Consider the following 133,295-nt stretch of genomic DNA (forward strand, 5'->3'; position numbering starts at 1 on the left):
CAGTCTGTTCTTCCATCACATCTTCTGGCTCCATGGATTTCCACAGCACATTATTTCAGATTGGAGGGTTCAGTTATTCTCCAAATACTGGCGATCCCGGAGTAACCAGCTTAAAGTAAATTTGGACTTTCTTTCCACCTGACCATTAGACTGTGGTTGACAGACGGAAGAAGTTAACCAGACTCTAGGCTGCTATTTCCGCCATTTTGTGTTGGCCTGTCAGGTCCACTCCGTTGCCATGGGCGGAATTTTCCTAGAACTCCCTGGATTCTGCATCTGCCAGCTCAGCACCTTTCTTTATCAATTATGGACTGCATCCGCACCCTCCTTTTCCTCTGCCTGTGTACTCGGATGACCCTGCTGTTGAGGAGTTGGTACAGGATCGGAAGTCCATTTGGGAGCAGACTCGCCTTTCCCTGCTACAGGTTTCTGCTCAAACTAAGTTCCAGGCTGATAAGAAACACAGGCCTCCTCCTATCTTCTCTTCAGGTGACAAATTCTGGTCGTCTTCCAGGTATGTCCAACTGCAGGTCTCTGGCTATAAACTTGGTCCTAGGTTTCCTGGGTTCCTTCAAGGTTCTGAGGCGCATCAATCCAGTGGCCTACAAACTGCGCCTTCCTCCCACCATGCGCATCCCAAACTCCTCTCATGTCTTGTTACTCAAACCTGAACTGCTTTTCCCTGTAAGTACCTCCTCCTGCTCCTGAGGCCGACTCCACCTAAGTCATCGAGGTAAAGGAGATCCTAGATATGAAAACAGTCAGATGTAAGCGGTTCTTCTTGGTTGACTAAAAGGTGTTCGGGTCATAGGAAAGATCCTGAGAACAGAGAATAATATTCCAGACCACAGCCTCCTGCAGACAATCATCCAGCCTAAGAAGAGGGGGAGGCCGTTGGGGGTATTGTCACAGGTGCTCCTGTGACCCACATCTTGGGCTCACCCATGATGCCCCATGTTCCACAGCACCCCACTGCAGTCGCTTACAAGTCCCCGTTCCTTCCTCCCATCCGGCGACTGTGTGCACATGTCCCAGTCTCCCAGCACGCACATGCCGGCTTCAGAAAATTTAAAGAGCCAGTTTCTCCCAGCAACCCCTGCTGGATCTTCGTGCTTTATGCCATTGAGAAAGTTTGTTCCTTTGCAGCGTATCTGTGTATTGATCTCCCATTGTGACCCCGGACCTGCTCCCGTTTAGGCTCCTCCACTGCTAGCCCGGACCTTCTGCTCTGCCTCCGACCCTGAACCTTTGCCGCCTACCTTAACCTCTTGCCTGTCCCCGACCACTAAACCGCCTTCCATTTCTGTACCTCGCCTTGGCTGCCATGGCTGACCAAGTCACACCTGTGGAACGATCTGGTGGTACCACGCTGCAGCAAGTCCAACACGCTTTGCTCTGGTGAAAACCAGGTGCCACTTAGACTCCGGTCTCAGGTGTCGACTTAAGTCATCATCAGAGGTGGTCCAGTCGGTCCACTACCCCTGGAGCCTGACACTTATGACTTCAGGGTGGATTTTTTTTGTAGGTAAATAGGTGGGATTTAACATAAAAATGAGGGAATTCCAGAAAGAGCATTTCCAGAATACCACCAGCCACAAATTGGGTTAGTAGTAAAAAAGCTAGCGACAGGTTCCCATTTAAATGCTAGGTATATACCAAGTTTAAAATCAAAATGTCTTAGCGCAGCCCTTGAAAAAGGAAAATTTCTATAAAAATCAGAATATGAAAAAAATATTTGCGCTTAAATTCTCCTTCATTAAAGGAAATATAAATATACCATCAAAATCGGAGACTAGAGATTGTACCAAATAACGCAAGTCAGATATATACACTATTCTTTTCAAAGCACAGTTAGAAGAACATTGAAACATAATGGGGCCAAAAACCTATCGCTTGCGACACAATCCCAGCGCAGATGCCTGTTAAATACCTGTCCAAGTTGTACGATCCCTGAAAAAGACAAACAGTCCAATGAAAGTACAATCTGCAACACTTAGGGGCTCATTTACTATGTTTTAGGTTTACCACAGATTCAAATAAAAAAAAAATAATCTGACATTTGAAAATATGCAATTAAATACATTTCACAGATTTTCTACTTTAACATTTTACTTTATTAGAATACAATACACACCAAAATGTACATACAAGTGCAACGTTTGAGGATCCAGTCATAAAAGGATATTTTATCTTTCAAACTTAAATGGCAGATTTGAAGAAAAGTAAATTGTGAAAATTCATCTTGGTCCTACTCTGTTCTTGAAAGCTCGCATGGATTTCGCCATCATTGGTGCTATTTCTAGAATAGGAATATGTATAAAAATTTAACTGCTTTGAAAAATATTGTTTCAAAAGTATCACTAAGGGCTCATGCACACGACCGTATGGTCTTCTGTTCTGTATACACGGCTGTATTCTGGCCGTAAAAAGGGGACATATTGCAACAGTATGGCAACGTATTGCACTGTATCTGCCCCGTATCTGTATAAAATACGGTGGGCTAGCAATTGCTTGGTGACCGACAGAATCCACTTCCCTCTGGTTCTGGATACTGCACGTATATATAGTTCTCAACCGTATGCAGCACGCATTAAGGCTACATTCACACGACCGTATGATTTCTCCAGTCCCGTATTTACATGACGTTTTTCATCCATATGCAGCACGTATGTAACCTGTATTTTATACATCCCCATAGACTTCTAGGACATACGGAACTGAAATACATGAGAAAACAGGACATGCTCTATATTTTTATATGGCTAGTATAAGGTACGATATGCTACAGTGTCAAAAACTGCAATATAAATTGTTGGAAGTATTGTCCATTGAAATGAATGTGGCCGTATGTAAGCCGTAAAAAAACGGTACGGATACAGCCTTTTTCATGCGGCCGTGTGAATGTAGCCTAAGCCTGTGTTTTGTACATTCTCATTGACTTCTCATTGGGCTGTACGGAACAGAAATATGGTGGAAAATAGGACATGCTCTATATTTTTATACGGCTCCCTTACGGTATGGTGGACAATATCGCCATGTACATGGATGGCCGTGTTGCCCATTGGAATGCATGGGGCCATATTCTGGCCGTATACATGGCTATATATTAGGGCGTTTTTATACGGTTGTGTGCATGGGACCTAAGAGCGTAACAAACCAAGAATGGAGGGTTATATTTCCACATTTCATAATGGAAGGGGGAACAGAACCTGCTGAACACAGACCGGGAAATGTTATAAAAATAAAGTAATAACAGTTTCAGATGAACAAAAGACAAAACTACACTGTCAATATGAAAGGCCACTTATAATAGTATGTAGAATTATTAGATTATGTAGTAGCCAGGTGTTGCGAATTAAAGGTCTTAAATTTATTGTTCATCAGTATGCATGACCACCTCTATAAAAGCAGAAGCTTTCTCAGTTTGCAGGTTTAGGCATCAATCTGGGAAGAATTATGAGGCTACTTCAATACAGATTTGAAGTGCATCACTTCAAAACAGAATGAGAAGTCACTGATAATTCCATTTCCGTATCCAACACGACGGCCCACATGAAGGAAGGGAGGGAGACTGACAGTAAAAGCCCCTCCCACTAGTGACTACCAAACAACCACAATGAAAGGATGATATAAGGTTCTTTATTCACAAATGTTAGCTTTGCATAAAATATACTAAAAACAGCCAATTGAAACATGGGAGGGTTAAATGCAGGGCCATCATGGTGAACTTACGGAAACTAAATTAGAAGTGAATGGTGGTGGGTGGTCCCAGATGGAGGGCAGAAAGATTTCTTCACTCCTGTGGAAATCTGACAATACTTTAGGGAGGAAGTTTGGATCTAATTTAAGGGCGATTTTATGATACATCACTGTTAAATATGGTTCATGAAAAGACAGTCCCTTCAGCTCACGCAATCTCCTGGCAGAGGTGATGGCTATTAGGAAGGCTATTAGTCAGAAGTCTGATGTTTTAATAACAGACATGGGTTCAAAGGACTTTTAAAAACAATTTATGATGATGCATTGCAACAAGCCTGATGCTTAAGGAAGACAGGTTTTGGAGGACTTTTACAATCAGGGGTAAGGGAGGAAAGGTATAAGCTAATTTTTGGAAAGAGTCCAGACCCCATGCCCCTTCCCTGGGACTTAGGGAAAATAATTTATCAGTTTTGGTAGTTTCTCTGAAGCAAACAAGCCTGAAGCCAGAGCTTAATGATTTTTAAAATATTTCTTTGAACATCAATCTGCCATTATGAAAAATGTCTACATTTTGGGTTTGCCTTTTTGCAATCTAACCAATTACTGCTCAGTTGTTATTCATATTTAATATTTCTTAAGACCTGAGCTATGTAGGACTATAAAACTTTACAAAAAATCTAATTGTATTCATGAACAATGACTTACACTCTTATCCTTCAGACACTTTTCAACAAGATCTGATGCCTACTTGCTTCTAATTGGATAATTGTTCTTTCAATCTTCATGACAGCAATAAGATGGCCACCGACCGGGATGCCATTGCCACAGAAGAAGCCTAGATACATGGCAAAACGCAGCATAGGGACACAATATCAACGCTAAGTCTTTTAGTCTTGGATGAAGTTATGACAAAGTTAGAAGAGCTATCCAGGCAGCCTTCAACTCACATATTTGATGGAATAGGTTCGGAGGTCCAAGACCAGGTCCCCTGAATGTAACAAGCGCCCCACAGATCATTTGGCTTGCGTCTGTCTGAATCTTCATTATTGGCCAGGGCTGCCAGTATACTCTTCTTCAGGTTGTCTGACTTTAGCCACCAATACAGGAAGACTTTGACTCAGGATCGTATTGTGACTCTTACATCTAGGAACCTGGCTCTTCTGTTCTAAGTCTTCAATACCCAAGTTTGGAGGACTCTTGAATGGCTTTGGCACCAAGCCAAGCACTGGATTAATAAGGTCATGAGGCCCAAGAGCCTCATAGCATTCCTGGTCAAACATGTCCTGATCTTCTGTAATTTCTGGATAGGGATGGATTCTCAACTTATTGTCCCGAGGTAAAAAGGAAAGTTGAGATGTTGAATCCCAGGAAACACCTTTGATTGTGAAGAGACCAGATCTGATTTCTGATAATTTTCTAGCCACCCTAGGAAACCCAGAAAATCTAAAACTTTGTTGATGGGATAAGAAAGTCATCCTCTCGGTAAAGGACTAGCAGGATGCACCTTCCTGGGGACTTTCACCTCTTACAGCATCACTTTGGGATTTATTCAGCCCCACAAGTCTTTTCCAAACTGGAGACACTAGAACTGAGGATGCACCACTTACTCTTTTGGAGACACTACCGTAAACCTCAGGAAATTTTGAGAATCCTGATGGAGGGGAACATGATAATAAGCATCTTTTAGGTCCAAGGAACAGAAAGACATCCTTATATATGGGTTGCAGACTTCAGATTCCATTCTGAATCTTATATCAAGGCAAGGTGTTTAGCTTCTATACATTGATAGCGAGCCAAAGGATCCATTGGGCTTTTGGAGCAGGAAGAAAGCAGAATAAGGACCCTGAACATGTTTGGGTGGGGGAACTCTGGTTACCACAATCATAGAAAGGAGAGGGAGAATATTTTCCCATAGCTGAGGTCAGGGTTGTCTTGAGATTGAGAACCTTCGAGGAGGAGGACTTTCCCACTCTATATGATAACCCAGTTTCCATGAGGGAAAGGACCAATTTGCTCTAAGTAATACTGGACCACTGGAGAGAAAGAAAATTAAAAAAACAAGAGAGAAAGCCTTCCCCCTTTTTGCTCGGGGAACCCTTTTGCTGATGCTGCCTTGTCCAGGATCTCGTCAAAATCCTTGGCAAACAAACATTTGAATGGACATCCCCATTCCACGGATCCAACCCTAATGCTCTTATAGCTGGAATGGAGTGCTCCTTTATTGCCACCATTTTTAAGCTTTCTACCCGAAACCTGAAGCAGTTTTTAGGACTGGATTCCAGGATTCTGTCTAATTAGTTCACTCCTTGATATGGTCTTCAAGCTGACCAAGCCAGTAGAGTAGGGTCTGCTGAATCCTCAAATGTCAGATTATTTGTTAACAACCAAAATATCCACATTAGGGACCTGGTCCCAACTCTTAATTTCAGAGGGGTCAAAGTAGGTAATTTTTGAATTCTTTAGGAATTTGCAACCACCGATTCTTTCCATTCCTCCAACAGTATCTCCCAAATAGAGATCTGTTGCCCATCAATGAAAATTTAGACCACCAAACAATTTGCCTTGAATCATCTTTGTCTCAACCGCATCTTAAATATCCAGAGTATCCCAGATTGCTTTCCGAAGCTGATCCAAGTCTTATGCAGAGAAAAAAATACTTCAGTTTAGTTCTCCTTGATGTGCTAGGGGTAGGATCATCCAAGGCCCGATCGGAAACCTTCATCAGAGTCCCCCGAATCGAGCCTTGGCTTTGATGCTTTAGCAAGGTCACTGTTCAGATTTGGAAAATTGGACTTCTTGTCTAATAAGGCTCTCCAAAAAGGACGTTGTCTCCTTTTTCGGTATCTTAGCCCCACACTTATTGCACTTCCTAGACAGAGATGAGGAGAGGGAGAAGGATAAATCTATATTGGGCATGAGGCCAATGCATATAATGCACATATCTATACAACAATTCTTAGTAAAGGATCCCCGACTCCATTCCCCTTGCAAAATGCAAGCTACAAGTTGTCCAATCACAACCCTAATAAGACTTGCATATGAAGCATTAAGATAACGGTGGTTGCTCACGTTAAAAAAAAAAAAAAAGGGGGGGGGGGATCATCATCTTCGTTCAGAAGTCCTTCATAAAAAACAGCAGCCGATCAGGTGGAGTAGGAGCAGGGGGACAGCACCACCACTAACAAGACTTATATGATCACTAGAGGGTAGGAACATGAGGTCAGACGCATCAGCCATGAATACCAATAACCAGAAAGCACAGGACAGTTGGGAAGGAGAGAGAGAAGGAGGAGGACACACAAAAAAACTTGAGATCGGGATGTATGCACCCACTTTAGAACTTACAGACCGTGATCAAGGGTGGCATCTTCTGGCCATCCCACTTCCAGATCTTTGAGTTCCAGTGACGACATGTCAAGCGCCAGAAGTGTGTCAATGGCCATAGACCAGAAGTATCAGTATTGTAGGGCATGCAGGGATAAATCAAGCAAGGGATTCCTAGGCCCCGAGAAGCCCAGGAAAGACTGAGGCTGAACGAGGGGAGACCCCACTGGTGAACTCCATGCAAAGAGCGTAAACCCTGAATATATTCACCCGAGGGAGAGGAGGCTCTCTCACCCCATCCCTTTAGGGACAGGAATACACCGACGGGAGGCCAGTGGGAGGGACTTTTACCCACTCTCTTCCTGTCCCAACAGGGAGTGCAAGACAACCTCCATGTTGGCCGTCAAGGGGAAAGCCCTGTGGGGAAAAAAGGCTTTCCAAGTGGAAAAAATTGTGACAGTTGACAATATTCTTACTGTTCTTATGGTTTGACCTTGATGAATGTGCCGAGAGAAATTGAAAAATAAAAAATACACAACAAAAGCTACATCTCAGACATTATGCAAAACCGCTACAGAATTTACTAAGTCAGTGGTCATGCCACAAGAAACAGAAACCAGGATGCTCTTGCTTTTGCTGCTGTATGGAGAGAGGCCCAACCTTTGCATTGCATAGCAAAGATTGTATTCCAAAATAAAACCTAAAGCAAAAAAGGTACATTATATGAATCATAAGTCCGCAGCAGAAATCAGTTTCTTCTGCAGTCATCTTCCTAAGGATTTGTATAAAATCTATATAATATGCATCATGTGCACCCAGGATTGTTGACGTATTGTAATTAGAGATGAGGGGGCCCAGCACCAACACCTCATATTAAAGGTCTAGCACAAGAGTTCAGGGGTAATACTTTGGCCTTGTTGGCAGCCATCGAGTCAACCATGAATGCAATGCCTAATATTCTATAGCAGGGCCGGATTAAGCTTGGTGGGGGTCCCTGGGCACAAAATATGGCGGAGGCCCCCACTGAATGTACTAGAGACAGGGAACAACAAAAAACTATATACAGCCCCCCCAGCAACCACCATATACAGCTCCTATAACAACTACATACAGTGCGCTCCCCCATCTAACAACTACATACAGTGCGCTCCCCCATCTAACAACTACATACAGTGCGCTCCCCCATCTAACAACTACATACAGTGCGCTCCCCCATCTAACAACTACATACAGTGCGCTCCCCCATCTAACAACTACATACAGTGCCCCCCCTCTAACTACATACAGTGCCCCCCCTCTAACAACTACATACAGTGCCCCCCCCCTCTAACTACATACAGTGCCCCTCCCCCTCTAACAACTACATACAGTGCCCCCCCCTCTAACTACATACAGTCCCCCTAGAACAACTATATACACCCCCCTCTATAATAACTATATGCAGATTATAGCAATAATAGCATACACCTCCCACACACATAATAAATATATACAATCCCCCAATAATAACTATATACAGACCTAGATAAAATACTGAAATTGTTCTCACCTTCAATCGTTCCCATGATGCACGCCGCCATCTTTATTTACATTCAATCGTCTATGGCAGAGCGAGGGAACTCATTGTTCCCTCGCTCTGCCATAGACCAAAGGCAGACACATCGGCGGGATACGGCCCACGGCGCCCGGTCATGCGACCGCCCGAATCGCCCCAATTTGGTGGGGGCCCTTTTAAAGGCGAAGTGGTGGGGCCCGGGGCTCAAGCCCCGGGAGGCCCCCCCCTTATTCCGGCCGTGTTCTATAGTCACATGTTAAACCACATATCCAGAGGTGAGCATGTAAAATTAAAATCAGTGACATGTGTGACAGATGTACACCTTGATGCTTTATATTTAAGATTTATATATGCAAATCGATATTCTGAATTTTTCTATTTCACATCATGGGTTTCTTTGTATTTCACTTGTGTCTGATCACCTTCATAATCACTAGAAGAAAACATGACCCAATCTACAAGCAATTAAATTTAGAAGTTCTGGTTACAAAATTATCCTAAAATGATAGGCAATATTAAAATTTAGGACTATCCTTATGTATTAAAGATATAAGCTTCACATGTGAGCTTCCTAAACAGTCTGGTAAACAGAACAAGATGTATTTTTAGTTATATGGCATACTGCAATGCATTTCTATTCTCATTTTTAGATTTGGCAAGCCGGGTTGGTGGCTTCCACCTGTTAAGAACAACTGTTCGTGTGAATTTACGCATTACAATGTGTTGAATTCAGGAGACTAGCCAGAGTACTAACAGGTTAATGTACATTAATGTAAAAGTACAATCTAGATGGCATTTACTGAGCATTAAAAAGCTGGCACAACTGTATTGTTACCTATAATGTGCAACCATACTCTAACATTATCAACTACTGCTAAATAAATAGCAGCCATTTAAAAAGCCACATCCATGTGAACTTTCAACAGATTCCCATTTCCAAAACTACAACCAATGTATATATGGTTATTCCAATCTGAAAGTTTATTAGATTATGACAACCAGAGCAAGTCAATGATAGAGATGAAAAGAACTGAAGAGGTCTTTTATACTTGAAAACTGAATAGTATAGCTGAAGTTGTTAACGGAGGGATTGTATACTTACTCTTTATAGTTCTTTTTTGATCTTGACTTTGGCCAAACTGACTATTACTCACAGGCACAGAAATATTATTTATAGGCACAACATTTGAGTGCGGAGTTGAGGCACTACTCTCCTTTGTTTCCATTTTTTGCAATCTAAGAAAATAAGTCAAACAATGAGAATTTACTATATAAAATATTATAAGATTCATATTGTTATTTGTAAGATCTAACCTTCCATACATAAATCATGTTGTTTTAGCCAAAAAATCCTGCAAGATATATTATATATCAGCGCTAGTGCATACCCAGATAACATTCAATTGTCAAGATCTTTAGTTGTTATTATGTTGCTTGCACAATTTCCTGAAATCATTTAAAATAATTTGTCTAACAGTAGGCAAGTTAATGAATGATTGGGGAGTATTAAGGGGATATCCAACTGTTTAAATGGATTACTCGTCCTTACACAAGGCTATTAATTTTACATTTGTGTGGATCAGACAGCCGTAAGCCAGTTGTTCCCAGAAATTGTGAATTGTTTACTTGTCACAAGCTATCCTGCAAAGAATTTACACTTCTTATAGTGGCTGTTTTGGGTACCACAGCAGTATTGCTAGCCCTCTCTCCATAGGTCTCTATACTTTGATATTAATTAACAAAGGACCAATATACAAAATGAAAGTAAATGATTTAACTCCTCAATGACCGCCCTATCGGCTTTTTTACGGCGGTCATTAAGGGTACACTTCTTCTGACGCGTACGCCTTTCTACGGCGGCGCGTCAGAAGTTGATTTCGGGACACTGGGTCTCACCGGTGTCGGGCTGTGATCTTACAGCCCAGACCCGGCACTAACAACCGGGAACGGAAAAAACTCAGATCCCGGGTGTTTAACCCCTTACACGCCGCGGTCAAGCATGACCGCGGCGTGTAGGCGTGGATCGCCCCCCCCCCCCGTTCCACCCGGTGTGCTTACCGGGGGATCCGATCCCCAGGTTCCGACGAGTGACAGCTCCTCTACCCGCCGGGTTCTGCCTTCCTGGCAGGACCCGGCTGTAAGTAACTGAGCATGCGCAGTTACTTTCACTATACACTGCAATACAAGTGTATTGGCTTGAACAAGCGATCGGATCATCGCTTGTTCAAGCCAAGAAGTAGAAAATGTAAAAAAGTTTAAAAAAAAAGGATGAAATCATTTTATTATATAATTAAATAAAATAAAAAGTCCCATAACCTCCCGAGTTACACATGAAATGCAAATAACGTACATAACGTACAAAAACACGTACATATTTGGTATCACCACGTCTGTATCAATCGGTACAATAAATCTAAATCGATCTTGAACCCGCTCGGTGAACAATGTAAAAAAAAAAAAAAAAACCCTCGAAAGACTTCCCGTAATATACAATTTTTCAAACACCATCACAAAAAATGTTCTAAAAAGTGATCAAGTGTTCCCTAATATGATATGACTGAAAAGAACAACTCTTTTCGCAAAAAATAAGCCCTCAACGAGGTCTGACAACAGAAAAATACAGAAGTTATGGCCCTAAAAAGTTGTCAATAGTAAAAACAATGCGATTTTCTCCAATATTGGTTTTGCTCAGGAAAATTGAGCAAAGAGAAGAAAAAACTATATAAATGTGATATTACTACAATCGTAGTGTACCAGAGAATAAAGATAACATTTTATTTTTATGTTACGGTGAGCGGGGGGGGGGGGGGATGCTAAAAATCCCAAATAAAAATTGATGATTTTGTTTTTGTCCCCCTTGAAATAGTTAATAAAATCTCATGAATAAGCTATAGACCCCCAAAATGAATAAAAAATAAGCCCTCATATATTTGCATTACCAAAAAAAAAAAAAAAAAAATTTATAGGTTGTACAATGTGACAATACAAATCTGCTGTGAATGGCGCCTCCATTCATTCTATACTCGGCCGTGCGCCATACAGAAGTTTACCACCACATATGTGGTATCAGTACTCTTGGGAGGAATTGGGCATCAAACGTTGCAGTGCGTTTCATCATTTAATTTATTCTGAAACTGTCAGTTTGGCCTAAATGAATGTATTTTCCAAAAAAATTCCATAGTTTCTAAATTGCAGGTCCATATTGTTTTAACCCATGTGAAACACTTAAAAGGGTTAATCAACTTAATAGAAGTTGTTTTACATACATTGAGGGGTGAAGTTTCTATTGTGGGGTAATTTATGTGGTTTTACTATTAATTAGGCCTTTCAAAGTCACTTGAAAGTTGAGTTGTACCTCAGAATGTGAGTTTTGGCAATTTTCATGAAAATGAGAAAAATCGCACCTAAAGTTCTGCGCCTCATAACATCCTAGAAAAATGAGAGGATGCATAAAATATCTCAACATAAAGCAGACATTCCGTAAATGGTAATTATCAAGATTTTTGGGTAGTTTTACATCCTGTCTGGAAAGCAGAACATTTCAAACTTGGAAAATGAAGAATTTTTACAAACTTGCCAAATTTTCACTTTTTTTCAGAACGAATCGCAAAACTTATCACTTAAATTTTATAACTAACATGAAGTACAATGTGTCACGAGAAAACAGTCTCAAAATCACCCGGATATGTTAAAGCATTCCAAAGTAATGACCAATTATCGTGAGACATGTCAGATTTGAAAAATCGAGTCTGGTCATTGAGCTGAAAACTAGTGTCAGTGATAAGGGGTTAAATGTGCGTCACCAGGCAAGACAGAGTGAATGACAGCAGCAGGCATCTGCTGAGTTTCCAAGCATTTCCAATATCATGTTTCATTCTATAGTTACACAGCCAAAATAGTTTATTACTATCAGGTATACAAAACAGTCACACTTGTATCTGAACTGACTGAGAAAAGATGAATGTAGTTTACAAAAGGAGGACATATAAACGGGGTATTTTCAATAAGGAAAACCCTTACAGAGATGAACAGCCAACACCTCTGAATTATATACAACCTATTAATAGCACTAAATGGTTCCATGCATAATGTATACTTTTTACTCAAAGCAGTTTTATGTTTTATTAGCATTAAGAGTTGTAGATTTTCACTTAAAAGACCGTTTCATCAGCCTTTTAGACCTTTTGCACAGGAATGTCTAGGCATCTTATACTCAGGCCACAACAAGGTACCTTGTGTCATCGGGGTGTCTGCTCTGCTTACTTATGGATCACATACAAGACTGCAGAGGCACAAAGAACAACAATAGGATCCACTCTTCCACTCTATAACTTGTGGCTCAGGCAGTCTTCCCATGCACAAGGCTGTGTAAACAAAGGCCATAAGCACATAGAAGTAAATGGTCTTGATCTTGAAATACAATATCTTTGATCTTGCCAATTGGCTGCAATTGAACAAAGTGAAAAAAGGGATCCAAATAATTTCCGTACCCACTGTATTTCTGCATCTGCATTCAGATAAAGAATGGCTGGACCATTGTACAAGCACGGTGACCTCCTGCGTCATATCCCTTCCTCAAAAATTGTAAGCTCTCAAGAGCAGGGCCCTCATTTCTAGGGTTTCATCTGTATACGTAACCCATGATTTGTAAAGCGCTGATTTAATAGCCGAATATTTATTATTATTTTGTGGAACTTCACATTACAGATAAGCATAGTCAGGTTACTTAGTAATATGATATATAAAGGCTTTTGCTTGCCTAATGGAGTTTGGTGGCTACAATTTGGGCTTTTGAAGCCGCCACAGATTGTCAAGCTGGTTAAATGCTGTGGCATTTAAGAGGTTAAGCTGCTAGAGTTAGAGAAGAAACCCTGCTAACACCTGGCATCAGAAAAACCTCTATCAATCACTGCAGGACTACAGCAACTTCATGCAGCTTAAATTTTTAGCCACATAACATCAAAAAGCTATACAATTTTACACACACATTATATATACACATCTCATAATATGGGGCATAAAACATTTTATATAACATATGTCATATATTTAGAGGCTTTTAAGGAAGAAGCACTTGGTATATCATCTGGGAAAACTTAGAGGATCTCCGGTCACTATATGTACTTTTTATTTAACTGGCCTATTCTTTTGCATATATTATAGTTCCACAACCTTACCTCACCACCCTGGGCTGAATGCTTTGTTTTCCTTTACATCTCACTGCTGCAGCTCCATAACTCCAAGATGGCTGCTCTCACTCGTAGGTGTGCGCGCATAGGTGTTTTTGCAAGATATTTGGCAAGTTACCAATATACATCCAATAAAATGTTCTGTTCAAATTTTTTTGTTGAGAAATGCCTTTTACCTCCTTCAGCTGCCATTCCAGTCTATAAAATGGTTGCAGATGAAGGGTCATACAATCCTAACTGTCCATGACCAATCACCCTTCCAGGACAATATGATAATATGAATATAAGCTTAAAAAGGGTATTCCCATGAAAACAAGTTTAAATACACTCAGGATAACTAAAACAGCAATAAAACTGAGTAAAATTGTAAAGTAAGGGGGGGGATTAGAAATGTTTGTGTAAACATAACTAGGGGATTACAAATTGAGAACTTTCTTTCATGGGCAAACCCCTTTAAGATCTTTTAAGTGGATCATTGGTCATGGACATTTAGGATCACATGACCATGTGTGGCAGTTTTATAGACAGGATTGTTAACTGATGAGGTAAAAGACATTACTGAATCAGGGAGCTTTACTTTACATAGCAAGAAAGCACTGCAGAACATTTGATAGATGGATGTGTTTGTGGGGTGGGGACGAATTGGGAAACTTACCAATATACACTACAAAAATACACAAGGAAAAGTGGCCAAACCCTTTAATGCCGAGGCAAACGTGTCCAGAGATTTATTAAGTACAATTTGCTTATACTTGATAGACTTCAGAAAAACTTACTTGTATTTTTCTAGTGGATGAGGCTGGACAATAGGCCCTGCAGTTCCATAAATTTCCTGCTGGCGACGAATGTTCCTTGGAGGTTTGGCTGCACCATGGATATAAGCAAGTTTTACTTGCCGGCCTGTAAGTATTTTAGCGAAATTTTAGTTTTATGTGTCAAACCTAAAAAGCTAGACACAACCTTTTTGTGAGAAATAACTGCCTGCAGAAACACCCTGTGTCAACAGAAATACATTGTGAAATAAAATAATTGCTCCATCTCAATATGTAACCCTACAGCTCGAAATATGCCACACAGAATTAGCATTTTAAAAAGCCTCCATTCCTATATCGATACTTGGATTATTTGAACAACAGATTTTCATGCCCTTGATTTGGCAGAAAACTTGAAAACTAGAAGTGTGAGTATAAATCCAATAACAAACCTTTTGGTTTCCCACAATGCGCAGAACTGATATTTTGTGTTATCTTTCTTAACTTTTCCTCTCTTTCATTAAAAAGCCGTAAATACATTTCCCGCCAAGACTCGTACTCTAAGAGTCGATGACCTTTAAAGTCTCTTTCACAATGCTTCTTCCACAAGTTCCCAGAGTCTTCCATAAAAACCTTAAAGTAAAATTTTTTCATTTGTCAAGTGTGAATAGAATATGTAAATATATCTTAAGCATTGATTATTGGTATTTTTCTTATGTTATAACATAAATTGTTGTAAAGGAGATAAGTGACAAAACACTGATCAAAATTAAAGAACACCTTTGAGATACCTGCAGGTTATTGGCCATAATCTGGCATCTGGTGCTAATTTCCGTAATAATCTGACAAACCCTATTTAACAGGCAGGCTAAGGCCGGCGCCACACGTGGCGCTTTTGTCTGCGCTTGCGAACGCAGACAAAGTCGCGCCCACCGGGGCGGGCCTCGGCCCGATCGCATCGGCGTTTCTATGGAAACGCCTGCGATCGGGAACGAGCCGCCGGTGTTTCGCGTTAACTTAAAACACCGGCGGCTCGTTTGCAAGCGCAGACAAAAGCGCCACGTGTGGCGCCGGCCTAAGGGTGCGGTCACACGTCGCGTTTACTGCATGCGCTTAAGAGCTGAAGAGTGATTTGCCCAATTATACAGCTGTTAACATGTGTGTTTACAAAACGCAACCGTAAATGCATTAATGCATGCGTTAACATCACAGTTGACACATGTGCTTGTTAACATAATGGTAACACATGCGTTAATGCAAGTGTTAACATTTGCATTTCGTAAACCCAAGTGTCAACAGCTGTTTAATTAGGCAAATCTCCCTTCAGCTGTTGCAGTGCGTTTTTAAACGCATGCGGTAAACGCGAAATGTGACCGCACCCTCACTTTCCAGTTTGCACTGACTTTGCAAAAACATTATGCCGTCCCAAAGTGACTGAAAACTTCTGGCAGCATGTTGTACAGATTAAGGCGAAAGGGGTAACCCCATCAGCCATAGTAAGAGAAGGTGGACATTCCAAGTCTGATTTTTACAATTCAAAACATCAAACTTCATCATCTAATCCCCTGAGAAAGCAAGTTGCCCTCAAAAGACAAAACGCAAGAGGACAAGATCACAATGGATCTCCATTGCTTATGGTTTCAACACGGCAGCTGGAATTGCACGCCAGTTAAGCACCTGTCTCGTCATACAGTTTCACCAGGTTTAAAAGACATCTACCATCAGATTTATTTAACTGTGTTCATTGTGTAGCAGGAGCCGGAACAGAGGTACTTGGGAGATGTAGCCCTGAGGGTGCGTTCACAAGTCACGTTCAACGCATGTGTTTAAACACGTATTGCTAGAGCTGGAGATTTGCCGAATTAAACAGCTGTTAAAACTTGCGTTACCAAAACGCAACTGTCAATGTTAATGTCTAGACTTTTAATTCTTTATGTTAATGAGAAGCTTGGTCACTGCAAGTCCTAATGGGGATGCCACACTTGGCGTTTTTTGGTCCGTTTTTAAAAATCTGTTTTCAGTCCGTTTACCAAGCGTTTGGCTGCTTACAACCTGTTTATCTATTAAGATAATTGGGAAAAACTGACTAAAAAATGGACCAAAAAACACCATGTGTGACATCACCCTAATGCTCTTAAAGGATATCCACCATCAGAACTTACTTGGTCATCCTATCCGTCGGGGGATGATCTTGCTTTTACGAAGTCCTGGGGCATTGACAATATAAAGATATTCAAATGAGCTGGTGGTGCTTCTTAGGGTGCGGTCGAACGTCTCGTTTAACGCATGTGTTTAAAAACGCATTGCTACAGCTGAAGAGAGATTAGCCTACTTAAACAGCTGTTAACACTTGCGTTTCCAAATGCAAATGTTAACACTTGTGTTAACACAATGTTAATGCATGCGTTAACAGTTGCATTTTGGAAAGCAAGTGTTAACGCCTGTTTAACTAGGCAAATCTCTCTTTAATGTCTATAATGTCCTGGTGACGTGAGGGGTGGTAAAACTTGATGAAAAAAAAAAAAACGAAAAAAAAGTAAAAGTAAAAAAAATGCCATCACGGCCCCAATAATGGAAAAACTACAACTTTGTAGCCTGCAAAAGGGACCAATGAGGAAACTATAATCTTGGCAGCTACAGGGCGCTCCTTACCAAATTATAAGATGGGTTTTCTCTTTTTATCATTTGGAAATGTGTGAATTTTAGGGATAAATGAACGTATAACCAACAAAAAATTGACCATTTTGAAATTTCACCTCCATTTTGATGTGCAACACCCCTGCAGATGCATAAGCAGAGGAGTAGTTGTGAATAAGCCCCTTTGTGTGTCCCCAGTAGGTGATCCTGTACAACTCACTTAAAGGTCATATAGTTAGAGGTACCGTATATTCTGGCGTATAAGACGACCTGGTGTATAAGACGACCCCCCTACTTTCCAGTTTAAAATATAGAGTTTAAGATATATTCGCCGTATAAGACTACCCCTTTTCCAACGCATACAAAAAAAAACGTAAAAATTTACAAAAAAACAGATTTGAATTTAATATGGTCCTTTTTTAATTTAAATTCTTATGACATGCAGGTATATAGCAGAAAAACTGTAGCTCATAAACAGAAGGCATACAAAAACAACATTACCATTACAGCACAGCCCCCAGTAGTATACAGCACAGCACAGCACTATACAGCACAGCACAGCCCAGCACTATACAGCCCAGCCCAGCCCAGCACTATACAGCCCAGCCCAGCCCAGCACTATACAGCCCAGCCCAGCCCAGCACTATACAGCCCAGCCCAGCCCAGCACTATACAGACCAGCCCTGCCCAGCACTATACAGCACAGCACAGCCCAGCCCAGCACTATACAGCACAGCACAGCCCAGCCCAGCAGTATACAGCACAGCACAGCCCAGCCCAGCAGTATACAGCACAGCACAGCCCAGCCCAGCAGTATACAGCACAGCACAGCCCAGCCCAGCAGTATACAGCACAGCACAGCCCAGCCCAGCAGTATACAGCACAGCACAGCCCAGCCCAGCAGTATACAGCACAGCACAGCCCAGCCCAGCAGTATACAGCACAGCACAGCCCAGCCCAGCAGTATACAGCACAGCACAGCCCAGCCCAGCAGTATACAGCACAGCACAGCCCAGCCCAGCAGTATACAGCACAGCACAGCCCAGCCCAGCAGTATACAGCACAGCACAGCCCAGCCCAGCAGTATACAGCACAGCCCAGCCCAGCCCAGCAGTATACAGCACAGCCCAGCCCAGCCCAGCAGTATACAGCACAGCCCAGCCCAGCAGTATACAGCACAGCCCAGCCCAGCAGTATACAGCACAGCCCAGCCCAGCAGTATACAGCACAGCCCAGCCCAGCAGTATACAGCACAGCCCAGCCCAGCAGTATACAGCACAGCCCAGCCCAGCAGTATACAGCACAGCCCAGCCCAGCAGTATACAGCACAGCCCAGCCCAGCAGTATACAGCACAGCCCAGCCCAGCAGTATACAGCACAGCCCAGCCCAGCAGTATACAGCACAGCCCAGCCCAGCAGTATACAGCACAGCCCAGCCCAGCCCAAAAAAAAAAACACTTACATACTCACCCTCCGGTGGCCCCGATGTCCGCGCGGCTCGTCTTCAGTGTTCCGCGCCGTCTTCATTCTTCTGCTGGGCGCCGCCATTGATCTTCCCCGGCAGGCGCCTAGTATGACGCGCCGCTGCTGACGTCATACTAGGCGCCTTCCCCGGGGAAAAACATGGCGGCGCCCGGCAGAAGATAGAAGACGGCGCGGAAGACTGAAGACGAGCCGCGCAGACATCGGGGCCAGCGCAGGGTGAGTATGCGCCCATGCGCCGCTATCTTTTTGAGGCTACCGGCAGCTAAAGTAAAGTAAGCAGCTCCTAGTGCTTGAACAAATACCGCAGTGTTAGAAGGATCGCATTACCGGAAACCTCCGATAACGCTATCCAACACTACGGCGGGGTACAATTTAATCGTCCGACCACTCTCAAAGCGGTACGATGGATTCATGAGTGGGGCGGGATTGGGGCGGGATTAGTGGCAGTGACTGCTGAGCGTCATGCTATGGAGCGAGCAGGGCGGTCCAGGGAATAGGCAGCACCCCTCATGAATACATCGGGCCGCTTTGCGAGCGGTCCAACGATTACATTGTACCCCGCTGTACTGTTAGAAGGATAGGTAACGCTATCTAACACTGTGGCGTTTGTTGAAGCACGAAGAGCTGCTTATTTTAGAGAACAGCTCCTAGTGCCGAAATTATGGGCGACAGTTCCTCTTTAAGCTATAAACTGTCTGCCTCCTTACAGAGTTAAACACTAAATAAAAATCAAGCAATCAAAATTGTTCTCTAATTTTGATCTACAACTTCCCCATATCCTGAACACAACCCCACTACTGTGAAACAAAGGGATGGTAGCATCAGGTGTTTTGCATCCCATGGTACGTGTGAAACGCTTTAACTTTTTACAAACTATACGTACTGGATTGCATTCTTCAATTCGATTTAATTGCTCAGGAGTACAGCGGTTAAGCACAGGCTTCAGGATTTCAAAAGGTACACCTCCAACCTCTTGAATAGCTACAAAAGAAGTAAAGAAAATGTTTTATAAAACAATTGATTTTATCAAGTCTTACAGCAGTTCTAGACCTCGCCATACTTCTACCATTGCGATACAGGCAGTATGTAAATAAGCCAAACATACTAAATATTGAATAAACAAGTTACACAAGGGAAAGGGCTTATTCCATATTATATCGGCGTATTGACCATCATCTGGGTGCCCTGTGTCCTTTGCAGTAACAGCAATTTGATTTCTCCCTACAGGAAAAGGTTGCCCCCCCACACACACACACACACATACCAACATGTGCACAAAATAACAAACTGGCAAAGTAGATTTTCGTTTTACAGCTACTGATGGACGTGAATGAATACTTACAATCAATGTTATTTTGAAGCACCCGTATACATTGCTCATACAGGGATAACATTTTTGGCAGATATATTACTTTGGAACCAGAGTACACCAACATTTTCGAATTAAGGCGCCGTCCAGTAAATCCACTCGATTCAGGACTCATTTCAGGTAAAATTTCTGGAATGCTCTCTGTGTAAAAAGTTGAACATTTATATTGGAACAGTAGTCTCCTAATATTATAAATAAAACTTTTTCTACATGCACAACATTTTATATGGAAAACATTTCTCATCCACCATATTGTTAAAAATATATCTTTTAAAAGTGTAACTAAACTTTTTAATCAATTTAATTTTGTTTAGACAGAAGGTTTTCTGCCCCACTACACTTTGGGTGGGGCAAGAATGACCCAGCCCACTGCATTTACTATAGTCTCCGTAAAACTGCTGGAGACTACATATGAAATCTTTGCCAGGACTGCAGCAGCGGTGCACATCTCTGGATATACCAAGAGACCAAAGCCTCTTAGTATATCTGGCGTTCAGTGCAGCAGCGAGAAGGGGAATTAAAACTGGCATTCAATACGCTAGTCTTAATAATTCCGCCCAGCATCTTTACAAACGGTTTGGGCTATTTGGTTATGTTGACATTACTACACTGGAATCAAGAGGCATAGCTAGGGGGTCAGCCAGTGACCATATAGTGGTACATACTGGTTCTCCTTAGCCCTCCTTATTAATAATCACAGGATATAACAATGCAATGACTTGCAGGAGACATCTTTGTACTATACATATGTCCAGTCTCTTCCTTCTAACTAGTGCTACTCAAACTTCTACCAGCACCATCTTTGTTTTGTCAAAGAAAATCTGTAAGGTAGATCTGGGACACCGGGCTAGATTGGAGTCTGATGAGGCACATAGGACTCACATATGGAGTCTTGGCCCCTCCTCTCTGAATGCTTCATTGAAGCTGGAATAAAACCCAGGGTACAAAGTGCACGCCGAGTACCTACAATAGTTGTGCATTAAAACCAGGATATACTACTCTGGCTTTATAAAAAAAGGTGCATTACGCTGGCTTCACTAGCAGCATTACAAAAGGCACCGAAAGCCCCAGACCTAGTCAAGTATAAGCATTTTCTAAATGTGTAATCATAAAAGGGCCATTTCGAACATTAAACCACTAGTCCATAAGGACATGTAGGTAATTTAGTGTCCAAAATCCACCTGACTGGTTTTATTTAATTTACGACAAGATATATTTGGTGAAGGCTTTCACTTTCTTGTTATAAAGCAGTACATAATGACAGATATGAAAGGCAAATATATGAGATATATATATATATTACACATGATAAGGGATAGGAGGAATAGTACTGTACTCATATATACAGGATAGGGGTAGTAGTACTGTGCTGATATATACAGCGGAGTAGTATTACTGTGCCCATACACTACCAATCAAGAGTTTGTGGTCACCCAAACAATTTTGCGTTTTCCATAAAAACCGCACTTATTTTTCAAAAGAGTTTCAAATGAATACAAAATATATTGACAAGGTATGTCTCGTTTGAATTAATAATTTTCTCCTTCAAACTTTGCTTTTAAATCAAAGAATGCTCTCTTTGCTTCAATTACAGCATTGCAGACCTTTGCCATTCTAGCTGAGGTAATCTGGAGAATTTTCAACCCTTGCTCCCAGAAGCCCCTCCCACAAGTTAGATTGGCTTGATGGGCACTTTGTGTACCATACGGTCAAGCTGCTCCCACAACAACTCAATGGGGTTGAGATCTGGTGAATGGGCTGCACACTCCATAACAGATAAGGAAGAAGCAGGCAGCAGGTATTCTAAATAGTTAATGCATACTTTGGAGGTGTGCTTTGAGTCATTGTCCTGTTGTAGGATGAAATTGGCTCTAATCAAGCGATGTCCACAAGGTATGGCATGGCGTTGCAAAATGGAGTGATAGCCTTTCTTATTCAGAATCCCTTTGACCTTACAAATCTCCCACTTTACCTCCGGCAGATGGCATCAGGCATCTTCCAGCATCTTTTCAGTTGTTCTGTGGATCACACAGAACAACCTTTGTAAGGCAAACACCTCAAACTTCGATTTGTCTGTCCATAACACTTTTTTTCCAATCTTCCTCCGTCTCAGGTTGGTGTTCTTTTGCCCATATTAATCAAGTCCTTCTATTAGCCAGTCTCAAATATGGCCTTTACTTTGCCACTTAAGGCCAGCATCCTGGGGTCACCCTTTTCACTGTAGAGGTCGAGACTGGCGCTTGGCGGGTACTATTAAATGAAGAGTCAGTTTCTCAAACTAGAGACTAATGTACCGTATATACGCCGAGTTTTTCAGCACAAAAAATGTGCTGAAAAACGTCCCCTTGGCTTATACACGAGTCAATATACACGAGTCAAGAGTAAAAAATACTTAAAAAATAAACTTATATACTCACCCTCCGGTGGCCCCGATGTGCAGCGCTGCTCCCCCGATGTCTGCACCGCTTGTCTTCTTTCTTCTGCTGGGCGCCGCCATGTCTTTCCCCCGGGCGGCGCCCAGTATGACGTCAGCAGCGGCGCGTCATACTAGGCGCCGGCCGGGAGAGAGCAATGGCGGCGCCCAGCAGAAGCCTGAAGACAAGCGGCGCGGAAGCCTGAAGGCAAGCGGCGCGGACATCGGGGGAGCAACGCTGCACATCGGGGCCACCGGAGGGTGAGTATATAAAAGTTTATTTTTTTTTTTTAATGCTGGGGGCAAACTGGTATACCACTGGGGGCAGGCTGTATACTATTGGAGGCTGGTTGGTTATATACTGGGGGGGGGGGGGGTCTGTGACCAATGCATTTCCAACCCTCGGCTTATACTCGAGTCAATAGTTTTCCCCAGTTTTTGGTGGTAAAATTAGGGGTCTCGGCTTATACTCGGGTCAGCTTATACTCGAGTATATACGGTACTCATCTTGTTGCTTAGTTGGGCAGCGGGGCCTCCCACTTCTTTCTACTCTGGTTAGAGGCTGTATATGCTCTCCTATTAAAGGAGTAGTACACATCATTGTACGAAATCTTAAGTTTCTTGGCAATTTGTCACATGGAAAGGCCTTCATTTCTAAGAACAAGAATAGACTGTCAAGTTTCACATGAAAGTTCTTTTTATCTGGCCATTGTGAGAGTTCCATATAACAAACGAATGTGATGCTCCAGATTCTCAACCAGCTCAAACGAAGGTCAGTTTTATAGCTTCTATAACAGCCAAACTCTTTACAGCTGTGCTAGCATACTTGAACAAGGGGTGTCAAGGATTTTCTAAACATCCATTAGTATTTTTACACAATGCACCATCAAACCACTGGAGTGGTGATTGTTGGAAATTGGCCTATATACACCCATGTAGATATTGCATTAAAAACAAGAAGTTTGCGGCAAGAATAGTCATTTACCACATTAACAATTTATAGAAGAGTATTTATTCAATAGGGTTTATTCAGTTGAAGAAGCAAATGGAGAACATTTTGTTAATGATAGTATACATCGTAACAGCAATGGGACACACAGGACCCAATAACAATAAATGTGAATGGGAAACCCCCGCATGCACCAAGCTCACTGTAGCGTGGTGGCAACATACCAAACCCATACATAAAGACCAACTCTATAAGCAACCTGTGACAAGATCATGAATAGGGGTGAAAGTGTAACCAAATATAGAGTCTCAGATGTTACATAATTAGTGCGTTCATAACACATAATGCCGGACCAACCAACCAACCAGTCCTCATGAAGCGATTGCACTGGAAAGGAGCAAAGAACTGAGAGGAGAATAATAAAGAAAAAAGGGGTAGAGGTAAGGAGAAGGAGATTAAGGAGGGGGAAAAAGAAGGGGATAGACAGGGAAAACTAGGGAAGGGCTAAGGGTAGGAAATACAACATGATGGGCTGAAGACATAAAAAGGCTACCACTCACCGAAGGCGCAGACAAACAATACCATATAATCTGGTGCGTCTTTAAACAGAAACCACGGTTGCCAGATTCTACAGAATTTTTCCATGGTTTGATAGACCTCTGTCAAAAGTTCCTCCATGCGGCAGATATTAGAGAATTTATGGATCTACTCAAGAAAGGGGGGGGGGGGGGGAGAGTGGGGGATCTCCAATGGCGGGGAATGACCGCATGAGCAGCCGTGAGAAAGAATCTCAATAAGCGCTTTTTCTGAGACCCTATTGGGAGGATGGACAGAACTCCTATCTGAGCTGAGATCTCTACTGAGCGGCTGGTAACCTTTTCATATGTAGCGAACACTCCCACCAGATGTGTAACATTGTTCCTCTGGAGTTTTGACAGCGCCAGCACGTGTCGGGCACTGCAGGGTAGAATGTATGTAGGGCTGTACCACCTTGTCATAATTTTATAACATTTTTCTCCTGTGCAGAGCATGCAGAAGATAATTTATGGGTAAAAAGACAAACATTTTTGTTTTTTCCTATGGCCCGAACTCTACACCCAGTTCCTGCTCCCATCTCCCCAGAAATGCAGGATCCTCCGGGTGTAGCTCCAAAATAGAGTAAATTTGAGAAATAACATGTGTAGGTGGGGTGGGAGAGTTGAGCATTCCTTCAAACACCGTTAGGTCGGCTCCAAAAGTTTCCACGTCTCCCTGCGAGCGTATGGATTGCAACAGAGTATTCCAGTCAAGAAAGTGGAGTATCAGGGACCTTGGCACTCAGATCAACAAAGGAAGGTAGGGATCCGTCTTTAAGGACAACGTGCATGCACGGGTCATTGGACAGGCGCAATACCAGGAACGATTTCCTATCAATGCCTGGAGGGAACATCAGATTTTTCAGCAGCGGAGTTAAGAGCCCCGGGGGACAAAGAAGAAGACCCCTGCAGAGCAAACTCCGACAGAGCACCAGCGCGGCTCGGGCAGAAGGTGTATATGCTGCTAACGATTGTGCCAAATCTCCCTGTATCCAGGGCACAGTTTTCAGGGTTATAGGAGCAATATGTTGTTCCAAGAGTACCCACTGTTTAGAGTTATAGAGTCGTATGTCCAGTCTACAAGACATATTACCACGGTCGCGAAGTGAAAAACCTGTAGATAGGGGTGGTCCCAACCCCCCCCCCCCCGCTAAAAGGGAGTAGAGCATGTTCAATTACGCCGGGATTTGTAAACCAAATATTAATATAGTCTGTACACCATGGAAACAATGTTTTCTATAGTTTGTTGAACCTTTGTCTGTGGTAGAGAAATGCTGAGGGCTTCAGATTTTGCATAGTTAATCTTAAAGTTACTCACAAGGCTATACCGTTCAAACTCTTGGAGTAAAAATGGCAACGTGATCAGAGGTTGGGAAACATACACTAAAAGATCATCAGCATACATAGAATGCAAGTCTCCCATGCTCACACCACGTATATTTGGATTATTTCTTATCGGCACGGCCAGATGTTCCATGACAATGGTGTACTGCAAGGGGGACAGTGGCAGCTCTGCCGCGGCCAGTTATGGATGCGTGGGGGAGGGGGGGGGATATGGCTCCATTAATCCGATCTTGCCCACGAATCCCTCACCCATCCCCATTCGCTTAAAAGGACACCTGTCATCAGGTCTCTGTCACCATTTCTGTCACTGCTACCTGTTGGAACAGCTCAAAGGATCCATCACAGCCTTTATCTAGTCAATTCATACATTAATAATTGTAAAATCCTCTTTTCTTTATTATGTAAATTAGGCTGGTCACATGGTCAGGGGCAGTGATGTCACCCCTGTTTCCCCTCCCCTCTCCTCTCCTCCCCCTGCTCATGTCTGTGTTTAATGTATAGTAAAGCATTGCTAGTGCCTGTGCTTTATCTGCTGACATGCTGTATCTCCTAATACACATGTGTGAGGCACAGACATCAGCTGAACATGTTAGGTACATAAAATGGCTGCCTGGAGCTGTTGTATCTCTCCTGCACACACATAGGCTGCAGGGGGCGTGGTCGCCAGCAAGCACATGGAGGAGCCATTACACCATTATACAGGCTGTCAGTCAAGCACTGGGGGGGGGTTCGGTGCCTCCCACTCATGAATAAGCTGGACAGCTTGAATATGATAATGACTCAATGGACATCTCACAGGTCATTTGCTTACAGCTTTAGGACCTCATTGCTTAAGTTTACAGGCATGTAGAGGGACAATGAAGGGATAGCGGCAATGCTTTCTAATGCCAGTTTATGAAAAAATATTTAGTTTAGGGGTTATTTTGCCTGACGGGTTCTCTTTAAGAACGTCCAACATGAGACCTTCCCCAATGTACCCTATCAAACGCCTTTTCGGCGTCAATACATAACAGACATAACGGTATCTTGGACGATTTTGCATGGGAATTTTTATTTGTTTTATTGAGGTTGTCCTGGGCCTCGTGACCGGGGACAAATCCTACCTGGTCATTATGTATCACAGAAGGAAGAAGCGGGCCCAATCTGTTCACCAATATCTAAGAATATAACTTTATGTCCACGTTAATTAGGGATATTGGTCTATAACTACCAGGGGTCATAGGATCTTTACCAGGCTTCAGTATTACACTAGTCGTGGCTGCTAACGATTGGGGAGCAAACGGAGCGTCAGTAGTAACAGCATTGAAAACCCTGGTGAGGAAAGGAGTCAGTATTTCCCTAGCAAATTTGTAAAAGGCCGGTGTGAATCCATCAGGGTCAGGACTCCTTCCTGCCGGGGTCTCTTTAATAGCGTGGGGAATCTCATTTTCACTTAGGGGTTGTTCTAGGGACTCGATTGTTTCCTCTGCTAATGTCGGCAATGCATTGTTGGAAATATAAGCATCTACCCTGTCTTTTTGTTGGTGTTCATCCATATCTGCATATTGATTGCGAAAGTTGTACAGGTCTGCATAGTACGAGCGGAATACGGCCAAGATCTCAAAAGGGTGATGAGTAATGGTCCCCTCCTGGGTTTGAATTTTGGGGATAAATGTTGCCATGCTACGAGGGTGCAAAAGTCGAGCAAAAGAGCAGCCACATTTATCAGCATGATCATAAAGATATCTAGCGAATTGTGCCCTATACTGAAGGCGTGTTTGATCGAGTAGGGATTGGAGGCTTTCCCGTCTGTAATCGCGGCTAACACTTCATGATCCAACAAGTCTTAATGACATAGTTCTAATTCGCTAATAAAACGCAATAACATGGAGATTTTATACACCTTGTCTCTTTTAAGTCTAATGCTAAAAACTCCTCTAAACTCTCCTTTAAGGGTTTCCCACCGAAAGTGGAGGGGAGTGGGGTTGTCAGCATGCACCTGCAGAAATCGCTCCACAAAAGGTCCACAACTCCACCACACAAGGGATCTTTGAGAAGATTATCATTGAGCCTCCATGCCCATTGCCGGTATATAGAGTCTGAGGACGAGAACGTTATAAAGACCGGAGCGTGATCTGATATGACCATTTTTCCGATTGTGGCAGTAGGGTGCCATCCCAGCAATTTGTGGCCCACCCAAAAGGCGTTGAGCTACGAGAAAGGAAAGAAGGGTAGATAGCAGTGTACTTGGGTGAAACAGTAACTAGACCTGAGCCACTACTCAGAATAGGTATATAATTTTAACATTACGAACAGACCAGCTGAGTGCAGCACCCCTGAGGAACGTAGAATTGCCAAGGAAAGTGCCCCCGGATAAACCCAACCCAGAAAAAAATAACTTTTTAAACTGAGAAAAAATATTTCTTAACCCAAAATCCCGTTATTGTGGGTGCTCGGGCGCTGCCTGAACAGGGTTATGATAATCGATGGAGCGTCTTTGTTGTCTGTGACGAGGTTGCCTTTGAGGTCTCGGGGTGGTCCATTCTGGTAGGGTAACTGGAGGGAGACTAAGCGATTCTGTAAAGGCAGGCAGGTCACCAGGGTGTTGCAGAATCTGCAGCTGGCCACTGTGGCAAACTTGAAGTCTAAACAAGAATCCCCAGGAGTACTGGAAATCTTTTTGTTTAAGAGCTTCCAGTAGAGGGTGCAATGCTTTGCGCTTTAGCAGGGTCAGTCTGGAGAGGTCCGTAAGGACCTTATGTCTCCCATATTTCTGGCCCTGGTCATGATCTGGAACCGGTGTATTCTACAAATTATATCCCGTGACCTGTTTGGTCTGAAGGTTTAGGGCCTAAGGACCGATGAGCACGGTCAAGTTCTAGAGGGTTATCAGCAGGAACATCCAGGTCCATGTTGAAGAGCTCCTGCAGTGTCGAGTTAGTGACGGGAGTCTATAGATTCAGGAACACCCCGGACTCTAATGTTGTTAATCCTGCCCCTGTTTTATAAATCATCCAGATGGTCAGATAGAGCTCGTAACTGGGAGGACTGAGAGGCCAATTGTGTGGAGTGAATGGCTAGCTGTTCACGAACAGAGCATTTACTGTTGACACTCTTCCCTCTACCTGATGTACTTAATCTCTGAGTGCAGACATTTCTGATCGATAAGATAGTTCCAATCTGGAACTATAGGACTCCATATCTTCCCTGGTACGGATGGTTCGTATATGTGCTTGCAATACTCTTCGATCACAACACTTCTCTCCAAAGAAGGTTTAGCATAATACATGTGCGCTGGTGGTGTCTGGTGCAGTGCATCTTCATCATATTCAGCCTGCGGTGCCAGAGCAGGTGCTAAGTGCACGTTGTGTAATGAAGAGCAGGGCTGGTCTTGCTGAGAGTGTCCAGACATGTTCTGCCGTACTGCCCACAATGGTGCATGAGGGTTTAACCCCTGGGGAGTTGGGGACCAGAGCGCCTGAGAGCGTTTATCCACTGGGGGTGATACAGAACCTTGAGAGGAGCCCCAATGAGGGGGATGCGGCCAGTGAACGGCTAGGGGGAGCTGGAGGTGCTGTTGCTTGCGATGGGCCTGCTGAACCCCAGGCATCTTCGCTCCCAGAACATCAGGTGCTGGTGGTCCTGGAGGCTGTGGCGCGGCAGCACCGCTGGTGTGCTCATAGTGCAGCGAGTCCTGGCACTCTCCAGGTCCCAGTGGCGCCATCTTGATTCCCAGAGTATCCTCTTTCAGCAGCTGCTCCAGGGGCTGCAGCGCCGCGGGTCCTGGCAATCTCCGTAAATCGGCACCGCCATCTTGGATCCTGGTGATGAGGCCGGGAGCAGTGGTTCCCGCTCAGGATTCGGGGAGTCTAGGATCGCTCCACTGGGAGAAGGAACAGCCGAGGTGGGAGTGATATTCAGCCCCGAGGATTGTGGAGGAGGCGCCAGGTTGATGAGCTCCGCTATGACAGGCACGTCTACTGTGGCCCTCTCAGCGGCCTGGCCAGTCTGACACAAAAACAGGTTTTAATTTTTTTTTTAATTTACATTTTTTTAACTTCTAGTTACAGGATTATTTTCTTAGCATACTTATAAAATGTGTATCATTAAATAATTTACTCTGCAGTATTAGAATTGCAACGGTGTGTTGTCACTTTTAAAAAGGGATGTTCTATTTAGAGAAACATTTTGTAAGTGCTGAAAGTGCAGGGAAAAAAAAAAAAATTATATATATATTAGTGGGAATGACCCGCCTGTCCCTGGTGCAACCAGGATCTCATTTACATACAAATTAACCCTCAAGATGTTCTATAAAATTGAAATTTATGTAACAGTTAAAAGTGACCCCCACAATGCTGTTCTTTCTTGTGGGGCAGTTTAGGAATTGGTAAATACTCTTTAAAGATTTGCACAATTAAAAGCTTTTGGCATAGGCCAGTTTTTCCTCCTTTATGAAACCAATATTACAAATAATTGCACAAATAAACCTGTGCTGTCAAACACACTTTCATTAGCTGAAACAGATACACTGTACCAAGATGCTTTCTAATAGGCTTACCTTTGCATTCACTAGTATGTGGCGGTGAAGGGAAAATTGAACAATCTGTCAAAATTTTAGGAAGTGGGACATTGAGTAAATCTTCAAGACAGTGCTTTTTGACCTGAAATAAAACAATCAGCAAACATTTACAGTGAGTACATTGTTGGCACAGCTCTTCCTATAGTATTTATTTCATCTGTCTTTTTCAATCACTGACATCTTGTACCAGTATATTAAAAGGGGTGGAGAGGTTGTGGTTAACTTTATCTTTCAATGATCTCCATGAGCGAGACAAGTCTTTTTAAAAACCCCAGCTCCTATGGCTAGATTCTCCCTATTTCTGGGGTGAAAGAAATTCCCTTTATTCTCACCAATTTTCAGGCCATTTCATCCTTATTCAACATTCAAATATAAGTAGTAAATGTTCCGCTCCAAACAGCATGGTCTAGTAGTCAAATTATTTATCAATAAAACAAAATCACAGATGAAACCGGTAGAAAAAGGTATACAGTCAGTTTTATTTAAGACATGACAGATAAACATGTAAAGATTACCTCTGTGTTGTCCACTTCCTCCATGTACGTTTCTCTGCATTGATTGAGAGTTTTGGATAGTTCTACATTACAGTATTGCTTACATACTTTTTCTATTTTTTTAGGAGGTTCATTCACTGGATAAGATTTCTTTTTTCTTTTGTTTGAAACTTGGTCATAATTGAGGTAAGATTCAAAAGACATTGTGGGAGCATCAAACTCTTCACTGGAAAGCATACCTTCTGTTTTACTCTTATTGGCTTCCTTTGTACCAGTGGCCTTTTTATTAACTTTGTTGTCCCCAGGATGCTTGTCGGTTTCCTTATTAAAATACTTTGATTTCTTCTCTGTGCTCAAGAGGTGAGGATCTTTTATCTTTTCCTCATGCTTTGATTTTGTTGACTTCTCTCTCCTTGATTGGGAATTAGAATGAGTTTTTTCTTTGCATGGTGAATTCTTATCTGGTGTTTTTTCTTTAGGCACTTTTTTTTGGCCATGAACCTTCCTGTCTTCTGTTTTATGGGACTCATTTAGCTTCGGGTTATCCTTTTGAGATTCAGAATTCTTTCCACCAATAGGCGGCTTCCCTTTGGAATTTAAATTCACTTCCTCCAGAATTTCATTTTGACCAGGTTTTGCTTTTGAAAGCCTCTTGTCTTTCAAATGTGCTTTATTTTCTGGTTTAGATTTTGAAATATTTTTCATGTCTTCCAAAATGTCCTCTTTTTCCTGTTTGGAATGTGTAATTGGCTTCTTATTCTCCATGATTTCATGCCTAGGATTTGGCATGTCTTCACTAGAAAGTAGAAAGTAGTTACTGTTCGGTTTTAACAATTCAAGTTTATGATTTGTTTTGATAAAAAGTGAACCAATTTCCTGATATATTTTCAGTAATAAATTCCTTCCAGTTTTTTTAGATAAACCCCTTGCTTCTGCAGGCAGTTTTGTCCTTAAAGACCAGGCCACATTTTTCAATTCGTACATGTGTCACTATAAGTGGTTATAACTTGTTTTCTTATGGAGCATTGTACTTTCCATTAGTTGAAAAATTTGGATGATCTCTTTTTCGTAAATTTATGAAAAAAAAAAAAAATTAATTTGGCAAAAACTTTGATCATGGAGATTTTTTTTTCCCCCCACTTTTAAATCCTCTGCTTTTTAGTGATATCACTCAGATAAATAATTTCATAACATCAAATATCTTAATATTTTTTATGCATCGTCTATTTTCTTAATGAGGCGTAGAATTTTGGTTGCGATTTTTCACATTTTTATGAAATTCGCCAAAACCCATATTATAGAAATTACACCCCTCAACATGTGATAAGCCACTTTTAAGAAGTTTGCTAATCCTTTAGATGTTTATAGAGGTTAAAACAAAATACAGGTGCAATTTAGAAACTGCAATTTTTTTTGGACAACACATACATTTTGACCCAAAAATTAACAAACATTCACAATGGATAAATGACAAAAAGCTCCACAAAGTTTGATACCCAAATTTTTCCAAGTTTGACCATATCCCATACGCTTAAACTGCTGTGGGCACATGAGGCGGCACAGAATGAAAGAAGTGCCATTCAGAGAAGATTTGCGTTGTAACATTATACAAGCTACAAAATGTTTAATTTTTTGTAATGTGGACATATAGTGGCTTATTTTTTTTGAGGGACAAGATCCACTTTTCAGGAACATTATGAGTCATCTATAGCAAGTTGATGAAATTTAATAACACTTTCTTGGTGGAGGAAATGAAAATCATTAATATTTGTTTACAATTCTAAAATGTTTTTAATTGCAATTCATTGTACTATAAATGTTATTGTTATTCTATGGGTCACTACGATCGATTTTTTTTTTTTTTTTTTTTTTTTGCCCAATTTTACTAAATAAAAATTAATTTTCGAGAAAATATTGTTTATTTTGCCCTCGTATTTTTTGGCAAAACAAAGCTGGTTAAAAGGTTTATTTTTTTGTGAGAAGAGTTGGGGGTATGTAACCTTTTTGATCACTTAATCCTGGTGGTTTGGCGGGACTCTATAGCGCAAGTCTGGCCACCGCTGCCAGAGTATGACGTGGTCGTATCCGAGGAAGCCATCTCGTTTCTAAGGGACAACATGGTTACATTTATGAGAAATTATCTTCACACGGGAACATTTTTTTTAATAACATCCAATTGAAGAAATGTTTATATATGGCAGATTAATGAAACTGAATGTAAGTGCCCAGATGAGAATACCCCTTTAAGTCCCATCCCATGCAATAATCAAATAAAACAGTGAAAAAACACCAAGAAAAACACAACATATAGGGTATCGCCACATCCATAATAAGCCATAGAATAAAATAAAATGGTCACAACCTGTACGGTGAACACCATAAAAAACACACACAAAAAAAAAAAAAAAAAATGTACAAAAATGTTAAAATTTTCACATCTCACCTCATAAAAAGCACAACAAAAGTGATCAAAAAATAAAGTTTACCCCGACATGATACCAAGAAAAAGTACAGCTTGTCCCGCAAAAAATAAGCTCTAACACAGCTCTGTAAACAAAACAAAAAAATATATAATATTATGCCCATTGTTGTATGGCGATGCAAAAACGATGCAAATTTCTCACAAAATGAGTTCTATATTCTGCAAAACAAGTTAACCATAAAAAAAGCCATATAAATGGGGTATTGCCGTAATCGTGATGACCCATAGAATAAAGATAACACATTTTTATCGAACGGTGAATGTCCGGGGAAAAAAAAAAAAAAAGCTAAAAACCATAAACAAGAGTAAATTTTTTTAACCACCACCAAGAAAGAGTTAATAAAATATGATTATTAGCTATTGAACCCCCTGTAAATGATGTACCTGAAAAGTGGATCTCGTCCACAAAATCAATCCCCCATATGTCCAAATTACAAAAAAATAAACATTGAATAGCTGGTACAATGCTCTGAATGGCGCTTTCTTCCGTTCTATCCTCGGTCATGCGCCCATACAGCAGTCATCAACACATATCATATGGGGCATCCTGATACTAGGGAGAAATTGGGTATCAGACTTTGTGGAGTTTATCGTCATTTAATACTTTGTGACGGTTTAATTTTTGGCCAAAATTAATACATTGTCTAAAAAACAGCTTGTAAATGTCTAAGGGTTAACACACTTTGCAACATCCCCCACCGCGGCCTAGCCTTTCCTTGGGGCCTGGAGACAGCCGGGGCCCGCAGTACCCGAGTGGCTGGCGGTTGCGGCCTAGGCACGCTAGTGTCACGGTGCTTGGTATAGGGAACCGGAGACATCGATCTCTTATCTTCTCTTAGTCCAGCTACGCAACGATCTGAGCCCAGCTTAGTCCAACAATGCATCGATCCCTCATTCTCTGAGAGTTCGCTCCTGTTTAGATTTGACCCTCAGCGGCTTCCGTAGTTTCAACTAACACCGACATTTAGACTCCTGCAAATCATCTTCATCTCAGGTACTCCTCAGCCCGGAATATTATCAAAACAGAGGTAACATTCCATAATTAACTACATCTTAATCAGATTATTAAATGTAACTATGAATTTATCACATTGGTATATTTCTTTATACATAGCTGAATGCTTTATTTTAATTGTTTAGTTATCATCCATCTATTTTAAACCTATCTATTGCGGCTAGTATTTATTACTTTGAACTAATACTTCTAATCAAAAAATTTTATGAATGAACACTAGGTTTTTATTTACATTCTGACGTCATGGTAACGTGGTACAGACGCGTCTGTTCGCGCCAAAAAACATTTAAACCGTACAGTCCATTGTATGTTATGCTTAATTGTAACTGATGAAGAGCCCGGTTCGGACTCGAAACGCGTTTTACTAAGCTTTAAACAATAAATCACGTAATTCAAGAATACTGCTCTCACGACCGGATCATTGGCGCTGACATTACCCTGGAACCCCATATTTGACCACTGCACCTCCTTCATGAGACATTCCTTGCCTCTATGAAAACCAGGAAAGCTGCCTAATATCACTCTGGACGTGACCCCAAACGATCTCCTCGTGTTGTACCGACAGTACAACCACAAAAGGTGAGCAAGTCTCCATTCAAAGAGCATACTCTAAATTATTTTGCCTAATCCAGATTGACACATGTGGCGCCTGTATCGTTTTTTCTCTCCCCTTTTCTGAATCTGTCTAACTAGATTAGACTGCTCCTTCTCCTTCAGACTCCTGGGTCTGACTGAACTCTAGAAGTTTCCTGACCAGGGTTTTGTTACTCCCTCTGGTCAGGTGGTGGATACTCCTCCAATTACATCTCAGCTCACAGAAAAAAAATGTAACACATGTGATTGGTTGCTGGAATTACATCACAGAAAACAATTAACTCCTGCCTTACCAGGCAGGCTCTACCGCTGCAGTGCTCATTTGTGTTATGTAGTGACCTGCTGTGGGGTTGATCAGACCCTTCACAGGTTGCAAGCTACATGATGGGACGTATTCGCAACCACTCCTCTGCCTTGCATCGGCGAGGGTGTTGCACTTCTTAAAGATGATTTTTCATACATTGAAGGATGTAGTTTCTAAAATGGCATAATTTACAGGGTTTTACTGCTGTTTAGGCCTCTCAAAGTCACTTAAAGCCGAGCAGGTGCCTGTAAATAAGGGTTTTGGCGATTTTCATAAAAATGAGAAAAATGTCTAAAAAGTATTCATTTTCAAATTTTTATTTATTTCATAACTAAACATCAAAGATATCATCAAAATTTTTCTATTACTTTGAAGTACAATGTGTGACGAGAAAACAATCTCAAAATCCCCTGGATATGTTATAGCGTTACAAAGTTACAACCTCCTATAATGACACAGGTCAAATTTTATAAATCAGGCTTGGTCCTAAGGCCCTAAAATGGCTTAAACACAAAGGGGTTAAAACATTTCTAAAATAAATAAAATAAATAATCAGCTTTTATTCCCCACTTTATATACCAATTGGACCTGAACCAGTGATGCTCTGATCACGATTTCAAATTCAAGTTAAAATTGGATTTTGGCTGCACACTGTAATTGATCTTTAGTGCAGGTGCTCCGGAGAGGGTCCCAATCCCATATAGTGTACAAAATCTTGGACTCCAGTCACACAGCGCCACACTTCTCCAAGCGGCACAGACCGCCATCCCTCTATGGCAGCGCTCCCATTGCTATATGCAACCTCCCTCATATGTTATGACTTAAACAAACTGAGTTTGACAAAGGTCTATTGTTGACCGAAACGTCACATGTTGTTTGTGTCAATAAAATTTCCTTGCAACGTATGCAGTGTGACTGGAGTCCAAGATTTTGATTTCAAATTCAAGACATTGCAGTGCAGTGTAAATGGTCTGTGCACACAGACGCATTCGCAGACAGTTTACAGTCAGATCTGTGAGTGAACTGACTGCAGGACGCATTGGGCAGCCCGGGGAACTTGGCAGAACTTGGGACCGGAGTAAAGAGAATTGGATCGCTCCGGTAAACGCTCGGCAAGTACCATGACCATGGTCAACATAAGGTTATCCAGTTCCAAGCCGCTGTCATGATTGAAAAAAAAAACAAAAACCTGTGTGGTCATTTGACGAATGTACTGTGTGTACAGGTGTAAGAAGATATGCGTGCATTACATAATCTTGAACTGGTTTTTACCCACTGGATGCAAACAATGAATGACCACAAGATCTATAAATCCATGAGAAAAATTGATTGTACAAAGTGTTTTAGAAAATATTTAAAAAGGAAATCTACCATTCATTTTCATGCATTGTGAACCAAACATAGCTTGAAAATTCTCTAGCGACACCGATACAGAAACACATCTTGTTTAATCCCTGATCCAAGTGGTTTAGCTCGAAATAAAAATTGTAAAATTCAGGACCAGCTGGAAAGCTGGAACGCATGGCGCTTGCCGTTCATAAACACATTACACGGAGCTTCCGGAAATCAACCCGAGCTGGATGACTCAAACAGCAGCTTGGGCCTGATGCAGCGATTGACTACTTCTGCCTGTCAGGGACAACACAGTGATTACATCATTCTCTAAAGCAGTGCAAGAGGAGAAGCGCCAAGCCAGGCAAAGGAGCGACAGAGCCTCATTATCATAATTTTCTAATTGTTTTTCAGCAAAACCACTCAATTCAGGGATTAAACAAGATAGCTACACTATTGCTGAAACCTACCGCATTCTCAAGGCATGTTTGGTTAACAATGCATGAAAACAAAATCATGAATTAGTTACCTACCGGTAATTCCATGTCCATTAGTCCACCATGACGGCCCAGGATGCCCCTTGACCTCTGCAGGGACAGGAAGAAGAGAGGTTAAAAGTTCACTCCCCGCATCCTCCCGCCAGTGATTTGAAAATAACCACACTTGAGGAGGATACAACGGTTTTATTAGTATGTTATAGTCACATACAAATTTCCATCCATAAACCTAGACAGCAAACTTTACTTCAGGGTGGGTATATATAGGCCGTCATGGTTGACTAATGGAAATGGAATTATCGGTAGGTAACTAACTCATGATTTCCACTTCGTCCCCCATGACGGCCCACCTGGAGATTTACAAAATGAGTAAGGAAATTAGGGAGGGATAACTGCTTGCAGAACCTTGCGTCCGAAAGCCAAGTCCTTTGAGGATGGTAAGTCCAGTCTGTAGTGCGTCGAGAATGTAGAAGGGGTGGACCACGTTGCAGCCTTACAGATCTGCTCCAACGAGGCTCCGCTTCTCTCTGCCCAGGATGTCGACATGGCCCTGGTCGAATGCGCTCATATTCCTGCAGGGACCGGTGTCTTCTGGATCTCGTAACATAGGGATATCGCTGTTTTCAGCCATCTCGCAATGGTTGCCTTTGAAGCCTTCCTCCCCTTGTTGTTCCCCTGAAATTGGATAAAGAGGTTATGATCCACCCGCCAAGGTTCCTTAGCTTTTATGTACCTGATAACAGAGCGTCTTACGTCCAAAGAGTTCCATTCTTGTTCTTTCTCGGAGGACGGATTTTCACAAAAGGAGGGGAGTATAATCTCCTGGTTCCTCTGAAAGTTAGAATTTACTTTTGGAACAAAGTTAGAATTATTATTATGTTAGACCCTATCTTCCACAATTCTCATATAAGGCTCTCTGATTGAAATTGCCTGTATTTCACCTAGCCTTCTGGCCAAGGTGATAGCAATCAGGAATACAGTTTTTAAGGTTAAGTTTTTAACATCAGAAGAGTCAATTGGTCCTTTTAATAAAGTGTTCAAAACTAAGGACAGATCCCAGGAAGAAGTTTTGTTAATAACCTGAGGTCTTAACCTAGAGGAGGCTGTAATAAACCTTTTAACCCACCTGTGTTCAATGAGCGGCTGGTCAAAAAAGGCGCTAAGAGCCGATACCTGGACCTTCAAATGTACTAATGGATAGTCCCAATTCCAGACCTTTCTGGAGGAAATCAAGGACCTGTAAAAAATTAGGATTAGATTTGATAGGTGGGTTGTCTTTACAAAAAGAAGAAAACTTCTTCCAGATTTTGTGGTAAATAGCAAATGTAACAGGTTTCCTACTTGCCTTTAGAGTCTTGATAACTTTACTGGAAAGTCCTTGACACCTTAGGTAGCTGGATTCAGGATCCAGGCTGCAAGCTGTAACCTTCCTGGGTTCGGATGATGTATCGGACCCTGTGATAACAGGTCCCTTGACAGCGGGAGAATTATCAGATCCTGCTGCGACATCCTTTTTAATAGCGGGTACCAGCTTTTCTTTGCCCAGTTCGGGCAGATAAATATAGTTCTTGTTTTCTCCTGACTTATCTTCGCAAGAACTCTGGCAATCAGGGGAATAGGGGGGGGGGGGGGGGGGAGGCATAGGCTAAGGGGAACGTTCCAGGGATGAGAGAACGCATCCAGATTTTTCTTGCTCTCCCCTTTTTCTAGCGAAAAGTAGTGATGGCACTTGGTGTTCCTTCTCGTAGCGAATAGGTCTATCTGAGGATTTCCCCAGCGGGATACCAGGTTGTGGAAGACTTCTTTTATCAGACACCACTCGTTTGGGAGAATTTTCTCCCTGCTGAGAAAATCGGCTTTTATATTCTCTGCCCCTTTTAGGTGAGTGGCTGATATCGACAAGACGTGATCCTCTGCCCACGAAAATATTCGCTGAGATAGAGTGCTCAGAAGCGGGGATCTGGTTCCCCCTTGTCTTTTTATATAAGATACAGTTGTCATATTGTCTGATCAGCAGATGATGGTGGGCTAAGAGGGATACATTTGAGCTGAGGGCCTCCCATACTGCACGCAGTTCACGATAATTGAAAGACCTTCTGGCCGCTTCGTTTGTCCAGGTACCCTGGGAGAAATGATGAGGCATTACTGCGCCACATCCCTTCTGACTTGCGTCTGTTTGAATAGACACGTATGGGTTGTTGGTCGAGAATATCCCTCGTCATGTTTTTCTCTTCCAGCCACCATAGAAGATCTTCTTTCACCGCAGAAGGAATCAGGACCTTTTTGTCTGGATCTTCCTGTCTTTTGTTCCAAGACTTCAGTATCCACCTCTGAAGGATCCGGGTGTGTGCCTGACACCAGGCCACTGAGGAGATACATGCCGTCAATGACCCCAGAACCTTCATGGCTTCTCGGATTGAGATCGTAGACCTTCTCCTGAACCTCATTATTTGTTTCCCGATGTGTACGGCCTTTTCCTGTGGAAGGAATGACATTTGGTAACTCGAGTTCAGATTTACACCCAGAAACTTTCTTATTGTGGCTGGCAAGAGTTCCGATTTTTGATCATTTATTATCCAACCCAAATTCTCTAAGGTTTCTATCGTGCAATTTCTTGATGAAATTAAATCCTCTAGGTCTTTGCCAATAATGAGCAAATCGTCCAAGTAGGGAACGATAAGTACATCTCGTTGCCGGAGAAAGGCCACTACCTCTACCATCACCTTGGTGAAGGTTCTTGGGGCTGAGGATATGCCAAAGGGGAGTGCACAAAACTGGAAGTGAAGTGTAGAACCCCCTGGAGATAAGACCGCAAACCTTAAGAATTTTTGTGAGAGGGGATGGATAGGCACATGATAATATGCATCTTTTAGATCTATAGTGCACATTAACGCATCTTTGTGAATGAGGTGTGTGGCAGATCTTACAGACTCCCTTCGGAATTTCCTGTAGATTATGAAGTCGTTGAGGCGCTTCAGGTTCACGATCAATCTGTTTGCACCGTTTGGTTTCTTCACCAAGAAAAGAGAAGAATAAAATCCAGATTGTTCCTGATCTTTTGGAACAGGAGTCACTACCCCTGCTGATAATAAGGACAACACTTCTTGCTAGATCAAACCGTGGGATGTAACAGACATAGAAGATGGTGATATATATCGCGTAGGAGGAAGACTGATGAATTCTATTTTGTATCCATTGAGTAGTATATCCATCACCCAGGGATTTGAAGTAACTTTTATCCACTTCTCTTTGAACTTTAACAACCTTCCTCCTACCCTGGCGTCATTGTTTTCTATTTCTATTTGTATCAGCGGGAGAGGAGAAGAGAAATCCCCTTCCTTTACCACCTTTTGGGTAGCTCCAGCGCCTCTTTCCCTTGTCTCTGTCTTTTTGGTTCTTGAAGTCCCGAAAGGGCAGTTTCCTCTGCGCTGGCTTTTCCGGAAACCCTTTCTTCTTGTCAGAAGCTCTTTCAAGAATTGTATCCAGCTCTGGACCAAATACAAATTCTCCAGAGAATGGTAGGCTGCACAATTTCGCCTTAGATCGCATGTCCCCACTCCACTGTTTTAACCACAGTGCTCTTCTGGTTGAATTAGTAAGCGCTCCTTCTTTGGAAGAAAACCGAATCCCTTCTGCTGCGGAATCCACCAGGAAGGCTGTTGCGGACTTCAGTAACGGAAAATTTTCCAGAATGGTTGCTCTCTGTGTTCCTTCCTTAATATGAGATTCTAGCTCATTGAGCCAGTAGAGTAGGTTCCTTGCTACGGACATAGCTGCCAGGTTTGATTTTAGGTTTAACATCGACGTCTCCCAAGCCTTTCTTAATAAGGAATCCGATTTTCGATCCATAGGATCTTTTAGCTGCGCTGAATCCTCGAATGGGAGGTCCGTTTTTTCACAATCTTCGTGACTTGAACATCTACCTTGGGACAGGAATCCCATAGTTTTGACTCCCCTGGTTCAAATGCTAACCGTTTCCTGAAGTTTTTGGACAAGACAATCCTTTTCTCCGGTTCAGGCCATTCCTCAGATAAAAGTTCCTTTAGGGTATCATTTAAGGGGAATACCCTCTGACGTTTTGTTTTAAGGTTACCAAACAATTCCTCTTCCTTAGATCTGGGAGGAGGAACATCTTCTATCTCTGGATTCTGTCTAATGGCCTTCAGGAGATTGTCCAACTCCTCTATTTGGAACAGGTGTCTTGAATCCACAGTTCTAACTGACTCCTGCGAGTCTGTCGGATCATCACCTTCAAACATGGAACATGACGGCACCTCAGAATCTTCCCCTTCCTCAGATAGCGACGAGTCGGGTTCAATTCTCGCTTTTTTACATGGGGGAGGTCTGGATGTAGCCGCAGCTACTGAAGACATCACTTTTTCTTCAATAAACCCCTTAAGTTCATCCAGGAAAGAAGATTTTTCTTCTCTCATAAAATTATCTATACAGGTTTTGCATATTGGCTTCCTGTAAGATTCGGGCATAGAACGAAAACACATATTGCATTTCTTTACTCTGCTTTTCTCCGATTTTTCGGGTTTTTCAGGCCTACTAGCCTTATCCCCTTTATCCTCCTTGCCCTTTCCCCTAGACCCCTGGTCTTTTTCCTAAAAGGCAATAAGAGGATAATAAGTGACCCGATATCTTTTACATAACGTAAAACCATTCCTGCACAATTTACCCCACTTACTGAGACTGGAGGATGCAGGAAAGTCAGGTCTGCTTCATCAGCCATAACGAGACTACCAAAGCGCAGGAGACACGAGAACCAGCAGTAATCCACAGAGATCTTAGACCCAAGATCAACGTGACTAGCCAGCTTTAAATACCTTAATGGGGAGCCCATCCCCCATTGAAGAGGCTACCGCTGGCCTTCCTGGCTCCCAGAGATGCTTTGCGCCTTTTTCGGCACCACTTCCGGTCGCGGCCGGAAGTAGTCATTCGACCTCGAGGACGCCGGGATGTGTAGTTTTTCTTCGGCCGCCGCACGTACAACCTCCAGATCGCGGTGCGGCGGCCCCGACACGGACCGTATGCAGCCAGCAGGGAAGGCCGAAGCCGACCGAGGACCCCAGTCCGCCCGGATTTCGCCGAGGACAGCATACCGGTAAGAACTTCGTCCCCCCCCCGGAGGAGAGAGGGCACCTCTCTTAACCTGACCTCAATAGGGACAGGAAGAACACTGGCGGAAGGATGCAGGGAGGGAACTTTTAACCCCTCTTCTTCCTGTCCCTGCAGAGGTCAAGGGGCATCCTCCAGGTGGGCCGTCATGGGGGACGAAGTGGAAATGATAGATTTCCTATAAGTTATTATAACATAAACCAGTGGTGGCGAACCTATGGCACGGGTGCCAGAGGCGGCACTCTGAGCCCCTTATGAGGGCAACCGGGCCATCGCCCCAGCACACCAAACAGGACTCTAAGAATCTTCCTGAAGTTCCAAGCAACTTAAAAAGATGGAAGAACGATATTCAGTTTACCCTTACTCGCAAAAAGAATGGAAAAAAATGGCGCAAGGAGGATACAGGTTAAAAAGATCCAAAAAAATAACCAGTAAAATGTTAGTACAAAATTGATTGATCCTCCGCCTCTACGTTCATCCACTCCACATTTAGGAAAAAAATGATGCAGTACCTTTCCAACCAGAGATTTTTGGTACTCACGGGGACAGTCCTTAGTCCATACCCAATGTCCTCAGCGTTGCATGCCTAGGGCATGAAAAATCCTCATACAGGATACGGTAGCTTAGCACGGCGTCCCTCCTGGGGATTCTCAAGGTAGCTCGTAGCTTCTGTGCTACTCCTAATTGTTCCCACCCGGGAACTTGTTCCTCCACTACTCGTTCCACTTTCTTCGTTCCTTCTTCTAATTACTATTCGATTTGGGAAGAGAAAGGAAAAGAACGATGGTGCAGTACTTTTTGATCGTTAAAATTTTTTAATGGTAATACTCACAAGAGTAAAGATTAAAAAGGCCTTATGGATAAAACAAACACGCTCAGTATACTGCCCGACTCCGAGTTTCGCCTGATATGGCTTCTTCCGGGGCTTACCGGCGTGTTGGGCTACGTGTCTTTTAAATGCAAATTCAATTCATATGCAAAACATTTCTCACAATTTTTTTCTCAAAATAAAAGAAACTGTTTTCATGCAATTCTTTCAATAATGTTCGCATCAATAACAAAGTCTTATTTTAACAGGTAGAGTTTCTAACAGTCCTATTTGTAAACTTTACAGTCATATTTGTTAACATATTTGTTAACAACCAAATTTTGCAGGATGTTGGAAAGTTTTAAACGGGGGAAGCTACTAACTCTAAGGTAGTGAATAATAAAGTGCTAAAAAAGTGCATGTGAACCAAATTAAAGTGCTTAGTAATATTTTCAAGTATTCATGTAAACCATCTTTTGCAGTTCTGATGTACTCAGACAAAGTCTTATTTTAACAGATAAAATTTCTAACAGTCCTATTTGTAAACTTTACAATCATATTTGTTAACATATCAGTTAACACATTTGTTAACACATTTGTTAACACATTTGTTAACACATTTGTTAACAACCAAATTTTGCTGGATGTTGGGAAGTTTTAAAACGGGGGATGCTACTAACTCTAAGGTAGAGAATAATAAAGTGCTAAAAAGTGCATGTGAACCAAATTAAAGTGCTTAGTAATATTTTCAAGTATTCATGTAAACCATCTTTTACAGTGCTGATGTACTCCATATTGAAAAATAAGACTTTTACCAAACCGGCATCCCAATATAGAAAAGTTTTTTTAAAAGGTCCTAAACGGCACAGTGTGCTTTGGGTATAGTAAGTATTATATGTTAAAATTAAAGTGCTTGGTGGTATTGAAATAAAGTGCTGATGTGCATAAAACTTTATAAAAAAATTTTATAAAAAACATTTTATCTCGAGATCTGCATTCAATCCTAGTGGAATTAAAGTTTTAAGGTGGAAGATCCAAAAAGATTCTCTTTGGCTCATTTTTTTAATAATGTCTTCCCCCCCCTCCAATGTGGTGAGACTCGTTCTAAACTAAAGAAGGAGGTACCAATAGGGTTTTTTTGATGGTATCTCGCATTATGGGCTGACAGGGAATGATCTAACTTCCCTTTTCTTAGATTTCTGAAGTGTTCATTCAGCCTAGTCTTCAATTTCCTTATGGTCCTTCCTATATATTTCAACCCACATGGGCACACTATCATATAAATGACCTGAGAGGTGTCGCAAGTAGCAAAGTGTTTTATATTATATGTGAGGGAATTGTCGGCTGCTGAAAAATTATGAATTCCTCCAGTTATAGTTCTACCAATACTTCTACAAGCTTTACAGTGTGTGCACCGAAAGAAACCGGTGTGTGTTGTCGGTTCACCAAGCTTTTTATCATTAATACTGCTATGTACTATGTGGTCCTTGATATTTTTCGCTCTCCTGTGTATAAATTTGGGTGCAGCAAGGGTGGGTCCTATCACCGGGTCATATGTCAGAATGTGCCAGTTCTTCTTAATGATTCGTCGGATGTGATAAGAATCTTCTGTATACTCCGTGGTAAATGGGACTACAATTTGTTTTTTCTCCTCCTGTACACTTTTTGAACGGGGCTTTTTTTCTTTCTCAAGGTCCTCACTCTCTAGCTCTTTTATTGCTCGATCAATATCTGCTGGCCTATAGTTTTTCTCCAAAAACCTATTTTTTTAACAGCAGACATTGTTCATTATAGTCATCTTTCTTACTGCAGTTACGTTTTATTCGTTTAAACTGCCCATTTGGGATGTTCTTTAGCCAGGGAGCATAGTGACAGCTGGCTTGTTCAATAAAGCTATTGCAGTCAGTCTCCTTAAAATGAGTTTTTGTGTATATGATATTATTCTCTTTTATCAACTCCAGATCTAAAAAGGAGACGTTCGTTTTACTGTAATTTGAGGTAAAAGCCAAGTTCCAATCATTTGTATTCAAATATAGGATGAAGTTGTTTAAAATCTCCTGGCTACCTTGCCATAAAAAATCTATATACCTTTTATATAATTTTAGATGACTTTGGAAAGGGTTATTATGGAAAATATATTGATTCTCCCATGATGCCATATATAAATTAGCATAGCAGGGGGCGAATTTCGCCCCCATTGCCGTCCCAGATTGTTGAAGAAAGAATGACCCCTCGAACCAAAAATAATTCCTTTCTAAACCAAACTTAATCAATTGAATGATAAAGTCCTTCTGTTCACTGCTTATATTTTTATAGTCTTCAAAAATGGATTGAATGGCCGCTATGCCCTGTTCATGTGGAATACATGTGTAAAGCGATGTGACATCGCAAGTACAGAGTATGGTGTCTGTGTCTACTGTGATATCCTTAATGAGTTCAAGAAGGGATCCTGAATCTCTGAGGTAAGCCGGTGTGTTACATACTAGTGGTTGCAGAAATAGATCTATATACTCAGATATCCGGCTAGATATCGAGTCTATGCCTGCCACTATTGGGCGTCCAGGAGGCAATGTTTTGTTTTTATGTAATTTAGGTAAGAAATATATGGTAGGTGTTTTGGGGAACCTAATGTATAGGTAGTCAAATTCCTTGTTAGTAATTATACCTTTCTTTTTTGCTTCCTCTAGGATCGAAAATAACTCCCTCCTGTACTTTTCCACAGGGTTATCTTTCAACTTAAGGTAAGTGGTTGGATCTGCTAAGATCCTATTCATTTCACCCAAATAATAATCCCTATCCATAATAACTACCCCCCCCCCCTTTATCCGCAGGTTTTACCACTACAGAAGTATCTTTCTGCAGGTCTCTTAAGGCATCTCGCTCCCCTTTTGTTAGATTGGGATTAAACCTTCTAACATTGGTACGCTCTAATTCTTCTATTACAATTCTCTTAAAGGAGTTGATGCAATCATTATTAGATAAATTAGGAATAAAAGAGGATTTTTCCTTTAGACCACGATGTATATATTTACTTGTTTTTTGATTCTTTTCACAGGGATGTGTTAGAAAATATTTCTTTAGATTAATAGATCTTATAAATTTTTGAATGTCAATGTATATATCAAATTTATTCATCTTTTTATCTGGGATATATTTTAAGCTTTTCGCTAACAAACTAATATGTCCCTCAGAAAGGGTTTTTTTGCTGAGGTTAAAGATGTCTTTTTGTTTTGAGTCTGCTATTCTCTCTGTTTCTTTGGGGCCATCACATTTACCTCCATCTTTCGTACCTCCTCTTCGAGTTTTTCTAGCTTTCTTTTTATTGGAGTGGATTTCTGTGGACTTTCCTTGTGTATGTCCTGTACTCGAGTCAGTTGCCCATTTCCCTTTTGTTGGTGAGGAAAATTCCGTTGATCATTCGATGGATTGCCCTGTTGATTAGGAGTTGATAAAAGAGAATAATATCATATACACAAAAACTCATTTCAAGGAGACTGACTGCAATAGCTTTATTGAACAAGCCAGCTGTCACTATGCTCCCTGGCTAAAGAACATCCCAAAAGGGCAGTTTAAACGAATAAAACGTAACTGCAGTAAGAAAGATGACTATAATGAACAATGTCTGCTGTTAAAAAATAGGTTTTTGGAGAAAAACTATAGTCCAGCAGATATTGATCGAGCAATAAAAGAGCTAGAGAGTGAGGACCTTGAGAAAGAAAAAAAGCCCTGTTCAAAAAGTGTACAGGAGGAGAAAAAACAAATTGTAGTCCCATTTACCACGGAGTATACAGAAGATTCTTATCACATCCGACGAATCATTAAGAAGAACTGGCACATTCTGACATATGACCCGGTGATAGGACCCACCCTTGCTGCACCCAAATTTATACACAGGAGAGCGAAAAATATCAAGGACCACATAGTACATAGCAGTATTAATGATAAAAAGCTTGGTGAACCGACAACACACACCGGTTTCTTTCGGTGCACACACTGTAAAGCTTGTAGAAGTATTGGTAGAACTATAACTGGAGGAATTCATAATTTTTCAGCAGCCGACAATTCCCTCACATATAATATAAAACACTTTGCTACTTGCGACACCACTCAGGTCATTTATATGATAGTGTGCCCATGTGGGTTGAAATATATAGGAAGGACCATAAGGAAATTGAAGACTAGGCTGAATGAACACTTCAGAAATCTAAGAAAAGGGAAGTTAGATCATTCCCTGTCAGCCCATTATGCGAGATACCATCAAAAAAACCCTATTGGTACCTCCTTCTTTAGTTTAGAACGAGTCTCACCACATTGGAGGGGGGGGAAGACATTATTAAAAAAATGAGCCAAAGAGAATCTTTTTGGATCTTCCACCTTAAAACTTTAATTCCACTAGGATTGAATGCAGATCTCGAGATAAAATGTTTTTTATAAAATTTTTTATAAAGTTTTATGCACATCAGCACTTTATTTCAATACCACCAAGCACTTTAATTTTAACATATAATACTTACTATACCCAAAGCACACTGTGCCGTTTAGGACCTTTTAAAAAACTTTTCTATATTGGGATGCCGGTTTGGTAAAAGTCTTATTTTTCAATATGGAGTACATCAGCACTGTAAAACATGGTTTACATGAATACTTGAAAATATTACTAAGCACTTTAATTAGGTTCACATGCACTTTTTAGCACTTTATTATTCACTACCTTAGAGTTAGTAGCTTCCCCCGTTTAAAACTTTCCAACATCCTGCAAAATCTGGTTGTTAACACACATGTTAACACATATGTTAACAAATATGACTGTAAAGTTTACAAATAGGACTGTTAGAAACTATCTGTTAAAATAAGACTTTGTTATTGATGCGAACATTATTGAAAGAATTGCATGAAAACAGTTTCTTTTATTTTGAGAAAAAAATTGTGAGAAATGTTTTGCATATGAATTGAATTTGCATTTAAAAGACACGTAGCCCAACACGCCGGTAAGACCCGGAAGAAGCCATATCAGGCGAAACTCGGAGTCGGGCGGTATACTGAGCGTGTTTGTTTTATCCATAAGGCCTTTTTAATCTTTACTCTTGTGAGTATTACCATTAAAAAATTTTAACAATCAAAAAGTACTGCACCATCGTTCTTTTCCTTTCTCTTCCCAAATCGAATAGTAATTAGAAGAAGGAACGAAGAAAGTGGAACGAGTAGTGGAGGAACAAGTTTCCGGGTGGGAACAATTAGGAGTAGCACAGAAGCTACGAGCTACCTTGAGAATCCCCAGGAGGGACGCCGTGCTAAGCTACCGTATCCTGTATGAGGATTTTTCATGCCCTAGGCATGCAACGCTGAGGACATTGGGTATGGACTAAGGACTGTCCCTGTGAGTACCAAAAATCTCTGGTTGGAAAGGTACTGCATCATTTTTTTCCTAAATGTGGAGTGGATGAACGTAGAGGCGGAGGATCAATCAATTTTGTACTAACTTAAAAAGATGCTGCTTTCAGACATATTTTGATACTTGCTTCGCTACTTGGGACTGTAGGAAGAGGGAGAATGAGTAGACAGGGTTGAATTATCTTTGGAGGACCTCCTGCTGGCCCCACGATTCTCTGTGTACAGAGGGAAACTGGAAAGAAGCTAAAATGATGGAAATTTTCCATCTTTCTACTGTGTTGCTGTACTCAGGAGGCCAATATGATTGAAAGTTTTTTGAACAGGGAGCAACAAGTTAGTACTCATAGAATCCTGTGTAAAAAGCAAAGGCAAATAGTACTTACAGTTCCTTCACCTCAGGAACCAATTTCTTCCACTGAAGTACAATAGATTTTGCAAAGTCACCCACATCGCTGTGTTTGCGGAAGCTGTTCACAGTCTTTCCAACTCCAGTTTCCTCCAAGACAAATACTTTTTATTAAGTGATAAATTCAAAATTAAACAAAAATTTAAGGAATAAAAAGACTCTTTGGAAAGAGAAAAGAGTGCATGTAATGGTAACTATACTTAGTAAACATTACTTGTTTTTCAAGGCACTTGATGTCATGACAGAAATGGGGAAAACTAAATAAATTGTATTTATTTTTTTTAAATGACCATGCATGCACGGCAGCAACTACAGGGGAATTCTCTAAGCTTTGTGCTCCATGCTCTGTCGATAGCAAGAGAACAAGCAGGGAGTAGCAGACGCAACATATGACTAGTAAATCTATGCCACTACAAGGCAAGCTAAATGCTTGCTCCAGTATATGCCGGTCCTGGGGTCCCTTTTAAACAATTCTAAAAGACAACTTGATTTATTTTTGAAGACTTACCACAAGGATATCCAACGTGATGTTAAGTTCCTGTAGGTTCTTCAGAGTTTTGGAAATCTAGAATGAAATAAGGCAGGCACTTATTCTGCAACTGTTAAACATTAAAGTAGATTTAACTTTTACAGGCTACGGTGTATGCATAGACTCTTTAGCAGATATTTCTGGACACATTTACAAGCAGAGCCATTTCAACATCTTTATTTCCCTGGGAAAATTCTATGATATTAAAAACCAAAGTTGATTAGTAGTGTATAAAGCAAAGATTTCATTGCTCCTCCCAATCCGATTCAAGGAGGAGGTAGTTACCGAAACTAGTAGGAGGAGGTACCACCTGATTTTTTTTTTTTAGGAAAACAAAGAACGGCACTGCAGTGCAGTTATATTACCATTTATGACTGATGCATGATCCCACCATTGCTTGCTAAACAACATCTATATGTGCCCGTTTCACCATGTACTAAGCAAATTACTACAGAAAGAAAATAAAATTATGATGAGGGGCAAGAAGAAGAGAAGGAGGAGGAAGGAATAAGGGAACGAAAGGGGTACAAACTGAAGAAGGGTCTAAAAACAAAGAAAAAAAATGAAAAAAAAAGGGGGGGGGGGGAGTGAAAGGTGATGAAGGACAAAAGAAAAAAAAAGGAGTTGGAAAGGAAAATGCTAAATTACAATAAGAGCAGTGGCAGACATGATAATCGAAGTTGATGACACACTAGATGAGCACAACAACAACAAAAAACTCAAAATACAATGAATAAAGAGAAAAACTGTTCAGAAGAATTGGATAATGAGGAATATAGCATGAATATGCCATAAAGACTTTAAACAACTGGCCAAAGCAGTGGAAAGGGAACTAGCTCCAAAACGAAGATCTATTGTGGACAAGTCGATTAGTAAAAGCATCCAGCAACTACTTTCAGAATTAAAGGAACAACAAGCTAGACTAGAAGACATGGAGCAAAGGATCACAAGTTTAGAGGATAAATTAGAGCATTTGCATGTTAGACATGCAGAATTAGGGAAGTCCAACAAGATTCTGATGGGAAAAAAAAAAATGAATAACTTGAGAATCGTTTGCAAAGGAATAATATTTACAAAGTACAAGCTGTACAATACAACAAATTGCTAACCCTTGCGTCAAAAAAATTCAGAGGCATTAGATATTAATGCTCTTGTATGTGTCAAAAGTGCTCACCATATTGGACCACAACACCATGGCAGTACACAGAAACCCAGAACAGTTAAAGCACGTCTTCTAAATTATCAGGACAAAATTATGAGAATACTAAACTAGGATTAAAAAGAGCTTACAGTGGATAACAGACTACGGATTTTCCAGGGTTAGTCTTCTAGCACTTTAGGCAAAAAGAAAACCTGTAACCCTTTCTGTACAAGCTTAGTGGAAAAAAGTATAAGCTTCCAACTAAGATTTCCTGCTTTCATGAAGATTTGCAATGCAACTGGCCGTTCTGTGGCTTTCTTGGATTTCAAAGCTGCACAAGAGTATACGATTCTGACTTTTGAATAACAAAACAATTAACTTGAAACATTTATTCTTTTTCAGTAAGGGGGGGGGGGAAATCAATGGAGAGCATTAGATCAGAGTGGTGAGGCAGAGGGGAGTAGATCAAAATATGGAGAGCAAAGGGAACTCTGGGAGTCAAGATGAAGACTTGACAGCCGAAACGTGCGTGGGGGGGGGGGGGGGGGGTCGGTGTGTGGCGCTTTCTATGGGTAAGGGAACATGTGCTTCTTGGTGCTGTTAATACCAACACCATGATGCTATACAAGTCACATTCCCTACAGGATGTTTTAGTAGGATACATTTACTCTCATTTACTTGAATCCTGTGCATATGTGACATCTACTTTGCTGCCCATTGGTTCTGTTAATATATATTCAAACTACAGCGAACATTTTGTTCTTGCAGGACCTGTATTTTTGTTGATATCTTGTGCACCCACACTATATTGTGCCAGGTTATTGGTGGAATTAATTCTTTCTTTGGTTTAATCAACATATGAATTCTGTAGAATGAGATTGCACCTTTTCTCTCATGCCCATGGAAGTATGTCCATGTGGTCTCTACAAGCCTACTCCACTCTTAAAGCTTTGATCCATGATATCAGTATATCAGACCATGTTCAGTCTTATTAGGATTTTGGGGGGGGGGGGACTAATCATGAGCTTATGGGGTATTCCAGGATAATTTAGGATGAGTACTTTGGAGAATAACTTTTAAAATGGTAGTATGATTAGGAGATGGATACAGCAAACATTGCCTACATAAGCGATCCAATTCTTTTTGCATTCCAAATAAATGCATTCTAAGAGGCCAAAATTCTTAATGCACAGTATATAATTACTCTATATGAAGAGACATATAAAAAGTATAAAAGTGACCCCAAAAAAAAAAAAGGGTAGATGCAAATAGGAAAAATCATAATTATTTTACCAATTAATATAGAATAGAGCAATGTAAAGAAAAAGAAATCTGGCAGCCATATGGAAAAGGGGGGGGGGGGTTGGATAGAAGCAGCCCAACAGACTCCTAGGATAAACCATCAAATAGTTGCAATAAAAGATGAAACAAATAACACTATAAAAGAAATAAGATCTAAAGAAAGAGCCAAGGTGTAAAGAAATAAGGTCAGAGTTTCTTTGTAATGTGAACAACTATATAGCTCCTAAAAAGTTGAGATATTTTTAGACAAGATAATGCTGCCCAAAATTAACCAAGAACACATGACTAAAAACTTAGATTTACCTATAACATAACAAGAAATAGAGCAAGGTATCCAAAATAGTGTCAATGGGAAAGCTCCAGGCCCAGATGGTTTTACTCCAGATTTCTTTAAAACCATTGAGGACAAGATAAAAATGCCTTTAAAAAGATGATTAAGCCACATTCTATCAACTGGCAATATTTTACCAACAAAAAAATTTGCCTTCTTAAAAAATTTCCACAAACCGGTAAGAGATCCTCTTTTACTTTCCTCCTACAGACCACTGGCTATGATAAATCAGGACTTAAAATAGCCAAAGAAAATTTTGGGTGATCGATAAGCAGAGATTCCGCCTGATTTGATCTCCCAGAGTCAGACAGTTCATGAAGGGGAGAAGTGGAGCTACCAATATACGCAGGTTAGTGACAGTTATAGATTGGGACAAAGCAAACCAGAGTATTGCAAAGGATTGTTGAGTTCTTTCAATTGACGCCGCAAAGGTGTTTGACAATCCCGAGTAGGACTGGCTCTTTCTGGTACTGTCCCAGATGATGGTCCTTTTATTACATTTTTAAAAAAGCCTGTACTCTAGTGCCTAAATACTGGTAACACAATCTAGAAAAAGGCAAGGATTTAATTTAGCTTTGGAACCATTATCAATGTACGGTACAAATACTTGAAGGTATTAAAATGGGGTCATTTGAATTAACATGTTTGCCAATATTTTTAAAAATTCCCCTCCAAATCTGGAAACTATGGGAAATATTAGACTCATTCATCTCCCTTTCTGGATATAAAATCAACAAGGAAAATTGGAATTATTCTCACCGTTAATTCCGTTTCTATTAGTCCACCATGATGGCCACTGAGGAATTTCTGGGATGCTTTGTATATTGGTACGTGATAATAGGCATCCTGCGTGGCATCCTGCGTAATTGCTGAACTTACAGTCTCCATTCTGAATTTCCTGTATAGGATGTACTGATTTAGACCTTTCAGGTTGCATATCATCCTGAATGAACCATTGTTTTTTTTTTATTAAGAATAATGGGGAATAATGATCCTCTCCTATCTGTGATACTGGAACAGGGATGATGACATCCAGATCTAGTAATTTTTGTATTTCTGTCCACAACTGATGGGTAAGTTCTGGTGATAGTTGCTTGGTGAGAAAGAATTTTTGGGGAGGAAGAGGCATTATCTCCAGCCTGTAACCGTCTTCCAACATCCAGGGGTTCCGTGAGATTTCTGTCCACTGCTGGTAAAACTTTAAGAGTCTTCCCCCCCACTCTGGCGTCATTTTCTGAATGATGGGGTGGTGTTGCTGGAGCTAAGGAGGAAGCCCCTTCCTCTTCCCCCTTTGGGGTAACTCCATTTCCCCTGTTTTCCTTTCCCTCTATAAGGGAATTTCTTCTCTTTCGGGTCCCAAAAGGCCTGTTTCTTCTGGCCTGCTTTTGCTTCAGGAAAGCCTTTCTTCCTATCAGCTGCCTTTTCAAGGATGGTGTCCAGCCCGTGTCCAAAGAGGTATTCTCCTTGAAAGGGAAGGCCACATAATTTAGATTTGGATCTGAAATCTCCTGTCCACCGTCTTAGCCAGAGCTTTCTTCTTGCTGAAATGGAAAGTGCCCATTCTTTTGCGCTGAATCTTACACCCTCTGCTGAGGCGTCTGCGACAAAGGCTGCTGCTGACTTTAGTATGGGTGGGGTTTCTAAGAGAATTTCTCAAGGTGTACCATCCTTGATATGATTTTCTAGCTCAGGCAACTAGAAAAATAGAGTACGAGACACCGATGTTGTGGCGATATTAAATTTCAGATTCCACATGGCCGATTCCCATGTTTTCTGCAGCAGACTATCTGCTTTTCGGTCCATGGGATCTTTTAGTTGGATAGCATCTTCAAAGGGAAGATTTTTTTCGCGATCTTTGTTACCTGGACATCCACTTTTAGAAAAGAATTCCAGATTTTTGATTCTTCCTCATCGAAGGATAGACGATGTTTAAATTCTCTTGATAGAGATATTGTTTTCTGGATCTATCCATTCCTGCAGGATTAGATCCTTCAGGGTTTTATTGATTGAAAAGACCCGTCTCTTTTTTTGCTTTAAGAATCCCAAACAGCTCGGCCTGAATTGATTTTGGTTCTACAATCTTAAGTGTCTCTCATGACTTTCAATAGTGGTTCTAAGTCTTCTGACATGAACAAATATCTGGATCCCATCTTAACAGCAGATGTGGATGGAATAGAGTCTAAATCTAATGAATCCTTGACTGAATCATCTACAGCAGGGATAGGGAACCTATGGCCAGATATGGCTCTTTTTGGCTGCATCTGGCTCTCAGTCAGATCTTTAATAAATAGTGATGGCTGCTGTGGGTGTCTACGTCCTTTCTACGACCCAGGTGCCATCGCCGCCATTGTCTAAGCCTGGGTCAAAGAGAAGAGCGTGGGAGCGATGAGGAGCTGGCTGCAGGGAGCGCTACTAAGTGAATTTTTTTTTTTTGCTGTGACTACCCATCTACTGGGGGGCATGTGCTGTGAATACCTATTTACTGGGAGTATATGCGGTAGCTACCCATCTACTGGGGGTATATGCTGGGAGGCATGTGGTGGGTGTCAGGATTTGGAGTAGTGAACCCCCTGGACCACTACGGACAATTATGTAAGCAGACACCTGGCACTGGAATTTAAGTGGCACCCGTTCTTCACCAGAGCCCACCACAAAGCAGGATGGTCTTGCTGCAGCGTGGTACCACCAGGTCATTCCACAGGCACGACTTGTTCACAGTGGCAGCCAAGGTCGAGGTACAGGATCACTAGGCAGTCTCGTGGTCAGGAACAGACAGATGGTTAAGGCAGGTGGCAATGATGCAAGGTTGGGGACAGAGCAAGAGATCAGGGCTGGTAGTGAAGAAGCAGAATCAGGAACAGGGCCGTGGTCACAACAGGAAGCCAACACTTGTGAAGGAAACACAGTGCTTTGTCCATGAGGAAGCATTGCACAAAGATCCGGAGGGGAAAGCTGGGAGCCGCCGGTCTTTATAGGAACCCGGGAAGTGGGCAGCGCCAATCAGCGGCACGCTGACCCTTTACATCTACAAGTGCCGGCGCGTGCTCGCTGGCCAACCGGGACGGGAGCAACAAAGTGGTGCGTTGAGTGAGCTCGGAAAGGGGTGCCGCCACGGAGAGTGTGCCTGCAATCTGAGATGTAGATCGCAAAACCCGTGACACTGGGACTACTCATGACACATGGGGGGCATGTGCATATGGTACGGCTCTTACGGAATAACATTTTAACCGGTTCGCGCCCGCCATGTATTCACGGCGGCGGTTGCGTTCCGATGCATGGAGAAGGCTCGCGGGCCGAGCCCTCTCCATAGCCGGTAAGTGTCTGCTGCATTATGCAGCAAAGGCTTACCGGTAACACCCACGATCGGTGCCGGCACCGATCGCGGGTGTTTTCTTGCTGATCGCCGCCGGCAAAGCCGGCGGCTTCAAACAGGCATGGGCGCCGCCATCTTTCCGAGGATCCTCGCTCCCAGTGACGTCATTGGGGAGCGGCGATCCGTCGCCATGGTAGCTTTGCCATTGTAAATGTATGAGGAGTAAAATCCCCATATACTGCCATACTGTAGTATGGCAGTATATGGTAGGATCGATCAGACAACCTAGGGTTAAAGTACCCTAGGGAGTCTGAAAAATAGTATAAATAAAAAAAAAAAATTATAAAAAAACATAAAAATTCAAATCACCCCCCTTTCCCTAGAACTAATATAAATAAACAGTAAAAGTCATAAACACATTAGGTATCGCCGCGTCCGAAAATGTCTGATCAAAATATAATAACCGTTTTTCACTGCGTTTAACCCCGTAACGGAAAATCGCCACTCGTCAAAACTGCCACTTTTTTGCCATTTAAAAAAGAATTAAAAATTCTATAAAAAGTGATCAAAAGGTCGTACAGTCCTAAAAATAATATCATTGAAAACATCATCAAAAGTCGCAAAAGATGACACCACCCTCAACTCCATACAACGAAGTATGAAAAAGTTAAGCACAAGAAGACAGCAAAATAAAAAAAAAAATTTGTACAGGAGGTTTTAATTTTTGTAAATGTATGAAAACATAAAACCTACACAAATCTGGTATCCCTATAATCGTATTGACCCAAAGAATAAATTAGATGCGTCATTTGTGGCGTGAAGTGAAAGCCGTAATATCCAAGCCCACAAGAATATGACACAAATGCGTTTTTTCACTATTTTCACTGCATTTGGAATTTTTTTCCTCTCTTCCCAGTACATGGCATGGAATATTCAATGTGATCACTATGAAGTGCAATTTGTTACGCAAAAAACAAGCTGTAACATAGCTTTTTATGTGTAAAAATAAAAAAGTTATAGATTTTTGAAGGTGGGGAGTGAAAAATGGACATGAAAAAAAAACGGGAAAGGGCCCAGTCCTTAACCAGTTAAAATATGTGGCGCTCATGGCTCTCTCAGCCAAAAAGGTTCCTGATCTACGGACTCTACTTCGGACTCTGATAGATTTTCTACTCTTTGCCTTTTTGGTAAAGGCTCCTGAGGCAAAAGATTAGCTAATGAACATTGAACCTCCCCCTTAACCCCTTAACTACTTGGCCTTTTTTAGTTTTTTCACTTCCATTTTTCACACCCCACCTTCAAAAATCTATAACTTTTTTATTTTTCCACATAAAGAGCTCTGTTATGGCTTATTTTCTGCGTAACAAATTGCACTTCGTAGTGACGGTATTTAATGTTCCATGGCGCGTACTGGGAAGCGGGAAAAAAATTCCAAATGCAGTGAAAATGGTGAAAAAACACATTTGCGACGTTTTCTTGTGGGCTTGGATTTTACAGCTTTCAATGTGTGCCCCAAATGACAGGTCTACTTTATTCTTTGGGTTGCTACGATTACAGGGATACCACATTTGTACAGGTTTTATAATGTTTTCATACATTTAAAAAAATTAAAACCTCCTGTACAAAAATTTTTTTTTTTGATTTTGTCATCTTCTGGCGCTAATAACTTTTTCATACTTTGGTGTACGAAGCTGTGGGTGGTGTCATTTTTTGCGACTTTTGATGGCGTTTTCATTGCTATCATTGTTAGGACTGTGCTACCTTTTGATCACTTTTTATTAATTTTTTTATATTTTCCAAAATGGCAAAAAAATGTCATTTTTGACTTTGGACGCTATTTTCCGTTACGGGGTTAAACGCAGTGAAAAACCGTTATATTTTGATAGATCGGACATTTTCGGACGCGGTGATACCTAATGTGTTTATGATTTTTACTGTTTATTAATATTAATATCAGTTCTAGGGAAAGGGGGGGGGGATTTGAATTTTTAGGTTTTTTTAATATAATTTTTTTTTTTTAAACTTTTTTTTACTTTTACTTTAACTATTTTTCAGACTCCCTAGGGTACTTTAACCCTAGGTTGTCTGATCGATCCTACCATATACTGCCATACTGCAATATGGCAGGATATGGGGATTTTACTCCTCATTCATTACAATGTGCTGATAGCACATTGTAATGAATAGGTTAAAACGAGACAGCTTCGGGCCTTCGTGAGGCCCGATGCTGTCATGGCAACGGATCACCGCTCCCCGTGACGTCATCGGGGAGCGAAGATCCGCGCCAAGATGGCGGCGCCCATGCGGCGCCATCTTTTTGAAGCCTCCGGCAGCATTGCCGGAGGTGATCGCGGTGAAAGCACCCGCGATCGGTGCTAGCACCGATCGCGGGTGTTACCGGTAAGCCTTTGCTGCAATATGCAGCAAAGATTTACCGGCTATGGAGAGGGCTCGGCCCGCGAGCCCTCTCCATGCACCGGGACCCGTCGGGAAGGGGTTAATAAAGGTTCTCATTTCGTCCATAAAGGATGTTTTCTCCTCTCTTAAGAGATTATCAATACAGTCTTTGCAGTTGGATTTCTAATAGTCATTAGATAACTTGTTAAAGCACATATTGCATCTACGGGAGGTAACTTCTTTTTCCTGCATTTTTAGGAGGCAGATCCTTCGGTTCTCTATGTTTCTCCTTCTCTTTCAGTTCCTACCAACAGAGAAGGAGAATAGTATTACTATTTAACAGTAACATAAGTAACTTGTGTATGTTAGGATACAACCCACAGTAACACAGACACCCCGAAACCACTCACAGGAGCTATAGGCGGGGGATCTATAGACACAGCCTCCATGGCGCAGGATTCAATACTGCCAATGGTTATACACAGCACATATATATATATATATATATATATATATATATATATATTATACACATAGGTGCATTTGTCCAAATAGCCGATACATATACACAGGGGGTATACGGTACATACTTGCCTTTAACACACAACCTCGTGAGGTAAGGCAATACAGATGGCCTGATATGTTAAGCCTGAAAGATATACAGCATGCTTTTACCATACTAGCCATCATAATTCTTTGTAAAGGGAGCACCATTGTATAGGTACCTTACCAGCTGATAAGGATTACCAACGCCCAGTCCACCGAATGTATTAGACCTCAGATCACTGTGCGTCCCCGCTAACATTTAATCTTACCGTCGCCGCCATTTTGTAGAAGTCCAGGTGTAGTAAACCTCACGGGGTCACGGACAGAGCCGGAACTACCGGCCCGACATGCCGACAAGGGAAGGGTCGTATGCACCAAACGCTGTCCTGGACCGGATGGGTAAGAGGAGGATCCCCACGCCACACATGCTCCCCTCTCACTGTCCTTCTTGGATGGAAGGATCGGAGGAGAGATTTCTCTATTCCCTGCCCTGTGTAGGGACAGGAAAACACTGGAGCGTAGATGCAGGGGGTGGGTATTTAACTTCTCTGCTTCCTGTACCTAAAGAGGTCAAGGAGTCATTCTCCAAGAGGGGCCGTCATGGGAGACACAATGGAAAACCGTAATATTTTATTGTTAAATAAAAATGATGAAACAATCTAGAATATAAGAAATAAATTACAATTAGCAGGGTCATCCATGAAATATCTTGATATTAATATAGCAAGATCATTTATAGGACATTTCTCTCCAATTAGTTCTAGAGTAAAATTGGAGTTGAAGAGATGTTTGTTAAAAATGAATAAAGTACTACAGTATAAACAAGTTTTTATTGAGGGGTAAAACATCCAAAATCTCATTAAGAAAGACGCAGAAACCCAGAGTTGGAGGTCTAGAGGTGCCTAATATTACAATCTACAACCTGCCCTGCGTCTTTAGATTTCTTAAAGAATTGAATGACTCCTTTACAATAGAAGACGAAGCAGAAACTTACAATTTAAATAATGTCAGAATTTTGCTTCATAATATTAAAATAGGAAGTAAAGATCGAAAAAAAAAAAAAAAAAAAATCATATCTACAAAATACCACAGAAAACCTTGTGAAATATTTTCAAAACATGTACTCAACTGAGCTCCTCTTGATCCCAAGATTGTCCTCCGCTAATCCTGACATGTCTGGATCACCTAGAAAACAAGCTTATCAGCAAGGAGCACGGGGATGTCCAGCACACATGGCTGCCAATTATGCACACTCCGACACCTGGCAACGCCATGCGAGAGGCGTAAATGAATGGTTCCTGCATGATAAATGCCATGTTGGAGAGGGAAGGGATGTCACAAAGGGGGCGTGCATAATTATCTTGTCCACGCTCTTCGGGCTACTAATTATAAATTTATTTTCTAGGTGATCCCAGCGTATCAAGATTAGAGAAGGACAGCATCAGGATCAACATACTGAGGAGTGTAGGCGAGTATCTGTATGTTGTACATGTACACCTTTTTAAAAATGGTAGATTTCCTTTACCAAAATATCAGAGATATTTGGAAAATAAAAGTGAAGTTAGCAAAAGAGGTCTTGTTCTTATGGGAATCTCATAATTTTGATTTTATCCATAAGGCCTTTAAAAAAAAAATGCTCAAATGAAGAAAAACTAAAAAAATACTCACTTCTGAACATATACAAAAATAAAATCCCATTTTCTCTACTATGCACAGTTAATCATCATTCTGAAGACCACGTTTCAAACAAGACTGGTAAAAAGAGGCAAAAAAATAATCCCAAATTAGATAAACTCTTAAATCTAAATGACCAAAAATTTATGGTCGTGCATTTTTCTTTAGAAACCCAATTATAATTTCTCTGATGAAATTCATAGCAAACGCTTGGCCGGTAAAAAAGCCATATTAATACATTGGCTAGACCAAAAACCCCAAAGAGAGGGAGATAGAAGCACAACAGGTCCACAGAAAGCATGACCATGAGAGGCTAGATTAAAGATGTGTCATAGCGGTTGATGGGGGGCAAATAGAGGGGGTGTGGGATGAAAGTAGTAATCAGACACTTTATATAAGCAATAGGTATGGCTTTTATTTTCAGAGATTTGCTCTATGACTGTTTTGTAGGTCTTTTTACAGCAATAAATTAACCCTTTAAGGACGCAGGGTTTTTTCGCTCTTTTCTCGCTCTCCACCTTCAAAAATCCATAACCTTTTCATTTTTACGCGTACAGAGCTGTGTAATGGCTTATTTTGTGCGTAACAAATTTTACTTTCCCGTAATGTTATTTATTTTAACATGCCGTATAATGGGAAGTTGGAAAAAAAATTCCAAATGTGGAAAAATTAAAAAAAAAAAAAAAAAAACGCATGTGCGTCAAGTTCTTGTGGGCTCAGTTTTTACGACTGACTGTGTGCTTCAAAAAACACCTCTACTTTATTCTTTGGTTCAGTACGATCGCGGCGATACCAAATTTATATAGGTTTTATTGTGTTTTAATACATTTTCAAAAATTAAACAAATGTGTACAAAAAAAAAAAAAAAAAATTCCCATCAGACACTAATAACTTTTTCATACTTTGGTGTACAGAGCTGAGTGAGGTGCCTTTTATTGCGAAATGAGACAACGTTTTCATTGCTACCATTTTGAGGACTGTGTGACATTTTGCTCACTTTTTATGTGATGTAAAATGGTGTAAAAATCGCATTTCGAACATTTGGACGCCATTTCCCGTCTTGGAGGTCACTGCCATTTATAACCATTTTTATATTTTGATAGATCGGGCATTTTGGGATGCGGCGATACCTAATGTGTTTGTGATTTTTACTGTTTATTATGTTTTATATCAGTTCTAGGGAAAGGGGGGCGATTTAAATTTTTAATATTTTATTAATTTTTTTATCTTTTTTCTTTCCCACTATTTCTTAGACCCTCTAGGGCAGTGATGGCGAACCTTTTAGCGGCCGAGTGCCCAAACTGCAATACACCCCCCCCCCCCCCCCCCGTTATTTATCGTGAGGTGCCAACCAAAAATTAAAGCAGTAACTTATTTCTCCCTGTTCAACAACTTTAAATCATATTGGCCTCCTGAGGACAGCAACACAGTAGAAAATTTTCATCATTTTAGCTTCTTTTCAGTGTCCCTCTATACACAGAGAAAATTGTGGGGCCAGCAAGAGGTCCTCCAAAGATAATTTGGCCCCGTCTTCTTATTCTCCCTCTTCCTACAGTCCCAAATAGTGAAGGAAGTATCAAAATATGACTGAAAGCAGCATCTTTTAAGTTGCTTGGAACTGCAGGAAGATTCTTTGAGTCCGGTCTGGTGTGCTGGGGCAATGGCCCGGGTGCCCACAGAAATGGCTCTGAGTGCCACCTCTTGCACCCTTGCCATAGGTTCGCCACCACTGCTCTAGGGTATGTTAACCCTAGATGGTCAGATCGCTCCTACCATATACTGCGATACTTCTGTATTGCAGTATATGGCGTTTTTACATGTGATTTGTTACAATGAGCCACTGGCTCATTGTAACGAATCTGCAGAAGCCATTCAGCCTCAGGTCAGACGAAGACCCGAGGCTGTCATGGCAACCGATCAGAAGAAAGATGGCGGTGCCCAGGCAAAATTAGGGGCCTCGGCTTATACTCAAGTATATACAGTAATTATATTGCATGTAATTGAGTAGGAAATGTCCAAACTGTAAAAGAAAAAAAAAAAAGTGTCAGACTCCATATTTTCCAGTATACATTATTAAGCTGTGTGCACAAGGTTAATTGCAGAAAGAAAGAAGAACAAAGAATAAGTACAAAGACTCCATAATGGACCAACAAGTTCCCTAGATGTAACCACACTGCCAGTTAGGCAACCAAGTTCACATTGCTCAATTTGTGGGGTACTTTTAAGGCCCCTTAGTCATTATACTATCTATATTTTTTCTGCATTGTCTAGTTATTCTAATGCAAGTAGCAATTACAAGGGGCCTGGAGTAAGAACAAGGAAGCAGCAACTAGGCACATATATATCCATAAATCATCTATTACCTCAAGTGTCAATGTCAAAGCCTATGGGAAGCCAACTACCACATCCAGGTGGTTCCCAGTGGCAACTTAATGTTTAACTTGTACAAAAATGTTATTATATGGAATCTGTATTGTGAAATGTGAAGTATGGTAAATTTGCTGTGCCATGTCAAGTCCTTTTCAAAGGCCTACAACCAGTTGTTAAAGGGAACCTACCACCATGATTCTACCTATAAAGGAGTAGCCGGGCAAGAGGCCACAAAGCGCGCTACTCCACGCCCCAGTAGCCACGTTACTCCTACCCTGTTGTGTGCGGCGCGCAGCTCCTCGTAGCTGCGCGCCCTCGTCCGACGAGCCGGAGTTCTGCGCATGCGCAGTAGCTCTGGCCTCAAAGCTGTGGCTGCTCAGCCGCGGGCCTGCGTTCTGCAGAACACCAGCATGTCGGACGAGGGCGCGCAGCAACGAGGAGCTGCGCGCCGCACACAACAGGGTAGGAGGAGTAACGTGGCTACTGGAGCGCGGAGTAGCCACGCCGTGTAGCCTTGTGCCCGGCTACTCCACGCCCCAGTAGCCGCATAACAAAATTTACATATTAGGGAATAAAGTTTATCAAAAGTTAACGTTCTACCTTTATAGGTAGAATCGTGGTGGTAGGTTCCCTTTAATGAAATGTTCAGGACCATGGCGAGGAATCTGACCCAGCCTACCCATGATCTAGTTTGGTCATGACCACTACATATGGTACAAATATCAAAATAGCTTTTGTTTTCCAGTGATAACATTTTGGGGTGGCTGTGCCCCATTTTTTTTAAAACTTATTAACCATTATTGGGGGGCGGAGGAGTAGAAATGCATCAATTAAATGAATTGACACAATAACAGCATTCATGGCTGGGTCTAATCTTTTTTAAAATTTTGGGCATTTTAGGATGTGGCAATAGCAAACATGTTTTTGACCTTTACTGTGTATTTTTATATGTATTCTAGGGGAAGGGGGCGATTTAAACTTTAACCATCAGCAGGCTATTAGAGATCACTGTTCATGGCAGGCTTAGGAGTCTATGAGGCTGTAGACTGCCATGGCTACCGATCGCCAGCCTCTGATGACATCACAGAAGGTGGTGATTGACCGCAGCACTAAACAGGTTAACTCCTACATATTGGCCAAGAGCTTCATTACCCATGATGTCATTGGAGAGTGGAGATCTGTTATCATGACAGTATCGGTAAAAATCAAACATGCTAGGCATCACTACCTCCCAAAACATCTGATCAAAATATAACAACAACAATTATTTACAACGTTTAAACCTGTAATAGAGAATAGCACCCCCCAAAAGGGAAGGAAAAAAAAAAAAAAAAAGTGATCAATAGGCCGTACAGTCCTCAAGTTGGTAGCATTGAAAACTTAATCTCAACTTGCAAAAAAATTATATCACACACACAGCTCCATACACAAGTATGAAAAAGTTATTAGTGCCAGAAGATGGTAAATTGAAGTTTTTTTTGTTTTGTTTTGTTTTTTTTTTACAGGAGGTTTTAAATTTTGTAAATGTAAGAAAACATAAAAGCTATATAAAATGTGGTATCCCTGTGATCGCACCGACCCAAAGAATAAAGCAGACATGTCATTTGGGGCGCACAGTGAAAGCCATAAAATCCAAGCCCACAAGAATATGGTGCAAATGCATTTTTAACCAATTTTACTACATTTGACTGTAGTTAAAGTGCTGGGAAGTGAGAAATTACAAAGTGCAATTTGTTGCTCAGAAAACAAGCAGTCATAAAGCTCTTTACATGGGGGAAAAAAAAAAAAGCGAGAATTAGACTCACCGGTAATTCGTTTTCCATCGAGTCCACCATGACGGCCCACCTGTAGGATTACCCCTTGACCTCTGCAGGGACAGGAAGGAGAGTGGTTAAATATCCCTCCCCCTGCATCCCTCTCCAGTGTTCTACCAAATAATTACACCAAGGAAGGATGCAAGAGGTTTTATTAGCATGTTACTCCACATACAACAAAAACCATATAGTAACATTTGGAAGGGTTGGGAAAAAATTCCAGGCCGTCATGGTGGACTAGATGGAAAACGAATTACCAGCGAGTCTAATTCTCGCTTTCCATGATGGCCCACCTGGAGATATACCAGATAACTTAGGGAATTTTTAGGGAGGGACTACTGTTTGTAGAACTTTTCTACCAAATGATAAGTCCTTGACAGAATGTAAGTCCAGTCTGTAGTGTCTTGCAGAGATTATGGAACTGGACCAGGTTGCGGCTTTACAGATTTGGTCCAGGGATGCTCCCGCTCGCTCTGCCCAGGAAGTGGCCACTGCCCTGGTAGAGTGGGCTTTAAGATTTGTAGGAACTTCTAAGTTTTGGATAGTATAACAGTCCCGGATAGTCTGTCTAATCCAGCGGCCATGGTGATCTTCGACGCTTTGCTCCCCCTGTTCTTGCCCTGGAACTGAAGAAACAAGTTTGAATCTTTCCGCCAGCTATTAGTTATTTCGAGATAGTGAAGCACTATTCTTCTCACGTCTAAAGTATGCCATTTAGCTTCTCCTGAAGATTTGGGGTTTTGGCAAAAGGAGGGGAGAATAATTTCCTGGTTACGATGAAAGTCTGTTACTTTGGATCAAGCATTAAGGATATTCTATCATCCTTAATTTTCAGGTAGGGTTCATTTATGGAGAGTGCTTGAATTTCTCCCAGCCTTCTAGCTGTTATAGCAACGAGAAAGGCGGTTTTTAAGGTGATATTTTTTATACTTGCGTCCTCTAGAAGCTCGAAAGGACCTCGTACAAGGCCATTCAGGACTATTGATAAGTCCCAAGGAGGAGTCCTGATGGGACATTTAGGACTAAGTCTAGTGGATGCTCTAAGAAAACGTCTTACCCACCTATGGTCAGCCAGAGAGACATCAAAGAAGACACTGAGGGCTGAGACTTGAACCTTTAGCGTGCTGGTCTTAAGGCCTTTAGACAACCCTGCTTGAAGAAACTCCAATATCTGCTGTATGTTAGGAGAAGACAGATTAGGGATTTCAGGATGGCAAAAGGATACAAATCTTTTCCAGATTTTGTGGTAGATCGCTGAAGTAACTGGCTTTCTACTTGCTTGTAATGTTGCCATGACTTCTTCTGAGAGCCCTTTAGCTTTCAGCATTTGTTTCTCAGGATCCAGGCTGATAGATGGAATGATTCTGGATTGGGATGATGAACCGACCCCTGATATAGGAGATCCTTCCTTTGAGGGAGAATGACTGGTTCTTCTAATGCCATATTCTTTAGTGCTGGGAACCAGCTTCTTTTTGGCCAGAAGGGAACTATCAAGATAATTTTGAGGTCATCCTGTCTTATTTTTTGCACTGTCCTTGAAATCAGAGGAAGTGGAGGGAAGGCATAGGCTAGCTTTGCATGCCAACTGTGGCAGAAGGCATCTAGAAGGTAGTCTGGGGTGTTCTTCTGCAAGGAGAAGTAGTGGCCTGCCTTCTTGTTCTCCCTGGTGGCAAATAGGTCTATTTGTGGTATTCCCCATTTTCGAGTCAAGTGGGAGAATACCTCCTTGTTTAGGCACCACTCGTGGGGATCTAGAGTGTACCTGCTCAGGAAATCTGCCTCTTTGTTTTCTGATCCCTTCAGATGGACGGCCGTCAGAGAGCCCAAAGAAAGATCTTTTTTGATATTTTTAGTAGAGATGTGGATTGTGTGCCCCCTTGGCGTTTGAGGTAGGCAACTGTGGTCGTGTTGTCCGATAATATTTTGAGGTTTTGGCCCTGTAATTGTTCCGAGCAGACCTTCAGGGTTTCCCAGACTGCCTTCAGTTCTTTGTAGTTTGAGGATCTGTTTATCTCTGACTGGGACCATTGGCCCTGAACCAGTTTTCCTGGAAGTTTTGCTCCCCAACCTGTCTTGCTTGCGTCTGTCAAAATGGATGTTATTGGCCAATTGCTCCATTTTAAGCCCCTGGTAAGATTTTCTACTGTCTTCCACCAGTTTAGAGAATTTTTTACCCATAGGGGAATGTTTATTTTCTTCTCCAGATGGTTTAAATTCTTGTGCCAAGATGAAAGAATCCAATTCTGGAGGTCTCTTGTATGGTTTTGAGCCCAGGGGACACCGGCTATACAGGTCGTGAGAAGGCCCAGGAGTTTCATGGCCTCTCTGATTGAACACTTCTGCCTGCTTTGGAACATCGACACCTGCAAAACAAGATTTTTGACCTTCTCTTCTGGGAGAAGAGAGCATTGGTGCACTGAGTCCAGTAGAATTCCTAGAAATTTTACCTTGGTTGAAGATTTGATTTTTCGAAATTTATTATCCAACCTAAGTGTTCTAGGACTGCTATTGTCTTGTCTCTCTGGAATAAAACAGTTTCCTCTGAGCTGGAGATTAGAAGGAGATCTAAATAAGGGATCAGTAGTATGTTCTTTTGTCTTAAAGGAAACCTACCACTTGTAGTGGCAGGTTTCCGATGGCAATATCGGGCACCAGCTCAGGGTGAGCTGGTGCCGGAGCTTATTTTAGTTAGTGTTTTAAACCGCGGTATAAAACACTTTTTAAACGTTGTAGCCGGCGCAGGCAGGTACGCGCTCGGCGCTTACCGTGCACGCGGCTACATAGGAAGTGAATGAGAGCCGCGTTTAAAACACTAACTAAAATAAGCTCCGGCACCAGCTCACCCTGAGCTGGTGCCCGATATTGCCATCGGAAACCTGCCACTACAAGTGGTAGGTTTCCTTTAAGACTGCTACCACTTCTGCCATAATTTTTGTAAACAGTCTGGGAGCCGAGGAGATCCCGAATGGTAGAGCTCTGAATTGAAAGTGCTTTACCTGGTTTTCTGGGGACAAGATCGCGAATCTCAATTATCTTTGAGAGAAGGGATGGATTGGGACGTGGTAATACGCGTCTTTCAAGTCGATGGTGCATAGAGCTGCTCCTTATAATCATTCTGTAGGCTCCATTCGGTTTCTGAACTAAGAAGAGGGGAGAGTAGAATCCTTTCTTCTGTTGATGAGGAGGTACAGAAGATATTACGTCTTTGAGTAACAGAGACTGGACTTCTTCCCACATAAGAAGAAGCATCTGCTGAGATGATGTTCTTGTTGTCACAAACGTTTGAGGAGGTGGAGTGTTCAACTCAATCTTGTAGCCCTTCCGTATGACTTGTAGAATCCATGTATTTCTTATATTTTGTTCCCACTGAGCGGGGAAAAGAGCTAGTCTTCCCCCGACCCTGGCGTCATTGTTTTCGGGCAGGGTTGGGTTGGGTACTCTGGAAGGAACTGTAACCTCTACCTCTACCTCCTTTTGTGTAGCTCCATCCATAGGATGAAATTTTGTCACGGGAATCACGAAAGGAATGCCTCTTCTGTCTGGGTTCTGGAAAGCCTTTTTTCCTATCTGCAGCTTTCTCCAGGATCATGTCCAATTCTGGACCAAATAGGAACTCACCAGTAAAAGGTATGCCACATAAATTTGATTTTGACCTAAAGTCTCCCGACCATTGCTTGAACCAGAGGGCTCTACGGGCGACATTAGACTAGTGCTCCTTCTTTGGCGGAGAATCTGACGCATTCCCCTGACGCATCTGCAATAAAGGTGGTTGCTAGTTTTAGAAGAGAGTTTTTCTCTTGAGGTCCCGCTGATAATCTGGTTCTCTAACCCGTTTAGCCAGCAGGTCATTGTTCTGGCGACAGATGTAGTTGCGATATTTGCCTTTAGGTTCAGCATTGCCGATTCCCAGGTTTTCTTTAAGACGCTGTCAGATTTGCGATCCATGGGGTCCTTAAGTTGAGTCGCATCCTCGAAAGGGAGGTCAGTCTTCTTTACCACTTTCGTAACCTGGATTTTTCCTCGTCAAACCCAAGTCTATTCCTGAAGTCTTTGGCTACTGATAGCCGTTTCTCTGGGTCTTTGCACTCTTCCCAGATAAGGTCTTCCAGTACATTATTGACTGGAAAGACTTTTCTTTTTTGCTCTTAAACAACCGAAAAGCTCGTATTGTACAGACTTTGTTTCTACAGGTTCTTCAACATTCAGTGTTTCTCGGACCGCCCATAGTAAGGTGTCCAGGTTGTCCATAGGGAAGAGGAATCTAGTGTCATTTTTTTGCTCCTGGCTGTCTAGCTGCTCCTCTTCACCACCTTGGAAGGAACAGGAAGCCCTTTCAGGATCTGAATCCATTTCCTCCGGATTGGGTTCAGAGGGTTTGAACCTTTTTGGAGGAATTCCTTCGGAAAGGAGGGATGCAACTGTGCTTTTTACTTCAGATTTAAACAGATCTCATCTCATCCATGAAGGACGCTTTTTCCTCGCGCATTATGTTATTCGCACAATCTTTGCACAACGGTTTTTTGTAGGATTCTGGAAGTTTGTTAAAACACATGTTGCATCAACGGGATTGAAGAGTCTTAGTTTTTTACTTATCTTCCTTCCTTTCCTCTTTTTTATCCTCTTTCTTCTCTTTTTCCTTTTTCTCCTAGGTGTGAGAAGAAAACATGAGGATGTATGTATTTACAGGGCCCCCCCTCCACAATTCCGCCCTTCAGACCCCCTTAACTTACAGATATCTGAGAAAGGGGGACTGGGTCCATGTTGCCTGTGGACAAGGGAGGAGGTAGAGGTGTGAGTGGAGCCGTGACAAGTACAAAAAAAAAAAAAAAAAACACCAGCCATGGGACACATTTTACTAACCTGCGCCTTGTGTGTGACACACTTAGATAAGAAAACCTGCGAACGTCCTGGTAGCAAGAGAGGTCTCTAGTAGACTCTCTGCTTTTTAAACTCACCGCTCCTGACTCCCGAACGCCAATGACGAGAGGGCCGGCGTCACTTCTGGTGCGACGCGCATAGCGGAAGTTGTCATCGGGCCTTGTGGAACGCATAGCGGAAGTTGTCATCGGGCCTTGTGGAACGCATAGCGGAAGTTGTCATCGGGCCTTGTGGAACGCATAGCGGAAGTTGTCATCGGGCCTTGTGGAACGCATAGCGGAAGTTGTCATCGGGCCTTGTGGAACGCATAGCGGAAGTTGTCATCGGGCCTTGTGGAACGCATAGCGGAAGTTGTCATCGGGCCTTGTGGAACGCATAGCGGAAGTTGTCATCGGGCCTTGTGGAACGCAGCTGCGTTTCACCGTTGGGAACCGAAACATACGGTGCTGCCGTAGATCACCGAGGGACTGCAGGGATCGCACCACACACCCCTCCACGATGTCAGCCAGGAAAGAAACCGATCGAGGCCCGGAGAGGAGAGGATCTCAGGTACCGCGCCTCCAAGGCGTCCCCCTCCACTCCCACCCCCCTAAGGAGATGAGAAGGAGAGAGACCCTCTCTTCCCAATGACCTGTGTAGGGACAGGAAGAACACTGGAGAGGGATGCAGGGGGAGGGACATTTAACCTCTCTCCTTCCTGTCCCTGCAGAGGTCAAGGGGTAATCCTCCAGGTGGGCCGTCATGGAAAAACTAGATTTTTGAAGGTGGGTGGAGTAAAAAAAAAAAAAGGAAACAAAAAAGAAAAAAGGGCCTCAGCTGTACGGGGTAAATGACCGGGACATTTTAGGACGTGGGGTTTAAGGATCATAACATCTTTTTATTGCACGATACCTTAAATTTATTTGCAGGGGAAAAAAAATGGCTTTTTTGCCATTTATAGTGTATTTTTTCTTTTTCAAATTAACTAACAAAATGAAAACTATTAATGAATTCCCCATTTTGTTTTGGTTGTTTTCATATACAATATGTATAGTCTCGGGCAAATGTGGTGACTAGGGCAATGTTTTTTGTTGTGTATTTTTATTATATTGGGAAATGTTAATGTATTTTTGAAATATTTATTAATAGTGTTTGTCCGTTTTCTTTTTTACTATACATGTGCAACACCCCTGCCAATACATAGGCAGGCTGGTAGTTGTGAAGAGCGCCCTTTCTAGGTCAGGAGCTGTTAGGGGGAGTCGCGAACCCTCTATGAAGGTTCTAGAACCTGGTCAGTATGTAATAGCAGCTGTAGAAACTACCTGGATGGGCAATAGTTAAATGGGTGCAAGATGTTATCCAATTATGGGTCTGTATTGTAAATTGGAGTGTGATTGGAGAGGTGCTATAAAACCCCTGTGCAGTGGGAGCACATGGTCCAGAGTTCATGGTCTTTCCACAGAGCAGAGAGTCTGTCTTTGCCTGTCAGCGTTCTTAGCACATGGACAGAGTGAACAGAGTCAGTGCTGACACAGAAATCAATCTCAGGACCCCAAGTCAGGAAACTCTAATCCAGAGTTGCAGCTTCCAGAGTTTGGACACAATTCCATCCAATTACCCCAGCCTGCATCTACTACCAGGCTGGTACTTTATTCCCGAGGACCACTCTCCATGACTACTCCAGTACCAGAATCTGCTGTTGACCATTTAGACCCGTTGCCTGCTACCTGTTCAATAAAGAACCATGGGCCACATTTATCACTCGTTTTTTTCTGTTGTTTTTGCGCCTTTTCATTCAGGCGCACCATTTTTGCGATTAAACGCCAAACTAGCCGTGCAGCAGAAATAACCAGCTTTCCCTCATCTATCTTACCAATCCAGATGTTTTGCTGCGCCTAATTATATTCATCACTTGCAACGTTTTCATTTAGGCGCAAAAACGGGCGCAAAAACACTCCAGCCCGAAGGTGGCGTTATCTGAGAAGAAAGCACTGAGCCCCTTTGCAGAAGAGCTCATTTCTAGCAGCAGAGCTCAGCCAGACACTGGAACATATAATAGATACATTAGATACACTGCAGACAGGAGCTGCACTCTATTTACAGTTCATCACCTTCTATTTACAAAATATTCTGCAAAACGCTGAGCTCACAGCAAGAGCAAGAGAAGTTTGCACAAGTTTGCAGAAGTTTGCAGATACTACAAACAAGTGTCCCCCATGTAATTCTGCACAGTGTCTGAGGGGGATATTGTGCAGAATTACAGGGGTGCAGCAGGAGACCAGCACTGGGGGATCCCCTCCAGGAGATGCCCCTGCTGAGGAGGTCACTGGGTGCAGGGTGTCACACACCTGGGTGCTGCTGTGAGTGTTATCTTCATTCTGGGATGTGGGAGAAGCAGAGAGGAGCTTGTAGCAGGATGACATGTAAGTGCCTGAATCTAACATTGCGCCTAAACTGCGCCAAAATTGCGCCTAAACTGTTTTAAAGTAAAGTGATTAATAAGAGGCAGAAAATATACTTATCACAGATGGTTATAGCTTGTGATAATTCTGGCAAAACAGTGCGCCAGAATTTAGGCGCAACTACTACACTTAGGCGCACAAAAGTGATAAATGTGGCCCCATGAGTTAATTTGCACAACGTTGCCTCCGTCTGATACCTGGATATGGCTGTCTACCACCATGGCTTCCCCATCCATTGCCTAGGACCTATCTAGACACTCAGGGGTTGCCCCAGGAAAAACCCAGTATAAATCAGCTTGTTCCTCCTTATTTCTTGCACACACCACCTGCTGGAGACCTGCCAGGCTGTAGGACAGCCCTCCGGTCCCCATACCAAGCACCATGACATCAACATGCCCTAGGCCAGTGGTGGCAAACCTATGGCACGGGTGCCAGAGGCGGCACTCCAAGCCCTTTCTGAAGGGCACTTGGACCAGCACCCCAGACAGAACTCAAAGAATCTTCCTGCAGTTGCAAGCCACTTAAAAGATGCTGCTTTCAGACATATGTTGATACTTGTTGCTCTATTTAGAACTGTACGAAGAGGGAGAATGAGTAGACAGGGCAGAATTATCCATGGAGGACCTCCTGCTGGCCCCATGATTCTCGGTGTACAGAGGGACACTAGAAAGCAGCTAAAATGATGAAAATTTTCCATCTTTCTACTGTGTTGCTGTCCTCAAGAGGCCAATCTGAAAGTTGTTGAAGAACAGGGAGCAATAACTTACGGCTTTAATTTTGGCACCTCGCGATAAATAAGCGCGGTTTCGGTTTGGGCACTCGGTTGCTAAAAGGTGCCCTAGGCCGCAAACGCCAGCCACTCTGGTATTCTGGGCCTCGGCTGCCTCCAGGCCCCAAGAAAAGGCTAGGCTCCGGTTTTTATATATTTTTTTTTCTTTAACCCCTTAACACTCTGCGCCGTAGCTCTACGGCGCAGAGGTATAAGGAGTGTATGAAGAGGGCTCACATGCTGAGTCCTCTTCATACAAGGGTGGGGGTTTTTGCATATTGCTATGAACCCTTTATCAACCCCGACTTTGCCGGCGGCGTTTAAAAGACGGCGGCGCGTGGGCATCTTAATTACGATCGCTGCGCCCCCGAACATCACCGGGGGGCGGCGATCGGTTGCCATGGCAGCCTCGGGTCTTCGTTTGACACAAGGCTACATGGCTTCTGCAGATTGGTTACAATGAGCCAGTGGCTCATTGTAATGAATTTGCTGCAAAAATGCCATATATTGCAATACAGAAGTATTGCAGTATATGGTAGGAGCGATCTGACCATCTAGGGTTAATGTACCCTAGATGGTCTAAGAAATGGTGGAAAAAAAAAAAGAAAAATAAAAAGTTTAAAAAATAAAAAAAAATTAATAAAATATTAAAAATTCAAATCACTCCCCTTTCCCTAGAACTGATATGAAACATAATAAACAGTAAAAAAAAAAAATCAAACATATCAGGTATCGCCACGTCCCAAAATGCCAGATCTATCAAAATATAAAAACAGTTACGGCCGGCAGTGACCTCCGAGGCGGGAAATGGTGCCCAAATGTCCGAAATGCGACTTTTACACCTTTTTACATCACATAAAAAAATGAAATAAAAAAATAATCAAAATGTCGCACAGACCTCAGAATGGTACCAATGAAAACTTCGTCTCATTTCACAAAAAAATGACACCTCATACAGCTCCATGCGCTAAAGTATGAAAAAGTTATTAGCGTCAGAAGATGGGAAAAAAAAATTTTTTTCTCATTTGTACACATTTGTTTAATTTTTGAAAATGTATTAAAACACAATAAAACCTATATAAATTTGGTATCACCGCGATCGCACCAAACCAAAGAATAAAGCTGAGGTGTTATTTTGAGTGCACATTCAAAGTCGAAAAAAACTGAGCCCACAAGAACGTGACGCATGTGCGTTTTTTTTTTCCAATTTTTCCACATTTGGATTTTTTTTTTTCAGCTTCGCAGTACACAGCATGTTAAAATAAATAACATTAGGGGAAAGTAAAATTTGTTACGCACAAAATAAGCCCTCACACAGGTCTGTACACGTAAAAATGAAAAAAAGTTATGGATTTTTGAAGTTGGAGAGCGAGAAATTAGCCCAAAAACCCTGCGTCCTTAAGGGGTTAAACAAGTTTTCCCCTATAACTGGGGCATCTATAAAAGCCCTCCAGCCAAGTAATTTTGAAATCCATAGAACTACATGATGCTGTACCAAAACAGTCTGTTAAGGCCCTTTCTTTCATTACCTTCCCTGGCTGAGGAAACCAGGGGAGATATGCACACCATCCACAACCATACCATACACTTTACCACAATAGTAAGGATTAGCAGTTTACCCATGTCTACATCGGCATATTACACTTTTAATAATTAATATTGATGGATTAAATCTGACTTGTTTTTCTGGGTTATCAGTATCCTATACATTTCTCATAACGACGATCTGACAGAACAGCATGCGGTCTTTAAGTGGATTACAGAATAAGTCTTTTTGAGAAGTGTATCCTACAGGTCATAAGCTGTAAACAATATTTTAAACAGACTGTTTACTGTAATGGAAATGGGAAACATTTCCCTAGTCATGGAAAATTTTAGCAGGGATTGAGTCCGAAACGACATTATATAAAAAAAACACAGGAATATTGCTATGTCTGAAAGGTAAAACTTTGACAGCCGTGTATGGGAAGGGCCTCTTGTTCTCTAGGAAGCTTGGAATGGCTGAGTGTGCAATGAGCTCAGTAGCTATGTATGGGATGCCTGAGGATATAGACATCTCAGTTTACTGTGAGCTATAAATGGGCAATGCAAATGCCATCAGCTACATGGGTAAAAACAGACTGACCTCACAAACCTGAATGTGAAGCAAGTAAATTGAGGAGAGCAGATGTCATCTTCATTTGACTGAGGGCTCTTTTTTCTATAGTATATTTAAAATATTATTCATTCAAAGTCTCTAATCACGAAGACATTTTCTGTCAGGGAATGTGCTGGGTGTGATTGATAACAGCAAGTGTAGTCGTCATACAGGTTATTTACTTCTCATCTCGACACCACTAAAGATTGTGATGGACAATAACAGCAGAAGGCTCTGCATTAGGTTTACTGGTATCTACAGAAGGCAGTACAGTTTGACATTGCACAGTGTGTAAAGTAATTGTAATGGTTTGGTTGAAGTGCTAAAACCTGAAATTCATTCAAAAGTGGGGAGGGAAATTAATCATGTGCTGGCGCATTGTGCAAACACCACTGTACCCCACTGCTCCAGATATATCAGGAATTCCTAGGAATTCACACCCACTTGGCCTAAAGCGGAGATTATCACAATTCCTGGCATGCATTTTTAATTGCAATTATTTAAAGTTTTATAGGCCAGAAAACTGGCATACAAGAATGGATAAATGTCCCCTTAAAAAAGTCCAAACCCATTCCTTGAAACTTTAATCTATCTGGATAAACATGGCTTATAGCAGCGTTGGCGAACCGAGGGCACGCAGAGCCCTCACTGCTGGCACGCGCCCCATCCTCCCAACCACTGCCAGGTGCGGACAACCACTGTCCACACCTGGTTGTCATGGCTGTCAGCAGTATCGGAGCGCAGCTCCGATACTGCTAACAGCCATGACAGAGCAGGGCGCTGACACTGCCTGCCATCACTCTGATCACTGCAGCGCACAGGGCGGTAAGCATCCCCGCGCTGGCAGCGTAATGATGTCATTACGCTGCCAGCGCTGGGCAACCTTACTCTGTGTGCGCTGCAGTGATCAGCCGGAGGAACGAGTCTGAGTTGAGTGTATTTATTTTTTTAATTCAGCGCATCCATCCTGCCCGCTCCCGCACCTCCCATAAAACTCCGCCCGCAACCGGGCCGAAACTCACGGCCCAAACTGCGCCCGCTACCACAAGCCACCCCAAATCCCCCCCTCCCGCCCCCCGCGCGCGCGCCCGAACCCCAGCCTGTTATGCCCCAGCCTATTATTCCATGTCGTGTACTGGGAAGCTGGATTTTAATACTTTCGCTGTGCGCTCCAAATCATTTGTGTCCTTTATTCTTTGGTTCGGTCCTATCGCAGTGATACCAGATTTGTAGGTTTTATTGTGTTTTAATGCTTTTTCTATAATTAACCCCTTCCCGACATTTGACGTAATAGTACTGCATGGCGGGAGGTGCGTTCCCGCAAAATGCAGTATCATTACGTCATGCTTCTGGCCCCGGCTCCTGAACGGAGCCGGGGCCAGAAGCTGCGGGTGTCAGCTATATATCATAGCCGACACCTGCCCCTAACACCCGCGATCGGAGATTTCTCCGATCGCGGGTGTTAACCCCTAACACGCCGCGGTCGCGCTGACCGCGGCGTGTTAGAGGCATTTAAAGTTTAAGAAGAGGGAATCGGACCCCCCCGCGGCGCTTACCGGGGGGGTCCGCTGCTCCGATCGCAGCCCCGGGACTGCCGGTGCCCGGGGCTGCGAGATCTTCATCCCGGTGCCGGGTCCCTGCCTCCTGGCAGGACCCGGCTGTAAGACACTGGGCATGCGCAGCATGCTCAGTGTCTTACATTACACAGTGCAATACATCTGTATTGCACTGTGTAACCTGTAAAAATGCTTGAACAAGTGATCAGAAGATCACTTGTTCAAGCTTAGATGGCAGTAACTGTAAAAAAAAGTAAAAATAAATAAATAAAGGTTTTTTTAAATAAAAATAAATAATAAAAGAAAGTGAAAGTCCCCCCAAACACCACATTTCCCTGTACACAAGTAATAAAGTATAAAAAACACTAAATCACAAAAAACCCCACTTATTTGGTATCGCTGCGTCCGTAACAATCTGTACAATAAATCCTAATCATAATTGGACCCCCTCGGTGAACGTGGTAAAAAAAAAACCCCAAAAACATGCCAAAAATTTAAACTTTTTATCAAATTGCTTTACAAAAAATGTTCTAAAAAGTTATCCGAAAAAGTTACAAGCACCAAAATGATACCAATGAAAAGAACAACTTGTCACGCAAAAAATAAGCTTACAACCAGCTCCGTCAACCAAAAAATACTATAGTTATGCTGCTATAAAAATGGCAATACTAAAACAAATGCAATTTTTTCTATTCTAGTTTTCCTTCAATAAAATTGGACAAATAAAAATAAAACTATATAAATGAGGTATCACCGTAATCGTAGTGATCCGTAGAATAAAGATAATATATTATTGTTATGCTACAGTGAACACCCCCCAAAAAATGCTAAAAATCCAAAACAAGAATTGATGATTTTATTTTCCTCCACACGTAAAAAGTTAATAAAATTGCTTCAATAAGCTAAAAACCCACTAAAATTAAGTTTTTTTTACAGTGCATCTCATCTCGCAAAAAATAAGCCATTATGTGTCTAAATTGCTTAAAAAATAAATAAAGATTGTATAGCCTATTCCCAACGCGCATTGTTATAGAACGGTGCGGCGGGTAGTGACTTGCCAACACGGTTCAGACACAGTGATCGGGGCAAGACGGCGGCTGTTCCTGACGGCCATTCATCCTGCCTCATGGACCAGAAGGGTTACGTACCCCCCACATGATCGCTGCTACTGGCTCATCAATTCAGACCAGCCAATAGCAGCGAATTTACTTATGACGTCAGTAATACCGGTCACCATGTCTGTAGACACGGTGATCGGGGCAGAGTGGCGGCTGTTCCTGACAGCCACAAATTTTGCCTTGCGGTCCAGAGGGGTTTTGTTGCCCCCCTCTGTCCATGTTTGCCGCTATTGGCTGGTCGATTTGGTCCAGCCAAAAGCAGCAATATTCGTCACAATGGGCATCGCCAGGGTGAATAAGAGCAACACTTGGTGAAAATTTCCCTACGAAAAAACAAGATTTGGTACAAAAGCGCTGGCCGTGCACATTGTACAGATTATGCTGTACAACTCTTACGTGCTGTTCCAATGTGCAGGTCCTGCCGTATCATTTCTCCATTTTCAAGAGGAAGATATTAAGAAACTAATATTGGGACAAGAAGGACGGGGCCCCAGTACCTCTGGTTTAGATGTTCCTGTGTTTTGCCAGGACAGCATTTTCCCGGTGAATTCTGCTGCTTCTAATGGTAGGACTCAATAAAGAGTCTGTTCCAAAAGAGAAGTTAGGATGGACACTACATACTACTAAGAGACCTGCGACACCTCCAGAGTGACAAAAGTTTAGTTGGTCCCTTGGTATATTCCACCTCCTTATACGCAACACATTCACAATTCACGCCCAACCTGTTGTGAATTAATTTAGGTAAAATGAATAATTGTAACAACTGTTAGGTTACGATGCTCCCTATAACCCTCCATTATTTCATATGGAGCGCCACATAACGGGCACTGAACGTTTCAGAAATAATTGCAATTTCCATCTCGGACTCCATTGCACATGATATTTGGAAACCACCTATATGTTCAAAATGCTCATTTCACCACATGTATTACACTATACCACATATTACACCTTGCTATATTCCCCAAGGGGTGTACATTCAACAATTAGGGTCACTTTTCGGGTTTTCCTCTGTTTTGGTACCACTACGGCTCTCCAAATGTATCCTGACACATGTGAAGGATTTCTGTCAAATTTGGCCTCTAAAAGACAAACATCCCTCTTTTCCTCTACTGTGCGCCCATAAAGTATTTTATATGCACATGTGGGGTACTTCTACACTCGGGAGAAATAGTTTTACACCTTTTTTGGGGTTATTTAATATATTATCCCTTGTGGCTTACAAAAATTAGGGGTAAAGTGACATTTATAGGAAAATTTTCACCTTTTTAATGTTTAGGGCCTAATTGGATCATTCACCTGTAGGGGCAAATACATATATTACACATTGCAAAATTCTCTAAGGGGTGTGCATTCAAAAATTAGGGTCACTTTTCGGATTCTTATCTGTTTTATACCACTAGGGTTCTCCAAATGCATGTCAAACATTTCTGTCAAATTTGGCTTCTAAAAGGCAAACATTCCCCTTTCCTTTTACTGTGCGCCCATACAACATTTTATATACACATGTGGGGTACTTCTACACTTGAGAGAAATAGCTTTACACATTTTGGGGGGTTATTACATTTTTTTATCCCTTGTGGCTATAAAAAATTAGGGGTAAAATGACCTTTATAGGAAAATTTTTAACTTTTTCCTATTTAAGTCCTAATTAAATCAAACACCTTTATGGACAAATACACATATTACACCTTGCTAAATTCTCTAAGGGTGTGCTTTCCAAAATGGTGACACTTGTTGGGGTTCCCCTCTGTTTTGGTACCACTACGGCTCTCTAAATGCATCCTGACATATGTAAAGGATGTCTGTCAAATTTGGCTTCTAAAAGTCCAACGCCCCTCTTTCCCTTCTGAGCTTCACTGCGTACCCATACAACATTTTATTTGCATGTGTGGGGCAATTTTATACTCGGGAGAAATGCTAGTACACATTTTTTTGGGGTTGTTTCATCTTTAATGCCTTATGGGATACAAAAATTAGCCGTAAAAGTGACTTTTTGGGGAAAATGTTCATCTTTTTCCTTTTAGGGACCTATTTGAAGCAAACACCTGTAGGGGAAAATACACATATTACACCTTGCTAAATTCTCCAAAGGGTGCACTTTCCAAAATGGTGACACTTATTGGGGTTCCCCTCTGTTTTGGTACCACTAGGGCTCTCCAAATGCATCCTGACACTTGTAAAGGATGATTGTCAAATCTGGCTTCTAAAAGGCCAAAGCCCCTCTTTCCCTTCTGAGCTTCACTGCGTACCCATACAACACTTTATATGCAAAAGTGGTGCAGTTCTGTGCTTAGGAGAAATAGTTCTACACATTTATGGGGGGTGTTTCATCTTTTATCCCTTGTGGCTTACAAAAATTTGGGGTAAAAGTGACTTTTTTGAGAAAATTTTCACCTTTTTTCCTTTTTGGGGCCTAATTGAATCAAACACCTGTTGGGGCAAATACACAAATTACACCTTGCTAAACTCTCCAAGGGGTGTACTTTTCAAAATGGTGTCTCTTGTTGGGGCTTTCCTCTGTTTTGGTACCATTATGGCTCTCCAAATGCATCCTGACACATGAAAACTTTTTCAGCCATATTTGCCCTCCAAAAACGAAACAACGCTCTTTCCATTCCAAGTGCCCCCCTGTGCCCGTACAGCAGGGTACAGTGACAAAAGGGGTATTGGCATACTCAGGAGGAATTGCCCTCAACATTGTAAAATGTATTTTCCTTTTTAACCCATTGTGAAGGTGCAAATTTTAGTGTTCAATGAATCTATAGTAAGATAAAATTACATTTCTCTAATTTCACTTTCATTTATCTTTCACGCTCATGAAACGCTCAAAGGGTTAACAAAATTCCCAAAGGTTGTTTTGAATATTTTGAGGGGTGTAGTTTCTAAAATGGTGTCATTTGTGGGGGTTTCCTGTCATGTGGGCCTTATAAAGTCACTTCTAACTAAATTGACCCTCCAAAAGTAGGTTTTGATGATTTTTGTGAAAATCTGAAAAATTGCACCTAAAGTTATAAGCCTCCTAACATCCTAAAAAAAGGAAAAGATGTTTGAAAAATGATGCCAAGTTAAAGCAGACATATGGAAAATGTTAGTTATCAAGTTATTTTAGTGATATGACCAACTTTCCAAAAAGTAGAAAATTTTGAATTTGGAAAACATAGTTTTTTTCAAAATTTTTGCCAAATTTCCATTTATTTCATAAATAAATACTAAACATATTGATTAAATTTCTCAACCAACATGAAGTACAATGTGTCACAAAAAAACAATTTCAAAATCAACTGGATATGTTAAAGTGTTCCAAAGTTATAACCATTTATAGTGACACAGGGCAGATTTGAAAAAATGGGCCGTGTCAGGAAGGTGAAAAGTGGCTTCAGCGTTAAGGGGTTAAAACAGTGTACGAAAAAGAAAATAGTTTCGCCATCTTGTGACGCTAATAACTTTAGTGCACAGAGCTGGGGAGATTTGGGTTTTTTTGCTTAATGAGCCGTTGTTTTCATTGCTACCATTTTGAGGTCTGCGTAACCTTTTGATAACTTTTTATTACTCTTTTATGTGATGTAAAATGGTGTAAAAGTGGCGTTTCAGTGTGTATAGGACTGCTGGAATCCGAGCTCAGGCAGTCCTGTGTAAATTGATTCTAAACTAAACCGTCAGTTTTCTGGTTAAATTGCCGTACTGGCACTTTGCGATAAGTAATTAGGTTTTGGGTTGCAGTTTGGGCACTTGGTCTCTAAAAGGTTCGCCATCACTGGCTTATAGGTTTAACCCCTTAAGGACGCAGCCATTTTGTAGCTTAAGGCTCAGTCCCATTTTTTGGATTCTGACATGCGTCGCTTTATATGGTTATAACTTTTGAACACTGTTACTTATCAAAACGATTCTGAGATTGTTTTTTCCCCACATGTTGTACTTCATTTTAGTGGTAAATTTTGGCTGATAAGTTTTGCGTTTATTTACAAAAAAAAAAGAAAATATGATGAATTTTCTGAAAAATTTGCCATTTTTGAAATTTGAAATCATTGCGTTTTCAGGCAGATAGATTTACCACCTAAATAAATTGCTGAATAACATTTCCCATATGTCTACTTTACATTTTCACCATTTTTGAAATGTCTGGATAATTTATTTTGATGTCACGCGGCTTACAAATCGAATAGCGCTTTTCTGGATTTTCAGAATTGAATATTTTGGGGATAAATACAGTTTTGAATGAAAATTTACATATTTAGCATCAAAACCCCCCATATAACCAACCCAATTTCAAATCTGCACCCCTCAAGCTATCAGAAACAGATTTTACGAAGATTGTTAACCCCTTGAGATCTTCATAGTAATTACATCAAAATGGAGGTGAAATTTAGAATGGTCAAATTGTGCCGGTTATACGTTCATTTAGCCCTAAAATTTACACATTTCCGAAAGATAAAAATACAAAACCCACCATACAATTTGTTCTACAATTTCTCCTGAGTACAGAGACCCCCCACATATGGCCGTGACTTGTTTTATGGGCACACAGTGAGGCGCAGAAGGGAAGGAGCACCCTGCAGCTGCCAGGATTTTACTTTCCTCATTGGCCTCTTTTGAAGGCTATAAAATTTTCGCTTTTCTGTTATTGGGGCCATGTGACGGCATTTTCTTTGCGGGACGAGATGCTTTTTCCAATGTTACCATTTTGGGGTTGGTATCACCTATTGTTGAAAATTTAGGAACTTCTTTTTGAGAGCAGGAGTAGAAAAGCATCAATTCTCTACTGTTTTTTTTACTTTTTTTTTTGTGGTGTTCACCATATAGACTAATAATCATATTATCTTCATTCTATGGGTCGATACGATAACGGGGATACCAGACACGAATATATTTTCTTGCGTTTTACTAAATTTGTAAAATAAAACCCTATTGTGGGGAAAAATCTATCATTTTTGTATTGCCATCTTCCAAGTGGCATAACTTTGTTACGTTTTTGGCTACGGAGCTGGTTGATGGCTTGTTTTTTGCGGGACACGTTGTACTTTGCACCAGTATCATTCTAGAGTACATATGTTTTTTTGATCACTTTTTATAGCATTTTTTGTGGGATTGAATAGGTAAAAATCATAATTTTTGGAGGGTTTATAACAGTTTTCTTTTACGGCGTTCATCGTGCGGGTTCAATAATTATTTATTTTTATTCTACGGGTTGTTACAGACGCAGTGATACTATATATGTGGGGTTTGTGTTATGATTTAGACTTTTTTTTTTAGTTATATGGCTCTTTATATGTTTTGGGGCTTTTGGGCATTTTTGGTGATTTATTACTTAATTTTTTTATTGAATAATTTTTTTTTTTTACTTTTTCACTTTTTCCACCATGGGAAATGAACAAGCAATCATCTGATTGCTTGTTCATAATAATACCCTGCAATACTTATGTATTGCAGGGCATTATCAGTGTCAGCCTATGCACTTGCATAGGGTGGCACTCTGCCAGTAAGATGACGTCACAGACGCCATCTTACCGGCAGTTCCTGCAGGTAACACTGGGGTCCAGATCCAATGATTGGTGCCCCCCGAAAATGATTCGGGGGGGCCGATCGTGGGGGAAAGACACCCCAGATGCATGTTAGATGCCGCGGTCGCAATGACCGCGGCATTTAACGGGTTAATCACCCGCGATCAGAGACAACTCCGATCGCGGGTGTTACACTGGGGTGCCGGCTATCAGTCACAGCCGGCACCCCATGTTTCCCGATGCCGGTTCGGCTCAAATCTTGAGCTGAACCGGCATCGGCTCAGCGTCCGATATATCGGACGCTGAGCGTTAAGAGGTTAAAACAGTCTGTATTTGTATAGTATTCTACAACAGTATTTGTAAGACAAAACACATAAAAGATGCAGAACTTTACATTATACAAGCGGTCCCCTACTTAAGAACAACCAACTTACAGACGATCCCTAGTTACAAAAGGACCTCTGGATGTTGGTAATTTACTGTACTTTAGCCCAAGCCTACAATAAACAGCTAAAACAAAAGGTTTCTGCAATTAAGCTTTATTGTTAATTCTAGTTCTTATGACAACCCAACGTTTTTAAAATCCAATTGTAACAGAGACCAAAAAAAACGTGGCTGCAGTTTCAATTATAAAGTATACGGTTCCGACTTACATACAAATTCAACTTAAGAGCAAACCTACAGAACCTATCTTGTATGTAACCCGGGGACTGCCTGTACATTTTCTCTGTGTAGGTTCCATTTCCGGTTTTGGCATAGTAATAATTATGTGAAAGTAATGTTATTGGCACATGCTATTAAGGGTATTAAGGGTATAACAGTCTGCAACACTCAATAAGAAATCTCATTATTTGCGGACGACATCCTGCTTACCATGTCCAATCCTATCACTAAAAGACCACTGGGGGATATTTTCCTTTTTTTTTTTTTCACACGTTGCGTTTTGGTTGCGTTTTCATTGCGTTTGAAACGCATATACAACAGCTGATGTGAGGTAATTTGACTAATTACATTACCGTTTACGTTTGTAAACGCAATGTTAACGCATTCGTTAACAAAACGCATGAATTAACGCTTTGTTAACGCATGTTTTAACATCGCGTTTACAATGCGTTTTGTAAATGGAAACGTTTACAGTGATGTAATTAGGCAAATCACCTCTCCTCACCTGTTGTATATGCGTTTCAAACGCAATGAAAACGCAGGTCAAAACACAACGTGTGAACGCCCGTTGAGGGTGAAGACACAAATGGCGTTTTTGGGCCGTTTTGGGGCCGTTTTTGGGCCGTTTTTACTAAGTGCGTTTTCAGATCGTTAAAAACGCATGCGTTTTTGTCCATTTTTCATTGCGCAATTTCGGGAAAACGGACAAAAACGCATGTGTTTTCAAAAAACGCATGCGTTTTTTAACGATCTGAAAACGCACTTAGTAAAAACGGCCCAAAAACGCCATGTGTGTCTTCACCCTGAGGGCGCGTTTACACGTTGCGTTTTGACCTGCGTTTTCATTGCATTTGAATCGCATATACAACAGCTGAGGAGAGGTGATTTGCCTAATTACATCACTGTTAACCTTTCCGTTTACAAAACGCATTGTAAACGCGATGTTAACGCATGCGTTAACAACGCGTCAACGCATGCGTTAACAACGCGTCAACGCATGCGTTTTGTTAACGCATGCGTTAACATTGCGTTTACAAACGTAAACGGTAATGTAATTAGGCAAATCACCTCTCATCAGCTGTTGTATATGCGTTTCAAACACAATGAAAACGCGACCAAAACGCAACGTGTGAACGCGCCCTCAGGCTGTGGTCACACGTTGTATTTTGTTTTAAGTAGTCCGTTAACAAACGTAAACGTATGCCTTTTTGACAGCATTGACCAATTATTTTAATTCAAACTCATGCATTTTTTTAACAGACTGCTTAAAAACAGGTTCAAAACACCACGTGTGCCATCACCATAAGGGTGATGTTAGACGTGCCGTCTTGGCTGCGTTTGTAAATGCAAACCAAGCCGCACCCACCGATCAGGATTTGGTTATCCATCGCATGCGTTTCCCGGGAAACGCATATGCGATCGGCCCGAGCCCCATCCCGTGTCCACTAGCGGACATGTGTGAATGCGCCCCCAAGGATGGTGCCACACATGCAGTTTTTAAAAACTGATGCGTTTTTTAACGGACTGCTTAAAAACTAGTTCAAAACGCCTAGGCCGGCGCCACGCGTGGCACTTTGTCTGCGCTTGCAAAGGCAAACAAAGTCGCACCCACCGGGGCAGGCCACGGCCCGATCGCGCCGTAGTTTCTATGGAAACGCCTGCGATTGGGAATGAGCCGCTGGTGTTTTGCGTTAATTTAATGCAAAAAAACGGCGGCTCGTTCCCGATCGCAGGCGTATCCCTGATGTGATCGGGGTGCGGCTTTGTCTGCGTTTTCAAACGCAAACAAAGCGGTGCGTGTGGCACCGGCCTAAGGGTGAAGACACACATGGCGTTTTTGGGCCGTTTTTGGGCCGTTTTTACTAAGTGCGTTTTCAGATCGTTAAAAACGCATGCGTTAAAAAACGCATCCGTTTTTTGAAAACGCATGCGTTTTTGTCCGTTTTTCCGAAATTGCGCAATGAAAAACGGACAAAACCGCATGCGTTTTCAAAAAACGCATGCGTTTTTTAACGCATGCGTTTTTAACTATCTGAAAACGCACTTAGTAAAAACGGCCCAAAAACGGCCTAAAAACGCCATGTGTGTCTTCACCCTAAGGGTGATGTCACATGTTCAGTTTTTCAGATGCAGTTTTTGATGCCCAAACCAGGAATGGAGTAAAAGTAGGAGGAGCAGCACCTTTCAATTATTTGTCTCACCCATTATGATCCACACCTGCTTTTGGCTTCAAAAACTGCATCTGAAAAACTGAACGTGTGACATTCCCCTAACCACACCATGGTTATGCACAATGGGGGACATTTACTTAAAGTGTCGGTGTCTGCATTGGCTTTGTTACCGACCTGCTCTGGGAAAGAAGACACACATTTAATATTGTAGAAGCTGTGCAGAGACATTTCTGGCGCCGAGACCATTTTCTGTCCCTGGGACCAAAATCTGTCCTGAGCACCAGAAATGTGTCCAACAGTCCCTGCTAGACCAGTTTTCTTCTGGTCTACTTTCCGCCAGTTTACAGCGCCCAAAAAGGGCTGTGACACATTAATTGTGTCTGAGTTTCCACTCCGCCAAAGCCATGCCCCTTTTCGGAGAAGAGTCGGAGCAGACGGAAAAAGTCATCATTTGCCGCCAGCTAATAAATAGGTCTGAGAGCAGAACATGTGGTGAGAGCGCCACAAAACTGGCGGAAACGCCATTGTAAATGTCCCCCAATATGCTTTTAGCTCTAAGAACTGAATCTGATAACTAGTAAATGTGGATTCACTCTAAGATTTTACATTTTTGAACATTAAAACTTCATATTAGACCATGTACTTCTGCATTGCAGTATATTAAGCATACTATCTCTGGCCTTGGTCTCCAAATGTTAAGCATTACACCAAATGGGCTTGATGTGCAAGACGATCCCTGTCCTAGCAAGAAGCAGCTCTGCACTTCCCCCAACACCTGTTCCAATATAGAATGCATACCAGAATAGAGCTCCCAATATAAACAAGGCCTCCGAAATACTGCACACTTCCTGAAAACCTCACAATTAGGGACTGCATGAGAAGCTTATCGACTGCCCTCTGACTGGGACCCGCCAGTTACAAAGCACATTTGTGTTTCATCTTTTATATTCCTTTATTTCAGTGGCCAAGAAGAAAGAAGTTGTTGGGCCTGACTAAAAATTACAGCAACACAGTTGCACACTGCATTTTTCACAGTTTTAAAATTATGGTATCCTATTGAAATATCTAAAAATAATTAAACCTTGTTTCTTATTTCAAAATGTTGTAAAATACAGCTGATACCTTCTTAGGATCCTGTGTGTGTCCAAGTCGATCTTTTAATTGCTGGACTCTTTGCACAACGCTCTGAGAATTCATAATGAATGTGTCTTGCAAATACCGATTGCTTCCAAAGTCTTACTTGTTCATCAGAGTCTGGTGTCACAAATGACATCACTTGACCACGTGATTGATTGCCTAAATCACATGCCTTGGACAATCATGTGACTCACAGCCTGGTATTCCTTGGAGCCAATACGAAGAGCAAGGTGATTTGGAATGATTTAACGGCAAAAAACACCTTGCACTTTGGTTGCAATTTCATTGCGTTTTAAAACTGAGATGAGGTGATTTGCCTAATTACATTACTGTTAACGTTTGCGTTTACAAAACGCATGCGTTAACGCATGTAAATAGTAATGTAATTAGGCAAATCATCTCTCCTCAGCTGTTGTAATGCGTTTTAAAACGCAATGAAAATGCAACCAAAGCGCAACGTGTGAACGTGCCCTCAGGGCGGGTTCACACATTGCACTATGGTTGCGTTTTAATTTCATTTAAAATGTATTACCGCTGAGGGCGCATTCTCACGTTGCACTTTGGTTGCATTTTCATTGCGCTTTAAAACGCAGTACAACAGCTGAGGAGAGGTGATTTGCCTAATTACATTACTGTTAACATTTGCATTTACAAAACGCATTTTAAACACGGTGTTAACGCATATGTTAACATTGTGTTAACACATGCTTTTTGTTAACGCATGAACGCGCCCTGGGGAGAGGTGGTTTGCCTAATTACATTACTATTTACATATACAAAACGCAATGTAAATGCATTGTTAATGCATGTGTTAACATCACATTTACATAACGTTTTGTAAACGCAAATGTTAACAGTAATGTAATTAGGCAAATCATCTCTCCTCAGCTGTTGTAATGCGTTTCAAAACGCAACCAAAACGCACCGTGTGACCATGCCCTAAGGTCAGTGCCACACGCACCACTTTGTCTGTGTTTGAAAACGCAAACGCAGACAAAGCCGCGCCTACCGGGGCGGGCCGCGGCCCGATCGCATCGGCGTTTCTATGGAAACGCCTGCGATCGGGAACAAGCCGCCTCTGTTTTGCATTAAATTAACGCAAAACACCTGCAGCTCGTTCCCGATCACAGGCGTTTCCATAGAAAGTGCGGCTTTGAAAAGCGCGGCAAGGTCTGCGTGTGGTGCGTGTGGCACCGGCCTCTGGGCGCGTTCACATGTTGCGTTTCGGTTGCGTTTTCTTTGCGTTTAAAATGCATATATAACAGCTGAAGAGAGGTAATTTGCCTGATTGTCCCGAGCCCCGCCCACTGTGCGCTAGCATCGCATTATGAGTGGAGTGGAGTGAAGAAAAAAAGTGAAACAGATTCTCTGCCTCATTACATTACTGTCAACATTGCATTTACAAAATGTTAACAAACTAATGTGTTAACACACTGTTAACATGTATGTTATCATTGCATAAATGCCTGTGTTTTGTAAACGCAATGTTGACCTCAGTGTCATTAGGCAAATCTCCTTTTCTCAGCTTCTTGCATTTAAAAAGGCACCCGTGAGGGTGAAGACACACATGGCGTTTTTGTGCCGTTTTTGTGCCGTTTTTGTGCCGTTTTTACTAAGTGCGTTTTCAGATCGTTAAAAACGCATGCGTTAAAAATCGCATCCGTTTTTTAAAAACGCATGCGTTTTTGTCCGTTTTTCATTGCGCAATTTCGGAAAAACGTAATTTTAAAAAACGGATGCGTTTTTACCGATCTTAAAACGCACTTAGTAAAAACGGCCCAAAAACGGCCCAAAAACGCCATGTGTGTCTTCACCCTGAGGGTGAAGACACACATGGCGTTTTTGGGCCGTTTTTGGGCCGTTTTTACTAAGTGCGTTTTCAGATCGTTAAAAACGCATGCGTTAAAAATCGCATCCGTTTTTTAAAAACGCATGCGTTTTTGTCCGTTTTTCATTGCGCAATTTCGGAAAAACGTAATTTTAAAAAACGGATGCGTTTTTACCGATCTTAAAACGCACTTAGTAAAAACGGCCCAAAAACAGCCCAACAGGGCCGTTTTTTGGCTGTTTTTGGGCCGTTTTTACTAAGTGCGTTTTCAGATCGTTAAAAACGCATGCGTTAAAAAACGCATCCGTTTTTTAAAAACGCATGCGTTTTTTGAAAACGCATGGTTTTTGTCCGTTTTTCTGAAATTGCGCAATGGAAAACGGACAAAAACGCATGCGTTTTCAAAAACCGCATGCGTTTTTAAAAAACGGATGCGTTTTTTAACGCATGCGTTTTTAACGATCTGAAAACGCACTTAGTAAAAACGGCCCAAAAACGGCCCAAAAACGCCATGTGTGTCTTCACCCTGAGGGCGCGTTCACACGTTGCGTTTTGGTTGCGTTTTCATTGCGTTTGAAACGCATATACAACAGCTGATGTGAGGTAATTTGCCTAATTACATTACCGTTTACGTTTGTAAACGCAATGTTAACGCATGCGTTAACAAAACGCATGCGTTAACGCATGCGTTAACATCGCGTTTACGATGCGTTTTGTAAATGGAAACGTTTACAGTGATGTAATTAGGCAAATCACCTCTCCTCAGCTGTTGTATATGCGTTTCAAACGCAATGAAAACGCAGGTCAAAACGCAACGTGTGAACGCGCCCTGAGCGGAACATGTTCATTGCTGTAAGTGTAGGCAGATGTGAAACTGTTTACACTACGCAGCTGCTTACACTTTTGGCAATAAAGAAAAACACTGAGGGCGCGTCACACGTTGCGTTTTGACCTGCGTTTTCATTGCGTTAGAAACGCATATACAACAGCTGAGGAGAGGTGATTTGCCTAATTACATCACTGTTAACGTTTCCGTTTACAAAACGCATTGTAAACGCGATGTTAACGTATGTGTTAACAACGCGTTAACGTATGCGTTTTGTTAACGCATGCGTTAACATTGCGTTTACAAACGTAAACGGTAATGTAATTAGGCAAATTACCTCACATCAGCTGTTGTATATGCGTTTCAAATGCAATGAAAACGCAACGTGTGAACGCGCCGGTGAAGACACACATAACGTTTTTAGGCCGTTTTTGGGCCGTTTTTAGTTAGTGCATTTTCAGATCGTTAAAAACGCATGCGTTTTTGACCAGTTTGAATTAAGATAATTGCTCAAGCCTGTCAAAAACGCATGCGTTTTTAACGATCTGAAAACGCACTAACTAAAAACGGCCGTTTAGACACACATGGAGTTTTTAGGCCGTTTTTGGGCCGTTTTTAGTTAGTGCGTTTTCAGATCGTTAAAAATGCATGCGTTAAAAAACGCATGCGTTTTTGACAGGCTTGAGCAATTATCTTAATTCAAACTGGTCAAAAACGCATGCGTTTTTCAAAAACGCATGCGTTTTTGACCAGTTTGAATTTTTAACAATCTGAAAACGCACTAACTAAAAACGGCCCAAAAACGGCCTAAAAACGCCATGTGTGTCTTCACCCTTCCAGAGTAGCCAATCGCATTGTAACATTTTAAACCGCACGGGTTCTGACGCACGCATCCTGAGGCCGGGGTCACACATACCGGTAGGCGTCCATCATAACGCAACGCTAGCGCACAGGGGGAGGTCCTCGGCCCAAACGCACATGCGTTTCCAGGGAAACGCAATGCGATTGTTAAGCCGATAGCATGCGTTTCTTTGTAAACGCATGTGCGTTCGGGCCGAGTACCTCCCCCAGTGCGCTAGCGTCGCGTTATGAACGGACGTCTAGCGGTACGTGTGACCGCGGCCTGACGCATGTGTTTTGACACATCCAAAAACCCATGTGGGAACGCACCCAAAGGCTGGCGCCACACATAGCGCCCCACCGGGGCGGGCCTCCACCCGATCGCATTTCTATTGAAACGCCTGTGAACGGGAATGAGCCGCCGATGTTTTGCGCTAATTTAATGCAATACACCGGTGGGTGCGACTTTGTCTGCGCTTGCGTTTTCAAACGCAGACAAAGTGGTGGGTGTGGCACATGTGGCATTTTGAACCCGTTTTTTAGTCCGTTTTTAGTAATGTATAAACGCAACACATTTTTTAAAACGCATTCGCTTTTGTCCGCTTTTAATTAATATAATTGCGAAAAACGGACAAAAACTAATGTGTTTTCAAAAACGCATGTATTTTCAAAAATGCATGTGTTTTTCTACTGGCTGAAAAAGCACGGCTAAAAATGAATTAAAAACGGGTTCAAAACGCCACGTGTGCCACCACCCTGAGGGTGATGCCAAACATGGCGTTATTGGTCTGCTTATAAGCATGCTTTTTCAGCCGTTTAAAAAATGCATCCGTTTTGGCCGTTTACAATGCGTTTGGCTGCTTACAACCTGTTTATATATCAATATAATTGGGAAAAACAGTCAAAAACGGATGCGTTTTCAAAAAAACCCATGCATTTTCAAAAACGCATTCCTTTTTTTATGGACTAAAAATGCATGCTTAAAACGGAGTAAAAACTGACTAAAACTGCCATGTGTAGCATCACCCTTGCACTTTCCCAATTAAAGAAATATAGCTTCAAACTAGCTATACTCATGGTAAACTTGCAAAAAAGCATGTTTGACCCATTAGCACCCAACACCGTACTAGTACGGCGCGGGCTCCCACGATTCACGCTCAGTGGTGTACTAGTCTGGCACTCAATTGATGCCAGTTCGGCTCTCCATTGGAGCCGAGTCGGCATCAGGAGTTGCAGCGTGTCAGCAGTAACCTATTGCTGACATCCCCGAGTAACACCCAGGGCTTCCGCAGGCAGTGCCTGTAAGATGGCGTCTGTGACATCATCTTAAAGGCACAGTGTCAGCCTATGCACGTGCATAGGTTGTATTATTATGAACAAACAATCAGGTGATTGCTTGTTCATGTCCCATGGTGGAACTAATAAAAAAAGTTAAAAAAAATGTTATTCAATAAAGCATAAATCAATAAATTTATAAAAATGCCCTTAAGCCCCATAACATATAAAGAGACATGTAATGCACAAAAAAGTCTAAATAATAACACACACCCCACATATATAGTATCACCATTTCCGTAACAACACTTAGGCTATATTCACACTGCCGTTGCCCGCCCGTACCGTACCGTAGCGGGCAACGGCAGTGTACGGGGAGAGGAGGAGGAGGTGAGCGCAGCTCACCCCCGCCCCTCTCCATAGCAACCTATGGCGCACGGCGCCGTATTACGGGAAAAGATAGGACAGGTCCTATCTTTTTCCCGGGTACGGAACGCTACGGTGCCGCATGTGTGCTGCACCGTACCGCTCCCGTAGGGTGCCGTGCGCCCATAGAAGTGTATGGGGGACGTATATCGGCCGTATATACGTCGACCGTATATACGTCCCCCATACGTTACTGTGAATGTAGCCTTAGAATAAAAGTAAATAGTAAAAGAAAACTGTTAAGAACCTGCCAAAAATTATGATCTTTACCTATTTAACCCCTTAAGGACGGAGGGTTTTTCGCCTCATTTCTCGCTCTCCAACTTCAAAAATCCATAACTTTTTCATTTTTCCGTGTACAGACCTGTGTGAGGGCTTATTTTGTGCGTAACAAATTTTACTTTCCCGTAATGTTATTTATTTTAACATGCCGTGTACTGCGAAGCTGAAAAAAAATTCCAAATGTGGAAAAATTGAAAAAAAACCGCACGTGCGTCCCGTTCTTGTGGGCTCAGTTTTTACGACTTTCACTCTTCGCTCCAAATAACACGCCTACTTTATTCTTTGGTTCGGTGCGATCGCGGTGATACCAAATTTATATAGGTTTTATTGTGTTTTAATACATTTTCAAAAATTAAACGAATGTGTACAAAAAAGAAAAAAAATTTTTTGCCATCTTCTGACGCTAATAACTTTTTCATACTTTGGCGCACGGAGATGTGTGAGGGGTCATTTTTTGCGAAATGAGGCGACGTTTTCATTGCTATCATTTTGAGGTCTGTGCGACATTTTGATCATTTTTTATTTCATTTTTTATGTTATGTAAAAAGGTGTAAAAGTCACATTTCGGACATTTGGGCGCCATTTCCCGCCTCGGAGGTCACCGCCGGCCGTAACCGTTTTTATATTTTGATAGATCGGGCATTTTGGGACGCGGCGATACCTAATATGTCTGTGATTTTTACTGTTTGTTATGTTTTATATCCGTTCTAGGGAAAGGGGGGTGATTTGAACTTTTAATATTTTATTAATTTTTTTTATTTTTTAAACTTTTTTTTTTCTTTTTTTTTTCACTATCTTTTAGACCATCTAGGGTACATTAACCCTAGATGGTCAGATCGCTCCTACCATATACTGCAATACTACAGTATTGCAATATATGGCATTTTTGCAGGTTATACATTACAATGAGCCACTGGCTCATTGTAACGAACCTGCATAAACCATGTAGCCTCGTGTCAAAAGAAGACCCGAGGCTACCATGGTAACCGATCGCCGCCCCCCGATGACGTTCGGGGGCGTGGCGATCGAAAAAAAGATGGCGGCGCCCGCGCGCCGCCGTCTTTTAAACGCCGCCGGCGACTTTGCCGGCGGCGTTTAGGGGGTTAATAGCCGCGATCGGTGCTAGCACCGACCGCGGTTATTAGCGGTGGGGGTTTTGTGCAAAATGCAAAAACCCCCACCTCTGTATGAAGAGGACTCAGCCCGTGAGCCCTCTTCATACATCCCTTATACCTCTGCGCCGTAGAGCTACGGCGCAGAGCGTTAAGGAGTTAATCCCACAAAAAATGCAATAGAAAATTATCAAAAAAAGATTTGTACTCCAGAATGATACTGTTGCAAAGTACAACATATCCCGCAAAACAACAAGCCATCAACCAGCTCCATAGCCAAAAAACTAAAAATGTAATACCCAGGGGCGTAACTAGGAGAGGCCTCTAGCAGGCTTCTGAATGGGACCCCCCTTCCCACTTAAAAAATATACACATATGTATACTCACACATGTGAGTTAAAATGTAAGCATATATACAATTTAAGCATATATACACATATACAGTGTCATATAAAACATACACTCACCGGCCACTTTATTAGGTACACCATGCTAGCAACGGGTTGGACCCCCTTTTGCCTTCAGAACTGCCTCAATTCTTCGTGGCATAGATTCAACAAGGTGCTGGAAGCATTCCTCAGAGATTTTGGTCCATATTGACATGATGGCATCACACAGTTGCCCAGATTTGTCGGCTGCACATCCATGATGCGAATCTCCCGTTCCACCACATCCCAAAGATGCTCTATTGGATTGAGATCTGGTGACTGTGGAGGCCATTTGAGTACAGTGACCTCATTGTCATGTTCAAGAAACCAGTCTGAGATGATTCCAGCATGGCGCATTATCCTGCTGAAAGTAGCCATCAGATGTTGGGTACATTGTGGTCATAAAGGGATGGACAAGGTTAGCAACAATACTTAGGTAGGCTGTGGCGTTGCAACGATGCTCAATTGGTACCAAGGGGCCCATAGTGTGCCAAGAAAATATTCCCCATACCATGACACCACCACCACCGGCCTGAACCGTTGATACAAGGCAGGATGGATCCATTCTTTCGTGTTGTTGAGGTCAAATTCTGACCCTACAATCCGAATGTCGCAGCAAAAATCGAGACTCATCAGACCAGTCAACGTTTTTCCAATCTTCTACTGTCCAATTTCGATGAGCTTGTTCAAATTGTAGCCTCAGTTTCCTGTTCTTAGCTGAAAGGAGTGGCACCCGGTGTGGTCTTCTGCTGCTGTAGCCCATCTGCCTCAAAGTTCGACGTACTGTGCGTTCAGAGATGCTCTTCTGCCTACCTTGGTTGTAACGGGTGGCGATTTGAGTCACTGTTGCCTTTCTATTAGCTCGAACTAGTCTGCCCATTCTCCTCTGACCTCTGGCATCAACAAGGCATTTCCGCCCACAGAACTGCCGCTCACTGGATGTTTTTTCTTTTTCGGACCATTCTCTGTAAACTCTAGAGATGGTTGTGCGTGAAAATCCCAGTAGATCAGCAGTTTCTGAAATACTCAGACCAGCCCTTCTGGCACCAACAACCATACCACGTTCAAAGGCACTCAAATCACCTTTCTTCCCCATACTGATGCTCGGTTTGAACTGCAGGAGATTGTCTTGACCATGTCTACATGCCTAAATGCACTGAGTTGCCGCCATGTGATTGGCTGATTAGAAATTAAGTGTTAACGAGCAGTTGGACAGGTGTACCTAATAAAGTGGTCGGTGAGTGTATATACAGCATATATACATCACAGATACAGCATATATAAATCACATATATGTTGTATATATAGTATGCTATACAATGTACTGCATAATATGTATATAATGGTGCACATCCCCCCACTCTTTAGTGTCTCAAGTCGAATGCCAGGGCCCCTGACACTGTGGGCCACATAACAGCTGCTATGGCTGCTACCCCTGTAGTTAAGCCCCTGGTTATGCCACTTGGAAGACGGTGATGAACAAATGCACGTTCTTCTGCACCCATAAAACAAGTAACGGCCACATGTGGGAGGTCTCTGTAGTCAGGGGAAAATGCATAACAAATTGTAAGATGGGTTTTCTCTTTTTATCTATTGGAAATGTGTAAATTTTTGGGCTAAATGAACGAATAACCGACAAAATTTGACCATTCTAAATTGCTATGAAGATCTCAAGGGGTTAACAATCTTTCTAGAATTTGTTTCTGATAGTTTGGGGGGTGCAAATTTGAAAATAGGTTGATACATAGGGCGTTTTTAGATGTTAAATATTTAAAATTTCATGCCACACGTCCCGTTTTTAGACCGTTTAAAAATGTATTCATTTTTTTACTGTTTACCATGCGTATGGCTGCTTTGAACCTGTTTATCTATTAACCCCTTAAACCCTTATCACCGACACTAGTTTTCAGCTCAATGACCAGACTCGATTTTTCAAATCTGACATGTCTCACGATAATTGGTTATAACTTCGGAACGCTTTAACATATCCCGGTGATTTTGAGAATGTTTTCTCGTGATACATTGTACTTCATGTTAGTTATAAAATTTAAGTGATACGTTTTGCGATTCGTTCTGAAAAAAAGTGAAAATTTGGCAAAAGTTTGTAAAAATTCTTCATTTTCCAAGTTTGAAATGTTCTGCTTTCCAGCCAGGAAGTAAAACTACCCAAAAAGCTTGATAAATTACATTTACGGAATGTCTGCTTTATGTTGGGATGATATTTTATGCATCCTCTCATTTTTCTAGGATGTTATGAGGCGCAGAACTTTAGGTGCGATTTTTCTCATTTTCATGAAAATTGCCAAAACTCACATTTTGAGGGAAAACTCAGCTTCCAAGTGACTTTGTAAGGCCTAAATAATAGTAAAACCCCATAAATTACCCCACTATAGAAACTTCACCCCTCAACGTATGTAAAACAACTTCTATTAAGTCCATTAACCCTTTAAGTGTATCACATGGGTTAAAACAATATGGACCTGCGATTTAGAAACTATGGAATTTTTTTGGAAAATACATTCATTTAGGCCAAACTGACAGTTTCAGAATAAATTAAATGATGAAACGCACTGCAACGCTTGATGCCCAATTCCTCCCGAGTGTACTGATACCCCATATGTGGTGGTAAACTGCTGTATGGTCGCACGGCCAAGTATAGAATGAATGGAGGCGCCATTCACAGCAGATTTGTATTGTCACATTGTACGACCTATACATTTTTATTTTTTTTGGTAATGCAAACATATGAGGGCTTATTTTTTACGGGATGAGATACAATGTATAGATAATTCATTTAGGGGGTCTATAGCTTATTCATGAGATTTTATTAACTATTTCAAGGGGGACACAAACAAAATCATCAATTTTTATTTTGGATTTTTAGCATTTTTTTCCCCCCGCTCACCATAATGTAAAAATAATATTTTATCTTTATTCTCTGGTTCACTACGATTGCGGTGATACCTCATTTATATAGTTTTTCTTATCTTTGCTCAATTTTCCTGAGCAAAACCAATATTGGAGAATATCGCATTGTTTTTACTATTGACAACTTTTTAGGGCCATAACTTCTGTATTTTTCTGTTGTCAGACCTGGTTGAGGGCTTATTTTTTTGTGAAAAGAGTTGTTCTTTTCAGTTGTATCACATTAGGGAACATAGCTTTTTTTGATCACTTTTTAGAACATTTTTTGTGATGGTGTTTGATGAAAAATTGTATATTACGGGAAGTTTTTCGTAGTTTTTTTTTTCAACGTTCACCGAGCGGGTTCAATATTGATTTAGATTTATTGTACAGATTAATACGGACGCGGTGATACCAAATATGTACATTTTTCGTGTGTTTTTGTGTTTTATATACTGTATTTGCATTATATGTGTAACTAGGGAGATTATGGGACTTTATTTTATTTATTTATTTAATTATTATTATAAAATGATTTAATCTTTTTTTTTTTACTTTCACATATTTTCCACCTTTTGGCCGATCACTTATTCAAGCCTCTACACTGCAATACACTTGTAAGGAAGGCAGAACCCGGCGAGAAGAGGAGCCGACAGCCTCGGGTCACTCGTCGGGACCCGGGGCAGCGGCAGGAGGAATCGGATCCCCCGGTAAGCACACCGGGGGGGTCCGATCCACGGGGGACACACTTGCACGCTGCGGTCATGCTTGACCGCGGCGTGTAAGGGGTTAAACACCCGGGATCTGAGTTTTTCCGATCCCGGGTGTTAGTGCCGGGTCTGGGCTGTGATATCACAGCCCGACACCGGCACTAAACTGACCCGATGTCCCGAAATCTTCTTCTGAAGAAAGGCGTCGCGTCAGAAGTAGTACCCTTAATGACCGACGTAGATTCCTGATAGGGCGGTCATTAAGGGGTTAAGGATACAGCCATTTTATAGCTTAAGGCTCAGCCCCATTTTTTGGATTCTGACATTTTGGATTCTGTTTTTTTCTTACGTTTTACTAAATTTGTCAAATAAATTCATCTTTCAAGTGGCATAACATTTTTACTTTTTTGGCTACGGAGCTGCTTGATGCCTTGTTTTTTGCGGGACATGTTGTACTTTGCACCAGTCTCATTCTGGAGTACTAACAAATAGTTTTTGTGGATGTGGGCACGCTCAAAGACGGTTTCGGAAGTGAATAACAATTTTTAATAACAATTTCTGGCAAACATAGATAAAAACAATTGAAAAATTCCTTAAAAATGGCAACAAATACTTGATCTTAATTTGTGACAGACAATGTAATATTTTTACAGATGGATATTGTATATACTTTGATATTTCGATCATACGGTATGTAGACTGGATTCGTCTGTTTTTTACATATGATACATAAAAACCATATTTCTTTTCATAAAGGCAATCTAATTTCTCTGTGTCCTAAGTAGAGGCTTGGTTATTTCTCAATATATCTGACAGACATAGGGCGTGCGCACGCTTCTGTGTTGCTAAAAGATATATATAAGCTTGGATGTTATTTATTGCCTCTATTAGGCATATGACAAAGATATGGAAAAATCTAAAAATTGCATGCATATAAAATATAAAAATAAATAAAATGAAAATCCAAAATTATAAGTCCAAAAAATCAGAGGTCTAGAGTTTGTATCAGAATTTAACTTTCTATAGTAGATTGGTGTCCAGGAGGTTTTGCTGTTAAACAGGATGTAGGGCCCTACACCTGTGAGGACTCTTATATCGCTTTTAATTATCTTTTTTGTGATATTTAAATGGAAGTATGGGCACTCACAGTTAGTTGGCAACGATGTGCATAGATGTCCTTAAGGTTGTGTTGTTGTTCTCCTAGTGGAGAACTAGGAGAAAGAATTTTCTAGCGGTATTACCGTTATCATTTGTGGATATTTTTGTTCAATATTAATATGTTTATTTAACATTGTATAGCTTATAACATATGATTGATTGTAATATATGTATCGCAACAGTGAAACACTATCCGAAAAAGAATATAAGTAGACTTTAAGTGGATTGGTCCAGGTCAGGTTTTTTCAATTTAACCCAATCCGTGGAAATCCAAACCAGACAACTTTCAGCCCGGAAGGGGTATTTAATAAAATGTATCAACGAGGAGGTTTTCATTACTAAAAAGCTACTGAGGAAGAAGCATCACGCTTTGAAACGCGTCTAGCTACAAGACTCATATAGGATTTGAACATTCCCTCAAACATCAGATCCACTAACATTATCGCTCATAAAAGGAATGAAAAGACACTCACCTGGAAAACGTTTGTAAATCCAAATCCATCATCTGGAGCTGTGGCCAGCACGACCGCATTCATTAACAAACGTAACACCACCTGCGACACATTGCAGTCGCTCGGTCTGAATTGGAGGAGGAGAGGTCATGCGGTATAGTGGAGGTGTGTGAACTGACATCTTGCGACACCTTCCGACCACGTTCCCGAACGGCGTCCACAGACCCCATCACATGTGAACAGCCGCGGACCCCAGCATACGTGGATACCTGGATTTTTCCTACCTCAACATATTGAGAACAACAACACAACCTTAAGGACATCTATGCACATCGTTGCCAACTAACTGTGAGTGCCCATACTTCCATTTAAATATCACAAAAAAGATAATTAAAAGCGATATAAGAGTCCTCACAGGTGTAGGGCCCTACATCCTGTTTAACAGCAAAACCTCCTGGACACCAATCTACTATAGAAAGTTAAATTCTGATACAAACTCTAGACCTCTGATTTTTTGGACTTATAATTTTGGATTTTCATTTTATTTATTTTTATATTTTATATGCATGCAATTTTTAGATTTTTCCATATCTTTGTCATATGCCTAATAGAGGCAATAAATAACATCCAAGCTTATATATATCTTTTAGCAACACAGAAGCGTGCGCACGCCCTATGTCTGTCAGATATATTGAGAAATAACCAAGCCTCTACTTAGGACACAGAGAAATTAGATTGCCTTTATGAAAAGAAATATGGTTTTTATGTATCATATGTAAAAAACAGACGAATCCAGTCTACATACCGTATGATCGAAATATCAAAGTATATACAATATCCATCTGTAAAAATATTACATTGTCTGTCACAAATTAAGATCAAGTATTTGTTGCCATTTTTAAGGAATTTTTCAATTGTTTTTATCTATGTTTGCCAGAAATTGTTATTAAAAATTGTTATTCACTTCCGAAACCGTCTTTGAGCGTGCCCACATCCACAAAAACTATTTGTTAGATTTCCCTATTTGGGTCTTTTTGGTGTTAAGACCTACTGTGGTTGCACCCAAAACCGGTTTAACAGAGATCAATAAGTGCCACTAGACCCACTATATAAAAAACTCATTCTGGAGTACATATGTGCAATATCCCTGCCAATGCAAGACAGAGGAGTTGTTGCGAATAAGCCCCTTATATGTGTGTCCCCCTCGTAGTGAGTCTGATCAGCTCCCCTGCAGGACACTACACATATACTCAGGTAATTGTGCAGCGGTAGATTCTGCCTGGATAGGCAAGGGTTAAACATTATTTCTTGTTATCATCCAGTGATATGCCTCAATGCACTTAACTGTGAACTGGAGTGTGATTGGAGGAGGAGACCACCTGGCCGGGGATTAACTAAACCCTTAGTCAGGGGAGGAGTTAGAACAGGGTGAGTGAACATCCAGTTTCTGACTAAGAAGCACCACCTCAGAGCACATGCTCTGCTCACAGTGCCTAGGCCGCAACCGCCATCCACTCCGGTATTCTGGGCCCCGGCTGCCTCCAGGCCCCAAGAAAAGGCTAGGCCCTGGTGGGGGATGTTGCATATGCGATCGTGGGGAAAAGACCGCACAAAGCCGGGTTGCGGGTTAAACGCCCGCGATCGGAGCACACTCCGATCACAGGTGTTACACAGGTGTTACACTGGGGTGCCGGCTATATGTTACAGCTGGCACCCTGTGTTTGCTGATGCAGGTTTGGCTCAGATCTTGAGCTGAAACAGCATCGGCTCTGCGTCCGATATATCGGACGCAGAGTGGGAAGGGGTTAAACAGTCAAATGCATGCTTTAAAAAACAGGACGCGTGGCATCACCCTAAGGACGGTGACACACCCAGTGCTTTTGTCGCGTTTGTGCTGCGTTTTCAAACGCATGCATTTTTGGTGCGTTTTTGTATCCTTGAAAAACGCATCAGTTTTGCATATTGGCTTTTTAAATGCATTTTTGGATAAAGTGTCTTAACTTTGCGTTTTCTCCCTTGTGTTTTTGAGTTGTGTTTTTTATCACGGTTGCGTTTTTGAAATTGTGTGCATTTTTGGTCCTTATTTTGAAATGCATGTGATTAACAGCATGGAGAAGATCCAGCATTTTTACAAATTCCAAGAGACACAGCTGCATGCAATTAATACACATCAAACAATGCACTTTTAAAAACGCAAATGCAAGCAAACATTTGAAAAATGCATGCATAAAAACGCATCCGTTTTCAATGCATTCCAAATTGTGAAAAAAACACCATGGGGGACATTTACTATGGCGTTTCCGCCAGTTTTATGGCGCTCTCACCACATGTTCTGCTCTCAGACCTATTTATTATCTGGCGGCGCCAGAAAAAATGACTTTTTCCGTCTGCTCCGACTGTTCTCCGAAAAGGGGCGTGGCTTTGGCGGAGTGGAAACTCAGACACAATTACTATGTGTCGCAGCCCTTTTTGGGCGGTGTAAACTGACGGAAAGTAGACCAAAAGAAAACTGGTCTAGCAGGGACTGTTGGACACATTTCTGGTGCTCGGGACAGATTTTGTCCCAGGGACAGAAAATAGTCTCGGCGCCAGAAATGTCTCTGCACAGTATTAAATGTGTGTCTTCTTACCGAGAGCAGGTCGGTAACAAAGCCAATGCAGACACCGACACTGTAAGTAAATGTCCCCCAATGTGTGTAACCGGCCTTAGTATAGAAGCGTTTTAGAAGCTCATTTAGAGAAAGTGGAAGATACAGTCCAAAAAATGGTGAAGTCGGCAGGAATAATTACCGGTACCATGCTGTCGGTTTAAAATCCTACAGTGCAAGGATGTGGATGGGATTTGCTGCAGATTTCACTCATCACAAGGAGGAACTTTGTGATAAAGATCTGGTTGAGACTATTCCAACAGAAAATGTGTAGTATTTCTGTAACATGTGAACAGGCCTCAGGCTGTGTTTTTATGTTTAGGTTTAAGCCAAAGCCATGTGGGCATCATAATGGGAGGAAAGGTGTAAAGGACAGGTGCTACTCCTTCTCTTTTTTCAACACTTTCCTGGTGTTGGCTTTAAAAACTGAAAAACATGAACATGAAAACCCTCGGATTGCAGGAACAGAATGCGTCTCTGACTGTTAGAGGCAGTATGAGACCCTGGTTATCACTGTAGCAAAATCAAAAGAATATGTACCTCTCCAATCAATCAAATATTCACTGTATAGGGAACAAAGAGTTTTGTGTCAGGTTAAAACATAACCTTTATTCGGTATATATTTAATGTCAAATTCTTAGCTGTGATAAAAATAATCTGTCTCTCCACCATAATGAAGACACGATTTCTCATATGAAATGTCGTATTAGCTAAAACTTATTTCGCCAATACAATAACCTGGGAAGCTGCAATGCTTCTTATTCACGTAATATAGGGGGTGGCCTGATCAATAGATCCTAAGTAAACTTGGACACAGACATATTTTGTGAGATTGTGGCTCACCCTAATAACTCTAGAAGCAGCTAGCTCTCCCTACTGATATACAGATCCTAAATGTCACTGCTGGGGTAGGGGGTAGACAGTCTACAAGGTCCCTGTCCTGTCTGAGGGAGCACCAGTATTTGCTCAAAATTTGTCTAACTGGGCTCATGTTTGTATCAAACATCCCTATAAGGTGTAGACAGTTATCATTTTGTCTTATCCTTGGTGTCAACAAGTCCTCTCTTTTGGATGTTAATGTGTCCTGAAAGGCACACTTAATGATCTTTTTGGGGAACCCCCTTTGGGAGAAATGGTCACTGAAATCACGGGATTGATGAATGAAATCCTCTGTGTGACTACAGTTGTGGCATAGTCTAAGAAATTGCCCTCTTGATATCCCTCTCTCTCCATGTGGGATATCAATTCATAATTGTAACCACGTAATTTCCCAAAGGTGCCTTGATGTGTGCAAATTGCTGTGTATTCACAAAAAAGTGCTAGTGCAAGGTCAACTTAATGAGCTTGGTATCTGGTGTTTGCCGCATAACATACAGGAGGAGTACACAGTAAAGAGAGAGTTGAAAGTCTCTGTGGAAAGAGTCTGTGGACCCTCCACAGGTAATGATAGTATGAGCCGTAACCCGTGACCCAGAGCCCGCCACAAAGCGGGATGGTCTTGCTGCGGCTGGGAGCCAACAGGTCGTTCCACAGGTGCGACTAGGCCCGCGGTGGCAACACAAGTAGGGAAGCAGGGAACAGGCACACCACAGGATGGCACAGGAACCACAGGGACGGATCACCGGAGCTAGACACAGGAACAGACAGCTGGATGGCAGGACCTCGGCTGGATGGCAGGACCTCAGAATGACCACTGGGATACCTGACCACTACAGGAATACTGAACCACCACAGGAATACAGGACCGCCATAGGAATACAGGAACGCCACAGGTATACGGACACAGGATACGGACCACAGTACACATGGAAGCATCTGGAAACGCTGGAGGAACACATGGAACATGGAGGCATCTGCAAACGCAGGAGGAACACAGGGAACACAGAGGGGTCTGGAAACGCACAGGAGGAACACAGGAGGCTTCAGTGGGAATGACTTGAAGATCCGGCAGAAAGTGAAGAGAGGCGCCGGATTATAAGGGCGCGCCAGATTAGCCAGCGCCAATTCAGAGGATGCTGGCCCTTTAAGTCAGGACGAGTCGACAAGTGCGTCATAGCAGCGGGAGCGCGCGGCCTGGACAGCCTGGAGCCTGGAGAGGTAAGTACGGACCGGGGAGGAACAGGCCACATAGCGGAGCACGGGTGTACCCGCGATTCGCGACATGGAACGCGCGGGCACCCGTGACAAGAGGTTAGGTATTAGCCTGGTAGTCTGGGGTAGGGCATTTCAGAGAATTGGTGCAGTGCGGAAGAAATCCTTATAACCTCTTTGGAAGGCCTACATCATTTAAAACCATACTAAATATATAAATATGTTGTAATACAAATAACTTTCTGCCCAGCCTGGAACACTTTGTTTGCAACCAACATTTTTAGAAATGAATCTAACATATACTTTTAACCCAACGACTCATTCAAATGATCTTAATGGGGACCAATATCCTGCCGCACCATTTGCGGCCAGGTATTGTTCCCATTGAGGCGCATGGCTCCCAGTCAGAATATTTCTAGTTGCCCATGGCAACCAATCACCGCTCAGCTTTCATTTTACCAGTGCTCATGAATATTTTAAAGGGGAGCCATGATTGGTGGCCATGGGCACAAGAAATATTCTGACTTTCAGACAGCTTGATAAATCTGCCCCATTGTCTTACTGCACCGTGATCATGCACGGAGAAATATAGAACATGTCCTATATTTCGCAATGCTTTGGTTAGCGGCTGCTCACTTCTTTATGGATACTTAATCTGAATGAAGCCTAAGATTGTAATCACTTACATACTTTATATTATCATTATATTTTCACATAAGTGAAGTTTCATTCAAGTTTAACAACTTCTTCTTGGTGTATTTATTTTTATTTGTTAATGAGAACATTTACTCAAAAATACATGATTTCAAAGCCATTTAAGTTATAAGGCTGGAAGTCAACTATTTGGGTAGATGGATTACTCTTCTCTAACCTGAAATTTGTGTATGATTGTATATGAATAGTATGCAAAGAGTTTTCACTACAATAGGATGAATTGCTTGAGGGCACTGGTCAAAACCTAACACAAGGGCAGCAAAGGGGCCTGTATTACTACAAGTTTTTATATCACGTGTGTGTCCTCTGGCTTATATGTTACATTTTTTATACAATTATAGGAAGTCATTATTACACACAGCAGTTTGAGTGTCATTTAAAGTAAATATTGTCCCATCTTTCGCTATTTGGTTAAAACTTCTTTAAATTGAAAACTAAAAACTTACTGTAGCATCGAAAATACAGTGCAACATAATGTGCCATTACTTCATAAGTGTTTCAATAACAGAGGAGTCACAGGGTGCTGGAATCCCTCCCTGGAGGTGGTGCCATGGACAGCTGAGGTGGAGTCTGTTTTAAGGCTCAATTGCACACAATTTGGTCTCTTCTCAATGTGAAAGGAACTGCTTAAGGGACGTTTCACTCGTGTGACAGGTGCCATCAGTGGCAGAGTGTGTGGTAGTGTGAGTGCCCTGTCTGTGCCTTGACGTTCCTTCTAATTCCAGTAAGATCACAGCTAGAGACCACATCTGACCTAAAAGGGTAAGCTGGGCTGAAACTTTTATTCTGCTTCTTGTGATTTTTTATTTTTATTTCTAGCTTACTTATTTATACTAGAAATGTTCTCTAAGCAAGCATTTAGATACATTTCTAAAGTATTAAGACTGATATAACACATTGATTTTGAAAAAGAAGAAAAAGCTAAATATTAACATCCCAGTGACTAATAAAATAGCTGATACAGAATTGCCATCCATGGTATTTGTCTTACATTGTAAACTAAATTGCTGGGCCTGGAGAAGAATAGTGTACTATTGAGTTATGAGTTGTATTTAATCATAGATAAATATTTTAATTAATCATTTAAAAAGTTAGGATATATCTAGACATGTTTGTTTGTTTGTTTGTTTTTGGCTACTTTTTCTTTTGTATCCTCCCTATCTGTCTGTTTTGTATTGTATTTTACATTTTTAGTACATATATATATATATATATATATATATATATAATTTCTGTGTGTGTATTATCCTCAACCAGTTATGAGACAATAAGATTTATGATCTGCATGTGAACTCAAAGGGACCCAATGGAATGTGTCCCTGTTGAGAAGACTTGAGCAGTGACCTATCTTTGGATGTGCTCTATCTGAGCACTCTTTGCTGCTATTTCTGGAACTGACGCTGATCTCTTGTAACAGATGCCGCTAGTGGAATGTGAAGTAGGGGGCTGAAGCACAGCTTTAGAGGTTGGTAAGGATAAAATATAGCAGCTGGTACACAGATTTGGCATGAAATTAGAGATAATAGTCTGTACATAACAGAGTCTTGCTAACTCCTTAAAGACAATACACCTCAATACAGTATTATTAATTGGAAATTATAATTTTTATGCCATATAATCTGTCAAAGTTAGTAGGCACAGTTTTAGAGAGTGTGAAAGGATAGTCCTCCTGGCCTTGTGATATGCTATTTACATAGTCATGTCCAGAAAGTTTTAAAAGTGTATGATTTTATGACTATAATTTTAACATTTAAATGACACATCTCCCCAATAGTTCCATAGCACAAATACATAGTTCAATAATTTTCAAGTAGTCTTCTTTGAAACAGCATACTTTCAGTATGACAGCTGACAACCAGGCTTGGTGATATTACAGCATAGGCCTAAACATAGTCATAGTTACACTGTTTAAATAACATACAGTGCATAAGTATCCATATCAAATACATCATATCCAAATACAACATATTAACACCAACAGCACCAAAGGGATTTTATATTATCCACTGCAGCTGACTTTTTTCTATTTTATGCTTCCATTTGCTTCCCAAATTCAAAAATCCATAACTTTTTAATTTTTTTTGTCTACGGATCTGTGTTTGGGGCTACGGGCTTATTTTCTGTGTAACAAATTGTACTTCCTCGTGGTGACATTTCATATCCCATGCATTGCACTTAGAAGCTAGAAATAAATTCTAAATGTGTTAAAATTGACAAAAAAAACATCTTTCCGATTTTGTTGGAGGTTTCGTTTTTGTGGCTTGTGCTGTGCACTCTAAGAGAAATTAGCTTAATTTTTTATGTCAGCATGATTACTAGGATACCAGATTTAAATAGAATTTATTAGGTTTTCATAGATTTTAAAAAATACGAGCTGATGTTTTAATTTCTATCATTTGGGGACTGTATGACCTTTAGATCACTTTTAATTCAAATTTATAAGTGTTAAGAAATGACGAAAAAGGGGCAATTCATATATTTGGCAGCTATTTTCCATTACGGGTTTACCACCGGGAATAACCATTTTTATATTTTAATAGAAGGGTTTTTTGGGAAGCAGCGAAACCTAACATGTTTATGTTAATGTTTATTTCTTTTTATTTGTGTTCTAGGGAAAGGGGTTGTTTGAACTTTTAGTTTTTTCCATTGTTTTTTCCATTTATTATATGATGGCGCTAACTTTTGTGTTATTTTTTTTTCTCTGAATTTCTATACCCCCCAGAGTACTTGAACCCTTTGGGTTCTGATCATTGATTTGATACAATATTGATACAATATAATGTAATACTATTGTATTGCAGTATATTTTAAAATTACTGGATCTGTAACAGAACTGGGCAACAGCAGTAGTAGCAACTCTCTGGCGCCCTCTGACGACAACACAAGGGGCACCAGCCGGATCAAACATGGCAGAGCCCTAACAGCGCTATCGCTTAAATGCCACCATTTTAAGAGGTTAACACGTACGTGTCAGCTACAAAATACAGCTAACACCCATGGTGTATTGAGTGGGATGAGCCCGTGAGCCACTACATACAGTGTTAACCGACATGTGACATACAGGTACATCACATGTCATTAAGGTGAATTTAGCATAGTGTATAATAGAGAAATATTATTTGCTGAATGGATGGTGCTACAGAGTATTTTGAGCTGTTATATAGTTTTGGTATTTCATACAATATTGTTGACTAGAATATTAAAAGAATGCACATGCGTAATTCACAATCATCACACTGGGGCAAATTTACTGGCATAGGAGACCAGGCTACCAAAATCATTTTGTTCAGCAGTTCGATAAAACTGCATGTAGAGGTGATCACACATGAGCACAGCCGCTGCATTCATATAGGGGGGCATTCTTGTGGGACAATCCCCTTCGGAAGCATGGTGTACCAGTGCACTGCTTGCTGAAACAACATGTGCTGCCTGAGTGCCACAGTCTAAAATCTAAGAGCTAGTATAGATTTCTGCTATATTATAATAATTTTGTCAGGCTGCAGTGATCTTACCCCTTTGGCTCTATTCACACTTGTGTCATTGCTTCTGTTAGTATAGTAGAAGCTGCAAATTTATCTGCTGTGTAATAAAATTTTTACTTTAACCCCTTAAGGAGCTAGCTCATTTTCGCATTAAGGACCAAGCCCGATTTTTCAAATCTGTGTGTCACTATATGCGGCAGTAACGTTATAATAGTGTCCTAATAGAAACCCTTGCAAAATATATAATTTTTAAAGCTGAACCCTCAAACTATTCAAAATAGCATTGGTAATCAATTTAACCCTCTAAGTATCTCATATGTATTAAACCCTTCAGGACTGAGCCTATTTTGGCCTCAAGGCCCCATTGTTCAAATCTTCCCTGTGTCACTATAAACTATGGTTATAGCTTTGGAACGCTTTAACATATCCGGTGGATATTGAGACTGTTTTCTCATGACACAATGGGGCTCATTTACTAAGGGTCCGAATCGCGCATTTTCGCGAATATTTCCGATTTGCTGCGAATTGCCCCCGGATTTTGGTGCACGTGATCGGATTGTGGCCCATCGGCGCAGGCTTTCACGTGACAGAAATCCGACGGATTCGGAAATGCGGCACAATTTTTTTTAAAAATTGTGTTGCAAGAATAGCACTCACATACACCGGGACGAAGAAGGTGAACTCCGGCGGACTCCAGCGCAGCAGTGACACCTAGTGGATATCGGGCGCACGGATCTTAGTGAATCCCAGCAGACCTGAATCAGCGTTGGACAACGCACCGCGGGATCGCAACAGGACCTGGTAAGTAAATGAGCCCCATTGTACTTCAAATTAGTTTCAAAATTTATATTTTTTTTTGTTTGGCTATGAAATAAACTGCATTTGACAAACATTTTGAAAGATTCTCCATTTTCAAAATTACAAATTCTCTACTTTTCAAGAAGATTGTCATACCACCCAAATTAAGAGCCTTTCAATTTATGTGCCATTTTTTTTACCTGCTCAACTTTCAATTGACTATGAGAGGCCTAAATAATAGGAAAAAAAACATACATTTCCCCATAATGGAAACTACACCCCTTAACTTATGAAAAACCACTATTAAAAAGTTTGTTAACACTTTAGGTGTTTTATAGAGGTTAAAACAAAATGGAGAAGCAATCTACAAATTGCTATTTTTTTGGACAATACATTTATTTTTTAATGAAACATTCACAATAAATCAAATGACAAAAAGCTCCACAAAGTTTGATACCCAATTTTTCCCAAGTACACTGATAACCCATATGTGGTGGTAACTGCTGTATGGGAACACAGCTGGGCATCGAATGGAAGGACCTGCCATCCAGAGCAGATTTGCATTTTCACAAATATTTTCAATATTTCCACTCTCCCAAAGAGTTAACAAGGCTCCCAAAACCTGCCACAATGGGGAAAAGTGCTGGGAAACACCCCCATGTGAACCCAATCACCTTTCCGCTTTGACATTAAAACATTTATTTAGCTATAAAATGTACACATTTATGCTGGATAAAAGGAGAAAACACATGTCAAAATCTGTTATTTTTTATCATTTTTTGTGTTTGCTGTTTACTGTATAGCATGTCATAGCACGTTAGTTTTATTTTATAGGTCAGGGTGATTACTGTGATGCCATTTACATAGCTTTTCTATGTTTGCTTTATGTGAGGAAAAAAATCTTCATCTTCTGAGAGGCGTAACATTTTTAGGTTGTTTTAGGGCTTATGAAGGAAGAGTTTTACTTTTCGATTTCCTTTTATCCTGTTTTTCTTAGTTGGGCAGAAATCGTAATCCTTGGTGCTTACTTTTAGCTTTATTTATAGTGTTCACCGTGCAGGGTCTCTAATGATTTAAAATTATTATGGATGGGGTTGATACCAAATATGTAGTATTTGTGTGGTGATTTCACTTTCTGTTGAATGGTTTTTTAATGAATAGGGGGCTTAAGACATTTCTATTTGTTTGGGAACATTTTATTTTATTTGCAAATATGTTTTAGGATGCGGTGAATATGGTCATTTCAGGATGTTCCTGAACGTCAAAATGGGGTGGGTTATTTAGGTTCTTCATGGTTTCAGCATAATATTGTTATATTCTGGCTATTAAAAATACCAAACAAGCCAAGAGAATTAAAAAAGGAGATTCAGAGATTGACAGCTTTAGTGTTTGCAGAGCACCGATCGCAGGTGTTAACCCCTTTGCATGACACTGGAGCTGGCAGCAACATGTATCAGCCAGAGAGATGCCTCCTTCTTAGCTGTGGATGTCGCTCACCGTGAAATCATCAAGGAGAAACAATCCATCGCCATGAGAGCTTGGAGTAAGTATGAGACTCCAGGCATTGTAATTTAAGTTTATCTGTTACAATGTGATGTTGGCACATTGTAACAGATCATGTGCAAAAATGCACATACTGTAGCATGGCAGTATATGGTAGGCTTGATCAGGCACCTCTGAATAAAGTACCCTAGGAAATCTAATAAATATTTTTTTTAAAAAACCCCTAAAAGTTCATATCACGCTCCCTTCCCCAGTACTAAAATAAAAATAAATAAACAATAAAAACATGAACAATCTATCAATATATAAAAACTGTTATTCCCAGTGGTGACCTGATAATCGTAAATAGCACCACTTTTTGTCACACCCTTGATATACCCCTTCAAGGAAAGTAATTGGCCCCAAAAGCTTTAATGGCTTTAGGGCTCCTTGGTTTGAGGATGTTTTTTTCTTTGGATAAAGCAGTATCAAATGCACATAATATACAGGGGCACATTTACTTACATTCCCGCTGTAGTTCACCGAAGGTGCATTGTCCGACGATAATGCACTGTGCCGTGATTCACTAAGTTCGTACACCCGATATCCTTTCACCATCTTTATAGTGGTGCATGTAACTGTTTGGGCTTGCGACACAATTTGAAAGTTAAATTCTGTGCTCAGTCCGAATCAGTCGGATCATGTGACGAAATGCCCCCTAAATTGTGTTGATGGAAGCCAGCGCAGTGCAGTAGCCAAAAAAGGATTGTGTGTGCCAATTCTTAAATACCTTTGCAAGACATGTCATCCCCAAAAAGGTGCCCAATGAGCAACGTAAATGAGCCCCACAGTGTCTACTTGCACTAGGAAACTAAAAATGTAGCTGCATTTTCCCAGTTAGAAACAGTGTTTCTAAGTGGGATATAATAAATTAGCACTATATATAAATTAGCACTTAGGTAACTAAGTAGAATAAAACACAAAAAGTGTAAATATCCTTAGAAATATTTAATATACAGACCACTTTTGTTTTCATTAGGGGCCTATTGATAAGTTTTTACTCACCTGAAAGAGATTCAAAGCCTTGTGCTTCCTATAATTCATGAACAATATATAACATGCTTTATTTTTTCTTGGATTGGGAATTCAGGTTTTCATTACAGATGTGATTAACCCTTTAAACTAAATGGGACTGCATAAAAATGTATCACACACATGGACTATTTGTCAGTAATTTAAAATAAAGCACAATATCTGAACGACAGTGCAAATAAAGTCTCAGCTTTTTAATGTAGCAGTGGTATTGACAAATAGGTGCTCTACAGCACGGGTCCACAGCCACTGGGCCCAAACAATGTCAAAACAAAGCCGCAATCTACTTTGAGAAAGAATATCATATACCCTCCTCCTCATTCTCCCACAGCAGTCCTCTTATCTCATCTCATTGCGTCTGCCAGCTTTAGAGCAGTGCACAGACATGATAGAGAATACAAGAAAGCTACTGCGTGGAAATGATAGGATAATAAGAATAAAATAAGGAGATGGCCTCTAGAAAAAGAGGCATTATAAGGATGGGTGACAGAAAAAGAGGCATTATAAGTGGAGATTGTCACAGTAAGGGATATAACACTATGTGGGTGCCACAAATATTTGCATTATATTGCATGGAGGGCACTAAGGGGGTGGGTAGTTTAAATTATAGGCACCTAATTGGCTATGGTAGGTGCTGGGAAGTTTGAGGCTTGCAAAAATAAATTACAGGCACAAACAACCCTACTGGCCCCTGAAACTAAATTTTTTGCTTACTAATAAGCTTTCTATGATAATATGCGCGATCCCGTTAGGATGAAGAAAGGTCGAGGACTGGTGCCAAAGGTATGTGCAGAATGAAGGAAGCCTTGTCAGGTGAGAAAAGGCTTTATTACAGCGACGCGTTTCAGCTCCGTACCGTAAGCCTGATGAAAGCTCCGGTACGGAGCTTAAACGCGTCGCTGTAATAAAGCCTTTTCTCACCTGAAAAGGCTTCCTTCGTTCTGCACATACCTTTGGCGTCAGTCCTCGACCTTTCTTCATCCTAAGGGGATCGCGCATATTCTTCACCTTCAAGAAGTGGTCACCTGGCTCCACTCGAGACGAGGCAACGAGGTGGACAGGCTGCCATCAACACCATCTTAATTTCAAAGCTCCCCCTCACCTGGGACCAGGTGAGAGTCTTCTTTATCATCTTATACATCTTCTCCAATTTACTTTAACGATATTGCACTAGGGTTGCGCCTTCTCTTTGTGCTTGTTCCCCGGTGGTATAGTACACGTGGAGAACTCCCTGTACTACCGCCATCCAGGTTTCACATTTATGATACCACATAACTTAATGGTTTAAGAAGATTTGTAACATGACTAGATTTCCCCTGTTCCCTGTCTATGGCCTTAAACCTAGCCAAAAACTGTTCCCTCAACCGCATTAGCAAAAAACAATGACTGAAACAGTAAAGTCTGCAATTGGGAGTCTTTTTCTTCTATAAGAGATTTCCTGGTTTAGCTATTGTCCCAAATTATGTCATAAGGCTTTTCTGTAGTCGGCTTTGATCTATAGGGAGCAACCATATTTAAGGTAATCATATATGCAAGAAAAACACATGGTCAGCACATGGGGGCTTCAAGGGTTGTGCTCCATTAATAAACATCCAATGAGACTTGCAGTAGTAGAAAAAGTGAATGGCACTCACCACTTTTTTGTTTGTTTTGCAACAAAGAAAGGAGGGAGTGCCATTCACTTTTTCTACTACTTATTTAAGGTACCACTTCTTGTCCTGTTGCAATTGACTTTCATTGCCAAAATAACTGGATCCTATTCTAAAACAGGCAGAAGAGGTTCTATTGACCAGAACTCATGATATGTTATTGCAAACAAGATACCGTTCATTTAGGCCATTAGGTCCATAATACATGAGTGTTTAGTCAGTATATCATTCCATTATTTGCTCACTACGTGCAGGTTCAACCACTGTCTTTGGAATTTTACTGAATGCAAAGTTTTTTCAAGAAAAAACTGTTGGTAGGTAGATAGAGAGTGGAGAGATTATTTTAGACTTAACAAAGATTTTGACTTACATGGTAGTGCATTGTGGATTCATGATATGACTCATTCCAGTCTAATACATATTGCAGTTGGCAAATAACTGCGGATTTGCCGATTCATCCTTTAAAGACTGGTAGATCCAAGTAGTACAATAAAGAATAGAGGGCTATCTCTCATGCCAATAAATCAGTCCCCTATGATGACCTCCAATCACATGTCTGATGGCCGTTTCCATCCAGTAACACTTCTGAACAAGGTATATAATACATCAGTCAATAGACAGATAAAGCAACCTCTAGAATTCTTCATAGGTTCATCAGTAACAGCAATCCCGGTGTGTATTTTGTAGAACCTGATTGCAGGCACCTATCTCATCCAGTGCCATGAAAATGCCTTATTTTTAAATTGTGCGTACATGTTTCATGCATCATAAGAATGCATTCATTAGGGGAATAAAGAGGTCACACTTTGTAGGCTAAGCTTCTATCATTGGGATCTATGGCTCAGCAAAACTTTGGGTCAAGTTAGTTGTAGTGGTTCTCAAACTACTACCCTATAACAGTGGTCTGGCGCTACATGGTGTGGGAACAGTGTACCCACATCCTCATGCCGGATTTAAACAACACTGCCTCCATCTTCTAATTGAATGAGGATGGCAGGTGCATCATCCACTGAGCAAACACATGGGTGGAGGCTGTTACACACTTTAGAGACTCTCCTAGCTTATCCAAGTAGAAGTGTCACTGTGGCTGTAGTTTTGTGTTGGAGGATCAGGGGGAAACCTATGAATGGACTAATTGGCGCTGCTACTTTACCATGGAGACACTAGGAGCATGTTGCAAAACCTTTCCTCTGTTATGATGCATGAAACGAATAGGGATGCATATACAATTTAGTAATAGGGCATTTTAGCAACTCTGCATAAACAGCCAAGGTAGTGTACTTATCAGAGCAGGAGTCTTAATACAGGTTCAGGGTTACAGTATCTAGCACAGGATGAGACAGGTGCCCGCAACCAGGATATGCAAATTACACACCCAGATTGCTGTTACTGATGAACCTACAAAAAATTTGGTGAGACTGTGCCAGTTTGCTTTATCTTTCTGTTGTATCACTGTCCCCTGCATGTAGCATTGTATTAGATACCTTGTTCATAAAGGACAAACTGTTAATTGATGGCCACAGTCTGTCTAGATGAGAGGTTATTGGATGTCATCATAGAGGGCTGTTTTGTTGGCATGAGAGATAGCCCTATATCCTTTCTTGTACTGCTTGGTTGTATCAGTCTTTTTATGGGTGAATGTTTTAAGTGGATGATTAAATGCTAAGTTTTATAAGGGTTTAATATATCCTGCCCAATTGCTTCAGATAAATGAAAATGTGCACAGCAAATTTATGCTCCACATTAAATGTGTATATGACAAAAAGCAGTTGTAGAGATTTCAATATGAAAGTTGCAGGGTAGAATTCAGCACTACCCTAGTCCAATCCATTAGCACCAGATGGTAACAGTAAAAGTGGAGATTGCTGCTTGCTAAAAACCATTAAACCATTGCAGTCACATACACTCACCGGCCACTTTATTAGGTACACCATGCTAGTAACGGGTTGGACCCCCTTTTGCCTTCAGAACTGCCTCAATTCTTCGTGGCATGGATTCAACAAGGTGCTGAAAGCATTCCTCAGAGATTTTGGTCCATATTGACATGATGGCATCACACAGTTGCCGCAGATTTGTCGGCTGCACATCCATGATGGGAATCTCCCGTTCCACCACATCCCAAAGATGCTCTATTGGATTGAGATCTGGTGACTGTGGAGGCCATTTGAGTACAGTGAACTCATTGTCATGTTCAAGAAACCAGTCTGAGATGATTCCAGCTTTATGACATGGTGCATTATCCTGCTGAAAGTAGCCATCAGATGTTGGGTACATTGTGGTCATAAAGGGATGGACATGGTCAGCAACAATACTCAGGTAGGCTGTGGCGTTGCAACGATGCTCAATTGGTACCAAGGGGCCCAAAGAGTGCCAAGAAAATATTCCCCACACCATGACACCACCACCACCAGCCTGAACCGTTGATACAAGGCAGGATGGATCCATGCTTTCATGTTGTTGATGCCAAAGTCTGACCCTACCATCCGAAAGTCGCAGCAGAAATCGAGACTCATCAGACCAAGCAACGTTTTTCCAATCTTCTACTGTCCAATTTTGATGATCTTGTGCAAATTGTAGCCTCAGTTTCCTGTTCTTAGCTGAAAGGAGTGGCACCCGGTGTGGTCTTCTGCTGCTGTAGCCCATCTGCCTCAAAGTTCAACATACTGTGCGTTCAGAGATGCTCTTCTGCCTACCTTGGTTATAACGGGTGGCGATTTGAGTCACTGTTGCCTTTCTATCAGCTCGAATCAGTCTGCCCATTCTCCTCTGACCTCTGGCATTAACGAGGCATTTCCGCCCACAGAACTGCCGCTCACTGGATGTTTTTTCTTTTTCGGACCATTCTCTGTAAACCCTAGAGATGGTTGTGCGTGAAAATCCCAGTAGATCAGCAGTTTCTGAAATACTCAGACCAGCCCTTCTGGCAACAACAACCATGCCACGTTCAAAGGCACTCAAATCACCTTTCTTCCCCATACTGATGCTTGGTTTGAACTGAAGGAGATTGTCTTGACCATGTCTACATGCCTAAATGCACTGAGTTGCCGCCATGTGATTGGCTGATTAGAAATGAAGTGTTAACGAGCAGTTGGACAGGTGTACCTAATAAAGTGGCCGGTGAGTGTATACTGTCTGTATTTGAAAGGGCTATGGGACTAGTTCTTCTCCTTTTTACTGAACATAAAATACACAGATATTTTAAGGAGTGTGTAGTTAAATTTAATCTCCTGCTGTTCATATATATGCTGACCTCATAACACAGCTATGGGTTATATGTGGATTTCATGTGCCCTGTGCATTCCCTGCAGTGACATATAAATGGTAATGTTATATGGCTATGGACAGCTGAGATTGAGCCTTTTGCACCTCATGCTGAAGCTGCAGGCATAAACGCCTTACAAATGTGTTTTGTGCACAACTCCATAGCTCTACAGAAGAAAACTTAGAGGGAAATTTATATTGAAAAATATGACTATATTTCACCCCAGTTGGTATAAGGATTAAAGGTAGCTTATACTACCTCGTACCTGGCTTTTAATTAAATAATCAATAAGGGATTTTTCACATTTTAATATGCCTTCATTAATATTACCTTGTAATCAAATAAGCAATATGTTGTTTTATTTCATTGTGACCTGCTAACTATTAATGGTAGCTAGGGTGAGACTGACCAATGACTATGAAATTATCCAATGGTTCTATGACGCTGTCCAATGATTGTAAGGCCGCTTAGCAAGTAACCTCCCTTCTTTTGGGTATATAAGACGGTGTATGCTTAATAAAGTTTGAGTTCTATCCTGAGAACAACCCTGTGTCTCTGAGCTTCAATTATCCTGAATTTAGCTCCTCTACAATTTACTGACTGGTCCCCCTTGAGGACATACCTAACACCTGTCAGCTATTGAATTTAGCATAACTTTTTACATTACATGTTATGAAAGATAGAAATTTTTGAAATTAGATATTAAGACATAGCTAGACTATATATAAATTTAATCTGTGGAGAAACAGCAGTTATGAAGTAGTTATACAGCAAGCATGCCATTTGTTCAGAATAATGTATTTAGGAATATCTTATCCTACATAGGAATAAAAAGATGAACACATGGCAGCATCACAGTATGTGTACCATATGTCTGTGTGTGTGATACACACACACACACATACACACACAGTGTAACCTCTCCAGAATACCACCTCTTTTTTTTTAGCAATTATGACATTTAAAAGCCTTTGAAATAGTATTTCTAGTTTAGTCAATTATACAAAAATAAAAATTAATATATGACCATCTAATAATTTATTTTCATTATTTATGTTTAATAATAAATGACTGTCATTCCTATTTTACAGAAAGGTCTCGGCTGTGATTCCTGTATAGCAGTCATGGCACCAAAAAAGAAGAATGTCAAGAAAGGCAAATCAGACATCAATGAGATGACAATCATTGTTGAAGACAGTCCTCTTAGTAAACTCAATGGGCTTAGTGGCCTAATTGATGGAGGAAATGGCTTTAATTACATTTCCACAGAGGTTTCTGACGCAACCTATGGATCCAATCTCATGGAGGGGTTAAGCAGAATGAGACAAGACAGTTTCCTGTGTGACCTCACCATTGGCACCAAAACAAAATCATTCATGGTCCACAAGGTTGTGATGGCATCTTGTAGTGAATACTTCTACAACATTCTTAAGAAGGATCCTACCACTCAGCGAGTTGATCTAAATGATGTATCCCCTCTAGGTCTAGCTACAGTAATAACCTATGCCTATACTGGTAAAATTACTTTGTCTCTGTACACAATCGGTAGTACCATATCCTCAGCCATCTCCCTTCAGATAAACACCCTTGTAAATATGTGCTGTGACTTTTTAATGCAAGAAATCAATGTTGAAAACTGCATGTATGTGGCAAATATTGCAGAAACTTATGGGCTTAAAAGTACAAAAGAGGCTGCACAGAAATTCATCAGGGACAACTTTATCGAGTTCTCTGAAACTGATCAGTTCTTAAAGTTAACATTTGATCAAATAAATGAACTTCTAATAGACGACGAGTTGCGGTTGCCATCTGAAATTGTTGCCTTTCAGATTGCAATGAAATGGTTAGATCATGATGAAAAGAGAATAAAGTATGCCTCCGGCCTATTAAGCAATATTAGATTTGGCACTATCTCAGCACAAGACTTGGTTAACTACGTCCAATCAGTGCCAAGAATGATGCAGGATACAGATTGCCATAGGCTTCTGGTTGAAGCCATGAATTATCATCTGCTTCCATACCATCAAAACACTTTACAATCAAGAAGAACAAAAATACGTGGAGGAAAAAGGGTCCTTGTAACTGTTGGAGGCCGGCCAGCATTGACAGAAAAATCTCTTAGTCGGGAGATCTTGTACAGGGATCCTGATAGTGAATGGAAAAGGCTTGCTGAGCTGCCAGCCAAGAGTTTTAATCAGTGTGTCACAGTGATGGATGGATTCCTTTACATTGCTGGTGGTGAAGACCAGAATGATGCCAGGAACCAAGCGAAGCATGCAGTCAGCAATTTCTGCAGGTAATTGTATATTCTATCAAGTAAAACAATCAAAATGCATATGAAATACAGGGCTGTAGAGCTTGTTTGTTGTGTCCCGAAGATAAAGCTAAAAATCTCTACTGCTTATTCTACGGCATGTCAAAGAAGCTGAATGTGTGTGGATTGATAGATATATGTATACATAAATAAATAGACAGATAGTTCTCCCATTTATAAAAAAAGTAATCTTAAAGGAAACCTACCACGTAAAAGTGGTAGCTTTACACACATATACATGGCACCAGCTCAGGGTGAGCTGGTGCCGGAGCATATTTTTATTATTAGAATAAAGCCCATATTGCCGATTTATAAGTTATATTAACTCGGCGCACTACACTAGGGCACGGCACACCATGCCGGCACACGCGCGCCTGCGCAACTTAGCATGGGGAAACAGGCTTATAACTTATAAATTGGCGATAGGAGCTTTATTCTACTAATAAAAATATGCTCCGGCACCAGCTCACCCTGAGCTGGTGCCATGTATATGTGTGTAAAAACTACCACTTTTAAGTGGTAGGTTTCCTTTAACTATATAACCTGACAGTTAGTTATATGCAAAGAAACAATTCTTGGCTTTGGTAGTGTTTTTTATGTTTTTTTTTACATTAAACATACCAATGGTATTTGGAAGACTTATTCTTTATGATTATTTATCCACTTAAATACCTTTATTCCATTTTGTATTTTTAGGTATGACCCACGTTTCAACACATGGATTCACCTTGCAAACATGAGCCAGAAGCGTACACACTTTAGCTTGAATGTCTTTAATGGTCTCCTCTTTGCGATTGGTGGTCGAAATTCTGAAGGCTGTCTAGCTTCAGTTGAGTGTTATGTGCCTTCAACCAACCAGTGGCAGATCAAAGCCCCATTGGAGGTTGCAAGGTGCTGCCATTCTAGCTCAGTTATTGATGGTAAGATCTTGGTGATTGGTGGATACATAAATAATGCATACTCTCGCTCTGTTTGTATGTATGACCCATGTAATGATGATTGGCAAGATAAGGCCAGCTTAAGCACACCAAGAGGATGGCATTGCTCTGTTACACTTGGTGACAGAGTGTACGTCATGGGTGGTAGTCAACTTGGTGGTCGTGGTGAAAGAGTTGATGTCCTCCCAGTTGAATGCTTTAATCCTCACACCGGTCAATGGAGCTATGTTGCTCCTTTGCAAATTGGAGTGAGCACTGCAGGTGCTTCTACACTAAATGGAAAAATCTACTTGGCGGGTGGCTGGAATGAAGTGGAAAAGAAATATAAAAAATGCATTCAAGCCTACAACCCTGATCTTAATGAATGGACTGAGGAAGATGAATTACCAGAGGCAACAGTAGGAGTATCTTGCTGTACAATCACCATGCCAAGTTTGAAAACACGGGAATCAAGAGCAAGCTCCGTTTCCTCTGTGCCAGTTAGTATATAAATGTTTACTACATACAAAAAGAATCTAACACTTCTACTATAGCACATTGCTTCTCAGGTGCCAGGCCAATATAACAAAATTAAAAATGAACAAAGTTGTAATTATATTATTTTATAAGTTGTCTCAGTTGGCCCATTTCTTCTACTTGGTGCATGAAATGTCAAAGTGAACCTGATATAGATGAAGCATTGTTTATATGTAACAGAGACAGGAAATCTGAAATGAGCCATCAGAAAAATGTATTTGTAACAACCTTAATATTGCTTTGGAAATTGTAGGATTCTGTAGTGCATTATAATAATTTGCCCATAAGGCATTGCAGTGTGCCTTTTCATTTACCATGAAGATAAAAAATGGAATAAATCAGTTAGACTAATATTTCATAATAACAAAAATTCCCAGTTGAAGCAACAGTTAATAACAAAGTTTAGATTATTTTGGTGCATGAAAAGTGATGGATTGTCCTGTACATTAGTATAGTTAGTGTATGCGGTGAAACTTTTCTGGATTAAATTATTTAACTGTGATCTTAAATCAAAAATGCATTTCTAAATGACAGTATTTGATTTCCAGTTTTTAATACTATTAGTAAAAGGGAATTATTTGATTCATTTTTCTGTTGCATACTTAGTCTGCATTCCCATGGACATATGCCCGCCTGGCTACTTATGCCCGTCAGGCGAGCTGGAGAGAAGGAGAAGAGTAGAAGTTCTTACGGCCGAAGATAGAGCAAGCTCTATCTTTTTTGTGGCCAAGGCACGGTATGGTGAGCACTCGTTGTGCTCACCATACCGAGCCCGGGTGCCATAAACTCCTATGGGGAACATATATCCCACCGCAAATTTGCGGCCATATCACTGTGGTCCTTCCATCCTTTAAATTATGATATATCCTAGTTTAAGTCAATCCTTATGAATTTGAAAAATCCATGACAATTGTCAAAACTGCCATATTTTTCAGAATAGTAATAAGGTGTTAAAATTAGGTGTCAGGCTAATTTATCAACATTTTCCTTGATTAAAACTTAGCATTGTTTTTTGTACAAAATTGGATGCCCTTTAGGAATAGTTTTTAATCAGAGCAGGTGAGGCCAGGTCATTGTTAACCATGTTTGAGTTCACTGTGAGCTTCATGGTAAATAAAATTGATATTGCTGGTGTTGCCTTTCTCGGTATAATGTAACAAACAATGATTTTCAAAGCAATATAATATTGGTTTACTGCAAGAGCAAGATTGAAAAATAAATTTATAAAACATATTAAACTCACAGTTATGTATTTCCATATCTTGACTTTGAGTGCTTATTGGAATCCCAAACAGGCTGAAAAGTAATAAAATGTTATACTTGGCTTTGTAGATTTCATAAAGAAACATATTCAAAGTAATGTAAAAGTTAAAAATACACATTGTAGTTCAAAAAACTATTTATAAGATTATCAAAATACAGAATGCAACTTCAATTTTATGATGACCACAATGACAAATGTACTAACAATCACAACACATGGAATACTAGTTATTTTGTTTTATTTATATCCTTTCTATATATAGAAAATTGTACCATTGATAGGAAATTGGGGAAAACTACAGATAAAATAATTCAAATACAATATTTCTACTGAAGCTAAAGAATATAAACAATATTTAATCTTGGCTTGTTCTTTGACATTTGTTGTTTTTTCTAAGGTGTATTCATCAAAACATATTTTCAGTCCAGGCTGCAGTATATATAATTATTTTTTAGAAAAACAAGGAAAAATTATTCAAAAGTTGGTGGGAAAACCTTTCCTGTTAGGAATTTTCCTACTTTCCTTTGACCAAATTTTTCCCCTACTGGCAAAAAAATGAGTGGTTGTAACATGGACTGAAACATAGCTATGTGAATGCACCTTTGGATACATTTGGCCTTGTCTGATACGGTTTTGTGTAAAATAGCTATTTATTAAAAATGAAAATTTTGGAATCCCTCATCAATGTGAATGATATCCATATATTTTGATGGCACCGTACCCTTGATGAGATTTTTTCACTTATAACATTTATCCACGGGATAAGTGCTATCTATTAAATCGGTGGGACAACCTACCACTCACTAATGAGATAAATTGTAATTGCTTATTTTCTATCTTCTGCAGTAAGTAGAGGTGGTAAGAAGCTACAGCTATCTGATCTGCCATATAAATCTATGGAAGATACAGAAATATATATATCAGAACCCCTATACCGCCAACAATCTAACATTTGTTACTTATATTATGAATGGGTGATAAATGTTACTCTTTGGAAAAGCCTTTATAACATTTCTCCTAACATTTTTTTGGAAATAATTCCTGAGTTGTCCACAAATTTAGAACTATATTGTTTTCTACAAAAGGAATGGTTGCTGGGTTGTACCTGCTATATTGGCTATCATGTTGAGACAAAGCTTTCCAAAATGCTGAATATTCTTATTTTATAAAAATATTAGTATGCAATAATAGAAAACATATAGACACCACAATATATTTCACTAATGGCCGTCCAGCTGCAACACAGCATTTGTTACATATGTAGGAGACCAAACTCATTGATAACAAAAGAATAAGAGAACAATTTGGGGCCGAAATGGTCAGTGTTTTAAGTGTTGAAGGCATTCTCTATAAAGTCCATAAATACTAGTAAATTCAATCAGATAAAACAAAACATTTCCAAAACGTTATAAATTTATAACGATAAGAGTTGTATTGTGTCATGATCTATTAGTTAGACAAATTTCTAAACTTCTTTGCACCAGAAAATCAAACTATAGTACCGTATATACTCGTGTATAAGCCGAGTTTTTCAGCACAGAAAATGTGCTGAAAAACGTCCCCTCGGCTTATACACGAGTCAATACTGACTAAAATTGACAAAAAAAATAATAAACTTATATACTCACCCTCCGGTGGCCCCGATGCGCAGCGCTGCTCCCCCGATGTCATCGCGGCTCCTCTTCTGGCTTCCCGGCTGTTCTTCTTCCTTCAGCGTGCTGGGCGCCGCCATGCTCTTCTCGCGGGCGGCGCCTAGTATGACGTCAGCAGCGGCACGTCATACTAGGCGCCGCCCGCGAGAAGAACATGACGGCGCCCAGCAAGCTGAAGCAAGAATAGGAGCCGCGATGACATCGGGGGAGCAGCGCTGCGCATCGGGGCGCATGGTGAGTATATAACTTTATTTTTTTATTCTGCTGGGGGCACGGCTGTATACTACTGGGGGCACGGCTCTATACTACTGGGGGCACGGCTCTATACTACTGGGGGCACGGCTCTATACTACTGGGGGCACGGCTCTATACTACTGGGGGCACGGCTCTATACTACTGGGGGCACGGCTCTATACTACTGGGGGCAGGCTGTGCTGTATACTACTGGGGGCAGGCTGTGCTGTATACTACTGGGGGCAGGCTGTGCTGTACACTACTGGGGGCAGGCTGTGCTGTATACTACTGGGGGCAGGCTGTGCTGTATACTACTGGGGGCAGGCTGGGCTGTATACTACTGGGGGCAGGCTGGGCTGTATACTACTGGGGGCTGGCTGGCTATATACTGGTGGGTCTGTGACCAATGCATTTCCCACCCTCAGCTTACACTCGAGTCAATAGGTTTTCCCAGTTTTTTGTGGTAAAATTAGGGGTCTCGGCTTATACTCGGGTCGGCTTATACTCGAGTATATACGGTAAGTTATAAGTTAATTTGTCAACTAGAAGAAGACCATATCCCTCAAAATGGATCCAGAAATCTAGCTTGATAAATCCCCCACTTTCCCAATCCCAATTTCGTTAATTTACTGTTTGCAATTTGAATGTTGGATTAGAAGGTCCAGGATGTATTGGTTTTCCTTCAAGAACGTTTATTCTTTTAAATTAATATTCTGGTAGTGAACAGTTTAGCCCACTAGGGTTACTCTGGTATTGGGTAAATTGGAAACAATGGCATTAGAAATGTAGTATGAGAGGAATTAAGTAGTGGTGGTATGGGGGCTATGTAGGAAGTAGATTAAGAACACTTTTAATGCTCAGAAGTGTTCACTATTACACACATAGATTTGACAACATGATAGAGAATCATGTGTGACTATCTGATCATTTTCCCTCATGTGGCACATGAGTCCAGAAAATTCATCGCTGAATATACATGGGTAGCAGCACAGGAATTTATTGTAAGTGAAATTGATAGTCTGTTATTTGGGAGTTAAAGAAACAAATTTTACAGTGTGCCGGGGCCGTCGGAACTACAGGGCTACTGCAAGGCACAAATCTTTCAACCAGAGGAGCAGTGATTTTGGCAAGGGGAAGCAGAGGCAGAGCAGATCAAGCATGCATGAATTGTCCTGTGGGCGTGTAATAGCCCCTGCAGAGAAAGCCCGCAGAGGCTCTGGTGAAGCCCCACGGAGCACTTCTAGCTAATTTGCATATTTTACAATTTTTTTTTCAGCAAATAGGAGTCCATAAAAAATTATTAGAAGACCAAATACAGCATACGGGAACTCAGTCGAAAAAGCCTGTGAGACATAAGGAAGAACACTGACGGTAGTGGTGTAAGGTTCCTAGACATCTTCACATTACCTACTGTTTTACCCACTGTTTTACCCACTTAACATTGCAAATCTAGATCCCTTTTTTAAAGTATATAAGCTCCAACTCCATTGGCTTTTCTTTGGCATAGACTGTAGGATAGCCAGTGTTACAGTACATGTTAAATTATTGTAAATGACCTTGTATTACTTTAAAATAACCCTGATAATCTTAATTAAGGTATAACAGTGCAATAATGAACAGTACATATACAATGCAATTTTAGGTGGACTACAGTAGTCATCATGACCTATGTAGGGTAACAAGTGCTTTACATACAAAAGACAGGGCAAAGTAACATGGCCCAGGCTATATTCACACTAGCATCATGGCTAGGGGAAGCCATGACGCTATTATGGATTATGACTTATGTTAGGGTCTATTGGGGTTCTGTCTTGTATAAATTTGGGTTTATGCTTTATTACAGTCCACTGATTGAGGGAACTGTGTTAATGTGTGGCACTGCTTATTCCCTGACTATGTATGGCTCATAATCCTGGTCTTGAGATCCTTTGAGAAAAATAATTTGTCTAAATTGGGTAACCCTATTATCTAGGAGGTCTAGGCAGAAATATGCGACCTAATATAAATATCAAGAGTCATGCATAAGTGTGAGTTTAGCTTACATATATCTTCTATATTGACATTATTATAGCGTTATATGTGGCTATATACACTCACCGGCCACTTTATTAGGTACACCTGTTAACTGCTCGTTAACACTTAATTTCTAATCAGCCAATCACATGGCGGCAACTAAGTGCATTTAGGCATGTGGACACGGTCAAGACAATCTCCTGCAGTTCAAACCGAGCACCAGTATAGGGAAGAAAGGTGATTTGAGGCCTTTGAACGTGGCATGGTTGTTGGTGCCAGAAGGGCTGGTCTGAGTATTTCAGAAACTGCTGATCTACTGGGATTTTCACGCACTACCATCTCTAGGGTTTACAGAGAATGGTCCGAAAAAGAAAAAACATCCAGTGAGCGACAGTTCTGTGGGCGGAAATGCCTTGTTGATGCCAGAGGTCAGAGGAGAATGGGCAAGACTGGTTCGAGCTGATAGAAAGGCAACAGTGACTCAAATCGCCACCCGTTACAACCAAGGTAGGCAGAAGAGCATCTCTGAACGCACAGTACGTCGAATTTTGAGGCAGATGGGCTACAGCAGCAGAAGACCACACCGGGTGCCACTCCTTTCAGCTAAGAACAGGAAACTGAGGCTACAATTTTCACAAGCTCATCGAAATTGGACAGTAGAAGATTGGAAAAACGTTGCCTGGTCTGATGAGTCTCGATTTCTGCTGCAACATTCGAATGGTAGGGTCAGAATTTGGTGTCAACAACATGAAAGCATGGATCCATCCTGCCTTGTATCAACAGTTCAGGCTGGTGGTGGGGGTGTCATGGTGTGGGGAATATTTTCTTGGAACTCTTTGGGCCCATTGGTACCAATTGAGCATCGTTGCAACGCCACAGCCTACCTGAGTATTGTTGCTGACCATGTCCATCCCTTTATGACCACAATGTACCCAACATCTGATGGCTACTTTCAGCAGGATAATGCGCCATGTCATAAAGCTGAAATCATCTCAGACTGGTTTCTTGAACATGACAATGAGTTCACTGTACTCAAATGGCCTCCACAGTCACCAGATCTCAATCCAATAGAGCATCTTTGGGATGTGGTGGAACGGGAGATTCGCATCATGGATGTGCAGCCGACAAATCTGCGGCAACTGTGTGATGCCATCATGTCAATATGGACCAAAATCTCTGAGGAATGCTTCCAGCACCTTGTTGAATCTGTGCCACAAAGAATTGAGGCAGTTCTGAAGGCAAAAGGGGGTACAACCCGTTACTAGCATGGTGTACCTAATAAAGTGGCCGGTGAGTGTATATATATATATATATATATATATATACATATATATATATATATATATATATATATATATATATATATATATATATATATATATATATATCCTATAATTACATCAATGACAGCAACATCAACAAATTAATGGAAATCTTTTGACATTTATATAAGAAAACAAAAGATTTGGGTCTAGTACCTACAGATAAAATTGAGATGTAAGGCATTGTTATCTATGATTCTCTAACTATCAGTTGTGTTAAAATAAATGTATAAAAAAAATCTGTGACATTTTACCACAAGGGAACAGAAATTCTTATATTGCTTAATAAACTGTAAAGATTTTTTTTAATAGAAAGTATTATTTTTAGCTGACAAAAGAAAATATTATACCCAGCATAGATATACAGAATGACCATTTAAAGTTGGCTATCTAGATTTGGTCATCAAAACCTCTTTCATTAGGTGTGAAGCCACATTGTTGTAAGCTTGATGGAAACAGACATAAGGGTGATTTGTTCTCTCCCATGTTTTTATTGAATTATACAGTGACACATTGGTATAGTTATAATAACTAATATAAACAAATCTGCTGAAAACAAAAGAAAGACCCTAAACTGTGGAATGAATCATTACAAAGGTTTTGTTTTACATGCAAATAAAGAAAATGTAATTCATATTGTATGAGTCTCTTTGTTTTCACAACCACGCAGCTTTCTCTAATGAAACAATAATGAGAGAAGCCTACTCATTCTTTCAAAATGACAAGGATAGCTTGTTTAATACATCCAGAAAAAGGGATCAAGATTCCTAAAATAACACAGGAAAAGCTGTGCTAAAGGAAACCTATTATCGAAATCAAGCATGGTAAACAAGGGATACTTATTCATAGATCCAGGCACTGTGACTGTGACAATCTTCTTATATTTGCTATCCAAGGTCTCTTTCCTTCTAAAATCAACTCTTAAAATTGTGCACAGGTTTATTAGCATCATTTTAAAAGTCGATTTTGGAAGGAAGGAGGCCATGGAAAACAATTATTTTGATGGTAGATTTTCTTTAAAGGAAACCTACCATTTGATTTCATGCATTATGAACCAAATATACCTTGAGAATGCTGTAGCTACACTGATGCAGGATCATATCTTGGTTAATCCCTGTGCTGAGTGGTTTTGCTGAAAAAACTATTATAAAACTATGATTATGAAGCTCTGTCGCTCCTTTGCCTGCTCCCAACTTTCGCAAGGTCCTGCATTTTATAATAGTTTTTGTCAGTAAAACCACTCAACTCAAGGATTAAAGAAGATATGATTCTGCAGAGATTTAACCTGTTAGAGCTCAGCGTCCAATGTATCGGACATAGAGCTGATACCGGCTCAGATCTCGAGATCTGAGCCGAGCTGGCATCGGGATACACGGTGTGTAACTAACAGCCAACACCCCAGTGTATTTTCAATGGACTTTAAAATATAACTTTTATTATCACTTGTATAAAAATAGAAAACAGGACTCTAAATTCAGACATACAAACATAAATGGTTTTTCTCAGTGTTCTGATTCTAGGTGGGTACAACCGCACATTTCTGCGATTCAATCTGACTCTGATTGTTGCTTTTAATCTCTGTAACACATACACACTAAGAGAAATTAAAAACCTATTCCACTGTGGTGGTGTATATTGGATTCAGGTATAGTTTAGTACTAGCGTCTTGGATGGAGCGATTACACAGTTGCTTATGTCATATAAAGCAACTGTGTATCATAGTTTAAATAGCCAGTTGTTTTGATTTTTACATTTGTTATTCAAAACAACTTTGGCTATATTGGCTTTCTATCACAAACTATATAAATAAGCTGTGGACATGCCTACTAATTCTGTCTCAACCCTATGAGTCTGCAGCAGACAGAGCCACACAGCTATTGTTCGGTGATCCTGATAGTCTAAGCTCCACTATCTCCTGGCTAGACTGAATAATTAAACTGACTGTCTTTTAAACTAGCTCCTGCCAACTGCACACATAGAACCCTAGGACCTGACGCGTTTCATCTGCCATAAATTCATCAGGGGTCTCTACAAACAGCATATTAATCTAGGGTATGTATCACAAAGGTCTGTGCTTTGCACACATCGGCATTGTACTGGCCGCAGCGTGCAATGTTACAGCCCTCCTTTTATTTCAAATCCCTAGCTCGTCACCGATAATGAGCCTACCAATTGGACCAATCAGCTGGCTTAGCTTCAGAGGGGGTGTGTTTCCCTCGTGCCAGGCATGTTAGCCTATCAACGCTGAAGGGGAGGTGCCAGAGGTAGCCTGGTCCGCCTCCCAGGCCGCTCCTAGTACATCCCGGTGAATGATGCGAGCGGAGTAAGTAAACAACAAAATAATAACCGCGATGGCGATCTCCATACCAGGTTTATTGTGTCATGCATATGGTCGAGGCCAGGCACTCGGTGAACATATTGATGGATCTCAACACCTTGCGCCACCTTTCCGATCGAGGGCAACTAGCTGGCATATTAGGGTTGCGTTATCGGCGTAGTGTTTGAATAGTTGCTTACTAGTTCAGCAAGGATATGCCAACGGATTGGTATAACTTTTAAGACGTAGGATGGATCTGAAATCCCTATAAATTATGGCGTTGGAACAGCACTACTTCCAGTGCCTTTATCACAGTCAGGAATACTTGCGGCGACTGATGTCTTAATAACATTTGTGGTGTGTCCGGTTTGCACAGGGTAATTCAGATTGAGAAGTGAGATAATAACTGAAGGTTAGCGTAACTGATTACAGCAAAGACTTACCGGTAACACCCGCGATCGGTGCTAGCGGGTGTTATCACAGCGATCGCTGCCGGCAAAGCAGCCGACAGCCTCAAAAAGATGACGGCGCATGGGCACCTCCATCTTGCCTAGGATTGTCACTCTCCGTGAAGTCCTCGGGGAGCGGAGATCTGTCTCCATGGTAGCCTCGGGTCTTCCAAAGACCCGAGGCTATTTAGTTTTAGCCCCTTCATTACAATGTGCTGTCCTGCACATTGTAATGAATGAGGAGGAAAATCCCCATATACTGCCATACTGTAGTATGGCAGTATATGATAGGATCGATCAGACAACCTAGGGTTAAAGTACCCTAGGGAGTCTGAAAAATAGTAAAAATAAAAATAAAAAAAGTAAAAAAAAAAAAAAGATTATAATAAAAAAACCCTAAAAATGACTGACATTAATATAAATAAACAGTAAAAATCAGAAACACATTAGGTATCGATGCATCCGAAAATGCCCGATCTATCAAAATATATTAACGGTTAATGCGTTTAACCCCGTAACGGAAAATAGCGCCCAAAGTCGAAAATGGCACTTATTTGCCATTTTGAAAAATATAAAAAAAAATCTATAAAAAGTGATCAAAAGGGCGTACAGTCCTAAAAATGATATCATTGAAAATATTGATAAACAAAACAAAAGTGACCTAGCACAGCCCAATCATATGTAATTGTTGCCGACACACCCTAAACAATGTAGCAAGAACCAAAAGACAAAATTGGTGTGTCATAGGGCAAGGTATGAAATGTTTAAACAAATCTTTATTGGGTTAACATATTAGGCATACAAAAGACTCACAATTAAAATCAATTAAAAAGTACTACGTACATACAAGAAATACAGGGTTGGTTACACAGGTAGGTGTAAACCAACAAAGCCCCCTCACACATAAATTGTACCACTTCCAGAGTAATCTGTAAACACCCGACTATGTATGCTGGACGGTACCAAATATAGACAAGGCAATGAATACAATCAGAGTATGTAACATAATTGGGTAAATAGAAGTAGTACAAGGCCTAAATACGTTACACTGCACACGGAACCATGGTGTTCCAGTCGGTAGAAGAGAAGTCAAAGAATTAGGTCATGAGATGGAGGTGGAGGGGGTGGAGGACTCCCCACGCGTTCCGTCTCCTCTCAGGAGACTTCCTCAGGGGTATAAGTCACCCCTGAGGAAGTCTCCTGAGAGGAGACGGAACGCGTGGGGAGTCCTCCACCCCCTCCACCTCCATCTCATGACCTAATTCTTTGACTTCTCTTCTACCGACTGGAACACCATGGTTCCGTCTGCAGTGTAACGTATTTAGGCCTTGTACTACTTCTATTTACCCAATTATGTTACATACTCTGATTGTATTCATTGCCTTGTCTATATTTGGTACCGTCCAGCATACATAGTCGGGTGTTTACAGATTACTCTGGAAGTGGTACAATTTATGTGTGAGGGGGCTTTGTTGGTTTACACCTACCTGTGTAACCAACCCTGTATTTCTTGTATGTACGTAGTACTTTTTAATTGATTTTAATTGTGAGTCTTTTGTATGCCTAATATGTTAACCCAATAAAGATTTGTTTAAATATTTCATACCTTGCCCTATGACACATCATTGAAAATATTATCAAATGTCGTAAAAAATGACACCACCCACAGCTCCGTACAACAAAGAATAAAAAAGTTATTAGCGCCAGAAGATGGCAAAATTAAAAAAAAATTTTGTACAGGAGGTTTTCATTTTTGTAAATGTATGAAAACATTATAAAACCTATACAAATTTGGTATCCCCGTAATTGTACCAACCCAAAGAATAAAGTAGACATGTCATTTGGGGCGCTCAGTGAAACCCGTAATATCCAAGCCCAAAAGAAAATGGCGCAAATGCGTTTTTTTAACCATTTTCAATACATTTTGAATTTTTTTCCCGCTTCCCAGTACATGGCATGGAATATTAAATATCATCACTATGAAGTACAATTTGTTAAGCAGAAAATAAGCCATCGCACAGCTCTTTATGTGTAAAAATAAAAAAGTTATAGATTTTTGAAGGTTGGGAGTGAAAATGGAAATGAAAAAACAGGAAGGGCCCGGTCCTTAAAGGGGTTGTGTCACCATAGCAAATGGCTGTAATTGGGTCCAATGCATTGTGACAAGTACTTTCACCATTTACACTTATTACAAAATCTACAGGTTTACTGAGATAACTCCCTTTGTCCTGGTTGCTGGCGCCCTCTAGTGGTAGCTGTGTCCCGTCCTGAGCAACAGCTGATCTATTTCCCCCAAATAGTGTGCTAAAACATTTAATAAAGTAACAGTAAAGTAGCGGCGCTTACGGGGCGGTGCAGCCATGTTTCTCTTTGGAGAGGGGTAGGGGGCGAGCAGCCCTCACCCCCTCCTCCTCTCCCAGGCATCAACGTGTGCCCACCGTGATACGTATGGCGGGCACAAGTTCATGTGAATGTAGCCTAAGGGGACTGTGTAGGGGGTACTTTAATTAGGGGTCACTGTGTGACATTTGGTGAAGTTTTAATAGTGTACTGTGTTTGGGGAGAATTAATAGGGAGACTTTATTAGGGGACATTTTATGGGACACTGTTACTTGATGATGAAGGATGACTCCGGTGCCGACACTACAAGTGTTCTGTCAGATTCAGCTCTATACATAACACTTGGTGGTCGGGGGAGTGATAGAATTATGCTGACACCTAGTCAGGGGGTCTCAAGAGTTACCAGGGCTGTATAGGTATGAGTATATGTGACAATGGTTACAAGAGCTTACAATCTATGAGGAGGGGAGGACAGGAGGTGACAATGCTTGTACAATGGACACAAGAGCTTACATTCTATGAGGAGGAGAAGGGGACACAGGAGGTGACCGTGCTTGTACAATGGTCACAAGAGCTTACAATCTATGAGGAGGAGGACAGGAGGTGACAGTGCTTGTACAATGGTCACAGGAGGTTACAATCTATGAGGAGGAGAGGACACAGGAGGTGACAATGCTTGTATAATGGTCACAAGAGCTTACAATCTATGAGGAGGAGGGGACACAGGAGGTGACAATGCTTGTACAATGGTCACAAGAGCTTACAATCTATGAGGAGGAGGGGCACTGGCGGTGACAATGCTTGTACAATGGTCACAGGAGCTTACAATCTATGAGGAGGAGGACAGGAGGTGACAGTGCTTGTTCAATGGTCACAGGAGGTTACAATCTATGAGGAGAAGGGGACACAGGAGGTGACAATGCTTGTACAATGGTCACAAGAGCTTACAATCTATGAGGAGGAGGGGATACAGGAGGTGACAATGCTTGTACAATGGTCACAAGAGCTTACAATCTATGAGGAGGAGGACACAGAGTGACAGTGCTTGTACAATGGCCACAAGAGCTTACAATCTATGAGGAGGAGGGGACACAAAAGGTGACAATGCTTGTACAATGGCCACAAGAGCTTACAATCTATGAGGAGGAGGAGGACACAGGAGATGACAGTGCTTGTACAATGGTCACAAGAGCTTACAATCTATGAGGAGTGGAGGACAGGAGGTGACAGTGCTTGTACAATGGCCCAAGAGCTTACAATCTATGAGGAGGAGGGGACACAGGAGATGACAGTGCTTGTACAATGGCCACAAGAGCTTACAATCTATGAGGAGGAGGGGACACAAAAGGTGACAATGCTTGTACAATGGCCACAAGAGCTTACAATCTATGAGGAGGAGGAGGACACAGGAGGTGACATAGACTGTAAGCTCCTGTGACCTTGTATAAGCACTGTTTGGGAATTGTTCAGTTTCACACACCTGTGAGAGCAGCACAGCAGACACAGGAGCAGAGACTGAAGAACTGGTCACATCTCCTGTCCCCTCAGTGTTATCCGATGCCCCTGCAGCAGGAGCAGCTGGGGCTCTGGGAGAAGACAGTGACCTGTCCAGCATCAGCCACAGTGAGTGCTCCGTGCTGAGGGGGCGTGGCTTCTGCTTCCCTTCATCAGATAACCTGGAAGTGGATGTCACTCTGTGTGCCCTGCACGAGGTCACTGAGCTCCGCTTCTCACAGAAACTAGCAGGCGGCAGCTGTGTGTGGAGCCGAGCTCAGCACTGCCCCTGCGCTTACTGCCATGTGCCGTCCTCCATTCCCTCCTGCAGTGGAGGGCTGAGACGCCGGACATTCGGACTATAAGACGCACCACAGTTTTTTCCCCATCTTCTGGGGAAAAAATGTGCGTCTTATAGTCCAAAAAATACGGTATATTTTATCCGGTTAAGGACCCTCTCAATAAATGTTTTTTCATTTCCATTTTTCACTCCCCACCTTCAAAAATCTATAACTTTTTAATTTTTACATGTAAAGAGCTGTGTGACGGCTTGTTTTCTGCGTAACAAATTGCACTTCATAGTGATGGTATTGAATATTCCATGTACACCAGTTAAATCATAACAATTACAGGCCTGAAATTTCCAGATGAGTTGTCTATAGGTATAGATAGATGGGTATACAATGATAGGTAGGGTGCTATAGGCTAATATTTACATGAATGGTAAGAACCATGTAAGATTGTGTTTCCTACATACATAGTAGTAAAGAGTGAGAATGACCTTAAATTATTTGGAAATATGATCACTCCATTTAGCCCAGGTAGATGTATAGCGAGAGATGGCAATAAGCTGTTCCATCATGCATTTGTTTTCTATCTCCCGGATCATAGCCATGATGTTG

The 133,295-nt window shown here is 41.3% G+C and overlaps 2 protein-coding genes across 2 annotated transcripts; one reads left to right on the plus strand and one right to left on the minus strand.

Annotated features, from left to right (window-relative positions):
- Nucleotides 1–2,108: 2,108 nt before the first annotated feature.
- Nucleotides 2,109–86,308, minus strand: LOC140121988 (elongin-A-like). The gene is made up of 11 exons (XM_072142289.1): nt 86,067–86,308; nt 48,802–48,858; nt 48,271–48,383; nt 30,365–31,139; nt 29,829–29,931; nt 19,984–20,151; nt 19,525–19,622; nt 14,972–15,152; nt 14,544–14,667; nt 9,681–9,814; nt 2,109–2,299 (listed from the first exon to the last, which is right to left on the minus strand). Exons 1-11 carry the CDS (start codon nt 86,139–86,141, stop codon nt 2,238–2,240), a joined length of 1,890 nt encoding a protein of 629 aa, XP_071998390.1. The 5' UTR covers nt 86,142–86,308; the 3' UTR covers nt 2,109–2,237.
- An 18,055-nt stretch (nt 86,309–104,363) lies between these two features.
- Nucleotides 104,364–120,566, plus strand: KLHL31 (kelch like family member 31). The gene is made up of 3 exons (XM_072142288.1): nt 104,364–104,537; nt 116,632–117,836; nt 118,551–120,566. Exons 2-3 carry the CDS (start codon nt 116,665–116,667, stop codon nt 119,281–119,283), a joined length of 1,905 nt encoding a protein of 634 aa, XP_071998389.1. The 5' UTR covers nt 104,364–104,537; nt 116,632–116,664; the 3' UTR covers nt 119,284–120,566.
- Nucleotides 120,567–133,295: the final 12,729 nt, after the last annotated feature.

Source organism: Engystomops pustulosus, chromosome 3 (genome assembly GCF_040894005.1).
Source record: "Engystomops pustulosus chromosome 3, aEngPut4.maternal, whole genome shotgun sequence".
Lineage (NCBI taxonomy): Eukaryota > Metazoa > Chordata > Amphibia > Anura > Leptodactylidae > Engystomops > Engystomops pustulosus.

Coding starts and splice junctions, on each gene's coding strand:
- LOC140121988 (XM_072142289.1), bottom strand. CDS start 86,141: ATGAATTCTCAGAGCGTTGTGCAAAGAGTCCAGCAATTAAAAGATCGA. Junction 48,859..86,066: donor ACACACAGGATCCTAAGAAG/GTATCAGCTGTA, acceptor ATTTCATTCTAG/ATTTCCAAAACTCTGAAGAA. Junction 2,300..9,680: donor TCAAAAAAGAACTATAAAGA/GTAAGTATACAA, acceptor TTCCTATTCTAG/AAATAGCACCAATGATGGCG.
- KLHL31 (XM_072142288.1), top strand. CDS start 116,665: ATGGCACCAAAAAAGAAGAATGTCAAGAAAGGCAAATCAGACATCAAT. Junction 117,837..118,550: donor GCAGTCAGCAATTTCTGCAG/GTAATTGTATAT, acceptor TTGTATTTTTAG/GTATGACCCACGTTTCAACA.